The 144,179-nt window shown below is 37.5% G+C and overlaps 3 protein-coding genes and 3 pseudogenes across 4 annotated transcripts; 3 read left to right on the top strand and 3 right to left on the bottom strand.

Moving 5' to 3' along the window:
- Positions 1-10,797: 10,797 nt before the first annotated feature.
- LOC122140956 lies at positions 10,798-27,722 on the top strand (annotated as a pseudogene).
- A 671-nt stretch (positions 27,723-28,393) lies between these two features.
- LOC122141125 lies at positions 28,394-31,986 on the bottom strand (annotated as a pseudogene).
- Positions 31,987-34,888: 2,902 nt separating this feature from the next.
- On the top strand, positions 34,889-63,916 carry LOC109112772 (annotated as a pseudogene).
- A 1,011-nt stretch (positions 63,917-64,927) lies between these two features.
- LOC109113041 (kinase D-interacting substrate of 220 kDa B-like) lies at positions 64,928-86,817 on the top strand. Its single transcript, XM_042746839.1, is given in 30 exon segments — positions 64,928-65,101; positions 66,897-67,050; positions 67,149-67,247; positions 67,735-67,833; positions 67,969-68,067; positions 68,194-68,295; positions 68,619-68,717; positions 69,372-69,569; positions 69,688-69,786; positions 69,938-70,036; positions 70,120-70,218; positions 70,310-70,487; positions 71,021-71,185; positions 71,384-71,563; positions 71,730-71,895; positions 72,908-73,059; positions 73,163-73,485; positions 73,581-73,721; positions 74,632-74,869; positions 75,892-75,980; positions 76,313-76,457; positions 77,349-77,511; positions 78,607-78,785; positions 80,628-80,848; positions 81,739-81,861; positions 82,966-82,995; positions 84,043-84,180; positions 84,278-84,376; positions 84,767-84,997; positions 85,085-86,817. Coding segments are annotated over 29 exon segments (5,211 nt in total). The 5' UTR covers positions 64,928-65,101; positions 66,897-66,918; the 3' UTR covers positions 86,210-86,817.
- Positions 82,578-90,841, bottom strand: id2b (inhibitor of DNA binding 2b). 2 transcript variants are annotated; one of them, XM_042746840.1, is made up of 3 exons: positions 90,391-90,841; positions 90,070-90,130; positions 82,578-83,120 (listed from the first exon to the last, which is right to left on the bottom strand). In XM_042746840.1, exons 1-2 carry the CDS (start codon positions 90,724-90,726, stop codon positions 90,074-90,076), a joined length of 393 nt encoding a protein of 130 aa, XP_042602774.1. In that variant the 5' UTR covers positions 90,727-90,841; the 3' UTR covers positions 82,578-83,120; positions 90,070-90,073. The 2 variants fall into 2 exon arrangements, with proteins under 2 accessions (XP_042602774.1, XP_018981211.1); XM_019125666.2 differs by lacking the exon at positions 82,578-83,120 and adding an exon at positions 88,920-89,445 and having other exon boundaries at positions 90,391-90,829.
- A 24,312-nt stretch (positions 90,842-115,153) lies between these two features.
- Positions 115,154-132,963, bottom strand: LOC109113496 (probable E3 ubiquitin-protein ligase RNF144A-B). Its single transcript, XM_019126295.2, has 8 exons — positions 132,704-132,963; positions 120,073-120,226; positions 119,431-119,535; positions 119,245-119,305; positions 118,515-118,725; positions 117,498-117,645; positions 117,195-117,284; positions 115,154-116,493 (listed from the first exon to the last, which is right to left on the bottom strand). Exons 2-8 carry the CDS (start codon positions 120,205-120,207, stop codon positions 116,362-116,364), a joined length of 882 nt encoding a protein of 293 aa, XP_018981840.2. The 5' UTR covers positions 120,208-120,226; positions 132,704-132,963; the 3' UTR covers positions 115,154-116,361.
- Between the last annotated feature and the right edge of the window lie 11,216 nt (positions 132,964-144,179).

Consider the following 144,179-nt stretch of genomic DNA (forward strand, 5'->3'; position numbering starts at 1 on the left):
CGATGCAAAATTAAAAAAATTAGTTAAATCACAGTCGAAATCATAATAGAAATAAAGACCCGTAAAAGTCACTTATTCAGGGTGATATTGCAAAACCCATCTGAAAGATACAAAACTTGTCACTTGCTCAAGTGCAACATTTGGCTGAGTTTCAAATGGGTAAACAGTTTACGATCGTACATTGTTAGATTGTTACTTGTAGAAGCAAAAAAGCAAAGACAAACTTGTCATTGCAACTTACATTAAAGGGATACTTCACCCCAAAAAAATTAAAATTTGGTTATTAATCACTTACCCACCTGTACGTTCCAAACCATTAAAAGCTACCTTTCGTATTCGGAACCACAAGTTAAGAAGATTTTGGGATGAAAAAACTTATGTCTTATAAATGCAAACAGAGATATAAAGTTGCACAAATGATTACAGGGCCCCATGTCATGTAAAAGAACAGTTTGATTTGTGTAGTTTACAAAGGGTACGTCTCCTTTTGATTTTAGGATTAAAGAAAGTTGGAAACCAGCAGTATGAAATGAATGAACACCAACAAAGTCCACTCTTCAGTACCCGCAAGTGTGAAGTTACTAATCAGGAAAGCTTATTTCTCTACAGGAAGGCCCATTTATAAAGTGTAACAATTAGCTGGGGCTGTCCCAGAATGCAGAGCAGATGAGCAGTCTAGAAATCAGCTTCAGTGCGGATCTTCAAATAGCACCCACATCCTCAGTGCTCATCTGCAATGGCACGATTCCCAGGTGTCGGGAACCACTTCAGACACCAGCACCACCACCGGTATCCTTCTCTCAGGTCGCTCCGGCTCTAGCTCCAAAACCCAACCCCGTATCCTCTCCCTACCACCACCGACAACACACACATGTTGGCAACCATCCCAAGAAGATCCCATGACATTAGATCCCACTGGACTGAAAAACTAGCCCTGGGGACCGGACGTCCCTACCTCTGTCTCAGAGTGAGTCACGTTCCTATGATGATCTGAACGGAAGAAAACAGATCGAAGAAAAGCCATGTCCTTCCGGGGTAAACAGACATGCAACGGAGTCAGTAAAGTAACAGCAAGGAGACTGAATGCTAAGAGTGTGTCATTGTATAAAATGGGAAAAAATAAAAGATTTAAAAAACTGGCGAAAAAAAACTGTAAAAAAAAAAAAGCACAACAAAAAAAAAAAAAAAAAAAAAAAAAAAAAAACAGTAAATTAAGGGAAAAAAAGAAAATGTGACTTGAAAGAACTTAAAGGCGCCTAACGATTGGAAAGAGCAGCTCAAGCTCTGCAGCAGAATGGAACCATTACATACCCACGCATGTGATGCTAAGAATCGCTTACATGTGCTACAAATGCGTGTTTACAGCTCCAAGGCATGAAAAATAACCAGGAAATAGCAAGAATGTTTTATAAAGAGGATAGTTACTTTAAAACTGTTAGCGCGTATTCAACCTCATGGTGTTTCAAAGGTGAGTTGGACTTGCTATCTTATTTGGAGTTCTGGAAGGAGAAAATCCAAATGTACTATTGCTGGACTTTATACAAGAACGAAATTCCCTATAAAGAAAGGCGGCACAACAGCACCAATTAAAGCATTGCAAGAATGTGATTCTTAAGACTTATTTGAAAACTTAGGATAGAATTTTTGCAGCTGTTAAAATAGGTATGCAACTATTTTTTCTATAAGCATGTTAATTGGTGTAATCAGGCTTGTTCCTTAGATTTTTTTGCTGATTTAAAACACATATCGGTACCGATTTACGTTATGCTGGAGACAATTGAATATTGCAACCGTTGAGTCCCGACTTCTTATAATCGATTGCAACCGCGTGCATTCAGATTTTGCCTCTTTCCAATTCAAATAAAAAAAAAAAAAAAGGCGATCGAGGATTAGAAAAACAAAAACCCATCCTAACTTTTTTTCTTTGTCAATCACTTTTTTCACTCACTAACAAAAATCAAAAATGTGTTGCTGTTTCACCCTCCATCACCCATTTCAGTTGCTGCAACCAGATCATTTAATTGAGTTTGAACTTAGTCAGGTCGAATTTATGGACAAAAATCATTTAGATCAGAATGGTGATTACATACACTGCATGTATCACGTTCATTGAAGATTATCAGGGGAACAAATGAATGTTACTTTCATAATTTTGGTGTCTGTTCCTTCACACAAGCAGTCACATAGCTTGCATGCTACTCTTTTAAGGTGCTGAAAAAAAAGCATGTCATAAGTTTTGGATATGACATGAGGGTGAGTATCAATGATGACAGTACTTTTAAACATAGCAGTTTTGTTTGGTTGTTGGGTGACTATCCATATCCCCCTTTAAAGAGAGACTCCTGGATCCCTTTAAGGCTTTGGGACTTTTTTAAAGCAAACAGACGGCACAAATCATTCCGGTGACCTAGCCAGCAGGGCTGTTAATGTTGTTAGTCCTGTTAGGATTATATGCAGTATACTGCAACACAATTAATTCTCTACTCACACACACATCACACAACACCAGAATCTCAAATTCAGCGGTATCTAACCAGGAACCCAGCATAATTGTTTAATAGTTTAACTGACCAATACTAAGAATGTGTAAAGGTCTTCTTTTGTGTGTGTGTGTGTTAGTCTCGTGTGTGTGTGTGTGGGGGAGAGAGAGAGATTGTGACAGAGTGCTAACAGATTTGGGAACTGTTATTATCATAAAATATTGTTATAGTTTAGTTGATTTTTTGATTTGTATGGGCTCTAACACTCGACCAGCAAAAGTGTTTGTGTAATCTCTGTGGTGGAACACAAATCTTGTGTTTTTGCTTTTTATGGTTGCCAAGAGACAATCAGGAATATTTTAGGGGCAAGATTGATATTGTTCGGATAATTGTCTGTGACTATTTTGTTTTTTGCGGTATTTGTACTGTGCTTTTAAATAACATGTTTAAGTTATACATAAAGATTTTACAACAGTTTTTGTATAATTCCTTACACCCAAAGCAGATGTTTTAACATGTTTGGTAAGAATGGCGAAGTTTATTGTTTCGCCAATTGGCCTTAATATGAAACACCAAAGTCTAGACCAATACAGGGCTGTTGAGGGACATTTTCTGCCAACTACAATATTCATGGGAATGTATGCAAGAATATGTATCTTGACAAGGCTGTCTCCCATAAGAATGTACTGATGAACACTGACTCTGAGATCAGTATCCAAATGTGCATTGTTATTTGTTTTTTTATTTGGATTGTGAAATGGTGATCTTTACTCCATGTGTTTTGTCAAATATAATCCTGGGAAACTCAAAAAGGGAAATATGGACCATGTCATTTTATTAGGTGGCTTGAATCACCGTTCTCTGAAGCTTATTCAGAAATTTAAATGGGAGAATGTATGGTGGGATCTGTAGCTACGCGACCTCAGCTTGAAAGATGTACTTGTTTTTATTCTCGGTGTCCAACCCGTGACAATATTGTTTGATGTTAAGAAGTGCCTATAAATACCCAACTGCCGGTTAAGACAATGTTGTAATGGACAAGGAAAGAAAAGTCTTGAATATATTAAGCATGTCTTGATCACAGTGTGATAAATATTGTGTAACTTGGTAATATATGCAAGCTTTCATTTTTAATAAAGTGTAGTTTCTAATGCGGAGTGCATTGAAATTTAAGCTCAACTTGAACCAAAGAACGCCCAGCTTTGTATTAACTCAGTACATTGGATCTTACATTACAGCTCTAGAACATAACCATCAAAAAAAAAACAAAACAGAGAAAAAAAGATCACTACATCTTGGTATGTAGCAGAACTAAACAAAGAAAAATCTGAGTCCTGACTGCAAGCACATGTTTCAACCTCTCGCTTTTACCTTTTTGTAACATTTGTTTTTAAGGTTAAAATTCAAACGCTCAAGGTTTCGAAGTGCTTTGGCACGTCCAGTATCTGGTTGGCCTCAGTCTGGCTGCAGTAATGGTTTCCAGTTAGATGGACCCCCTGCTTACAAAAGTTTTCATGAAGGAAATGTAGGAGCCAAGATTCACACTGACAGGGTATTAGGCTTCATACCTCCTCTGGACAGAGAGCTCCAACCATTGCTCTGAGAGAATCATCTTCATAGTTGTCTTCCCAGCATAATCCACGGTCTGAACACAAACATAAAAAAACCACAAGAAATTCGAAGACTTTCTCTTCCTATAAAACTTTTTTGTGATAGGCTTCACGGGGGGCCAGTGTAATACTACAGGTTTTCCATGTTGATGAATGCAGTGTTTTCCCCTCATCGACACTGACAGCGATACATGTTTCTTGTCTTTAAAGTCGACGCACTCTGCTCCAAACAATGGTCTCTGCCGATTGTGGCAGAGAAAAGAATTGTGTAGTTCTACAGAAATATCATTGACAGTTAGGAGAGGATAGGAGTGCTGGGATAGGATGAACTTACGGGAACATTGTCAGTAATTCTATTCGTGAAAACATTCACATCCACCTTTCTTTTCTGGGGTCTCGAAAAACTGTGATGAAAAATTAAAGAGGAAAACCAAAAAATGTTAGTGTTAAATACGTACTAGGTATTAACAATTTTCAACATGACGCGAACGGAAAAAAAAAAAGAAAAGAATACGAAACACGGGAGGCTTGGGGCGGGAGGAACCGAAGAAAGGAATCAAGCAAAAATAAAGTGAGTAAAACCAAAAGAAAAGAGCAAGTAATAAAGGAGTAGATATATAGAAAGGAGACAAGAAATGAAGCATAAAGGGGGGGTTTAAAGGAATAAAGGAGAAACCAGAAACGTGACATGATAACTGAAAGAAGAATTTGAGAAGAGCGAAAAGATTAGCGAAGTGAGAAAGTGGAAGGAGTATGCACAAAGTGGAATTTAAGTATATAAGAGAAGTAGCACAACGGTTTGTAGAAAACAAAAAATTGAAACAATATGTAACAAAAAGGTAAAAGATAAAAGGATAAATGAAGATGGGCAGGAAGCGGGGGGATAAAGGGGGGGAAGGGAGAGCACAAAAGAGAACCGCAAGGAACGAAGGACTGAAAACAATGGAAATTGAGAAAGAGGAGACAAGAACCGAAGGAACCAAGGTACGAAGCTAGCATAAAGAGTAAATAATAGAAGGCTATACTGAAGGTGACAACGGAAGGATGGAAGGAATACAGGGGTCCAGAAATGAATAAAGACGAACAAAAAAAAAGGAAACTTATAGGAAGGACAAAAAAAAAAGGGGAAACAAGGACGCCAGGAAGAAGGAATTGTGCCAAGAAAAAGAAAAAAGAAAAAGAAAGAACAACAACTAGAAGACATGAAGGAAGGAGAAGATCTAAAGCAAGAAAAAGATATGGAAAAAACACTGGCACAACACAAAGGGAGACTTTAGAGAAAATAACCAAACGAAAGAGAAGAAAGAAGGCAAAAAGAGACATCGTGGAAAATGCTAAGGTAAAAACGGGAGGATTCGATAAAAGGACTGATGAAAGCTCAGACTGTCCTGAGAAGCTGAGGCGGGGACGCTGGAGTCCTAGAATTGGACTGCCACCTCCACAGCATCCCACATTGTGAGTGGACGGCCAGATCGGGTAACATGTCATCGAGACGGATTGGCACAAACCCCTGGAAGCGGAAGAAAAACAAAGCAAACACTACCACACACCAAATCCACCCCGCAGTCAAACTCAGCTACACTGTTATGTGAATGACCGAGTGCCAAATTCTCACACTGCCAACAAGACCATGTTTATGATCATGAACCACTGTGATGCCTGTTAACAAGAACTCTCAGCGTGCTCCCTCTCTGAGATCTCAAGCGCCTCCACATCACCTATAACACACCAACACAATGAGCCACCACACATAATCACACACACAACACCACACACACACCACACACTACACCCCACACACACACAGCTATACACACCTGTCCGCGTGCCGTTCGCTGACTCAATAGCAAGGTGGAAAGGGCCGGTGCAGGGAATGGCTTGAGTTATGTGTCCACGGTGCTCATGGGCCAGATCAGTGGTAATCGGCTCAGTAAGAAAAACAGAAGGGTCAGGTGTTGAGAAGCGCAACACTCAAAACCACATCTGAATACACCTTAAACGCTCACAAACAACCACCGAATCACTGGAGAGGTCCGAGGGGGCGTAGGATGTGATAACTGTAGTTCTTTTTCACCCAGATGCCCCGAGACCCGCTGACCCTGCACCACACATTCTTATTCCGCATAGAGGACCACACCTTCAAAGGTCAAAGAAAAGATCAATGAAAAAAAGAATTCATCAAAGAAATTAAAGAATACATACGATGCAGTGGTTTGGCATGTGATTTTTGGTTTTAGTAGCTGAGGTGAATGTTTGTAATTGCAACAGCCTATCATTATAACAAGTTCTACTGCAAACGTTTATATCAGTTGAATAAGATCAACCTTACTCATTATTATTCTTCTATTAATATTCAGTACACTAGACTGATGTCACTGAGTTAAACAAGGACATTCGTGACGGATTTATTGCAAATAATTTCCAGAACCAAACTAAAGTAGAAAGATAAAGAAAGAAAGCTCGTTTGGTTGTTTCTGAGTCAAACACTAGTGAGCTTTATACAAACAAATCTGTTGCAAGTGTAAGATCCTTTCCCCATTTTCAAAGAAAGATTATTCATAAAACAAATTAAAAGTTTTTTAGGTCATAGTGTGGATGAAACCATCAGTATACTTGGCAGAAAAACCTGGAAGTGTGTGATATTATTTGACATCTAACTGTGGGTATATTAGAGAAAACTAGGGAAAGCTAAAGAGACAGGTCTCACCTTAGACAGTTTCTCTCCTCTGAAAGTTCAGAACGTGACCGCCTCAGTATTTACGAGGGTTGTGCAACCTCGATTGTGAACCTCATCAGTGTCCTCATACTCCTCTTATCAGAAGCAAGCTTTCAGTCGAGCCATCTCATTCTGCATCTCCCATGAACCAGGATCTGAAAACCACCGCACCTATTACTACACCTGATCTAGAAACTGACGGCCCTGCTGCCTTATGCCATTAATCACCTCCCACATGAGGAGTTTTCAGAGGTCGGATGAACTCGCTGTCGTCCTGCTGGTATTCCTGTTAATAGCCTAGAAGGCGATATAGTCCACGGACATCTTCACGCGGAAGCTTTCTGTCCTGACATGGTGGTGATACTCTTATGGTTCAGAAAACATGATGTGTAAGCGCCAGGCCAGAAACAGGAAGGGATCTGAGGTCATAAGAAACCTGAGGCTGATCTGTGGTGATATTTGTTGATGGGAGTATGAGGGACTTTCACCTTGGCGAGTTTCCTTCCACAACATAACCAGCTAATTGAAGGACCACCGTTTCTTCTTGTCGGTGCACCAGCTCTCAAAAAGCTCTCTGGAAAGACACGCTCCTGCATCTAACCTGGTGCAGCCATCCACAACACTAGGGAAAATGTCATCGAAAATGGTCCATACTCTGGAGGGACAAGACACCAAATTAGATCAAAATTATAGGATATGAAACTTGTATTCCTATTGAAAACAGTGTGGTATTGGTTCACTAAAACTTGTTAAATTAAAGCAGAATTAAAGCAGACAATAAAAATAATAAACAAATATGTAAAAAACTTAAATTAAAATGTTAAAACATTTCCTTGGCAACTAAAAGAAATAAATGTGCAAGTACTAACACAATGTGGAAAAAAAAGAAGACAAAGAAGAAAACTACCTTACCTAAAAATAAAGTACAATATATAGCACCAATAAATAAGAAAATTATTTATAAACCAATTAACTATAAAAACTAAAATCAACACCAAACAACCTAAAAATGAACAGACATCAAATCACAAGAAAACATCTAAATATTAAGGGGATAAATACTTCTTCTTTCCTTGGAAACGAAACTGAACTAAGTTGAAATACTATAAAAATTAATGAAAAAGAACTCAAAATATACATATTTTCAAAAAACCAAAAACTTAGCAACCTAACAAAATTACTACACCAAACTCACATCAACGTTCGGTCTGGCCTATTCAGAGATTGTTAAGATGCCCACCTTTAAGATTGCTGAGCTGCTTGAAGACAAAACGGGTTGTTAATGTTTATGGCCTTGAGGATCGTGTCGTTTCATGGCTTTCAAGTTAGGTCTGGTACAAACCGCCCATGCACTTCTTGTGCCAGAGACGAGGCAATGGTATGCTGGGAAAATGTCATGGAGTTTCAGGGTGATTCTGCCAGTATTCATCTGAAACAGAGGACATGCCGAATGTCATTAAGGCCTTGTTGAAGATGAAAGCTGAGAGTCTGAAATGCGCTGGAGCGTCTACCGTAGAATGAGCCAGCAAGCTCGCTAGGGCTCGGACCCAAAGCAAACACAGGGATGAGACAGAGGCACTCACGGTTGCAAGTATGGTCATGAACCGTGTTACAGAAGAAACGAGGCCCTATATATCCTCTCCTCGTATCATGGATGGTGTGTGCCATAATGTAGACTCCTACAGGAACAGAAAATTAGACAGGCATGAACCAGGTCGTAATGCATTTCTTTTATAAACTAACAGTGTAAGAAAAAGTCAAAACAAAAGAAATCGTGTTGCGAGCATAAAATCGAGTACAAAACTGTGATCATAATGTCTGGTTTGACGCTGGGAATCTCAGCTAGACATGAGATGTCCTGTCCTTCTTGACGGGAGAACTCTCCTGTGTACAGTAGTGCAGGAGAATGATCATGATCCATGACGACACATAAACAAGGTGACATGAATGTTACTGGAAAGATCTGACTGACAATAACGAAACCACTACCTTCACCTCCTGCAATCTCAATCATGGAACATGTCGGCCTCCCAAACCATGACCTGCGTGATAGCAACCAGAACTGGATGCCGGCCACCTCTTTTCACTTCATGGAAGTTTATGGTCCTCAGAATCTTGTTCTCCATGCTTTCTTCTAGATCAGGCTCGGGTGGACAGCATATCATCGCCTGAGAGGTTTGCTTCAGAATCAAGGAAATCTAGCAATATATTAAAGATGGTCCTTTACAAAATTCAAAAACACAACTTGAAAACGCGGTTTTTATAGCGAAACAAGTGCTTTGGTGTACCTGACTTTCACATAGGTCTGAAAGCAAACCAGCGGTAGAAATGGCTTTGGTGGCATGGGTCCTACAAGTTCTCGCTTTGATGAAAATTGTCTTTGTAAAAAAAACCCTGGCAAGGCTCCCCAGTGAGCCCGATGAAAAACTGGCCAAGAAAAAGAGGAGGTCCGCAGATAGTTTAATATGCACAGCATATCTTTCATCTTTATAAAAAGGTAACTCACTGGGCTGATTGAGGAGCAGATCAATCTCATCTGGCTGGGTCTGATCAATCCCATGTAAGTCAATGCCACTCCATGCCCTCCAAATCCAGGTGTGCGATGCCACAATCCCGCTGCAAGCCATTACATTCTCAAAAATACATTCTGTCAATCCATCAAAAAGTAGGATAGAGCACCAAATATAGAAGCCCATAACATGATTTTATCGGCCCTTGCACTCCAGGATGAATACAAGGACCTGCCCACCTCTTGACCACTCCTCTGTTAGAAACATCACAGTACAGAAGATGGTATACTAGTTACAGTAACGTTACTCAAGAGAAAGTATTAGTACACAGGTGCAAAGCTTCTTTAATAACACTTTTGGTCCTGTTAGATAAAGGTGTTACGTTTATTTATTTGCCAAACTGCAAGTCAAAACAGTAAGTCAGCAACAAAACATTTGGCGCGGAATAGACAAGTACTGAACATAGTATAAATGAACTACTCCACAGAGGTTCTTATGAGGAGTTGATCACTCTCTTTCGGCAGGCACGGGTACATCCGCTTTAAGTTTGGTAGCCATGCTTGTGGAGTATTTTACACTTTAACTAGAATTACTTATTCAATGTCCTCGCTACTGTCTAATAATAATCTAACAACGATTCGGAGCCCCCGAAAACCACACACCATGGACCACGAGACAAGTACTTCCGGTGTGGTCCGAGGCAAAATAAAAGTTCGACGTGAACGTAAAAGAAAATGAAAAAAAAAGTTCACTTTAATAGGCGTATTTAAATTATATTGGAAAGCGTCTTGAGGCAAAGTACACAAGCTCAGTTGTAGGGACAGCACTAAATACATACATATATAAAAATATATTATAGTATAAGCAAAAATTACGAATGAATCAAGACGAATGTTGTGTGCCAGATAATTAACTATTTTTGCCACGGTACTAAAGTCAACACCATGTGCAAAAAACACTGTGTGGACAAATGTGTCCTAAGTTAAAAGCGTATTTGTGTGTGTCTAACATTATTTTCAGCGCTTTCAGGGTTTCGGCGTTAGGTTACGTCCCTAAACTCTGATTGGACAGCCAGATCAGGAGTTTCCTCTCTGATTGGCGGATTGGATATGATTGACGGGGCTATTTGATCTCCGCCGACAAATCACTCACATGTACAGTGAAATTCTACTGTACAGGTACGAAATGGGGTGGAATCCAGAAGTGTTGATCCGCTCAGAGTTTGCGCGTCGTGATGGAGCTGTTTAACTCTCCATGTTCAAAAGACGAATTAACTTCGCATTGCCACTTTTTTCTTTTTGATCGTTTTGGACCTCCATACTGAACTTTTTAAAACTAAGTAACGTTCGCCTTTAAGGAAATGACTGACACGAACTTGAGTTTGAAACGGGTTTTGTGGCGGACTTTTATTAAAAGTACAACCTTTAACACATTTTATGTTTCTCGTCTTGGTTTTTGGTCTTGATTTAAAGGGAATAATCATGCCTGATCACTGGGGGGGGGACAGTACCGGAGTTTATGGACATTTTACCAATGAGGACTATGAAAGCACCTACACATCGGTGTTCTGCACGCGCATGGCTCACTGTACGAATACAGATTGGCGCTTTGGAAAGAGGTTTAAAAACACTCTTTACAATGTCAATTATAGCGGAATGTACAGTATAACACAATTTACAGTACGGACGCTAGCGCGAAGTGCGCAATTATGTCTGTAACTGTATAATGTGTATTACAGAATGTTTGTGTTAACATTCATAACATTGCTTCAGTAAATACTAATAAATTAGTCTATTTTATCTATTTTATTAATGTCTGTCTATCTACAAATGACTTCCTTCCTTGTATAGCACCAAAGTCTCAATGTGGTACCCGTGTTTCGAAAGTGGAACCTCGCCCATGGTTTCTCACGGGTTCATGTAACTTCTTCATCGCGGGTTATATTGACGCTACTCTTAACTTGCTTGTAATGGGTTAGTCATTTATAAGGCTCAAAGTCACACAAATGAACCTGATGTTACATACATTTACCTCATTAGCAAGTAATTTGATTTATTAATAAATGCTCGCAGCAGATTTTATGAGGGATGATTTTACAGAGGCCTGTGCCTGTCTAAGGTAACAGAGCTGCTTACTAACAAATACAGATTGGCTATTACAGAAATAAGACCAACATTTAAAAGATGGTGGAAGATTTTATAATGCTACAAATAATAACATTTACTCGCAAACCGGTATTCACTAAGACCCCAATTAACTAGAAGTATCATAAAAGTGTAATGGCACTTGGTGCACGGTACTGTGGATGTTGCTTGTGCTGTATTTTGACTTTTATTTTAGCCCAGCCCGGTACTGTCATAATATACGGGGGGGGGGGGGGGGTAAAAATCAGAAAAGCAAAAAAAACACAAGTTTTTATAATTAAAATGATATTTTTTGCTTGTGTATGTTAGTTCAGTAAGCATTTTTTAAGTTAAGATGATTATTAACTTTACATACAGAATTGTGATGGTAGAACTTTGTCTAACTTGTGAATCATCGTTGGTTGAGCCAACTAAGAAGGTACTTACACACCAACACATACTGAAAGGGAAGAAACTAACAGTAGAGAACACTAATTGAAACTTAATTATAACATTTTAGAACAAAATAAAATGGAAATGTTATAAATCGAAAAGTTATATGGCGTAGCATTAAAACTTATATTAATTATGGATAAGAAATATTTGTAGCATAAGTCCCCATGCTTTGACCAAAAACTTTAATTCAAGTTCATCTTTTAGAGATTTCAACACTGCGCATGCGCTCAGCAGCCTAGGGTAAGCGAGACCTTCCTCGCCTAACTTGACATTGTAAGTTATTTCTGTTTAAGTTGCTCAAGCTAAATGGGCTCAAATATGGACCTACAAATAACAATTATAATGTACCGTGTCAACGTTATCATCAGTTTGATGGTGAAACAGTCCTATTTTTAAAATTGAGTTTGTCCCTGACAAAAATATTTTCTTTTCAGAATACAAGGGTTGACCCAACATGATACGGGTTAAACTGGATTTCACACGTTGCATGTTTGATGGGCATTAGTCCACAATGCAGATGGGGGTAGTGTAAAATACCCCGAAAAAATAAAATAAAAACTCTAGAAACCTTTTTGCATATTTCTAGGAAAAGTTAGTAAACTAGGAAACGTACACTGTAAAAATATTGTGTCAGATAACCTAATAATGTTTTGTGCAGTAACATCTATGTAACTGGTTTATACCAATTTTAATGTAATTTTAATAGATCAGATAGAAAGGTTCTTAACAAAAAATGGTTGTAATCTAGGATAGAATAGCTTATAAAATAGGAACAACGAGAAATGTTCTATAGTTCTTCTAAAGGTTGCGATTAGTTTTTAAAAATGCAGTGACTTCTTCAATGGATATAAGAAAGTGCTTTGTTTGTGCAAACAGTTTGAACTCTGTCACCCTGTTTCACCGTCAGAATAGCAGATCTAGTTGAACTTTACTCATGTCTAAGAATGATCCTGTATTCTGTGCTGTTAATCAAAGAAGCTCCGCAGCTCTTCCTCTTTTAACCTCTGTTACACTTTTGACTCTGTGCTTAAACTAAAAATGTTGGACTTATCTCTGATATAGAGGAAAAATATAAGTCAGTTTCTGAATGATGACAAAGAAGCATCCTAAACCACACATTCAGTAGGATTGGTTTGGTTAGATTAAAATGAACACTGTTGTTGACTGCATGTTAGGAGGTCCCATTTTAGGTAAGTGTGAATACTGCCAACCGAACCTTGGAGCGGGCCAAACAATCAGACCAAACGAACCACCAAAACAGGATGTGATGTCAGAAGGTTGTGACAAAATATCTGGTTTCTTCTCGTCATAGAAGCGTGTGATGCCCAGTATGGTTCCAGTCCCGGCGTCAGAACCAGCAGATCTGAGATATTTTTGTAAGCTCTTTCTGATTTATAATCTGGGAAAATTACCACTATATGTACACACATGCAATGAAAGCACATTTATCCCAGCATCCAGCATTGGTTTTAGATATTCAGTACAGTTTTTGCAAAAATATACATCATCGAAGGTTCAATGTTAAAACTACACAGTGAATGCTTAGCGAACAGGACCCCTAAATCAATCAGTTACTTTTTTGGTCCTGACCAAAAGAACCAAGAGAACTGAACGGTAAGTGTAAAACACCACCCAGAGTATATCATAGGAACAGGTGATTTTTGTGAAAGCAGGCATGAGTAAAATCCACTGCCCTCAGGTTTTTACGACGGTAAACTGGCGCTTTTCGTGTGACTGGGAAACACTCTTTGATGGGTTGCCCTTTTGGCACTACCCCATTAGCATTTACCCACTAATGGAGGAAGTAGCTGAGTGGTAAAACAACAGATATTCATGGTTTATGTAAACGGCCTGGAGCTGGAATCTTGCGATGGTCCTCTATGCTATGAAGCTTGCTTATCGTAAAAGTGATGTTCTCGATACTGTGGCTTGATTGTTGTTAAAACCTCTTATAAATTGTGGATATGGTCCTCTAATGTTTCTGTAAGGCATGCAGGGGCTGCACACACCACATTCAGGATGGTGTACTCTTTGCTGGCGTTTCCGGTTCTTCCATCCACAGATGTGCGTGGTGGTCCTGCTGAGACTTGCCGTTTGATGGGAAACCCCAGTGCAGTTAAGATCTCTCATCTCTTTCTCGCCCTTTTCTGGCTCGTCTCTCGCATTCTTTTCCTTCATCTTTCTCATTCCTTAAGGCTAAGGGCGGGACGGCTGTCCCACTTCTTGTGCCCCAGCTTGTCCCCACCTAATCTCCTTCCGCGCACACACACGTCTGCTCACTGTTTTTCCACAGCTTTTTTTTATGGGTCTGCGGCCTGTTCGGTCACCTCTCTCTTGTTATTTGTTATTATTTTATTTTTTGTGAACCAGTGAGCTCAGACGGTACAGGTTCTTTCATTACAAGGCCAATTTCTAAAAAAGTATATCATTTTGAACAGCCTACAGGATGTAAATATGGGTGTAAAGTACTTGAAATAGGTGTACTTAATACGGGATCTTTTTTTTATTTATATTTTTTTTGCAGGTCATCTTAACAAGTCTTGGCCTATTCCACTGTCTTGCTGCCCGGTTGTACTGAACTTACAAGTGGATGAAATTAGAAGTCCTGAATAAACTTGTACAGCCAATGATTATTTCATTAATAAAAATGATAGATGGAATTATGCAAACATCTTTAATTTTAACTCTTTGAAACTAACTGACAGTGATTTCTTCATGAAAAAAAAAGGCATCTCCACACTGAGAGAACAATGTGGTTAAACATGTTTCAAAAGAACAACATACTTATTTGAAAATGAAGAATTCTTTTGTACTCCGTGACATTATCATTGTTTACCTTTGTGAGGATTTTGGTCCATTTTAGTGCATCCGTACCAAATAAAAATATGAATTTCTTAGAAAAAGAAAAAAAAAAAAAACTGATCCCAGTCCCTTTGAATGGCAGTGAATGTTTCATCATAACACTACACTGATACTCAAGGTCAGACAGACTGTGACAGCTGGAAATGTATGAGTGCTGTCAGCTGGCAGGCACCCAGACTTATGCCCTCATCAGATGAATTTGTCTCGGTCTCGTACCCAGACATGACATCCTGCATAAACATAGATTTTAAGGGCACAAGTCTACTTCACTCGCCTCGTGTTTTGTGCAAAATTCCCAGAGCAATGATTCAGCGTGAGTGATTTGGTGGCGACTAGAATTACAGGCTGGATGTTAAATTTCAGTCGTGTGTGAGAGGGAAGTATAAAACACATGCTGTACCAAAAACTTGCGTTACAAGATGCCTGGTTACATTTGTTATTCATAAGTTTGACCTGCTTATAGTGCACCCAAAGATCATTGTTTGTGTTTATTAAGCGATCCTGTAGCTTAAACAGTAGAGCATTGCATCTGCAAGGCCAAGGTTCATTGGTATTGATTCCTACGATGAAATTATCAAAATGTGCATCTAGAGATGCAATGTAAGTACCACTCTCTTGGATAATACAAACGTCTGCAAAATGCATAAATGTACAGTAAAAGCAGTACACTCTCCGAAAGAATTATTGAAAGCTGTCACTGAGGTGGTTATGCCGCTTCAAAGGGTACTAATATATACACTTTAGGTACTAATATGTATCTTCAAGGTACCAATATGCTGACCTTTAAGGGGTTAATAAGGTAAGTGTAAATAACATCCACCCCCAGTGACAAGCTAACTTTTGTACTCCTTTTTGTGTCCTGAGACGTGTAGAAGAAATCTGCAGCATTTTTACCCATTGTAAAGCTGTTAAAGGCCGGTAAGTAGAGATGCAGTCTTAATTATTGCTGCAGTTTGTTTTCCTCCCTTTGTGTAAATAAACTAAATTATTTCAAACGTTGTTATCGTTTCCTTTTTGGATCATCCGGTGTATTCCCTGTGTATTCAGAACTGATCTGTTCAGAAAAAACCATCCCGCTAAGAGACAAATGATTTGGTTGTTTTGAGGGCATTGGATCGGAACCGCAATGCGTGACTGCAGCAAAATAAAACAGTCAGCCAGGCCCTAAACAGCTCTGGTCTGACTGATTATTACAAATACTCTAAACATTGATCTCTCGGCTTTCGACTGGTCCTTTTTTGTTTTTTTTTTTGCATTTGGGGATCATAAACAAAACAGGTTGTTTGTGTAATTGGGTTTGATGTGTTACATTGGGTTTGAGCAAAGTAAGTTCTTTTGACTATTGTATAAATAAGAGTAATAATTGTTTCGGTTTAGCTATTTACTCACGCACAGTGACCAACACTGATATACTACAACAATGTCTGTGGCAAAAAAGATTTTGGTTTCATTACATGTTGACAAGAACAGTCGTTACTCTACTCTAAGCCAGCCGGGTTTGTGTTACTACCCTCACACCCTCACTCATTTCCGACCCGAATCACCGATACTTGTTCCAGCCACGAACCTGCGTATTTATCTCTCTCTCTTTAGAGCTACGCTTGTTCAACAGTCCTGTAGTTTGCTCTCTTTATATCTGGTGTGCACTGGGTTGAACGCAATGTCATAGGGGCTACTTCGTCTGAAATAATCTTTATACCGTGTTCTCGTGCCCATCGTCGATACGCTCTGTAACTGGGCCAGTTTTTCAGACGTTTACTGCCGTCGCTGGGTATTGTTGCCGTCTGCACAATAATCTTAGCGACAAATACGTGTGTGGGTCTTCCTCCCTTGGGGCTTGTCCCAAATGGGAAAATTGTTCTTCCCTTCTGGAACTGGCTTCTGCAGTAGACAGCAGTCAGAATGTATAACTAAATACTAACTAGAAAAACACAGCCTATAAACATGACCACCAGCCCATAACACCTAGCTACTCACAAACTCAACACTAACTTTAGTCTTCGTTTTACTAATATTCCTTCAAAATCTGAAACTACACCCCCCACCTCCTATCCATAATCACAAATTCTTGGGTCCTACCCCCATATTGACATCAGAAGATACCAGACGGCTTTGAAATCAGTGTTCATGAAACCTAAGTTGGATAAATAGCACTAAAGTCACTTTTAACCTGCATAAAATGATTTGTTTCCCCATCTATCTACCATCCACAGCCACGGTTAACGCAGACTTTGCGAGCACGTGTGCTCTTTCTCTTTTAAGTAAGCCAGCTCTTAAACAGACGTTCGTGACCTTTGCCGCGCGAACAGCGCACTGCACCCATGGGACGCGTGTTCCACAGCTCTTTTCTAGAGCCCTGTACTGCATAAACTCGCCGGAATGTTGCTTGTGCAACGGGTAGGAATAGAAAAGGCCCCACATGGATCGGAAGTTTGCAAGGTTTTTGTATATAATAATAACAATAATGGTGGAGTGTAAAGTTGACTGACAGACTTTTTCGGTGTGGTTTTTCAGCTCACGTAGAGAATGAGGAGCAGTACATCATCCCGGCATCCTGGAGAGGTTTACGGATAACACTGTGTACAAACGAATGACCCTGAGATGTCCGATTACTTCCTCAGATTTGCTATAGTGTCACTAAGGAGCTCACTGGTCTCTTTAAGAACTTGCGTTGAGCCAGTCTCTGACATTCCAGTATTAGTAGTAAGATTCGTTCTGCTATGAATATTTCAGGCCTGTATTTGTCTTGCCTGTGGCTCGTGCAAAGCAGTGACTGCACACTCTTCAGGAAATACTGCCTGAGTAGAGCGTTTTCACCACTTGACTTCACACTTTTGTTTGAAACTTCTAATATCTTGTTTTGTGCCCACAGCTGCAGAACATGAATAATATCATCACTTTTCCACTAGACAGTCTGCTAAAGGGAGACCTTAAAGGAGTCAAAGGGGTATGCAGTGATATTTGTATAAAATATGTGGTAGCACTTTTGTTAATGCACCAATTCTTACTATGAACTAGTTGCTTATTAGCATGAATATTACTAGCATATTGGCTTTTTATTAGTACTTATAAAGCATGCTTTATAAGGCAAAACCATATTTTAGATCCATTAATCCTACAACATACCTAAACAACTACCTTACTAACTATTAATAAGCAGCAAATTAAATTAATAATTACTAAATTAAAGTTTATTGTGGCAAAAGTCATATTTACTAGTTAGTTACTCTAGTGAGAATTGGTCCCTAAACTAAAGTGTGACCAAATATGTACCTTTCAAACATTTTGGGGTCAATAACAAATGCAGTAAAATAGTCATGTTTTGGAATGTTATTGCAATTTAAAATACCTTTTTAATTTTAGTATATTTTAAAATGTAATCTATTCTTGAGATGGGCAAAGCTCAATTTTCAATTACTTCCAGTCTTCAGTGTCACACGATCCTTCAAAAATCATTCTAATATGCTGATGTTGTAGAAAAAAAACAAATCAATGTTAATTTTTTTTTTCCCATTATTTATTTTATTTAAAAATATAAGGAATTCTCACAAATACAATGATTATGGTGTTTGTGTTGTTTTTTTAAATATATATTTGACCTTAAGGTCGCTTCATATGTTCACTGTGCTTTTATTTGTTCATCAGGATCTGAAAAAGACGTTTGATAAAGCATGGAAGGATTACGAAACCAAACTGTAGCACCTATTAAGCTCTTTTATAATAATCTCAGAATATATATAAAAAGTAATAGTCGTTACAGATTGATCAGTGAACATTAAACTGTTTACACTCATGAAGCCCCTAGTGAATTGCATATCTTTGAGATATTCCCTGTTCCTTACAGCATGATGCACAAAAGGAAACAAATTCTGAGCAAAGTTTAATAACTGTAGATTAGTTTATTTGACTCTAGCATACAGGGGAAAAGGGGAGGTTGCACTACTAGTAGGAGGTTGAGTTATTTCAGATGATTAAAATTGTGAACTATCGTCTTTAATTCCTGGGCCTGTAGCATAGATGAAGAGTTTATCATAGGGTGGGTGCCACACCTTAAGTAAACAACAGCACCGGCAAATAGTGTGTTTATGCATTATGAGGCATCGATGAAAGCCTAATGTTTTGTGAATGGTTAAGTACATACTCCAGTAATTTTCTTTTCATGTCAATGCTCTAAACTTATTTACAGGGGCAAGATTGAGAAAGAAAAACGGGAAACATGCCAAACAGCACGGTCTGATCAGAACAGAGATCAGCGGAGGAGAGATTGCAGAAGAAATGGAGAAAGAAAGAGCGCAGTCTTTTCAGCTTCAGATGTGTGAAGTAAGTAATGTTGTTCACATACAGTACAACCAGCATCAGAAAGGGCATCTCTTAATTTTTTGAAGTGTGCAAACGGTGATGGACCTAGTACACTTCTTGTCTTAGTAATATAAGACACACATACATGCATTTTCACTAAATGTTAAAGAGAATATTTTACATTTTGATCATGACTCTTTTGAAACTTAGTTAACGAATAGTTAATGGAAATACAAAACCAAAAGAAAGCAACTGAAATGATTGTTTTTCAATACTTTTTTTCCTAGTATCTCATTAAGGTGAATGAAATTAAAGTCAAGAAGGGAGTTGACCTGCTCCCAAAACCTTCATCAAATACTTTCATGCCCAGGTGCAAGTAATGTTGGTTTATAATACTCATTTCCCCTAGTAACAATACATTTCATTTTTTTAAATGAGACTTTTTAAAGAATTGGTTTCTTGTTTCTACACAGTTTTCCTTCCAGGATGGGTTAAAAGTTGTGGACAAACTGAAAACCTTTCATGGAAAAACTCGCCACAGACTTAACTGCAGTATGTTTTTTGATATCGCTGTCGGCTCTTTTGAAGATATATTCTTTATTTAGACAGAGCAAGTTCATTTTCTTATATTCTGATGTTTGCTGTTGCTTGTGTGTGAATTGCAGAACAAGCAAGACACAAGATGCAGGAAAGAAAAACAGCTAATGCAGCTGAGAGATATTCTCAAATCTTGCCCTACAGTCAGAGTGTAAGGAGGGTGAGTCCAAAAATATTTGGTCTTGACCATGACTTGATTGGACGATTGCTTAATTTAGTGGTAGTCTTGTTGTTTGTGTGTTTGTGTGTGGAAAGGACCTCCAGTCAAAGCAGAATGAAGGCTATAGTCTTCACCAGCCCTGCAGGGCAATAAAGCTCACGGCACTGAGCGATCTGGAATGCTCCTCAAACGCAGCGAAGGGTGAGTTTGTCTGGCACTTCAATGATATTGTCCAGTGCATCCTTTTTAAAGTTTGCGTGATGAATGCTTCTCTCCATCTTACAGACTGAGGAAGGTTTTGGCAGAAAAGGAAGTGCACTCTGAAAAAATGGATTATTGACTATTTCTCATGGAACGGTAGGGGGAATAAAACAAGGCACTATGTGTGTAACTCCTTTCAGAATTAGTTTTTGTTTTGCAAGGTTTGGCTCCCACTGTATTTTTACAGCGTTTGAGGGCTAATCTCAAAATACCATTTAGAGGCACTTTCATAAGGATTTTATAATATAATATAGTTTGTTCATGTATTAATAAAAAGTATATATCTTTTTATTTTTAAAATTGTAGAATTGTAATTAATAAAATTACTGTATGTAAAATAAAACTCTGAGAGTCTATATAATAGAATTATAATTGTTACATGGCTGAATTTTTTTCATATATATAAAAATATGTTGTATTAAATTAATTAATGACTTTTTTTTAAATAAACACAATCATTCTTTATATTAATGTAATGTGTAGACTAAATTAGAATCTACAGGATATAGCCCATTTCAGTGGGTATTGCGGTTAATGTGTAATAAATCCCCTAAATGGGTTACCTACTTTTTTTCTGCTCTTTCTTTTCTTGCTCTTTCTCCCGCTTTTGTTCTTGCAGGCCAAAACGCACCGCCAGCAAACCTGAACCTCTTAACCTGCCAAGTGAAGTGTAACCACAGATGAGAAAAAACTGCTTTGATGACTCTTATATCACGTAATAAAACTCCTTTTAACAACAAGCACAGTCCCCAGTACTCTCATAAATTCAGAGCCAGTATTCTCAGAGTCTGTTCATGGTTCATATGGTTGGTTGGTCATTTTTTAATTGGCTTACTGTTCTCTTCCATCTTCTAGATGACAGAACGTATTCACTTTCCAGGCACGAGGACGAAGCAGCCAGTGCCAAAAAAATGTGAGTGTGTGTGTGTGTGCTCACACAAATTTTACATGATTTTACCATGTGAGAATGTAATTATTAACGTCCATCATTTCTGTCTTTTCGTCTCTTCATGTGTATCTGTCGATTTCAGATGGGTGTCTGTGCTCCAGAATAGTAAAGAGGACGGCACTGAAACAACGCCTTTAAGGATGATCAGAATGAGTGAATAGAGAACAACGATCGTGCGGGAGCTGACCATGGCTATTGTGGAGAGGTGAAGAAGATGAGTGGCAATGACGTGTGCTGTGACTGTGGAGCTTCCAGTAAGCAATATAGGCTTTGATGTAATGTTAACCTAGTGGTTAAGTAGCATCAGGGGGCTGGGGACTGAACTTATGTTGCAAAGTTTGAATCCTACAAGGTTTGATCCCTGAGTTTGTAAAAATGCAATTGGAATGGAATAAGATGTAAAGACTATGGCTGAATCCAAATTAATGGTACTGAATCGTTTTTGTTGGTGTGTTTTCTGTGTTATTTGCCCAAACTCAACAGACATATTAGGAGAGTGTGATTCTTGCCTCAGCTCACTCTACTTTTTTTTTTTTTATTGAAATTCTACACCCTGTGCTTCCTGTTTTGCATCTGGCCTTTCCACTTCTCTTTGTACATTGTATGAAACTTAGTCATTCCAGCAGAACTTGTTTTATTGTTTAGATGAAAGTTGTTCTTAAACAAAATAACCCTGTATGAAATTCAAAATGAACATCAGTGGCTCTTCACTTGTTCTTTACTGCAGATCCAACATAGGCTCTCCACAAACCTGGGTGTGTTGATTTGCATCGAATGCTCTGGAATCCATCGGGAAATGGGGGAGTCCCACTACTCCAGAATATCAATCTCTGACACTGGAGTCTTGGGCACATCTGAACTCTTGGTAAAGTCTTGTAACAAATTGGTCATTTTTGAGAAGAAATTGCAAACATACAGATTGTGATGATTTTAAATGGGTTGCAGCTTGCTGACAGTGTGGGCAATGCAGGATTCAATGAAATCATGGAAGCAAACCTGTTCAGCAGAGATCCCCAAACTCCAACCCTTCTAGTGACATGTGAGAGATCAGTTTCACTGACATCTTTTAAATTTTTTTAAATTCATTTTTTTTTATACATTATACATGTCTCACATTAAGATCTTGCTCTTTTGCTTTCAGTTTTTTTTTTAGTTTTCACATTATAAATTTCATTACGTTTTCTCTCGCAATTGTTCTTCAGGCAGGTCCGAAAAGACTTCATTACAGCCAAATACAAAGAGAAGCGCTTCGCTCAGAAGAAGTATGCAGATAACGCGGCCCGGCTGCATGCACTGTGTGATGCGGTAAAGTCCCGGGACATCTTCTTCTCTGATCCAGGTGTATGCTGAAGGGAGTGGACCTGATGGAGACCATTCAACAAACTAACCAACATGTGAGTCGTAGGTTGGAGTCATTGTGTGTTTCTTTTTTCTAACACCACCGGTGTAGTCCGATTCTTGAAACAAATGACTCTTATGGGTTGGTTCATTTTAGTAAATCAAATACATAGTAGTGTGATTTGCATCAGTATCTTTTTTTAATAAATGTTTTTAATAATGTAATATATATATATTTGCTTTTTCACTGACAGGAACCTGGTGAGACAGCGCTATACATCTTGCAGTACGAATGGTGGACCGGAACTCTCTCCATATTGTGGACTTCATTGTACAGAACAGGTACTCCACTGATGTTCAGTATTTTAGCTAAAATAAGATTTTATTCATATTTTATATGCATATTATTCAGGACATTTTACATGTCCATATGTGTGTGTATGTGTTTGTGTATGCAGTGGTAATTTAGACAAGCAGACTGCCAAAGGGAAGCACAGCGCTGCACTACTGCTGCTTGACTGACAATAGTGAATGTATGAAGCTGCTACTGCGGGGGAAAGCATCTGTCACCATTAGTAAGAGTTCATATAATTTTCTCTAAACTCAGGAATTCAAACTAAACACACACATGCACACACACACACAAGAAACTAATAATGAGACATTCTGCATTCAGTCATTTATTAGTAGTATTTTATATAAACTACTGTTTTTTTTTTTTTTTTTGGTCATGTCTGAAATAAGAAGACAAAGAAACTTTTTTTCTTGTTTTTCTTGCAGCTAATGATGCAGGAGAGTCTCCTCTGGATCTGGCAAAGCGTCTCAGACACACAAAATGCGAGGAGCTGGTGTGGTACATTTGTTGTTTAATGCCAGCAAAAATCCTGAAGGTGCTGATTTTTGCTCTTCTTTGCTTTTCTTGAGAGCAAGTTCTTTGTCTTTTCATGAGATTGTGTTCACACTAATTCCCCATCCAATATGTTTGTCTGTGCTGTGTGCTTGACAGCTGACTCAGGCACAAACAGGGAAGTTCAACGTCCATGTGCATGTGGAGTATGACTGGCGTCTGCATAACGATGACCTGGACGAGAGTGAAGATGAGATGGAAGACAAGGTTAACATACTTTTTTTACAAAAAAGAAGCCATTTAATTCAGTTATACTCTCTTTAAGATTCTTTTTCACAATAAATTAATACTTTTATTAAGCAAGGATGCATTAAATTGACCAGAAGTAACAGTGAAGACATTTATAATGTTACCAAAGATTCAAATAAATGTTTTTCTTCATTAGCTTAGTTAACGCTGAGGAGAACATAAGTGGTTTTGTAAACAATCATGCATGTACTTTATGCAAACCTCATTCACTCTTCACTAAATAGTGAATGTCACATAGTTTATTACCATAAAGATCAAAAATGTATTTGGACAAAGAGAATATTGAGCACTAAATATTGATACCTTTTGGCTCATCCTTATGTTGTTGATTTTGTGTTTCAGCCTATTCCCAACAGGCGTGAGGAGCGTCCAGTTAGCTGTATATTCCAGGGACTGGCCCCATGAAGCCCGACATGAGCGCCCTGGCACGGGACGTGGCTAATGTGGTCAATAACAAGCAGAGGGCTTTTATTCCTAGCATGATCTGCAATGAGACTTACGGCACCATGCTTGATGTTAATCCACCACCTTTGGGTTTACCAGGGATGCCGGGTTTTCCTCCTCTACCGCTTCGTACCTTGGGAAGGGTGTGAGTAGCATTCAGGCATGGTGAGTTGAGAACCTTCTGGTAGAAAATTCAGAAAGCTTTCATTCTGAAATAGATTGCTTACAAATGTACACTGCTCAAAAAAATTAAAGGAACACTTTGAAAACACATCAGATCTCAATGGGGAAAAATATCATGCAGGATATCTATACTGATATGGGACTGGGTATTTGTTAGGAATGAAAAGATGCCACACATTGTTTAATGGAAATTAAAATACCAACCTACAGAGGGCTGAATTCAAAGACACTCAAAATTAAAGTGAAAAAAGGATGCAGCAGGCTAGTCCATTAAGCTGAAATTTCATTGCAAGGAACATAGAATGGTACTCAGTAGTTTGTATGGCCCCCAGGCCTGCTTGTATGCATGCCTGACAATGTCAGGGCACGCTCCTAATGAGACGAAGGATGGTGTCCTGGGGTATTCCCTCCCAGATCTGGACCAGGGCATCACTGAGCTCCTGGACAGTCTGAGGTGCAACCTGGTGATGTCAGTTGGACCAAAACATAATGTCCCAGAGGTGTTCTATTGAATTTAGGTCAGGCGACATGTGGGACATTCAATGGTATCAATTCCTTCATCCTCCTGTGAAACTGACTGCATACTCTCGCGTCATGAGGCCGGACATTGTCGTGCACCAGGAGGAACAAGGACCCAATGCACCAGCGTAGGGTCTGACAGCGGGTCCAAGGATTCCATCCCGATACCTAATGGCAGTAAGTGTGCCATTGTCTAGCCTGTTGAGGTCGCTGTTGTGTTCCTCCATGGATATGCCTTCCCAGACCATCACTGACCCACCACCAAACCGGTCATGCTGAACAGTGTTACAGGCAGCATAACATTCTCCACCGCTTTACCAGACACTTTTACATCTGTCACATGTGCTCAGGGTGAACCTGCTCTCATCTGTGAAAAGCACAGAGCTCCAGAGGCGGACCTGCCAATTCTGGTGTTCAATGGCAAATGCCAATCAAGCTACACGTGCCAGGCAGTGAGCACAGAGAGCCCACTAGAGGACGTCAGGCCCTTAGGCCACCCTCATGAAGTCTGTTTCTGATTGTTTTCTCAGAGGCATTCACACCAGTGGCCTGCTGGAGGTCATTTTGTAGGGCTCTTGCAGTGCTCATCCTGTTCCTTCTTGCACACAAAGGAGCAGATACAGGTCCTGCTGATGGGTTTAAGGACCTTCTACTGCCCTGTCTAGCTCTCCTAGAGTAACTGCCTGTCTCCTGGAATCTCCTGCATGCTCTTGAGACTGTGCTGGGAGACACAGCAAACCTTCTGGCAATGGCACATATTGATGCGCCATCCTGGAGGAGTTGGACTGCCTGTGCAACCTTTTTTGGGTCCAGGTATCGCCCTCATGCTACCAGTAGTGACACTGACCCTAGCCAAATGCAAAACTAGTGAAAAACAATCAGAAAAGATGAGTAGGGAAAACAATTGTCAGTGGCCTCCACCTGTAAAACGATTCCTGTTTTTTTTTTTCTAATGGTTGCCCATCTAGTTGCACCTGTTGTTAATTTTTATTAACACCCAAAGCAGCTGAAATGAATTAACAACCCCCTCTGCTACATAACTGACCAGATCAATATCCCAGAAGTTTAATTTACTTGATGCTATACTCTGATTAAAAAGTGTTCCTTTAATTTTTTTGAAGCAGTTGTAGATTCAGTAACAGTCATAAACGTACATATTAAAACACCATTGTATGTGTTTGTGATGTCAGGGTGGAGTGCCTCCAGCAGAGATGGTCCGGGAGGCAGAGATCTTGCTCAGACCCTTCAAACCCTCAGAGTCCAGACAAAAACATCTCAGTGTATGGTGAGTCTTACACCCATTTCTATACAGACTATTATTTCTATATTACATAGTCAACAAAACTCTGCACCAAGGCTGCATTTATTTGATCACTAAAAGTTTACTATCAATGTAAAAAACAGTTGTGCTACTTATTATTTTTGTGGAAATCATGATCCATTTTCCATTCTTTGATGAACAGAAAGTTCAAAATAACAACATTTATTTAAAATAGAAATCATTTGTAGCATTACAAATATCTGTACTGTCGCTTTGGATTAATTCAATTCATTCTTGCTGAATAAAAGTGTTAGTTTCTTTAAATAATTTTTTTTTAACTTTTGAACAGCAGTTTTGTTGAACATTGCTGTTCCATAATGCTCTGCTAGCTCTAACACCTGGTCAACCAATTTTAAACTACTTATGGAACAGCGATAGAAACCAAGCACCATGTTCCAAAAACCAAGCTGGTTTTTCTTGTAGGCATATGCATAACAGGTCTTGTCTCTCCTATAGTGCTCCCCCCTGCTCCACCACCACTCCTCCTGCGGCCAAGAGACCACTGCCTCCAGATCCAAAAGGCAGAGCTCTTCCCCAAGTGCCTCCGGTTCCATCTGCACCCTCTGCTCCCCCAGTAATACCACCCGCTCCAGCTAGACCAGCGCCCATAGTGCCACCAGCTCCAGTGTTGCCCACGTCATTTTCATATAAAACCCCACCTCCTCCTTGTACCACCACAGCCTAAAGCCCCTGCACACCAAACCAGTTAAAAACCCCCACTAGGTAAGATGTGACCTCCCCGCTGCATTACAAATAACAGATTATCAGATGCTGTGTTTTTTTATAGGGATTTCAAGTGTTGGTTTTGTAGCATTGTTAGCATTGGCTACATTATATCAGCTGCAGTGTTCTGTGTATTTCTCAGGGATCCTGTTGGTCCTTTTCAGTAAAGATGCTAATGTAACTAAGCTCCACCCACTGTCCCCCCGACAAGTGACAAAACAGGTGTGAATTTAATGATGCTTACATACACGATTGAAATACAGCTCTAAATCCAATAAATTGATATATTTTAGGCTGAAATAAGCATAAAATGGTTATTTTTTATTAAAACTTTTTTCGCCCCTTCCAGATTCTGGGCCATCATCTGCCTCCGCAACAGCTCCGTGTTCCCTACTCCCAAACCCAGAAATGGCCCACCTCCTGTAAGTGACAGGCCATTAAAAATATTTTTTTCCCTCTCAAAAGTAAACTACCATTCAAAAGTTTGGTGTGGGTGTGATTAGGTATGATGGTTTTTGAAAGCCTCTGTTAACTTTATCAGAACAACGAGTAATGAAAATGTGTGTTTTTAAACTGTAATTGTGATGTCAGTGGCAAATCTAAAACATTTCTACGTTGTTTCAGAAACAGAGACCTAAGAGAGTAAAGGCCCTGTATAACTGCTGTCAGGCTGATAAGCCAGATGAAACTCACCTTCTCTGAAGGAGAGGTGATAATAGTGGATGGAGAGGAGGACAAGGAGTGGTGGGTGAGTACGCAGTCCTACTTTTAACACAGTACATGTGCACATCAGGTGACTAAATCATGTGTGATCCCGATGACTCCTGCAGGTGGGCCACATTGACGGGGAGCCAAACAGGAAGGGCGTTTTTCCTGTCTCATTTGTTCACTTCATCACTGACTGATGTCATACATTGTTGTCTTACGAAGATCACAGGAAACCTGAGACCGCTGATTATTTAACTAGTCGCCTTCAATATGCCTGGATGGTGGTGTACGGGGACATTCACAAACATAAGACCTCAGGAAACGGGCTCACTTTATCAATTATTCCGATTCCAAGTGCAATTACCTCTAACTTTAATGCAGAAATGATGTATGAACTGTGATGAGTGCTATGCTTTATATGGGGACCATTTGTTTTTTATAAACTGTAATATTGTTGGATCCTTACTTTTATCTTTATAGAGCTTTTTTATCTATATCAGTTGCAGAGCAACTCTTATTTTGCAAGTGCAATTAAGTGACATGTAGCTTGCATACAAGTATGTTCTGCGAGTTCTGTTACCGAAAAAAGCCATTAAACCTTTTACTCTGTACATTTAAAAGACTGGTTTTATTTTCAGCACTAGAGATATATTTTTACAAAATAACTGACAGAATATCAAAGTAGTGGCTCAACAGTTCACAGTATTGTTATACATTTTAATAGTTACACTACAGTTGAAAAGTTTGGGATAAGATTTTTTTTATATATTTCTGTAAGAAATCTCTTATGCTTGACTCCACACAGCAATAGTGTCAAATATTATTACTGTTTAAAATTACTATTCTAATATATTTTAAAATGTAATTTATTCATGTGACTACGTTACTCCAGTCTCCAGTGTCACATGATCCTTCAGAAATCATTCTAATATCCTCAAACTTTTGAACTGTAGCATACATTTACAAAGCACTCCCCATTATAAAAGAAGGACATCTTGCCATATTGAAACAGGGTCCAAGGTCTATCTTCGAACACCACAGATTTTATTAATTTACAGCATAGTCAGATGGTCCAAGAAATAAAAAATAATGACCCTTTTCAAAAGACAACCTTCAAGTTACCTCATAATGGTTATAGAAAAAATACTTTAAACTGTTCAAAATACTCATCCGTATATTTACAAATCAAAAATCTCCATGTGACGTCTTTAACCCAGCAGAGTGAATAGATGCACAGTGGTCTCTGCAAAAAGGCCAACAAAGTCTGTTTAGATGGGCTAGTTTGTCTGAAAGAAGCAAAGGCTCTTCTTTTAGGTCCTTAAGCGCTCTGTACAGCTGCTACAGTATTTGAAACATCTGCAAAAACAAACGGGAAAAAACATGTTCAGTCAATCATTCTGCAGCCCTATCCAATGCAATATCAACTGCTTCAACTGAACAGTTATCATGTTTATAGAGGTCCCACAGGTGCCGGATCTTCATCCACTGGAGTGGAAGCCTTTCTCCTCTGCAGTGGGTGCTTGATCAGAGTAGTTGTTCCACTGGAATAAGGTGGGTACACCCTCTTTCTTCAGCAAGCGGCACCCTTTAGGAGTCGACACATCTTCTCTCTTGAAATGACGACTGCAGACTCTCAAATGGGAAGTGATGATTAAATACTTGCGTCGCATATCCACTTTTTGCGTCTTTCTTCGTCCGTGGGGAAAGAGTGAAAGCTCAGCACAGAGTTGAACTTTGAGGAAGCCGAACACAATGGGACACATAACAATGTTCAGCTGCACTACAGTCTTCCCCGCCGTTGAAATTTAAACTTTCTGGATGCCTTTACTACAATGAGATATTGGGTATATTTGTAAACAGTTCTTAGTTCTATACTTCAAAATGAATCATTTGTTGAATCGTAGATACGTCCATTGCATAATGCGGGTTTCTGAATAACTATCCACAAGCACTGAGATTTGTTTGTTTACTGGATATTTTTGTTCTTTAACAGCTAATACCATTTAAATGTTTGGGATCAGTATGTTTTTTTGTTTTTGTTTTTGAAAGTATCTTTTTCTTGCCAAGGTTGCATTTATTTTTAAAATATTAAATATATATTCCTGTGATAGCAAAGATGTATTTTCAGCAGCCATTACTCCAAGTTATCAGTCGTGACATGATCCTTCAGAAATCACTAAAATGTAACATTTCAGGATTCATTGGTGAATTGAAAAGTCAGGAAAACAGCTTTTTATTTGAAATAAAAATCTTGTCTAACATTATGAATATATTTACTATCACTTCGAGCAATTTACTGTCTTCCTGCTGAATAAAAATATTAATTTATTATTGATTGTGTTTATGGGGTGAAGTATAATGTTTTAATGAAAAAAAAAATTACTGACCCCAAACTTTTGAATGATATTGGTCAAAATGCATCCAAGTGTGGAATACGCCTAACCTGATATTAATGGTTGTGTGTGTATCCGGCTTTCCTCTAGTGTTAGAAAGCAGGCTGGTTTGACAAGCTTCGATTCTGTGTTAGCTGGATCCACAGCTTCACTGGGGGGCCCTCGGTCTCACAGGTGAGTATGTGGAATGGGCCCCCGGCAGCCTTCCAAGTGGATCTGGATAGATTCCTAGAACAGGATGTAAATATTAGTTCATATTACACATATTCCTTCCAGCTATCAGATGAGTGTCCTTTAATCATTATTCAGGGGTGGGCAAGATACCCAAAATGAAACACCAAATGTCCTTTCCCAGTTGTCCCCTTTACTTCAAAATCCACCAAAATATTTGTTTAGAAAGGTTTTTAGGGTTTTTGCTTAAAAACTGTGCTTGATCTGTGGATATTTTTCTCCCAAAGTAATTGATAGGGGACTTGTATTAATGGTTTGAAGTTAAAAACACCTTAAAGATAGATTTGTTTATTACAAACACACAGCTTTTAACTTCAGAGGATATGAATTGATGGACTGGAGTCATGTGGATTACTTGTGGTTTATTGCGATGTTTTTATCAGCTGTTGGTATTTCACTGCAGAGGATCCATTAGTGAGAATGTGATTTCATGCTAAATTTCTCCAGATCTGTTCTGATGAAGAAACAAGCTCATCTTACTCGTCTTGAATGGCTTGAGAGTCAGTTTTTATTTTTGGAAGACGAACACTTTATTGTGACTTTATTGGCGATCACAACAGACAGGTGAAATTATTACAGGCTTCTAATATAAGCTTTCTGTCACATTTAAAACCTCACATGGATTCCAATATATATATTGTCAAAAACCGCCCAGCCCTAATTGTAATTAGTGCTGTCAAACGATTAATCACGATTAATTGCATCCAAAATAAAAAGTTTTTGTTTGTACTGTGTCTATTATTACGTATATCAATATATATATACAATACACACACACATGCACCTATGTATTTTGAAAAAATATTTAAAAACAAAAAAAAATATATATATATATATATATATATATATATATATATATATATATAATTTTATATGATATATTCCTCTTAAATGTATATGTACATGTGTGGTTGTATTTATATATACATAATAAAAGTATATACAGTACACACATATATTATGTAAACAAAAAAAAATGTTTTTTTTGAATGGGATGTTAATCGTTTGACAGCACTAATTTAAATATTTACATTTTAAAATGACACCTAAGACTCAAAGTCTTTCAGCAGTTGTCTCATCACGCTTACCTCAGTGGGAGGGGGCACCTCTAGCTTGGACTCTTCAGGGGCCCTGATGGCTATTATAGTCTGGTCCTTGAAAACACCAATCTGACAGATGTCCTCATATGGTCACCTAAGCTGAGGTACAACAGCAGTTAAGACCAAAACACCTGAAACGACTTCTACAACATTTGTTTAGAATAACTATCACAGAACTATGAGAGGAATCTTCAGCATTGTCTTTTTGAGGGCGGGTCAGGGCGAAGAGCTGTTGGGCGTCAGTCTTTGATGAGCCAGTCAAGGCCTCCTCCGTCGACTTCAGATGAACGTAGGTCATGCTTTGGCTTGAGCCTTCATTTTCCCAAGCTGCTGTTTGCTGATGGATTCCTTGAACATGTATAGAAAAATCCCTGTGTAAATCAAACCTCTAGACTCACTTCCAACTAATGTATTTCAATGGACAAATTTCACTCTTACAAACTACCAAATCTTGTTGTGGAACTGTGGAAGTAGCATTCAGTTTAAACTTACATCCACTGGATCTTGTTTTTGGACGTCTTTTTGATTAGCTGGATGCCGTCAAGCACATTAGTGATGTCATACACCCGTCTCTTTCGTGTGCCCAGTTTTCGAGTACCCTCATTGAGGTCAAGGACTTCATTCGGTGCCGAGTGAAGTAGCTGCATGAAGCGTTTGGTCAGTCGTCCAAGAGCAACGTCAGAGCGATTCGGAACTGGAATGAAAATTTAGAGCTTTTTTAAACCTTTGGTCAAAGTACATTCAAATTCAGTGCAGCATCAGAAAAGTGATGAATTCAAAACTTTTGAGAACATCCCATACCTTGACTGGTGGATGCCCCTGTTGCTTGATTCATATTGATAATGTTGGGATATAGCTAGTTAAACTAAAAGAAAGGACATTGTATAAGGAATGGGAAAAATAATCAATATTGTTTCATTACTTTCGTAGCAGTTATTTAATGTAGTGTTACCTTCCAGTGATCGATACTGTCCTTGTACTTGACTATTCATGTTATGTGAAGCATCAATCTGCAACATTCCCGCGTGACTGTGGGTCCTTCATCACTCATCTTCCTCAAAAATCATCCTCAAACTCCATATCATAAAGATCATCTTCTGCAGCAACCCCAACCCACCCTTTCCAAGACAAAATTAAGGTTAATAAAACTTGATACTGCATAGCGTTATCCAACGTATTTAATAGAAAAATCACCCCAGCTATTTGAGCACATGTATTTTTATGTGAATCCAAAAATGAATGTGACCATGGATCACAAACCCTGTCAGAAGTAGCACATGTATATTTGTAGCAATAGCCAAACCAAATATATTAGATGGTTCAAATTATCGATTTTTTTTTTATGGCAAAAATCATTAGGATATTAAGTAAAAGAATAAGTTCCCTGAAGATATTTTGTAAATTTCCTACTGTAAATCTATCGAAAAACTTAATTTCTGATTAGTAATATGCATCGGTGCTAAGAACCTAATTTGGACAACTTTAAAGCCGATTTTTTCAATATTTTGATTTTATTGCACCCTCAGATTCCAGATTTTCAAATTGTTGTATCTCAGCAAAAATATAATTTCAATGGCAAGCTTATTATAAAGCTTTCATATGTATAAATTCCCTATAACTGGTTTTGTGGTCCAGGGTCACAAATGCAAATGTATTTAGTTATTTACGTTTACCCCTAATATAATAACACTTTCAAATGTACAAAAATAATGTGAATAGATTTTTGTTTTTATTCAGAAAGATTTTCACACTGTTCCCAAATATGATCATTGCTATGTGTATTATAAATCATTGATTTATATAAGGCAGAGCATCTTAATAATACATTTAGTAATAACCACTTCATTATATACGGCCAAAATACAGAGTTGTATCTGTATTATGTAGCTTTGATCAATGGCATCATGTAAAAAATACTGAAATGACATTCTGGATGATTTTATTATCTCGGGTGTGCATTATTTTTCTACTTAATTCAACGGCCCGTCGTCAATTATTCCTTACATAAACGAAACAGCGCTCTTTGCTTGGAGACGCAGCGGTTCAGCTGTGATTTTGTTTGGGATTATTTTAGTGACGAAATGGAGCAAATCAGACACAGTGTTCCTAATATGTAAGTCTACTAATATTAACTTATGTATAAATCAAAAAATGTATAAAACTGTGTTATAAATTCAGTTTCCCTTTTGCAAACTCCCTTTATAAACATGAGGAAAACATGTCACTAGCCTAAGTTCATCGTGCCCCCCGAGCTCACCAACGTCGAGTTAACGTTTTTAATAATGAAGCTCTCTACACCAGGCACACCTGGAATCTAGTATTTACATCGTCTCTCTACACTTACACTTATACTGGAAGGACAAAAACTGACTAGTACATCTTTCACGATATTCATTGGCACTGCAGTCCTCGCAGGCGATTATCGGCCAATCTAAAACAGACCCGCGGGGGGGGGCCTAACCATAGACTAAATATATCGCGCTAGGTTTAGTGCACGAACCTGGGGGTGGCTTCGTATAGTCTTTTGAATTGCCACTTAAATAGACGAAATACATTTCCCACAAGTAAAAGTCTCTCTCTCTCTCCTCTAATATTCTCTCTCTTGCTCTAATTATATATATATAGAATAAATAGTTTGCTTGTCAGACAGCATGCAGTGCACACCCCTTCAACCTCACTCCACCTGCGTCCGATCCGCTATCTCACTAGCTCACAGAACACGAGCTCCAAACCGGATGACCGGTCCCTCTAATGGGGGCATAATACCGGGATGGCGTCCGCGCTGATGCCGTCGGCGTAATCTAAGTGTAATGGCTCAGGAAATGATCCTCGCAATGATCTGATGTTGACACTGTGATTTCGCGCTTCAGTTCTCCCGTTAAAGCGGGTTTCCAGCCACACTTTTTCACTCGGGCCTCGCTCTTGGTGGGGAAACTGAAAAAACCCATCTTGGGCGGACGGCTCGTGTTTGCTCTCCCGGTCTGGAATCACTGTTGTTTATGCATCACGTTGGGACCACCTAACACTTCACCCCTCGGTCGCTCTGACACACGTTGCCAGTTTTATTTCGGTCTAACAATCTAATCACATCAACGTGCATCGTGCAAGTGCACTGTTTACACGCATACACGAATGAGGAGACGCAAAACAAACGTCACGTGATCCCGTGACCTGACCAATCAAAGCATGATTAGATTTTCTGCTTCATGTTTTTCTCTAGTTGATAAGCCCAAACACTACTGACAATCTAGTGCAATGGAGATAGTACTACCACACTGCATCCTTTTTAATGTCTTGCATTGTCTTTTTTGTTTTTGTTTTTTTGTTTACGTAGACTTAATTATTATTTGATATAGGCTTTTATATTTTAGAACGCAAGGAAATTGGCACCCTTACTAACGTCTGCCTTTCAGCCAATCAGATCGACCGAAACGCCAAGTTGCGCGTATTAATATTCATGAGTCAAGCCTTCACTTGTAGTAGGATTTGTAAATGCGCTTGGCGGACTGTGGGGTGCTGTACTGCCGTTTTTTACCAGCAGTGGACAGCAGCACAAGCAGCAACAGTCTCTCCAGAGGTGGATGTGGATGTGTGTGGGATTGAATCAGGGGCGAACTGGGCTTTCCACTGTCATAGAGAACAGCACAGAACTAATACAATAGCGAAACATGGCTTACTGAGACGATATCAGCCTGCACCGGATCCAACTTACTTACCAGCCAATAAGCGAGATAACCAACTTTTTCCGTTAGATCAGGTACATTTCTGTTATTTGTATTTTGTGAAGTGAGTACCGTTAACGTACAGGAGGCACAAAAACCCTCATCACAAGCTTTCATTGGCATCCAGGTCCTTCTACAAATCCTTTACAGGCTGTGGCACGAAAACATTTGGTAAGGACGATGAAAACGTTGCATTTTTTATGTTTCCTCCCGAAATCATGACGTCTTCCTGAGCAATCGCATTTCCGTTCGGAGAGAGTTGATGGTGTGCTTGGGAAAATGTGTACATTTGCGTGATGAAATGGATGGTGGGACTGCTCGAGGATTTACAGAGGTGGACATTAGCGAATTTAATTCATATACACAGATCACAGATCATATAATACAGGGGAGGGTCAGGCACTTTTTTGGAAACGTCACGATGTCGTGCTACCCAAGAGAGTCTTTTAAAAAGTGTTTTTTGTGGTTATCATTTCTGTTTGCTTAAAGGTAGAACAAATATGTTGCACAGGTGAAAATGTTTACATAAGGGATGCTGCTCATATAGCCATAGTAATCTGTCTATCGTAGACAGCATTTTGGGATGACCATGAAATGCTGTCTAGATAGCAGCTCACTAGACTTGGAGACCCACAGGAGAATGCACAGCCTGGGTAATTGAACTTGTTTTGAATCTATGTTCTCTAAAAAGACATTGAACAAAAAAATAAAAACAAATTCAGTGAAATCACATTGCATGGTCAATGATGTGGTATCATTTTCACCCGGGAAATATTAAAGGAATCTTACCAGGATGCTTTGAGTGTTAGACTTTCTCTGCATTGTAAATATCATATCAAAACATTTCTGGTGAATATTAAAGATTTGATATCATTATAGATGGGAAAAAAATCTATTAGGCCTACATTGCAAGCATTTTACTCCTGAATGGCAATTTTTATTAGTCTACATTTATTGATTTGTAAATAGCTTATTAATTTTTTACCTGTATTGTATAGCTATATTTTAAATGAGATGCCAAAGAAACCAAGAACTATGTAACCTAAGGTCAGGTACAGAGAAACTATGGGAGATGTTACGGTCATATTATGAAGATAGATGATGATGGTGCTGATTACTTTTCTCACTGGAATATTTCAGAGCGGTAATTGATAGATTTTAATTTGGGTTTTTTTGTTTATAAAGCTTCTTGGACCTTAAAACTTTATCTCTGACCACATGATTGACAAGATTTGGATTGCAGAATGGACACAAGCAATAGTTTTATGGCAATATCTAACTTTGTTAAAAAAAAATTGTCTTGAACGTTTTGTGGTGATTATGTGGATTGTTCAGACACTGGTTTTATGAAACATGAACCAAAACACCCAAAATGGGCAAGAGTGAGTGATTTATTACAATTTATGTATGTCAGCTTATATATGATTTAGCACCCGAGAGGATTTTAGTTAAAGACAATTGAAGATGATGGAGCTGTCTGTGCAACACATTTTTACTCGCAAACAAAAGGCACACATTCCATTTAAAAAAGTTTTGGGGTCAGTGCAGGAGTATTGTTTAAATGTTTTTAAAGAAGTCTCTTATGTACATAAAGGCTGTATTTATTTGATTAAAAAATACACGTTAAAACAAACAACATCATGAAGTTTATTACTTACAGCTTTAAAATAGCTGTTTCTTGTTTTACTATAGTTTCTATATATATTTCTGTGATTTGTTCAAAGCTGCTTTTTAGCAGACCGGTTACTATTCAGTGTCACCATGGTCCTTCAAAAATTAGTTCTTATAGCCTGTTTTTTTGGTGCTATGAAAAAATATGAATTATTATCTATCACTGCTGCACAAACAATTTTGTGGAGGAAACCATGATGCATCTTAGCTGATATAACAATTATCAAGTTCTTTAAAGAAAAATCAATCCCAGACCCCAAAACTATGGTAATGTATAGCGTTATGCGTTCATGTATAGACATTTAGAGGTAGCTTTTGCTAGAGTAAGTAGACTACCTTATCTAAGGGGTCTGCTTATGGACGAAATAACTCTTAAAGTGAGAACAGACTGTGTAATCGTGAGCCGTACTCGGCTAGCATTGCTCTCCCTCTGCCAGACAACCCTGGACTCCGTTACACTTGGGCCTAAAAGAGAGAAAGTCCTCTAATTCACTTTTTGTCTCTAGCGCAGGTTGATGGTTAGTTTGGGATCACACGATTTCCCCCGTTCCCTCTACAACAGGAGTGTGTCTTGTACTTTTTGCTTTGTACATTATTACAGCCAATTCATCACATGCCCACCCAGCACATTTTTATCAGTATTTTCTAGGTTCTGAGGTCACAGACGGTCATCAGGGCTTTTAAGAGTTCAGATCAATAACACGTGCCATTTTCACAGCGTGCACATGCTTGGGTCAAAAGGTCAAAGCCCCTAAAGCCCCCAAAAAATCTCCTTGGTTAGAACCTTTTGTCATCTTTGGCTTCAGAACTGGATTATCTTCCATGACATTAAAATAATTATTGGTATCAGCCAATATTTCCATATTAGTGCATTTCCCGGTGCATTCAGCAATCAAGTTCAGTTATAACATTTAAACTATTTTCTTTTATTCTTTTTTTTTTACCCAAATTGACATCGATTATTTTGTATCTACCATTTTTGATTATCTGCCTACCCGGACATCGAAAATATGATTTTTGGTATTAGCCAGAATTTTCCAAGGTCGGTGCATCCCTTGTTGTATTCATGCGTCAGGGAACCAACACGGATGGATTGATTGAGACCTTTAGTGAATCAAAGAACCTGCATGTTAACATTGGTATGCTCTGCTTAACCATTGTGACTGTGAGAGGTGTGGGTTTCTATTGGGCCTGAATGAACAAGGTGACCATGGAAGGCGGTTTTCTTATCTAAACATTCATTGCCCACAATAACTGAAACTTTGCTTAACAAAGACCCCAATGCCTTATTAATTGCAATAACAACACTAATGATGTATTGTTGTGCAGGCCTCCACACAATTCATTAGTCAGCTCATTGTGTACCTAATCTGTGGAGCCCTTTGCCGGTTGATTGAGTTCAAGGCTTACGCTTAATAAAATTATGAATGGTGCTGATATACAGAGCATTTGCTCGCTACATTTGGCATTATATAGCAACTAACAATCTTAAGGTGGTTAGTTCACCCAAAAATGAAAATTAGCCATAGATTACTTCATCCCTCAGGCCATCCAGGTGTATATGACATTTCTTCTTTCAGACGAATCCCAGTTGGATTTTTATTTAAAAAAGTTTCTTTGTTCTTTCAAAACGTTTAATGCCAGTTAGCGGAGCGAGTGTTGCATTGCTTCAGTCCAAAAGAAGTTAAATAAAAAGTGCCCATCCATTAAAAAATCTCCGGGGGGGACAAAGGCCTCCTGTAGCGAATTGATTGCATTTTTTTGTAAGAAAAAGTTTATCATATTCGAAACGTTAATAATCACTTTAATGTAGCTTGCGCCAAAACAGTTGTACACGGAAGCAGCTCTGGGAGGATGATTTTATGAGGGACTGTTGGAGGTGTTGGTTATTTACATGTAGTTGAGGAAACAATAATTCACACTACCCCTAAAAATAATCTCAAACTCATTCTTGGATCTTTAGCGTTATTCAGTGACGTCATATGTTTCTTTGGTTCCTAAATTGTGGAGCAGTCGGCTCTCTGAGTCCTCTCAGAAGATGCAGATTAAAATTTTAGCAGGTCTCCAGGGGAGATGAATACCTGTGTGATGAAAAGTGTCTCCCTTAGAGACACTGCGGTTTATCTGTAACTACGGGCATTTTCAATCATGTGCTGGAAAACAAACACATTCATACTTTACGTAGCACACATTGCTATTTTTTTGTTATTACAGGATTTAACAAACAATGGCCATATCCAATCATTATGTTGTATTAGCCAAAGGTTGGCCATTATTAACATCTTATTTTTTTAACTTACGAGACAATTTAAAACCTACGAGTGATTACTACAAAGGTCTTTTTTTTGTGAAACTCGCTACAACCCATTTAAAATAATCATATTTTTTTACAATGTGATGCATTTCTTGTCTTCAGAAACAGCAGATGGAAACACAAGCAGCAACCGGAACACTTGTTTTCAAAAGTGGATTTAATATTACATTTTTAATGGCTATTATTTAAACATATTGGTATATATGAGTCCATTTATTAACATTTTTTTAAATTATTTTATCCATATATATTATGATTTTATTGACTTATTTAAACTTTAATTATAGTCTTTATTATTACTCTTATTTCAGTAGTTTCTTTTTTTTGAAGTTTTTTATTTGATAAACTTTTATTTTATGTGCATTTTAATTTATTTAAATTTATTTCATGTCTGTATGTATGCTTGTACGACCGCTATAATCACGATATTTATATTATATTTTTTATTTATATGATATATTATATATTATATTATATAGTTATCTGTTGTATTATCACTTTTTAGCACTAACCAATCAAAAGACTAGTTTTAATTTTACTCTGGCACTCCCTAATGCATAAAGCCCATCTGAACGGACTCACTAATTGTTTTACTCTTGTAGTCCTTTAAGGTTTTTGCAATTGATAAACAAAACTTGCTTAGAAAATGAAATCCTTATCTAAAAGGATTTTGTGAAATTGTTGTTGCCCATGAAATTTACTTCTGGAAAGTTTTAGCTGGCCAAATACTTGTGGCCCCATGAACGAGCTCTGTTAGACTCCATCTAAATGTAATAATACAGATCATTGGCTCTAATAACTGCCGTGCTAAGTGCAAGCAACGGATACACTGATATCCACCTTCCAATCCAATTCTACCAGTCACAAGTTTCTGAAGATACACAATGAACCACCATTTTTGGACCTTGCATACGAAACAGTCACCAAAGCTCATGTCTAATTTCTTAAATTTATCCATCATGTGGTTGCTTTTGATATCTCTTATTTGGAGTGCGTCAATCCTATACCAGATTTCACAGGCAGTAGTGTTATGTACGATGGCTCTATCCCTTACCTGCTCGAGTTGACGGGCATGTGGCTCAGGGAGATGGCGATTAATCGGGTAAAGTGTTGGAGAGCACTTACCATAACAATAATGCTTCTTTGCCTTATATACTGTATGACGGACCATCATGGCTATGACGCCAGGATTGATAAAAGGTCTGATTTCAGATGTTTGACTCTTGTGATCTGGGCGGCTGGACAGGAAAAGGGGAGATATGAACATACATTTGAAAGCACAAAGAAAGATGCAGGCGCTATGTTTTATTTGGGACCCCCCGTAATACATATATTAATAATCTCTTACATAAGTACATTTTGACGACCGAGTGGTGCGTAATCAAAAGACTATTGTCAACAAATAGACTGCCAATGCCATATTTGGCCATTTTTATAATTGGTCACCAATTGGCCCCCTAAGGTCTTGTAAACAATCCCAAATATTCACTTCAGAAATATCAATAATAATAAACCAGTTCATAAATGTATTTTATCCCCTATTTAATTTTACAGGCCATTTTTGTTCAGTTGTTGTCATTGCATTTTTTTTTATATGTGTGTTGTGCTTGCTTAGTGATTTTTCAACTCACAATTGGTTATAAGATCCACAGTCACTATATATCCCCTGCAGACTAAAAATGTAATTGGGTTTATGTTGCATCTCACTACAAGAGATATGAAAAAGGTTGTTTTGCTTTGATCTCCATCGAAGTGCTCGGTTCCAGGCGGAGAGAAATATCAATCGCGCCAAGATTTGGCCGTGATCAGCTGAAATAAGCCTGATGACTGCAGCGGGCAGGGGCAGCTTCTTCGCACCTCAGGTCCCCTGTCTTATTAGGAGGACGTGTCCTCAGCAACAGGCTTCTCAAGTGATTTGCCACCAACAAGCCGATGCACTGCATAACTAAAGCTGTGTCATCTTTGAACCTCTAGACGTATCACCAAACGGACATGCAAAAATAGTCGATTGTTCCTAAACCTAGGTTTCCCCGATACTTTCCCTTTTCGCCCTTATTGCTTTGCCAATCCCACCCGCATTGTACCTCCTAAACTAAATTGCTATAATAGAAGCAATACATTCTCATTATTATAATTCATATCATATATGGTTCTATACTCATCATAACAGGGGCATTTAACATAGAACACACTAAATATGCCATAGTATGCAAAGCTCAGTAGGTGAATGTCAGCAGTCTTTTAACTGAACAATATGGAAATGTGAAGGGTTCTTTAATGTATGTGTTGGAACCGCACCTATACAGCTTATATGTTTCACATATAATGTGTGCAGATTGTACTTTTTGTTGTTTCGCGGTTCTTAACAATTAACTTTTTGTGCTTTGCTTTTGCTGACCAAAATATTGTATGAGTTTTGTAACAGTGCAACAGTACTTCGTGAGTCGCTCCTGAAATTAATATGACCCTACGGTACTTCACACAAGCACATCACTCAAGATATTGTGATATTATCAGTGCCAATTTCCCCAGTATCTCTTTTTGTCAAAAAAAACACTCTGCCTCTGAAAACACAACCTTACATTTCTTGCTAAAATATCACCAAGGACTTTTGCCAACCATCCCCCCACTTCTTCATTTTATTCATTCTCTGTGTTCAGTCTCAGTTTCATTTGTTCTGACAGTTGGCACATTTAGCATCTCAGCGGTGGACATTCACCACCTGATGGAGTGTAGAGGCCTTTTGCTTTCCCTGCGTCAGCTGACTTTGATGAATCTTCCAGGATATTTCTAGCCAAGTCCGGAGCACGGTCCTCTGCCTCGGAGTCACATGTACAGAAAGAAATCAGATTCATCTGCTGCTTATCAGAATTTGTAGGTTTGGCAGATTCCTCGGATGTAGTTTATCTCCAGCGGGGTGCAGACAGCCTTAGCCTGTGCTCTGAGGTGATGAGGTGATCTCCTGCTCAGGTTCCTCTGCAGTGACACTGGAGATCAGGCACCAGGTAACCTGGACATAAAGGAGACTAGGAATGTAATGAGACACATTAAGGATCATTAATTAAAGAAGATAGAGAGAGAGAGAGCCCTAATAAAGGAGAGGTCCAACTTTTTCTGGCTAGCTTGCTTCATAGGAACAGCAACACGCCAGCATGAGATACTGATGAAGGTGAGCAGGTTCAAGGCTGTTATTTGAGTTCCCTCATGTTACTTGGGTATTGGATAATATGCTTTAGGCATCTGGCCGTGACTTTGACAATACGTTATGAGACACATTGAGAAATATATATATATATATATATATATATATATATATATACATATATATATACACATCTAGGGGCTGTCAGTCGATTAAAATTTTTAATCTAATTAATTACATGGTGCTGTGATTAATCTAATTAATCACAAATTATTTTGGCTGTGAAAATACCCCCCAAAAAGATAATTCCCTAATTTAAAACGATTATCATGTTAAATTTTTAGGCTTCGATGGCCTAACATAAAGTATGGAACATAAAAGATAATTTGAGAAACATCTCAGTATTTTTTGTTCATACAGTGAAAGTCAAGTGACACCAGTGACTAACCAAGACATCTTAGTTACCAACTGTAGGCTATTCAAAATACCTTTTTTTATGTAAGACAGTGAGTCATTCAGGTATGAAACAACACAAGGGTGAGTAAATGATGACAGAATTTATTTATTTATTTTTGGTGAACTATCCCTTCAATGTTTTTTTTTTTTTTTTTTTTTTTTTTTAAATATTATTTATTTGTTTTTTGTTTTTTTTTATATATATATATAAATGAAATGATACTCTAAAGAAGAAACTAAAACAACCAGCAGGTGGCGGGAAATGTCTTTATGAGTCGATTCGTTCAAACGGCTGATTCATTCAGGAATTCAGTAAACGGCTCTCTCTTTGAATTATTGGTTTACACAGTTCGTTCAAAACGCGGATTCAAACTAAACACCTCTGTTGCCTGCAGGAGATGCACAACAGTTCTGCTTTTCTAGGGGTTTTTATTGGTATTGGGGGGAAGTCGCGGGCCTAGTGGTTAGAGAGAGAGTTTGACTCCTAACCTTAAGGTTGTAAGGTCTCGAGTCTTGGGCCTGCACACCATGACTGAGGTGCCCTTGAGCAAGGCACCGAACCCCCAACTGCTCCCCAGATGGGTTAAATGCAGAGCACGAATTCTGAGAATGGGTCACCATACTTGGCTGTATGTCACGTCACTTTTTTAAAAAAATATAGCACAATATTAACTTATTATTTACTGAACTGTTGTATAAAATCACATTTGTACTCGTGTTCTTGTGACAAAAACAGCACTCGGGTCTGATATTGCGCTCTCTGCTTGTGTGATATCGCTTTATCAGAGCCGCGCATGGGGTGGCCCAGTGGCTAGAGCCACTGCCCCTTTGCTCTTATCAGCTGAGGTGCCCCTCTCACCAATCCCCCCATCACCCCCAGCTCAAAGTGGGTTCATTGTTTCTCACCCGCCTTCTTAAAAAGATCCGCTGTTTCCGCTTCTAATCTGCTCTTGTGTTTCCTTCCCACCCGCAGCATCACTCACAATCTGTGTGCCCACTCTGGAGAGTGGAGACCACAGCCCCGCTGGTCATTGCATTAAGAGGTAGATGCGTTACAAAACACATTACAGTAAGTGGTTGATCCGCTGAATTAGTAAATTGGTAGTTTGATTTTGTATTTCTGTCGGTAATGATTTGCTCTCAGTCTTCTAAAAGTGACAACAAAATATCCACATTCTGTTAGAATGTCTAATCAAATTATTGTATCCGATCAGATCTAATATAAATAACACAACATTTGCTGTTGTTGGTACACTTTTAGGCCAAAAAAAAAAATGCTTCCACAAAAAAAAAAAGACATAAAGAGAAATAGTGAAGAGAGGCTGCTAAGGCAGTTCAACATTGCAAACACGAATTCAAAGCTCCAGCAAGCCAGCAGGTAAATCCATCCAATCAGACCTATTTAGCACGTTGTCACACTTTAATTTCTGGTAATTAACTGATTTTAAATAATTTTTAGGATTTCCCATATATAGCACCTGTGTGCTCTTGATAATAGTAATCTATAACACATGATATTTTATTAAACTATAATTAATAGTAAGGCATAATAAATATTACCAGATAGTATACTATGTTTTCTAGAATTAATCATTGTTCTATTAGTAAATAAGAGATTACGCAGCTAAAAATATTAAATTAATGTCTAATACTTCTTTGGCAAGAGTGGGGCTAAGATTGCACTTTTTTTACTAATGTGGTCCCTCTAAGATAAGGAAAACTGCATGACAGCAGTACGAATGAAATATGCTATCATACACATCCTATTGTACACACACCATGAATACTTAGTCCTCCTCACATTTGCTATAGACGCTCATGCCTGTCTGACTGTTATCGAATGACAAAGGGTCCTATAAAATATGACTTATAAAATAAAGTTTCCCCCCTGCTCAGTTTGCCCTGGTTTGACCTAGTCGAGTCAGTGGGTATGATGCACCATGCTGGTTCGTAAACATGACCGTCTGAAAGAATCTGATTCAATCAATGTCGAAATTAAATAATTTAAAAACAAATTTAATAATTTCTCTCTTGTACAGACAGTTCATGATTTATCTTCGCCCATAAGCCGGAACTATAACAACATCAAGACCATCCAAATTGAAGTTTACATGTTCAATATTTAAGGTTTGCATTCGAAATCACTGTGTGAAATCACCAAAGTTGTCGCCTTATTACAAAACAGAAAACACAGAGTGTTAGTTCTGTCTTATCAGAGAAGGATTGGTGCACTTGTACACAGTCCTATCAAAAAAAAAACATAAATAATATGTATGTATGATGAAACTACAACTACGATATCCATTAAAATATACCAGTTTAATCAGAGATTTAACTTGACTATGATGGGGTGATTATATTTGTCAACAGCACTGTATGAAATGTAGATGACGTACAGGTCGGGGGGCGGGCCAGTGACGCTACTGCCCTCAAATATTTTTAATTGTGTGTTTCATAACTAATAATTAACGCGTTAAACTGACAGTCCTGAATCCCACACACACACACACAACACACACACACACACACACACACACACACACACACACACACACACACACACACAATTTTTCTTCTATGAGAAAATCACAAGCAAAGGAGTTGCCAGTAACTAACCTTATGCTCTAGCACAGAAAATTACTCCTTAGCTTTTTATGATTGCATTAAATCACCCCAATTTAAGTTTAATAGTTTCACTAGAAGTCCTTTTTTATCAAGACCTTTTTGCAAAATGATAAAGCAGTAATTACACAGAAATGGGCTCATGTTTTTGTGTCAAAAAATGTCTAACGTTTACCAGCATCTGCTTCAGATGGGTGTTATCGAGTTCAGTAAATTGGCCTGTTTTTCCAGGGTTTTTGTTTTCCAGCCTCTTTCATTTACAACTGGTTGTTCAAGGGGTCATATGACATTGCTAAAAAAAGAACATTATTTTGTGTATTTGGTGTAATGAAAGTGTTTGGTTTAAGGTTAAACAAACACATATATTGTCCACGTAAGTACATATGTTTCTCCTCGATGCCCGCTTTCTGAAAACATCGTTGTGTTTACAAAGCCTCATCGTTCTATGAAAAGAGAGGGGTGCTTTGACTTGGGCCCCAGCCATCCAGTTCCTTGTGATGGGCCGGAATGGCTCAAGCATGTGACGGAACTGTTACGCAGCGTTCCATTGATCGTTAATGCCGTGTTCCCGCGTGACGATACCAAAAACAATAACACACATTTAAAACGAGGCTTTTGTGGCTGATCCATTGGGGGATAGAATTTCTGCTTATAATGACTTCTACTGTCTTTTTACTTGTTTGCGTTGCATCGCACCGCACCACACCGGCATAAACAATAAAACCATGCCTGCCATTTGCTGATCGTAGATACGACAAAACCAAACAAACTCTACTCTACACTTGCTCGTTCTTGTGCGTGAACATTTAGGCATTTTTAAATGCAAATCGTACCAAACAGTGACGGCGACGTGGGGGCATGTTACAACAAGCCATTTATCAGGAGAGAACGGAGAGTCTTACGTTTGTAAAGAATAGCTCTTGGGTTTGAGAATTTACTCTTTGCAACTTTAGGATCTTATCTATTCCGAAACCGGCTTGACACTCCAAAGAGAAAGAAAAAACAGAAATCGCTCATATGACCCCTTTAAGACGAGCTTGTGAATGAGCCTTTGAACGTTGCTGTAAAAATGTTTGCTCAAGCTCCTTTCCTCCCTCTCTCTTGACTGCCTTAACATTGCGCGCTTATGAGAGCATGCTTATTTAATCTGTATTGATATATTGAGTTGGTGTTATCTTTCATGGCACATTTTTTCTGAATTGCTGAACGTCTGAATCTGAGCAGGATGTGCTCTACTGTTTACTGGGGGCTGAGAATCGGAAAGCAATTCTGCCCCCACTGCAAAGTAAACCGAATTTGCTCTTTCTTTTGGAGGCATGTACATTTTATGGAGATTAGTAAGTCTGATTGTCTTATCACAAATAGGGGGTGGAACATTTTCGGAAAACTTTCCAAAAATCCCTGGAATATTCCAAAAAAATCCTGGGAGAGTTTCCGAAATTTTACTGGAAAATTTTCCACCTTCCACAGCTAAAATGCTTTTTTGTGATGTGGCTTTGTGTTGAAATGTTTGATTACTATGGCTATAGCTCAAGACTGGTCTATGCTGCTGGGCTGGGCCAGCTATGAACTGGTTGCTGGTGTCTATTTATAATTTATGGAAATTTGTGGAGATAGTACAAGGCATTTTCTTATTTATGGCACCCATTATGACTGATTTTGAACCTTTAGCTGTGTGAGTGAATTCCTATAATTACTAACTAACTCGCTGGCTTATTTAGTGTATGTGTGTGCTTGCTGCAAGTGTGACAGATGGAGGATAAAATTGACTGTGAGAGAGCAACAGGAAGTCTGCAAAGAAAGTGAGAGACGCTAGCAGGAAGGCCCCCGTCTAAGAAAAACGGAAGAGTGATACAGTACCTTCGATCTGTCAAGGATGAATTAGATGTGGGGTATGGCGGACTTATGTGCTAGAGGGTGACTCCCAATTTCTTATCAAAATTATTCACAGTTCACATCAAATTGTGGCTGGGCATCTATGATGAGCCCCCATGTTAATTATAATGGGGACAGTGGTTTGCTCTGTCAGTGTAAATAGGGTCATAAAGGGTTTTCAAGAGCTTGATAGTAGTAAACCTAAATTTCAAAAGGGAACATGATTTCAGTTAAGATTTTTATTGCATTCAAGCTCTAGGTAATAGTCCAAGAAAACCAGGGCTGTTTTATTACTATTACCTTGACTGTCATCTGTCATTCTAGCATGATTTTTTAGTTATATGATTACTGTAAGCTTGAGATGTCTTTTGATGAGTTGACAATTACAAGCATTTGGGGGTTTAGTGCTGCATAACATACAAGTTAAAGCATGCTGCCAAGAAACTCCCATAATCCTTCTTGCGTTCTGGGTCTGCAAGACCACGCTTGACAGATGTACTGGGTTTGTCGGCAAAAAAACACAGTTGTGTCTTTGTTGTGTGAGTGGATTTATTAAGTGCTATTCTTCAGACGTGAATACCAAGATGTGTTGATGAGGACAGAAATAGAGTTTATTGTGTGGTCTGTGAATTCTGTCTTTGTTTGCAGTTAACAAAATATAACCAAAAGCAAAAACTAAATACTAATAAAAAAAATATTGAAGTATCTAAAATTGAGAATAGTTTAGGGTTATTGGTAGTATTTTATTATTTAATAATATTATTATAATGGTTTTGAATGTATTTTTTTTTTTTAAATGCCATTTGTGTTTAGTGACAATGAAAAGTATTTATCAGCTTATATTTATATATTGAGCTGAATTTAATTTCATTCCTTGTGGTTAGGGCCCTGTTTATTTTGTTAGCAGATCAGTTTAGAGTTTTGATGACCACCCTTGTCTTTTTCAGTACTTAGGTATCTTTTTCCCTTTAATGTGCCACCCACTGCAAAAAAAAAAAAAAAAAGCTATTCTGCAGACTTATGAAGATTGTTATACAGTATGTATGAAGCATAGGAATAAAGCTCTTTACAGATGTTAAAACTTTTGAATTTAGATTGAAGATATATAGATTGTCTTCAGATGATTTGAAGTAGAAATTTCACAGCTGTTTCCACACAAGAAACAACTCCAGTTCATGCTATGTGAATGTCTTTGGCTTTCATGAGAAGCTTTGTCAGTGTGAAGCGCACGGCATTGTCTTTTAAAGTAGGTCACAAGGCTTGCAGGGTCCTGAAATACTGCAGGAACCTCACTGAGTCCTGCCAACCTTCTGACATTCTCCTGGAACAGTGTTGAATCCTTGTTCTCTGACCCTGTTAGTCGTGGTTTGTTTTGATTTTGACTGCTCCCCTTATTATTGCTTTTACATTCCATTGTCTTTAAATAATAATCTTCACCACCTGGTGGTGAGTGGACATGTTTCCAGTGTCAAATACTGGAGTTTTTTCACTGACCATATCAGAATATATTAAATGTACAGCTATGTGGAGCAGTATTTGGACCAATGGGGCTTCAGTGGTGGGACGGGGCTACCAAATGCAAACCAAATGACAACAAAATAATGCTTGATGCTTTTCACTTTATTTTGTTGTGCTTGGGACTTGAAATTTTCTAGTTGATTACTGTAAGACAAAAAAAATAATAATAACTTATGATTTAAAAATGATAAGTTAAAAATTATCAAAAAATGGAAACTTGCTGAAAATGTACTCACTCTCAGGCCATAAGAAGATGTAGATCTTTTAGAGTTTGAGTTTGTTTCTTCACCAGTTGTAGAAACTGGAGAAATTTGTATTCTGGAATTGGAGAAATTTTGCATTATATCACTTACCTACCAATGGATCCTCTGCAGCGAATGGGTGCCGTCAGAATAAGAGTTCAAACTGCTGATAAAAACATCACAAAAATCCACACGGCTCCAGTCCATGAATGTAAACATCTTTGTGAAGTAAAAATCTGCATGTTTATATCTGAAAGAAATATTTGAATTTAATTTAAAAATGCGTTTAAATAAATAAATGTTTTATTAAAATAGCTCTTCCTCAGAAGTGACAAACGTATCTAATAAGTTATACATCTCATTTAAGTATCAGCCTTTTGGCCGTGATGGCATAAGTTCAGTTGATGATCAGTTGTGTATTTTGTTTGTTTCTTTGTTTTTAGGTGAACTTTGTAGTATGTCAGCTCTGTGCCCTGCTCACGGCCGTGTGGTTCAGGCTCTATCTGCACCCCAGCAAGACCAGTCCTTTTGTGCGGCATGTGGTGGCCACACTGCTGGGCATCTACTTTGCCCTCTTCTGCTTTGGCTGGTGAGTATTTGCCTGCTGCCCATACTGATGCATCCCTCTCTGTGTGACCGCATTGAAACTGAAACCAGTTTTTGCTTGTACTTTCCCTGCTGCTGGACTGCAGGATTTGTGCTGGTGTGACATTCCAGAAAGATACAACTGATGCCAATCAATAGAAAATCTAGCAGTCTGTGAAACGAGAGAGATTTGATACAGAATAAACAAACGGTTTGTAGGACAATAAAAAGAGCTGAAGCTGGCGTCTGTAGTACACTGTCAAGTATCAAAATTATTGTGGTATGTTTCAGTTGTAAATACACCTGTATGACTCTCTCAGCTCAGTGCAACAGAAAGTCATCTGTGAGATGAAAGACACCATTACAACATTTGAGTCAAACTGAAAAAGGATTTGAAACATGGAAATGGTTACAATGAATTTTGTTGAGTGGTGGGTCCCATTTTTGTATTGTGTGTCATTTATATATGTTTTTAGAATTTACAGTAATAAACATTGAAGACTAACATGTTTTTTTTTAAAAAAGATGGTTTAAAAGGTTATGCACACACAATGCTCCGGGGTGTTGTTCACAATTTGTGTGTGTGTTCACTACTGTGTGTGTGCACTTGGAAGGGGTAAATGCAGAGCACAAATTCCAAGTATGGGAAATAATGTTTGTGTGCACTTGTCACTTCACTTCACTTGTCTAATGCTGCACGTTTTTTCCCCACAATATTACATATTCAGAAAATAATTCAGATCCTTATATTATTTTTTTATAGTGTCTAATCCTATAATTTACTATAGCTAAATGTAATGACATATAATAATAATAATAATAATAATAATAATAATAATAATAATAATAATAATAATAATAATAATAATAATCATCGTAATAAAATGTGAGTAAAAAATTATAAAATTAGATTTTTTCAATTCCAGTATACTTTGCAAAAACCTTTGCGGGAAACAGCTGGTGTTTTCATTTTATTAAAAGAGAAACATTAGAAAAAGTTTTTGTCGATACTAACATAGTTTTAGAAACATTAGTGTCTGTGTTGTGACTGTCGATGCACACAAGCTTGTATTGAAAATCCGGAACTCATTAACATCTTATTTAATAAGACAAACAGATCAATAGGCCACACTCATGATAATAAAGGATAGATAAACGTCTGGCTGCTAATTAGTGGCGTATTTTCAAACCCTTATTAAATTGTCTCTTACGGTGCATCTCAATAAATTAGAATGTCGTGGAAAAGTTCATTTATTTCAGTAATTTAACTCAAATTGTGAAACTCGTGCATTAAATAAATTCAGTGCACACAGACTGAAGTAGTTTAAGTCTTTGGTTCTTTTAATTGTGATGATTTTGGCTCACACTTAACAAAAACCCACCAATTCACAACAAATTAGAATACTTCATAAGACCAATAAAAAAAATAAACCTTTTTAGTGAATTGTTGGCCTTCTGGAAAGTATGTTCATTTACTGTACATGTACTCAATACTTGGTAGGGGCTCCTTTTGCTTTAATTACTGCCTCAGTTCGGCGTGGCATGGAGGTGATCAGTCTTATGGCACTGCTGAGGTGGTGTGAAGCCCAGGTTCTTTGACAGTGGCCTTCAGCTCATCTGCAGTTTTTTGGTCTCTTGTTTCTCATTTTCCTCTTGACAATACCCCAAAGACTCTCTCTGTGGAGTTCAGGTCTGGTGAGTTTGCTGGCCAGTCAAGTATACCAACACCATGGTCATTTAACCAACTTTTGGTGCTTTTGGCAGTGTGGGCAGGTGCCAAATCCTGCTGGAAAATGAAATCAGCATCTTAAAAAAGCTAGTCAGCAGAAGGAAGCATGAAGTGCTCCAAAATTTCTTGGTAAATGGGTGCAGTGACTTTGGGTTTAAAAAAACACAATGGACCAACACCAGCAGATGACATTGCACTCCAGATCATCACAGACTGTGGAAACTTAACACTGGACTTCAAGAAACTTGGTCTATGAGCTTCTTCACCCTTCCTCCAGACTCTAGGACCTTGGTTTCCAAATGAAATACAAAACTTGCTCTCATCTGAAAAGAGGACTTTGGACCACTGGTCAACATCCAGTTCTTCCTCTCCTTAGCCCAGGTAAGACGCCTCTGACGTTATCTGTAGTTCAGGAGTGTCTTAACAAGAGGAATACAACAACTGTAGCCAAATTCCTTGACACATCTGTGCGTGGTGGCTCTTGATGCCTTGACCCCAGCCTCAGTCCATTCCTTGTGAAGTACATTTAAATTTGAATTGATTTTGCTTGACAATCCTCATAAGGCTACAGCGCTCTCGGTTGGTTGTGCATCTTTTTCTTCCACACTTTTTCCTTCCACTCAACTTTCTGTTAACATGCTTGGATACAGCACTCTGTGAACAGCCAGCTTCTTTTGGCAACGAATGTTTGTGGCTTACCCTCCTTATGAAGGGTGTCAATGATTGTCTTCTGGACAACTGTCAGATCAGCAGTCTTCCCCATGATTGTGTAGCCTAGTGAACCAAACTGAGAGACCATTTTGGAGGCTCAGGAAACCTTTGCAGGTGTTTTGAGTTGATTAGCTGATTGGCATGTCACCATATTCCAATTTGCTTAGCTGATTGGCATGTCACCATATTCCAATTTGTTGTGAATTGGTGGGTTTTTGTTAAATGTGAGCCAAAATCATCACAATTAAAAGAACCAAAGACTTAAATTACTTCAGTCTGTGTGCACTGAATTCATTTAATACACGAGTTTCACAATTTAAGTTGAATTACTGAAATAAATGAACTTTTCCAGGACATTCTAATTTATTGAGATGCACCTGTATGTGTGTGTTTAAATGTGTCTTACAGATAAGCTTCTATAAAGTTTCTTTTCTTTACATAAAGGGAGTTTCATTTGTTGAGTCTGGGTAATAGGCATACAAATTCAGCTTTTCTACTTGAATGAGGACAACTGAAATCTCAAAAACATATTGCTTCTTTAGCTTAAATTACACTGCTTAGAAAAACTGTTTTTATGCTGATCCAGATAATGTGCATTTACATCTAGCCTTTACCTCTATCAGAATGGCTATAGGCTGTTCTGCAAGGTGGAACTCTGTTCCTACAGCTGCCATATTAAGAGTTAGAGTCCTGCCTTTCATTTTTCAATGAGTAGTTATATACTGTAAGTATCATTTGAAAGTTTCTTCTTGTACAGTGGACATTAAGCAAAAATGTGCTGTATTAATAGAAACAACATTTTCTCTCTCTCTTCTTCAGGTATGCTCTTCATTTCCTGCTCCAGAGTGGCATTACTTATGGAATAATGATTCTGACCGGAGTCGAGCATATGCACAAGTGAGTTCATAATTTCATAACTATAACAACATTGAAAAGTTCTCAAAAGTGCTTTAAAGTTGCATTAAATGCAGCATTAAATCAAAAGTGACTCCATTTACTACTAAAGAGCCCATGACATGGCTGGACAAATGCAGCGTTTCTTGTGTTGACTCTACAAAAATGGCCTCAAAGCTAATTATACTGTTTCACTAGGAAATACGTAACAACACAGGAGTAAATCTGGTTGTGAACACCATTACATTACTTTAAATTCAGTAGAACCCAGACTTGAGCGAATCCTTCATGGCCCCCTTTTCATTCGTAAGGGGAACTGGGGTCCATGCTGATAGAAGTCGTCCCCCCTCTCTTACAGCCCATCTCTTCTGATGAAAGAGTTGAAAACTGACCCAGAGATAATTATAATGAGAAAGAGATCATTCTCTTCACCCGCTGGCCATCAGTCACTGTCCTCCTCACGGGTGTAATAAAATCTTCCATTATTTCCCCTCTGCCGTCTCCTGCCAGCTGCCAGAATCTTTTTACTAGATGGTAAATATAAAACTGCCTCAATGTCAAACTTCTGCCAAACGGCCCTTTAGGGACATTTTGTTTCAAATGAGGTGATATTACTGTCTTAGGGTGATTCAGGGGTAGTTGTTGAGGTAGACAATTCTTCCTCCTCTTTTTTCTGTCTTCTATTGCTGGGTTGTGTAGAAAAGCTATTGACGTTACTGGTTGTGTCATTTTGGGAAACATACAGTGGTTGAGATCATTCTATTTTTTGAGCAAACTGTTTTGCAGATCTGCAAAACACATTCACATTGTTGAATGGAAAGCACACACACACACACACACACACACACACAACACACACACACACCACACACACACCACACACACACACACACACACACACACACACACACACACACACTTCGTCTATCTTCGTTCTCACACCTGCAGTGTCTTGGGACCTGTGCTGAATGTGTCGAGTGTGTGTGTGTATAAGAAATAATGAGAATGACTGGGAGCTTCAGTTATGCTACTCTCTGCTAGCTTTATCTGCTTTTCCCTACCTTTTCCTGTGAGATTAAAAGATCTTACATGGACTAATGACCTTCTGTTGTCATGTGCGGTGAACAGAACACAACAGAAGTTGTGTAAACTCTCAGTCAGTACGTTTGTATGCACAGCAGAAAACAACATAATGTTTTTATGCACTGTGTTAGCATCTGGTCCACAATGCTTTTTTTTTCACCATCTTAGACATGACTCAGCAGAATATACAGTAAAGCTTATAGATATCTAGTTAACTTACTGCTAAATCTACCAAAAAAAAACAGTAACCTGGCAAAAAGCATCATCAGAGGAGTTTTGTAAAGGTTTATGTTGTGATAATGACAGGCTGATTGTCCATTTATCCCACTTACACAGTTACTTACATGCATAGCATACATATAGAGCATCATTAAATGGACATTAAATATTATTTGCAGTTCAAATTATTTTGTCACGAGAAGAGGCACCAAGGCCACCCTCACTGTTCACAACAATATTCAAAGCACCCAAAACTTATCTAGTTATTTGAGATTTGCTGGAAAAGAGATATATATTTATATTTATATTTATATATTTATATATTTATTTATTTATTTATTTAAATTATTGAAGTATGTTAGAGTTTGAAAATAGAGTTTTATGATTTTAATAATTAACATGACTATTACAGGTCTATAAATCACACTTCTAAAATTAAACTTCCTCATGTATCCAGATTTTTGTCAATCTGACCATGGGCACTCTGGTTCTTCAAAGAAAAAAAAAAAGAGAAATATCTTAATTTTTAGATCTTAATTTAATGCTTTTTTTTAATATCATTTTACGTACATCATTTAAAATATGCGCCTTAATTGGAGAATCTAGTGTTTAGTGTTTAGAGAGCCATGTAAAATAAATACCATACAGACTGAGCAATCGCATGCAGCCTTTAACTCAGTCAGCGATAAAGAAACACCTCTATAGCACTAGCAGTTTACAACTCTTTGTGTGTGTGTTTGAGAGTATATGTGCCTTTTACTGTTTTTTTCTACCTTCATCCTTATCCTTTTTTGCATCATACAAGAATAGAGAGCAATAATGTAATTCATTTGCATAGAAAATAATGCCTTTCTACACACACACACACACACACACACACACACACACACACACACACACACACACACACACACACAGAGTCTGCTGTTCAGTCTCTGCAGATCAAAAGCCCTCATCACCACTGAGAGTTCATTTCTAGAAACATCTTTGAGCTCTTTGTTAGCTTACTTTTAAAAATGATGTTTGTGCTTGTTTCTGGGTTTTAATGGATCATAAAATTCTCCGTATGCCATCCTCCAGGCCCTCATGATATCAAAGCGCTTGTAAAACTACAATTTATGTGTAACATCTGAAGAAAAATGGTCATAAGTACATTGATGCATCAGAAATGGCTTGCAATCTAAAACCTGCTGTTTGGTTCACATTGCAGATACTGTTTGGTGGTCGCCCTGGGTTATCTAAGCTTCTGCCAAATTACCCGGGTTTACGTCTTTGATTACGGAATGTATTCTGCAGATTTCACGGGGTAAGAATATGCCTTTCTGTGTGAAGTTTCTAAGCTTCGTTGTCTGTTTTCTCTATTCATATTTCTCTTTTTTTTTTTTTCTCTGACAGGCCGATGATGGTCATCACACAGAAGATAACCAGTGTGGCCTTTGAGATCCATGACGGTGAGTGAATGTGTGTGTGTGTTTGGTTAAAGTTGAGAGTACACACAGGAATGATGCATCAGGATTCTGTTCTAGGCGACTGCGGTTGTGATTGTCAAATGTGCTGCCAAAGGGCCTGAGAAACTAATTAAAGAAATGGAAGGCAGCGGGATGAAATGAAAGCAAATGAAAACAAGCCTCCATCCTTCTCTTCACCCCTCTATTGTTCCACAGGGTGACAGATTACCCTTATGATGCATTCTCCCCACACCGCACTTCTTAATATTACCGTTATCACAAATTCATTTCTTTGTCCTCTGCTGAGTTCAGCTGCTGGTCTGCAAACCCTTTGTTATGGAGATTCTTTTAAACAGAGTGGATTCCCTTAAGATTTACTCTCCTCACTGAATGTCTTGTGTTAGATTAAGTCTTTGATGATATGATGATATTTACACTGTGCCATGGCAGCATTGTATCAGATTTTTCATTTTATTTTATTTTAATTTGTTTAATTTGATTTTATTTTTGCTTAATTTATTTTATTTTCAATTTTTCTCTGTTAGTTTTTTTTTTTTTTTTTCTTTTACATTTTTGTTTAGTTTTTGTTGCAAGTTCAACATAAATTTTCTCAACACAGTCTAGTTTTATTGCTGTCTAGTGGTAATTTAATTCAGACATCATGCCATTTTAGATATATCCATGGAGTGATGCAAAAATGCAAAGTCAGGGCTGGAAGAATTTGTTATAAATGGGTGTAGCAATAATACTAAAAAAAAAATTATGTGCTGTCACAAATGTGCTAGCTATCAGTTTTAAGACCTAACTATTGATTTTTAATATTAGTTTTATGGTTTTGCGTCTTTTTTTTTAGTTTATATTACATAACATGATGCTTTTTTTGCACTGATGTCGGACATATCATTCATTTGTTATGAATAATCGTGTCTTTTATTCTTCATCATAGTCTAGATAAATATAGAACATAATCAAATGAGATGAAGCCCCTTTCATTTGGAAAGTATTTAATTCAGTGGATTATCCAGAAATGGGCATTACCATGTGGTTATATGAAGCAGTTCTCATTGATTTCCAGTACAGATATTGTGATATATTCTGTAACTGTGATATAAAATTACATGTTTTGTAACATAAATTGTATGTAAGCTTATAAAGTGGTTTCACTCACCTGTTGCCCCGAATAACCCGTCATTGATATTCCCTAGGACACTAATAGGACAAAGTCCCCCATAGAAGTCCTTGCTGACCCTCATCACTAGCTCTGGGACATGGGTGAAGCTCTGTCTCTGCACTGCTGCTGCTCACTGAGTTGGGCATAAACCATAATGAAAACATTTTAAGTGACTCGTCTTGTTATATGCATGAGAGTGGCAATAAAACAACAAAAATTATTCAAGCCACTTACCCTGGGTCACCCTGCCTTGTCTTATCGTGCGGGAAGACAAACAACTGAGGCAAAGGAGACTCATGAGTCGACTACATGAACTCTGAGCCAAGTCAATTTACAGCACATTTCTCCCCTCTCTAATTACTTCTGTAAATCAGAGGGAGGCCAGGGAGTGTAAGACTAAACTCACAAGCTTCCACAAGCACATCCACTGTGCTCAAATCATGCAAACATTAGGATTTCCCACTAAATTATATTTAAGGAATAGTTCACCCAAAAACTTAAGTCTGCCATCATCATTCCATCATCCCAAACCCAGATGACTCATTTCTTATGTGGAAAACCAAAAAGGGATACATTTTGAATAATATACTGCTCCATTTCCTTGCAGTTACCTTTCTATGTGGACTGAAGCTTTATCTACTATCTATATCTATTATCTGGGATGTTTATTATGGATTGATGGTGTTGGTATTGATATATTTTTTGTGTGTGTATGTTTCATAGGAATGGCAAGGAAAGAAGATCAACTAAACCAAAGTCAAAAACTGTTGGCCATAAGGTATGTAGACTAAAAAGACTGTTATTATTAAAATATTGATAATACAAAGACAAAATTAAATTAAGGAATGTAGTTTTTGATTGTGTGTGATTGTGGTCTTAAAAACTAGTTGCATTGCCCTTTATATTTAAAACTGCAATCTCAAGTCTCTCTTCTAGACGTGATGTTAGTTTTGTTCTAATGCAATTCTAAAATCTACTTTTCCTCTGTGTTTTTATTCAGACGAATGCCCAGTTTATTGGAGTACTTCAGTTACAACTGTAATTTCATGGGGATTTTGGCTGGTCCCACCTGCTCTTATAACGATTACATAGCCTTCATCGAGGGCACCCCCTATCGCCACAGAGACCTTGAGACCAAAGGAAAAGTCAATGGCAAGAGCAGACTGAACGACCCTTCACCAAATGTTTGTTTGAAATTGTTTCACATTACACACCAATTCATGTCAAAAGTAGCTTATATGTTTACCATTAAAAAGTTTGGGGTAACATATTATGCATTTGTTTTATCAAAAATGCAGTAAAAACAGCAATTATTATTAAATAAATATTAGTAATTTAACATAACGGTTTTCTATTTTGTTGTTTTAAAATGTAATTTAGTCCTTTAATGGTGAAGCTGAATTTTCAGCAGCCATTACTCCAGTCTTGTGAGTCCCGTGACTCTTCAGAAATCACTCTTATGTTGATTAAGTGGTCACAGGAAAATGTCATATTATTATTGATGTTGAAAACGGCATTGTACTGCTTAATATGTTTGTGGAAACTGTGATAGCCTATATATATATATATCATATATATATATATATATATATATATATATATATATATATATATCAGTATAATATATATAAAGAAGAAAATTCAAAAGAAGAACATTTATTTGCTATAGAAATCTTTAGCACTCTTTTTTTTTACTCTCATATTTTATAAATTTAATGCCTCCTTGTTGAACAACAGTATTAAAGGGATAGTTCACCCAAAAATGAAAATTCTGTCATTAATTATTCACCCTCATATGGTTCCTAACCTGTAAGACCTTTGTTCATCTTCGAACACAAATAAAGATATTTTTGATGCATTCGAGAGCTCTCTGACCCTCCCATATACAGCAAGTTTCTTACACGATCAAGGCTCAGAAGCGTAGCAAGGAGATTGTTAAAATCCATGTGACATCAGTGGTTCAACCGTAATTTTATGAAGCTACGAGAATACTTTTTGTGAGCAAAGAAAACAAAATAACGACTTTATTAAACAATTCATCTCTCACCCTATAGCGCCATTTAGGAGTATCACATACATAAACAACATATGCAACGTATGTACACGGATACGTTGTTTCCATTCAGATCAAAGAGAAAACAGTGTAAACAGTGTATCCGCGTGCAGTGCTCCTGACACAGAACAGCATTCGTTGTTTACAAAATGGCGCTATAGGGTGACGCAGAAGAGACGAATTGTTGAGTAAAGTTGCTATTTTTATTTTCTTTGTGCACAAAAAGTATTATCGTGGCTTCGTAAAATTATGTTCAACCACTGATGTCACATGGATTATTTTAATGATGTCCTTGCTATGTTTCTAAGGATCCTTGATGTCTATGGGAGGGAGAGAGCTCTCAGAATGCATCAAAAATATTGTTATTTGTGTTCCGAAGAAGAACGAAGGTCTTCCAGGTTTGGAATGACAAAAGGGTGAGTAATTAATGACAGCATCTTAATTTTTGGGTGAACTATCCCTTTAATTTCTTTCAAAAATGCACTGAACCCAACAGTGAACAGTAGTGTATATTATCTCTGTTTTATTCAAAACTATTAAGTTGCATATGACTGGCCTGTTTCAGGTTCATATCAGTTTGTGCATTTCTGTTTCTCAACAGACAGAGGTCATCCGGAAACTGGCACCTGCTTCATCTCTCTGCTGGTCTTTCTCTCCGTCTGCAAAGTCTGTCCTGTGGAGCGTAACGTTGATGATGATTTTATTGCCACCACACCCTTCTATGCTCAGGTGGTCTACCTGTATTTGTCCATGCTGACCACCCGGCCTAAATACTACTTTGTTTGGACTTTGGGTGCGTGGACTTCCTGCCTCTCCTTCTCTTCCCATCTAGCTAGATTTCTCTCTCCTTTTCCTGTTTTGATCTTTATTGAAAGATATTGGGAATAAGACATGATCAGTCTGAGAAAGAAAAAGACTTGACTAGCCTGATAACTGTATGTATGTGTGTATATTTATAAAATCTCAGGCTAGTCAAGAGTTTTTGCAGATTGATCATGTCTTATTCCCCTCACAAAAATAAGTGACCCCTCATTTTAAACAGGCATGACACTTCTTTTATTAGTCTGTTTTCCTATTTCCAAATCATCCTTTCTCTCCCCCTAATGTGTTACATATGTGTCTGTTGAACCATACTGGAAAGAATAATTCAATCAAGCACGAGCAGTAGTTTGTCTTTCACGTTCCATCATTATCATTTATGCTGTACCTCGGGCATGATTAATTGCACATTAGGATGCATCATCCATCCTCTGTTGTGCAGACTGGTTGTGTGACACATTTGAATTGGGATCAACATCTTACACAACACAGCCTTGGTCCATATGGCTTGTGTTTTACTGCCCTCTTCAGACAAAAGATGGAACTAAAACTCATATTTGTGTGCAGATATTCAATTCATGTAGTAGGTTTTGACATAGCAAGAAGAAAATTCTACCGATGTTTATTGTACATTTTATTACAGGCTTCTTTGAAACACTACATCAAGCGTTTTCATAATTCACTGAATTCCTAATTTGGAAATTACATACTTGCTTCATTCAAACACTTTACACCTACAAAGGTAGAAACAAACTGGTTGCTATGTATTCTGGGTTTCATAACATTTATTATTTCTGATGTGAGTATCTTGACACTCATGTTGTCTTTCTAAATAGCTGATGCCATCAATAACGCAGCAGGATTTGGATTTAATGGCTATGACAGTAATGGTTTGCCTCGATGGGATCTCATTTCTAACCTCAGGATCATGAATATAGAGGTCAGTTTCAGATGCTTGTTACGTTGGTTTTTTCCCCTCTGAGTGAATCAGAAGTGTTATAATCAGTAAACTCTTATATTTTTAGCTTGCCACCAGCTTTAAGGTATTCCTGGATAACTGGAACATTCAAACAGCACATTGGCTTAAAAGGTAAGAACAGGAAGAGCACATTTTGCTGTTGTACACTACCATTCAAATGTTTGTGGTCTGTAAGATTTTTTATGCTTTTGAAAGCAGTCTTTTGTATTTGCCAAGGCTACATTTATTTAATCAAAACTACTGTTAAAACAGTTACATTGGGAGATATCATTACCATTTAAAATAATTTTCCACTTTAATATGTTTAAAAATTTACTTTATAAAGTACAAATATAACATTATAAAGTTTGATCAATTTAATGCTTCCTTGCTGAATAAAATACTAATTGCTTTAAAAAAAATATATATATTTTTGAATAGTACTGTAACCTGTCACTCCTCTACCTTCATAATTAGAAAAATGCAGTGCTTGTTTAAAAATAATGCGTGTCCTAGATTGAATGAGGAGTATCATCACAGGTCTCAGTAATCTCTGTGTGAGATTGCTCCATCTACTGGTGATTTTTCACAATTATCCAGTTTTGCAGTAATTAAAGGGATAGTTCACCCAAAAATGAAAATTCTGTCATTAATTACTCACCCTCATGTCAAAGGTCTTACGGGTTTGGAGTATTGACAGAATTTTTTATATTTGGGTGATCTATCCCTTTAACATGTTGTCATCATAAGCAAACAGACTAACAACTTATAATAAGTGTAAGCATTAGATGAAAAGATGAAGAATCATTTCCTTTCGCATTTTATTTTTATGTTAGCATGATTGTTGTATATTGTTTATTGTGTGTTGTCTTGTAGGGTGTGTTATGAACGTTGTCCCTACAACCCCACTGCTGCAACCTTCCTGCTGTCAGCCATGTGGCACGGGGCTTACCCAGGCTATTACCTCACCTTCCTCACTGGCATCGTCATCACTCTTGCAGCCAGAGCTGTGAGTGACATCACATTCACCAAACATAAAGTGCACTTCACATAGGGAATATTCCTGTCCCTTTCATGTAATCTTGCCATTTGCTTTGCCATAAAGAATATAGGGACTTTTATTAATATTTATTTATTTTTTGTTAAATGATATCCGGCAAAAGAAGAAGGGTAGACAATACATGAAATACTACTTATGACATTATAAAGCAATTGTATAAAGCAATTAAATAACACCTAATTTGTACGAGATGTGAGTAAAAACTACACTGTAGCTGAGACTCTGAAATGTAATATAACACAACAGTTTTGGTGGAGAAAAATGCACTTTAATTGACACATCTGGCTAATCAGCTGACACAGCACTTTTGGAATAAGTTTATTATACATATTCACAAAGTAAGTACTTCATGTCAAGTATTTTTTAACAGTTTGCTTCTACATGTCTAGTACTGGGTAAGGATTTGCATGCCCTAAAATTCTGAACATGCATCGAGTTTCCATTTTCAAAGCATGGAGAAAATGCAACACTGGGCATTAAGGGTCAGACTTGTTTCTGTTGTTCTCACACAGATGGAGCTTATTTATTGAATGGTACAACTCTTCTAATTTTTCTCAGGTGTTTATTATTTATATAGCAAAATATATTTTTAAAAGAATTGATATTAAAATGAATACATTATATTTAAAATGTGCTTTGATATAAATATTTATTATAGTATTCAAATGGTCAGATCGTGGAATATTTACTTTTCAAGACTTTATTGAAATATATATATATATAGATACATTTTCAAATGTATTTGCATGCTAAATGATGTTATGAATACCAAAATTTCAAGGAAAAAAGTATCAAAAATGATTGGTTACAATTTGCAATTTACATTAATTTATCATTATTATTTTTTTTGAATCACTAATGTCTCCCTGAAAAAATAATAAATCATGAATATCAATGCTTGGAATTTTGAGGGTTGTTATTCATCCATTTTTTTTGTGTCATGTTCCCTATTCCCCTTCAGGTGAGACACAATGTAAGACCGTACTTCTTAGGTTCTCCAACTCTCAAGTTTGTGTATGATGTCATCACATGGGCGGCGACACAGATAGCCATTTGTTACACAGTGGTTCCCTTCGTTCTGCTTTCTGTGGGTCCCTCGCTCAAGTTCTACAGGTGGGCTGGACAAACAAAAATAGATACTAAAAATGCATAACTTTTTTTTTTTCATTCGTGAATTGTCATTCTACTGTCTCCATCACTTTGTAGGTCATGGTACTTCTGCATCCACATAGGCTGTATACTGCTGGCCATCGCGTTGCCTGTGAAACCACGCCACCTGCGGCTGAAAGAGCAACAGCCTGCTGTACAGCCAAGTCTGGAGAGCACAGACAGCAACAGCAACCAGAAACAAAAAGCCACATGAGTCCTGGAACACCTTACCAATCTTCTGTACACACACAGACTGGGCAAATGTACCTATTCTCCAGCCACACACGAAGAGAGTCAGATAAACTAAAGCTCACAAATAAACCAACCAAGCAGCCTCTGTCTGGACTGATAGAGTAAGTCATCCCTTGGCTCAGTATAGTGGTACTGGGATTGGACAGTGATTTGAGATGATGGTATCAAATCTGACTGGTATAAGAGGAGTTTTATTGCCAAGAAAACACTGTTGTATAGAATTATGTGACCTTGCCTTTGTAATTCAGCTTGTCACAGCAAGTATTAGTGTCCTAATCTGGTGGTCTTGTATTGGGCTTGTAAATAGGATTTTCTTGCAAGGGACAAGGCCGATACTACTTGCAGAAAGCTGGCAACATTATATTTGAAAGCAAAGGTTTTTAATGTGGTAGGGGTAAAATAAATATGACTAACTAAACTAAAATCTAATAAAGTAATAATTATGAATTCTAAAGTAATAAAACGAAAAATAATAAAGTCATTGGAAAAAAGGAAAGAAGATCAAAGGATGATGTCCAAAAAAAATGTTTTTTTTTGAAGTCATCAAGACTAAAATTAAGATTTAATTCCATGGCTGCGCCATTAAAAACTGGGCTCTTGGCCGTTTGTCATGTTATGTTTGTTATGGTCTGTTGTAGCGTCTCGTCCATGTAGTCTTCACATAAAACGCTGAAAGTTACACATAATACATTCCAATCTAAAGACCAGAGATTCTTTTCTCATAAACAAAAGTGTTTGTTAGACTAATCCAATCTAAACTGGGAATTTTGGAAAGTAGTGGAATGTTAGAGTAACGTCCAGCAAAAAAAACAAAACAAAAAAATGGATAGTACTGTTAACTGCATGACTTCTGTGAGTCAGGCAGGTGGTGATTCTGTATGCACAGTAATGCACATTTTGTATGGCCTCAGTCAGCTTCAAGGTTTGGCCTGCTTAGGGTTGGAAATGAAGCTGATGTTTGTGTTAAAGATATACGAAAATGTAGAGGATGTCCACTGGATTTGTTTGAAACATTATGTTCTCTGTGTGGATCTAGAACATTTGTTTTTTGGAAATTTAGTGATTAAAAAAGGTCTTTTTACTACTCCTCTGTGATCCGTTTGCTTTCTGATAAACCATTTTGTGAAGGTAATGTGCACGATACAGTTACACATTCATTACTCAGTAGTGAAATGTTTGAAACAATGGTAATTTAGCCTTCCATATTCTCAAATGCCTCAACCTGGATGAACATCTGCCCTTTGCTCTGCAGACATAAACTGTGCACTTTGTGCCGCTACACATAACAATAAGTTACTTGATCTTGCTGACATTATATTATAGGGATGTTAATTCCACTACAGGCACATTTATGTCCAAGCAGCAATTTTTCCTCTTTCTTTCTTTCCGTCTATCTTTCTTTTCTTTCTTTCTTTCTCGCATCTTTCTTTCTTTCTTTCTTTCTTTCTTTCTTTCTTTCTTTCTTTCTTTCTTTTAGTTTCAATTGACATTTATACATTTATTTTACCCTCATTCCAGAACCAGAATTGCATTATTTAGATAATTATTTTTAAGATTCAATTATGATATAATATGTGTTTCTCAATGTGTTCGTGTACGTTTTAACTTTGTAGACACGAGGGAGGCGCTTGATATGTAATGAGATGTTAAATATCACACTGCAACCTTTAATTTCGTCAAATAATGTGAAACAAAATTATCTATTTATTTTTGGTCAAATTATGACAAAACAAGCAAATGTGTTTATTTATGGTACATATAGCAATACATCCACAATACATAATTTGTGATCTTGTGGAAGTAACATGCGTTTGGATCATTTTTGAAACAAGTGAAAGTGTGAAAAGTAGCCTGTTTATTTAATTTTACTTTCAAAAAGGCCACAGGGCGAAGTTTCCATACATGCTAGTTAAAGAAACATCCATAGACTGTTCTGTTGCCCTAGGAAAGACAACTACAGGATGAAATACACAAGATGAAATATCTAAAATAAAAATGTCTACAATTGCTGTGTAATGTAGTATCACTTCCCGTATATACAGTCAACTATCACATGTATTCGTGTGCTGGGCTGAGTAAGGCGTGACGTCACGCCGTGTGTTGCCAGGAAGAAGCTTAACAGGAGCACAGCGCTCTGCTTCGTCAAAATGGCTGTTGAAGATGGTGAATAGGAAGAAAGAAGCGCCGTAGACCGAAAAACTAGAGAGAAATACGCCTCTCCAAACGGACCTTCAGACAGCAGATTATTACAACGTATATTTTCTGTGAGGTACGTCTCGAAACAGAAGGCAGATGAAGGGTTTAAATCGCGTTTGTCGGTTGATGCCGCGTATGATTGACAGTTCATAGCCTCCTAAAGGACAGTAACGAGCATCAAACTGTAGAATTAAGCAGAATCGAACATTTACAGCGAAAAAGATGTAGTTTGTTATGTAAATGTAGTAAAATTCGGTTAATCTGTTCAGGGTTGTTTTGATGGCGATTAATTGGCTGGGCTCTCATAGTGAGTAATGGCACTGCCCGCCCTGTTTATTTCTAGAAATACATTCTTTAATATCAAATTACAATAATGTTTAGACAGTCAAATATATCAGGATTAACAAACACTTTATTACCGGGCAGAGAATGTGCTGTGGTTTGTTGTGCTCTTACTCACGCAGGTTCCATTTATTTGACATTATATAGTTATTTTTAGCCATATTTTCATTTATCTATCTATCTATCTATCTATACAACAATTACTATATTTATTTTGTTGTATTTTATTATATTTGTATGTAAAAATATAGCAAAACGTAATATATAATGCTTAGTTATTTTTGTTGTTATATGTAATAAAGTGTGCTTCTCACCAGCCTTTGTAAATATCCATATAAAATAGAGCACTTCTCGCTATTATAATTGTAGGGCTGTCAGTCATCTAAGCATCTTGCTGTAAACTCTAGGCGTGAACCACTCTTGGTCGCCATAAATAATGCATGATGCCATTCCAGAGCAGACAGCAGGACAGACAGCAGTCACAGCCAGCAATCTAAAGGCATTCAAACAAAAGCAGAGGACAGTGTGACACTGAATGTGCTGGATATATGGTGTCACATAATGGTCTATAAGAATAACTTCGGTGTCGTGTTTCACAGATAGAGCATAAAGAGCTGCTTGGGTTCCTGAGTGAGCTGATGTATTCTCTTTGTTGTTGTCCAGTTGTATGTTGAGAGCCTACCTGTTTTTTTTCCCCATTCTTTTTGAATGTATTGTCTGTATGAACATTCTGTACAGACATTCTTCTAGTCTGTATTGAAGGTTAAATTGAGGGTCACATGCTGGCACATATTAAATAAGCATCAAATGCTGTAAAATATTAATATTAAACATTTATTTGGATTGATTTAGCATTCTGTTCTTCATCCTTTCATTCTATATATCTATTGTTCTGTCTATTAAATTTTTTGTTATAAAATGCTAAGTGTTAAATGATAAATGACAAATTTTCAAATGAAAAATCTTATATAATGTTTGTTATATTGGTTGTTTTTCATTACTATTGTATGTTGTAGCCTATGTTTTTTTTTAATACATTGATGTTTCCAAGAAAATACCTATAGATGCTGGTATGGCAATAGAAATAGACAAATAAATAAATGTATTGATGGGTGAAAAATTGTAAAAGTGTTAGATATGAAATTGTCTTTTTTTAAAATATATTTATTTAAGCTGAATATGTAAAATAATTAACTGTAGGGAAACCTATTAGAGTGTGTCTGTGGAGGTGTTTGGAGAAAATGAACAGTTATCTCTGTGTTATGCTTATCTGTGCCAGCCTCCTTTCACCTGACATTTAAAGTCCATTGCTATTCTTGGCCTGCACTGAAGCAAACGCTCTGATATCACCTGTCACTCCCGTCAGGCTAACTCAGCAATTCAACATCTCTAATCTCAAAGAACTTCATTTCAGTTGCTTATTTCACATTTTTATTCTCCCAACAACCTACTGCAGTATTCAGATTAACTTAGACCATCTCTGTTCATAATCTGTTTTGAAAATGACTACAGATATCTCTGTTCAGGGTGTCCCAGTGAGTGGCAATCATGGACACCACAACCTCCATCAAGATGACCACTCTGGCCATCCAGAACCTCTTCAGCTATGTGGAAGAAGAGAATCTGGCTGCTGTCAAAGCCCATCTTGACAAGTTCAAAGAGGTGGATGGTCGAAGCGATGTAAGTTGCATCTAAAAAAAAAATCTAAAGCAATTTAAGATGATCAGTTAAAATGTAGAAATATCAACGCTCTCTCTCTCTCATTGTGTGTTTGACAGAATGGACAGACTCCTCTGATGTTGGCCTCAGAGCAGGGCAGTCTTGAGATTGTTCAAGAGCTCATCAGAAGAGGAGCAAATGTCAACTTGGATGATGTGGTGAGAAAATACCCACTGTAGATTTACAAAAAGAGTTGGCAGGTAGTCACTCTTGTTTCTGTTTAATCACTGCAGATATTCACATAACATTTACCAACCTAAAGTGGAGCAGACATTCTCAATGATGCTTGATATCATTTTTGGATGGCTGTTATCAGCAGCTTATTACAATGTTGTTATAGGAAAATAGAGACACACATACATAGAGATTTTCTTGCCCCGCCCAAAATTATTGTTATAAATTATCATTCAAAATTCAGTTTTTTACTCATCAAAAATTAGAATTTGAATCCCTCTTCTGTATTCCTGTGCAATATTTTTGCCATATATTTAAAACCTGTATAGGGTGTGTTGTCCATTATAATTGTGCTGTAGGGCTTTTCTTTCTAGTACAGCTCCTGCACACTCCATCACTGTTTCCATGGTGACATTAGCCAGTGGTTCAATGGTTTCCATAGCGACCTGTCTTTGTGCTTTTCTCTGATAGGACTGCTGGTCCGCTCTGATCTCTGCAGCTAAGGAGGGGCACGTGGAGGTGGTGAAAGAGCTGCTGGAAAACAGTGCTTACATTGAGCACAGAGACATGGTGAGAAAATCGAATAGCAAAAGTTTGCATCAAAAGCAATATGTGTCCTTTATTTTGTACAATAATCACATTTGAAAAATAAACATTTTCTTATGTAATTATTAAAAACTTATGAGGTGGGTTTGTGTCGTGCAGGGCGGTTGGACTGCCCTTACTTGGGCTTCATATAAAGGTAGAGTTGATGTGGCCACGGTCCTGCTTGAGGCTGGGGCAAACCCAAACACCACTGGACAGGTAAAACTTGCATATGGTATAAGCACATACAGATCATATGAAGTCAAGAATGAATCCAAAAAATGCCAGTTTAATAAATGCAATCATTGACTAAAATTTGTCATGCATTTCACATGTCATGCACAGCAATACAGCGTCTACCCCATTATCTGGGCAGCCGGTAGAGGCCATGCAGAGATTGTGAAACTCTTGCTGGAGCATGGAGCTAAAGTCAACTGCTCTGATAAGGTGAGCTAAAACAATCCTTCCTCACTGTGATTTAATAATGATTAATAATAAATTAATAATAATGTTCTTAAACTGGAAAGAGTCAATCATTTAATGAGCAATCGTTGCATTTCTATTGTGAGCGATTTATTTATTTATTTTTTAGTTCTCTTTCTACATACCAAAGTCAACATTATTTTCTCTGGTGATCAACAGCTTGCCACAGTTGCTGTTGATTGATCTTAATTTGTAATGAGCAGGAAATATTCCTTTAATGATTTTGCTGTGATATACATTAAATGTAAAACTTGTTTAACTTTAAAATGTGTCATTTTATACTTTAGTATGGCACCACCCCACTGATCTGGGCTGCTAGAAAGGGTCACTACGACTGTGTGATGCACCTGTTGGAGAACGGAGCCGATGTTGACCAGGAGGGGGCGGTATGTGCTCATTATATAGCATAGTGGTTCTCAACCTTTTTGACTATTTCTTCAACAATTTTCAAAGTCCCAGATTGTTATTTACTGGATAAGGATTTATCAGTATTTTTTACCCATGATTCCTGCCCAATAAAATATTCTAGAGCTTGGCATAATTAGAAAATATATAAATTCTTTAAAAAAAAAAAAAAACTCATGAAGTTGTACCTAAGATTTGATTAATTCACGTGACTTTTACAGTTCTAGAAATCACACTTTTGAAATTTTATATAATTATCATCATCCTCAAGAAGTATTTCGATACTCAAACACAAATTTCAATAATAAATACAAATAACTTTACATATTAACTGAAAAAGGTGTAAGCTGAAATTTATTTTACCTACCATTTTTGTTCATTATAATTCTAATAAGCTTTATATGTACATTTACATTTAGTTATTTAGCAGATGCTTTTATTCAAAGTTTTTGTTAATTATTTTTATTTTTAGCTTTATATGTACTTTTTTTTTTTTTTGTTAAGTCATCTTGTTGTCCCCTTGAAAGTTGGCTGAGGCCTCCTAGTGGGCCCTGTTTGAGAACCACTGATTTAGTAGCATTACATTGGAATCCTGAGGGCCCGTTGGTCTTATTTTATTAATCTCAACCACTCAGAACTCCATGACGGCACTGATCGTGGCTGTGAAGGGGGGATATACAGAGGTGGTTAAAGAGCTTCTGAAGAGGAACCCAAATGTAAACATGACTGATAAGGACGGAAACACAGCTCTGATGATCGCAGCTAAAGAGGGCTACACTGAGATTGTGCAGGACCTGCTTGATGCCGGAACATATGTCAACATCCCAGACAGGGTGGGTTGAACCTCGCAACAAACCTGCAAACAAACAGAAATTATTAAACTGATATACTGGATAAAACTGAACTGTGATATTATGTATTCTCATTGTATATTGTGTTTTTAACCTGTAGAGTGGAGACACTGTGCTGATTGGAGCTGTGAGAGGTGGGCATGTTGAGATTGTGAGGGCGCTACTGCATAAGTATGCAGACATCGACATTAGAGGCCAGGTAACGTGCCTGTTATATCAGATATGTGAAGATACTTTAAACTAGGCTTTCATAATAACAGTCAAACTGATTATCACATTATTATTTATAAAATTATCTTATTTTTTAAACTGCAAGTGTATAAGAGTCATGGGAAATTTATTTGTTGCAGGAAAATAAGACTGCTCTCTATTGGGCTGTAGAGAAAGGCAATGCAACCATGGTTAGAGACATACTGCAGTGCAATCCTGACACAGAGACCACCACTAAGGTAAAGAACAGTAAGACTTGCGTCAAAGAGATTGTTTCAGTGTTTTGAGCCAGTCTTGAGTCTGTATTTGTCTGTATATGTAGGATTCTGAGACTCCACTAATCAAAGCCACCAAGATGAGGAACATAGAAATAGTGGAGCTGCTGCTGGACAAAGGAGCCAAAGTGTCTGCAGTCGACAAGGTAATACTTCAGTCACAGTTTCATGCGCATTATTCGCATTCACATGATGAGACTATACCGCACTTTAAATATGTGCTCTCTTTGGCTACAGAAAGGGGACACCCCTCTTCATATCGCCATTCGTGGACGGAGCCGCAGGCTTGCTGAGCTTCTTCTCCGTAACCCTAAAGATGGCCGCCTGCTTTACCGGCCCAACAAAGCTGGAGAGACACCCTATAACATCGACTGCAGCCACCAGAAGAGCATCCTCACCCAGATTTTTGGAGCCCGTAAGTCTGAGACTAGATCACCATCATGAGTTTAACTATTGATTTACACTTGTTATTTGGGCTGGATATTGATATAGATTTTCTAATTTAATTAGGTTCTGATTCACAAGCTCTTGATTCTGTTCTGATTTCGTTTCTTACATCTGAAAATAGTTTTATCTGTAAATTATACAGGACAGTGTTTCAGATGGTTTCAAATCAGTAACTGAACTTTTGGAATTGTTTGTTAAAAGAACTGACTCAAAAGAGTCGTTCATTTCAGGAATCAAATTGCACTGTTTCACTAAAAAGAGTCATTTGTTAATGAATCAGATTAGACTGCTTTCTTTATTGTGAACTTTGTGGTACATAGTCTTATTGATCTACAAAAACCAGTGTCTTGCTCTTTATAGTTCAGAACCTATTTTTTTTTTTAAGTAAGCATATTTTTTTAATTGTTGTAGTTGCATTTCAGTACTTATTTATACCACATTTTCTGTAGGTTATGAATGACCTGTGTGTATTTTTGCCTCTCTCTGTGTTGTCCCCTTTAGGACATCTGTCCCCCACAGAGTCAGATGGGGACATGCTGGGCTATGACCTGTACAGCAGTGCTTTGGCAGACATCCTGAGTGAGCCCACCATGCAGCCACCCATCTGTGTGGGTCTGTATGCCCAGTGGGGCAGTGGCAAGTCCTTCCTGCTCAAGAAACTAGAGGGTGAGCATTATCTAGAGTCGCTCGGTTTAAACTAGGAAAGTGACCTGAAAAGGATATTTTAAAGCACAGTTTACTCAAGTACAGCACGTACCTCCCTAGCTTTTTAGCTATTTCTGAGCTTGAAATGTTTAATCGAGCTCAATTCGCTGCATCTGGTGTATATTTATTGGTGGATGAATCTTCATATTTCTTTCTCAGATGAGATGAAGACATTTGCAGGTCAGCAGGTGGAGCCTTTGTTCCAGTTTTCCTGGCTGGTTGTGTTATTATCGCTCCTGCTGTGCGGCTCTGTCGCGCTAGTGCTCGGCTTCACCGTGGATCCCAAGCTGGCTATTGCCATCTCTCTCAGCATTCTGGCACTGCTTTATGTATTCTTTGGTAAGAAAAACAGACCAGCTAGTTATTGTCCCAGACTAAGTTCTGTATACATGATAAAAATCCATACTTTTGGTCATAATTGAGTTAGGAGTTATCACGCTAAACTCAGTCTATATCCCTTGAAAGTATAGTGAATGTATATGAGCAACTCTCCATCTCTACACAGTGGTTGTGTACTTTGGGAGCAGGCGTGAGGGTGAGAGCTGGAACTGGGCGTGGGTCATTAGCACCCGTCTGGCTCGACACATCGGATACCTGGAGCTTTTGCTCAAACTCATGTTCGTCAACCCACCAGAGCTGCCGGAACAGACCACCCGTGCACTGCCTGTCAGGTAATTACCTATCCTCTACATAAACCATTTAGCCAGTAAGATGAGGTCCTGTCCTTAATTATAGATGTGGTCTTGTCATTTTATTCTCATAAGCACCAGGCTGTTGATGTGGTGTTGACTTAGTAGCTAATAGTCAAAGCAACATAAAAGACACTAAAGTGTGAAGTGCAGCGTAGTGCAGTAGTAACAGTGCTGTCTCTAAGGTTTTTCCAACTGTAATATAAGACTTTATTATCATACTCTATTATGTATAGTTTTACAGTTTATGTATTGTTATTATTTGTTAATATAAAAATATATTAAAGCAACTATTACTGTTATTATTGTTATTACTTAATTAGTATATATTAGATATAGCAAGAATTCATTAAGTTCAAAGACATTCATTATATTACAAAATATTTTCATTTCAAATAAATGGTATTCTTTTGAACTTTGTGGCATCAGAGAATCCTGAAAAAAAGTGAATCACAATTTACAGAAATTTATTATGTTGCAAATTGGTTTTATTGATTTATAATAATGGAGAATATAGAGTAATAAAGAAATATTTCTTGAGCACCAAATCAGCATATTAGAGTGATTTTTGAGGGATCATGTGACATTGGTATCTTGAGTAATGGCGGTTGAAAATTCAGCTTTGCCATCACAAGAATAAATAGCATTTTAAAATCTATTATAATAGAAAACAGTTGTTCTTAGTTATAATAATATTTCTTAATGTTCATTACTGTTTTTACTGTATTTCTGATCAAATAAATGCAGCATTGGTGAGACTCATCTCAAAAACATAAAAAAAATCTACTTTTGAATGGTATTGTACTATTAATGTGTGTACGTGTTCATATGTTTATGTTTTTGATGTATAGTGATTACATTTTCAGTTGTTTTTTTTTATAGTAGCTAGTTTTTTTATATTTTAACAGAAGAGAGCAAAAAATAAATAAATTAGCCCTGGTTTGAGTAAAACTCTTTGGTGAGCAAAAACTGAAATCATTTTTTTTTCTTTCAGGTTTCTGTTCACAGACTATAACAGGTTATCCAGTGTGGGTGGGGAGACATCCATGGCCGAAATGATCGCTACTCTCTCGGATGCTTGTGAGAGGGAGTTTGGCTTTTTGGCCACCAGACTTTTCAGAGTCTTTAAAACTGAGGACACTCAAGGTAAAGGCCACTTTACCATTCTTGATTCTTCAGGGACTACGTTGGTAGACATAGTCTATATTTGCTACATTACATTTATTGTTGTGACCATGTCTACCCTCAGGTAAAAAGAAGTGGAAGAAAACATGTTGCATCCCATCCTTTGTTATCTTCCTCTTCATCCTGGGCTGCTTGATCATGGGAATGGCCCTGTTGGCGGTGTTCAAGGTGGATGGGCAAAACCAGACAGTGAACGCAGTGCTGGTTTCCATGGCGAGTGTTGTTGGTTTGGCGCTGTTGCTTAATTGTCGCACCTGGTGGCGGTGCATCGCGCTCCCTCGCTAGGCTGCCGCGACGGTGACAGACTCAGTGCTGAACTCCCAGAGGAAGAGGCTGCACAGTGCCGCCAACAAGATGCACAAGCTGAAGAGTGAGGGCTTTATGAAGGTTTGTTGACAGGCGTCTGAGTAACTTCTACAAAGAGCTACATAGAGTCACACACAAGTCACAGAGTGTCACAGATGGTCAACTTTTTTTCACAGGTCTTGAAGAATGAAGTGGAGCTCATGGCTAAGATGGCCAAATCTATAGATGGCTTCACCCAGAACCAGACACGTCTAGCTGTCATCATTGATGGTCTGGACTCTTGTGAACAGGATAAAGTGCTACAGATGCTTGACACGGTGAGCACAAAAATCTGGCTAATTCTCCAGTGACAACTTGCAGTGTTATCATTGAAGCTGAAAAAAAACCACAAAGCTGCAGATAACAGGTAGCTAAATGCTGTTATTATCGCTGTTTTCCATGTTTGTGGAGTACATTTTCTTACACAGCTTTTTAAAAATGCCAGGTAACCGGTGTTTCATTTGCGTCTGGCCAGTCTGCGTACATGTACATCACTGGTAGTTCCTATAGAACTGTTTTAGACCCTACTCTGAAGTAGGAACTAATTTAGTTCACCCAAACGGAGTTCCTTGAACTAAATACATTTTTAGTTCCTGCGGTGCAAACATTCCAAAATGCGGGAACTTCCACCAATAGTTCTAGGAACTATGAAAAGGTTCCTCCAGTGCGAAAGCGCCTTCTGACTTGCATAGTGTTTATTTTTTTTCATACTATGGAAGTCAGTGGGGACCAACTACTGAAGGTGAACTATCCCTTTAAGTCTGCGTTGTCATGTGCAATGGTGCCTTCAAGCTGATTAAATAATTTGAAAAGACAGTGGTCTCCTAGAACTGGCTTTTCTTCTAGTCTTAAGAAAGACTGAACAGACCCATTGTTTTAGTGATAACCAACAGCATCCCTAATCCATTTAGTCAATTGTATTAGGACCCTGGAAATAGTCATTGGTCCTATTCTAAATAAAATAATTTTATCATGCATTTAAAGAAATACTTGGATACTGACTTTTAATGCACTGACAGAGGATCTATTGAATGTGAAGTGAGTGTTAGCTTAATAAAACCCTTTAAATGTCACCCTTAATTTCTATAAAATGTATTTTTTTTGTGTGTGTGTGTGTGTGTTGTTTAAATCACCACTTTTGAGACCTATATCAAAAACCTGTCAAAATTGTATTTCTTATTATATTAGGTGAGAGTGCTGTTTTCCAAGGGTCCTTTCATCTCTGTCTTCGCCAGTGATCCTCACATCATCATCAAAGCTATAAACCAGAATCTAAACAGCGTGCTGCGTGACTCCAACATCAACGGCCATGACTATATGCGCAACATTGTCCACCTTCCTGTCTTCCTCAACAGCCGTGGCCTCAGCTGTGCAAAGAAGATGTGTGCACCCGCTCCTGCTAATGGAGACACTGGGAACTCTGAGGGTTTGTATCAGCATGGGATGAGAATGTCTTGTGTTTCATATAATGACTGACTATTATGGGAAGTAGTACAAAAGTTTGGAATCAGTAAGAATTTTTGAATGTTTTTGAAAGTCATCTCTTTTTGCTCACCAAGGCTGCATTTATTTGATCAAAAATATAGTAAACAGTTATATTGCTAAATATTATTACAATAGAAGAATGGTTTTCTATTTTAACATATTTTAAAATAATTGATTGATTCCTCTGATGGCAAAGCTGAATTTTGAGCAGCCACTACTAAAGTCTTAAAAAAAAATCTTTCTTAAAAAAATCATTCCAGTATACTGATTTGGTGTTCAAGAAATATTTTTGGTAACACTTTATTTTAGGGTCTCTTAACTAGTTGCTTATTACCATGCATATTACTAGAATATAAGCCATTTATTGGTACTAATTAAGCACATATTAATGCCTTACTCTACACGACCTTATTATAACAACAACAAAATAAATTATAAAAAAATATAACATATTCTATATCTTTATTACTATTAATAAGCAGCAAATTAGGAATTTATTAAGGGGAAGTCATAGTTAAAAGTGAATAAGTGTTCCCTATCCTAAAGTGTTACCATATTTTTTTTATTATTATCACAGTGGAAAACAGTTGTGCTGCTTATTATTTTTGTGGAAACCATGATACAGTTTTTTATAATTTTTTGATGACTAGAAAGTTCAAAAGAACCGCATTTATTTACTATGGAAATCTTTTACGTTATAAATGTCTTCACTTTCGCTTCTGATCAACTTAATGCATTCTTGCTAAATAATAATAAAAAATTACTGACTCTGAATATTTGTATAGTAGGTTACAAAATATAGCCAAACATATTTTGTGTTTTATGCCAACATAGTGTCCAAACCACATTGCTCTATTCCTATTCTGACCAACATTTCATATTAGCTTTTAAACCTTTGTTGTAAATCAAATGCTGCATGACAAAAATGCTCGCAAAGCAAATTTCTTATTATTTTTGCTGTAGGTTGGCATGAGGAGTTGGACAGAAAGTTGTCCCTGAACAGCCTGGGTGACCAGACCAAGTTTGGCAGTAAGACGACTCTTAACCGCAGGGTAAGCTGATAAATATGCTGCTTCATGTCAGAAGGCTACTTGTATTATAACGATTAGCGATTATAAATAGGATTAATAGATATGTGATGTTTGTAGTAGTATGATGATTTGAACTCCAAAACTGAACAGAATTGTTTGTCTTGTCTGGCAGTCCCATGGCTTGTGTTTGTGCAGTTTGTCTGACTAATCCAATGACAATAATGTTTTACCACATGATATGCTCATATCACAAAATGTTTCCAAATTTCTCCCTTGACATTTTCCTTCCCTGTATTCCTTAATGCTATTGATTTAGAATGATCGTGATTTCAATCTGGCCGATCTCTCCTCAGGATACTTATCGCCGTCGACAGATGCAGAGGTCAGTCACGCGTCAGATGTCCTTTGACCTCACAAAACTGCTCGTCACTGAGGACTGGTTCAGTGACATCAGCCCTCAGACTATGAGGAGACTCCTGAACATTGTATCCGTCACAGGTCAGCATTCAATCTTTAAGGTCAACATGTTCCTAAAATGATTTATCACTGCATGTTATTTTAAAGAACAAAAATTATCTGTGTAAACTTTAATCAAAATGCAGTGATTTGCTCTTAGTCTGAACCAACTTTCCTTTCTCCAGTGACATCACTTGAGCTATTAGGTAATGTTTACCAATAGGCAAACAGATTTAGTCTGGTTAGTAATGGCCACCTTTTGTAATCAAAATGAAACATGATGTTTTCTTAATTGACTCAATTTTTTATATTTTGAGTTTTACTCTGAATATGCCACCTTAGGAAAGTAAGACAGGTTGCAAACATCTGAATTATAGCAGAGTTGCAGAGGTATACTACCGTATGAAAGTTTACAAAGAAATTAATACTGTTTATTCAGCATGGGCATATTAAATTGATCAAATGGCAGTACAGACATTTATAATGTTACAAAAGATTTATTTTTCAAATACATGTTATTTTGAACTTTCTTTTTATTAAAGAATCCTTTAAAATGTGTCACCTTTTTTACAAAAACAAACAGTACAACTATTTTAAAGACTGATAATAATAAAAAACTATACCAAATTACCAGATTAGTATGATTTTTGAAGGATCATGTGATGCTGAAGACTGGAGTAATTGCTGGTAATTCAGCTTTGCCATCACAGAAATAAATGACATTTTAAAATATATTTAGAAAGAAACCAGTTGGTTTTTTTTTTCTTTCTCTTTTTGTTATTTTTTTTACAAAAACATTTTTTAAAAATCATACCAACCCCAAATTTTTTGAGTGGTAGTGTATGTAGTCACTATAATGGAATATGAACTTTCAGATATAAAATCATAAAATCTGAACATTCAGTACTCATGAAATATGCTCCTCTTGTTTAGGCCGCTTGCTGAGGGCCAATCAGATAAGTTTTAACTGGGACCGGCTTGCATCTTGGATCAACTTGACTGAGCAGTGGCCGTATCGCACATCCTGGCTCATACTGTACCTAGAAGAGACAGATGGCATTCCAGATCAGACAACTCTGAAAACCATCTATGAAAGGTAGGGGCTTTTAAAGAAACCACGTGATGCTATTTATGTTTTATAATGTCATTATGATGTTGTAATGTAGATCTCTAGAAAACTGCATTTGAACTAACACAATTCCTGATGTTTCAATTTCACCACATGCTTTATATCACAGTAGTTTTGTAGCTCATCAGATTGCCAGAAACACACTGTTGTTTTAAACTTGAGATCAACAACTCAGATCATAGCTAATCTGTGCAAAAATAGTTTTTTTTATCAGATTAATTTTATGTAATGTATTTGTCCTTTATGTTTTTTTTTTTTTTTTGCATGTAGTTTGTTCGTTAGCCCATTAGGGTCCTAGAGAAAAATGTCTCCTTTGGGAAGCTTCCTGGAAACGAATAATGGGAGGCCACAGAATGTCAGATGAAGCCAAAGAAAGCAGGTCCAGATCATTAGATAAGCTTCCCTACGGTGATTAGTCAGATGATGATATTCATGTAAGACTTGTCACTGCATAGATATGTCATCAGATATGAAATGATTATAGAATATACTGACTGCACTCATGTTGTGTGTTTCTTTACACATGTGACATACCATCACTGTGCAGTTTTTGTTGTACACCAGTATAAAGAGAGAAATTAATGCATTCGCGGCATGGGTGTATTCTGACATTTTGAGGAGTTTATAGAGCATTTCTGAAAACCCTTAGGTCTGTTTAAGTGGAAACATATGAAGTTTGTGGTTTTATGAAGGTTTGGCATCCAGAACATCAGTAATATTGCTGTATTGTGTTGATACTGGCTGTCTGCACACTCCTTCCACTCTTAAAGCAGCCTGTGCCCCAGAAACACAAAATGAAATGAAGATATTGTGCTGCTAATGCTGAGTTATATCAGCATCATTTTCATTTTCAGTAAAACCATCATGACTTTGTTTCATCTGGCAAGGCTCAATGTAATTTATGCCAGGGTATGTTAAAACCAGTCTTTCTCACAAGACCTGCATTGTTTTAGTAAAAACGTGATGGATGCTCCACACATGCAAAAGTAACTTTTACAAACCTTAAAATATTAGGATCGTCTCATGTTTCTCAACTTGTATCTTTCATGTACTGCCTAACAGGATCTCCAAGAACATTCCAACCACTAAAGATGTGGAGCCTTTGCTGGAGATAGATGGTGATGTCCGTAGCTTTGAGGTTTTCCTTTCTTCCCGAACTCCAGTGCTTGCGGCTCGAGACATCCGCACCTTTCTCCCCTGCACTGTTAATTTAGATCCCAAACTCCGAGAGATTATTGCAGGTAAATGTCTCTTTTTTTTTTTTTTTTTAAAACAAATCACATTTAAACTAGGGCTGTCAGTCGATTACAATTTTTTTTATCTAATTAATTACATGATGTGTCGATTAATTAATCGAATTAATCACAAATAGATACCCGCAAAAGATTATTTAAAGCTATTTGTGTTGAATGAGAAAGTGTCAAGTAGACATTGCAAATTGTAGAAATAAATATTTAGTTAGATTCAACATAAAATTTATGACACATAAATATTTACGCTATAAGAGCTTAACATAAACTATGGAACATAAAAGAAGATAATTTGAGAAACATCTCAGTATTTTTTGTTCATGAAAGTCATTGGTACCACAACAGCTTTGTTACCAACAGTCTTCAAAATACCTTCTATGTTCCACAAAAGGAAGGATTGAAAAGACATGTTGGTGTGTAAATGATGACAGAATTTTAATTTTTGGGGTGAACTATCCCTTTAATGTTTTTATTATTATTATTATTATTATTTATTTATTTTTATGAAATGATACACTAAAAACTAAATCTGCCAGCAGGTGGCGGTAAATGTCTTTGAGTCATTCGTTCATTAATTTGATTCGTTCAAACAGCTGATTCATTCAAGAATGAGATAAATGGCTCTTTATGAGTGGGCCTTTGAATCATTGGTTCACACAATTCGTTCAAAACAGGGATTCTTTCAAAAACGAAACACTGCTGTGTTGCTCGGACTCGGAGACGCACAACAGTTCTGTTGTGGCTTTATAGGTAATATTTTCTCTACAAATTTGAATAAAAACATAATATTGTGTTTAAAATGTAACACAATATCAACGTCTTATTTACGGTACTGTTGTTATAAAATCACATTTAAACTCATGATATTCGGGACAAATAGCACTCGTGTGATGTATTTATGGTTTTGTTTTTATTGAAACACTTTTATACTAATATTATTCATTATAGGTAGTAACTGTATTTATGAGTTGTTGCCGTGCATCATATTTGTCAACAGCTAACTGTATGAAATGCAAGGTGATGTACAGGTCTGGAGACGGGGTCAGTGCGTTAACTGCGTTAAAATATTTGAATTGCGTTACTTTTTCGTAACTAATTAATTAACGGGTTAAAGTGACATCCATGATTTAAACCCAAACTAGCTAGCCACCAGCTGAAAGCTTAAGTGACAGCTTAATTTAGACAACATATGCCGTCCTGTTACTCATTCTGAATTTTATTTAATTTGTTTTATTTTGTTTTGTTTTATTTAATTTTTATTTTATTAATAGTAATTAATTTTGTAATAATCTTTGAATGTTTTTTTTAAATCGAATGTTTGTTGCATATTGACAGCTTAATTAAGGCTTAATTTTGCAATGCTGTCTCTTATTCTGTCTTGTATTTTATAATATTTTATTAAAATAGTAATTATAATTTTTTAATAAGATGTTATTTTTTTTTTTAATAAATTTTTTGTTTATTGCATATTGACAGCTTAATTCATGCTGAATTTGCAATGCTGTCACTCATTCTGGCTTGTATTTAATTTAATAAAATGTAAATTATAATTTATGCAAAATTCAATTTATTACTTTTTTTTTTAAGTGCAGCATTTATAAATGTATATTTAAAAAATAATAATATTGTTTTTGAATGTAATTTTCGGTAGTAAATTAAAAGCAACGTTTTATATATATGTCCTAAATTTTTATAACAAAGTTGTGAAAATTTCAAACCTTATAGAAAATGAATTACAAACCGTATAGAAAACGAATAGAACATATATAATATTTCTATTTACCTTAGTCATACCCTGTTGAAAAGCATGTTATTATCTCGGTATTTCCTCAGATGTGCGTGCTGCCCGGGAGCAAGTGAACATGGGTGGTGTCAGCTATCCCACGCTGCCTTTGCAGGAGGTCCGTCCAATATCAGTCTACAGCCAGCAGTCTTCTGCCTGCTCCCCTACTGCCTCCTACAACGGCCCGTTTAACCCGCCAGGAGTGTCTCCTCAGCCCCACAGCGCCTATTTCAGCGGCATGGCCGGGCCACAACACCCGTTCTACAACAGGGTGAGTGTCACCACATAGATAACGTACAAAAGATCACCTGAATTGCAAAATTTTATAAATTAAACAATGAATCAGAAACTGTGTTTTTGTTGCAATCTATCATTAGATTATTGCCATCTCTTTGGGGGGCATTTGAGGTGAAATGGATCCTGTTAAAACTGATAAGTAGTATTAAGTGTAGATTGATGACTCAGCTGTGTTTTAGACTTTCCTCAGGGAGCTCTTCTAGGCACATCGGCTCATTTAATAGATGAGGGAAGTCCCTTGGACGAGCACACACCTCTCAAAAGTATTCCAGCCTCGGTGTTAAACATTTCCACATGCCCACCCAGACAATTTTTCATTCATTTCCCTGTGCTCGTGTTTCAGTGATTGTTTTTCTTCATTTTAGCGTAATTTATATTTGCGTTTGCCTTGTTTTCTTAAGTTCAGCCCCATAATGTAACAAAATGAGGTGTTTATGAGGCTACATTTTTATACACATTGTATCCCTCCTAATCATTTATTTTTTAAGCATTTGTGCATGTTAGAGAGAGAGTGTGTGTGTGTGTGTGTGTGTGTGTGAGAGAGAGAGAGATTGAGTGTTATTTCATAATTTCACATGTTGAGATTTAAAGGAATCTTTCAGGTTCAATACAGTTAAGCTCAGTTGACAGTGTTTGTGGTGTAATGTTGAATACCAAACATTTTCTGAGAAAAAAAGAAAATATGGTTACAGTAAGATTCTTAAAATGGAAGGGCAAGTCGAAATTATTAGTAAATAATTGTAAAACATGTGTTATTGATTTACCTTGTATTGAACTGGAACATTCCTGCATGTATTTATTTATGATTTTCTGTTATATTTTCATTCCCTACATTTTTTTTCTCCTCCAAACTTGGTCTCCCAGCCATATTTCCCCCAACATCTATACCAGCTGCCGCGGCAGTATGCTGGCAGCTTCTTCCCTGCTCATGTTCTTCCACGTCCATTCATTAAAACCGGCTATCCCAAGGACCATAGCAGTGGACTTGTAAGTACTAGTCATGAACAAAAGCTGCCAGACCTTGTGCTTATGGGTAACAGCATAGCGCTGGTGTTAGTCATTCTTGCTAGGGTTTCACTTGCTGACATACTTTTCTTCTACAGCTAATGTTTAATTTTTGCTCTGCAGGTGTTTCCTTTTATAAACATGAATATAAAGTTTCTTCTTCCCTCTTGTCTTATATGTCAGAATCATTTTATTTTTGCTGTTTTCGTGGTGTTGCTCCAGATATACTTTATGCTTTTTCTTAGAGTCTTATGTGTGATATGAAAGTCTGTCATATTCTTTGTGGCACTTTGTATGAATAGAGTATTACTTATTCATGTTTTTTGTTGTGAAAAATAGTAGAATTGTTCATTATTTTAAATTAGCATGAAAGGCTTGTTTCAGAAGGGCCTAATATTTTAATCTTCTTTAAATATCTGTATCCCCCCTTTAAACTGAGACTTTGGCCTGTTCCAAATCTTGACAGTCTTGACTGTGTCCAACAATAAAACATACATATTTTTGACAGTCTATTTAGTTGTTTTTAAATTAATTGCAAAAGTATTTTTAATTAAATATTATTTGCTAAATTTTTGTGCATAAACATTTTGTATACAACTGTTCCCATGTTTTATTGATATCACACAAATTAATGTATTGCCTATGTCCAAAAAATAGTTTTTTCCTTTAATTACAAACCGATTAGCTAGACCCAAAAATGACAAACCAAAAATGTTTTTAATATATTTTTTCATTACATTTTGTTTATAGAAAATAACATTCAAGATTTTTAAAATACATTTTCCGTCCCTGTTTTGTACCCTATACCTAGTGTTTGACATTTGGTACATTTTAAGCTTCATTTGTGTGAGAATAGAAGCAAGACACCAGTGTTCAAACAGGCACTGTACTAGTGACGTCAAGCACCAGCTGCCTTAATGTTCACCGGAGGCTTTCACAGTCCACCAGTTCCCACATGCTGTAGAGAAAGACTCATTTGCTTCCTGTTTAAACTCTCTCCATCTTTCTTTCATCAACATGAATGTAGTTCCCTCACGATTTCCACCTCCTTTGTCTCTCTCCTCCTCTCCTCTCTCTCCTCAACAGGGTAAGGTACCATCTTTCAAAAAGAAGCAGGTACTGAATCCTTCGAGACTCGGCTTAAGTTCTGCTGCTCTGCTGATGCTTCCCTTCCTCACACGCCTTCACAAACACACGCTAACACTCTCCAGAGCTCCAAAATCTCACACCCCCGGCATGCACTTATGGGACAAAAAAAAAAATTAACTCAGAGTGGGGAAGGAGGAATAAAAGTGCTTAAGTTGAGGTTAGATGCCTAATATAAGGTTAAAATTAAAATATGCCAGTTAACTGTATTAATAAAAGGGTCACTGCATTAATACTTATACCCACATGACATGCTAAGATGGAGCATAATTTACTTTGTCACATTAAACTTAAGTCCTTCTCCTTCCTCAGAATTCTCACTTTCCCCTGGATCTTTTAAGATTCTGTCCTTTAAAAAATTCCTTAAAAAATAAAGAAGTCCTATCTGTTTCTGTACCCTTTTAGTTGTGATGATGCAGTTGTTTCAATGATGCCGATTTACACAAACGCCATTGAAATAATCAGCTTCTCACTCACATGGCCTGGATGCTGAACTTTTAAAGTATTCTGTCAGAAAACTTTAAAAGTATAGAACCCAGGTGCCACTCTGACTTTCCCTTAACAGAGGTCTGTATTTATAGTCTATGTAGTGTAGGTCACAATTTTTGGTTTTGTTATAATTAGACGTAGCTATTTGAAAGCTACATAATACTTAATGTTAAGTGTGGTGGTAGATGTGACCCTTCAGCACTAACTGAGTACTGAGTACAACTATTTGTATCCCTAACTTTTTCTTACCATCATATCACTCTAGATTTGCACTAGCTTCTTTGAAATCATGCTGACAGCAATATATTCAAAATGCATTGCATATTTTCCTCCCCAGTACCTCTTTTTGATCCCTCTCTTCCTTGAATTTTAATTCAAGACCTTTTGCATCCCCCTTGGACTGTTTTCTAAAAATCTGCATGGTCTATCTCTTGTTGTAGCAGTCTGAAGACTTCAGAGATCTTTCATATGCACACTGTTCTGATGTAATTGAGTGGCACTAATGGTTCTGTGTGTTATGTGTACCAGGGCTCTGCCTCTGTGGTCTCAGGCACTCCATCGATGCTGCTCAGCTCAATGAGCACAGATGTTGTCTGTGAGCGTGTCAAACTTATCGACGGCATCGACCAGAGCATGCTTTCTCAGTATACAGCCACCATTAAGAAGGTGTGTATTTATGAACCAAAAAATTTTACACAGAGAAGAAAATATCAAACTTTTTTGTACTATGTTCTGATTTTGTGACTTTTTTTTTTTTCTTCAGGCTAACATAAATGGCCGTGTTCTGTCTCAATGTAATATTGACGAGCTGAAGAAAGAGATGAACATGAATTTTGGAGATTGGCAGCTTTTCAGGACAACAGTGAGTAGTTTTCTGTCAGTAATATAACATGTTGATCAGATTTCTATGACTTGCCAGCATACGAAAATGATACTCTTAAAAAAAATAATGGCATGTGTGGCAGATTATGTCATTTTTAATGCAAGTTTTTACACACTTTGTTGCTACTTAGTCACATTTTATTCTGGGAAAGAATGTGTTAGTCAGTTCAGTACTTTTACCTAACAGTATTCATAACTAAATCTCACAGAAAACCAAATGTTTAAGTTGTAAAGCATTTACATTGTAAAGAAATGTAAGATTGACCCAATAGTGCAAGGTATTGTACAGTTAACTATACTAGTACAGTTAGTACAGAAAGTCTCTCACACTGGCCCTAAATACTAGTGTAATGAAGTCAATGTTGTGCAGGTGATTGAGCTCCGTCATGTGGAGAACCATATCCTGCATGAGGAGGCTCCTAGCGAGCAGGGCAGCAGCATGGTTGGCCATGTGGAGCCTTGCAGGCACAATGGTGCACCAGTTCACGGAGGAGTCGTAAACACGGACACCTCACCAATGTACAACTTCAGCCTGAGCTTTGAGGAGCTCAGTAACGTGGGCTTGGATGAGCCTCCTAGGCACTCCAACCCTCCGTGGATGGTAAGCATTTCTTCCTTGGTTCTTGAACCCTTTTTTCCAAGCCATTCCATATTAGACATTTATCTCAACATCTCTTGACTTCTGTAGGCCACCACTCACCGTACACCTAGTATGTCCAGCCTCAACTCTCAAGAGTCCTCCAATGAAATTTGCAAGCTAACAGACAAGCAGCAGGCCGAGTACCGCAACGCCTACCAGGAATACATCGCCTCCATGTCTCAGATTGAGGTAGGAATGGAGAAACCTGTGCCACCTTTTGTTGGCCAACTTATGCACTCCAGCTCTGAGGACAAGAAGAAGGATGGAGGTGACCAAGATGGGCGCAAATCAGTTTCAAAACGAGGGAGCGGCAAGTCTGGAACTGATAATACCGACTACGCATCGGCAGACACGCCCACTTTAGATCCCATAACAGAAGAGGATGAGAAGGTTGACCATGGGTCATCAAAGTCCCTTCTGGGACGCAAGACATCTGGAGAGAAGGTGAGCCTCTTTCAGGGTGCTGATCTGAAGCTGAAGCCTGGAGGCGGTTTACGCTACCAGAAACTGACCAGTGATGACGAAGAGTCTGAAGAGTCAGACAATGCCCCTCTGCTCAAGGATGGAAAGAAACCTGAGCCCAAAGCCTCAGATGCTGGAGATCGATCTTTGACCAAAGGTAAGGATTACCTTTCAGATAAGAAGGATTCTTCTGACTCGGGCGTCCGCTCCAATGAAAGCTCTCCCAACCATTCCTTGCAAGATGAAGAAGCCGACCTGTCGCAATCTGAGAGGGCTAACCTGATTGAGCTGGATGAGGAGAACTCCGCTCGAAAACGAGGGCTGCCGAATAGTCTGAGTGGCCTCCAAGACCCAGCTATTGCCCGCATGTCCATCTGCTCTGAAGACCAGTGCAGTCTTCTGGCCAGCAGCCCTGAAGAGAGCTGGCCTTCCTCCAAGAGCTACAACCTCAACCGTACACCCAGCAACACCACCCTCAATAACAACACAAACGCCCAACAAGGAAACAACGTTCGCCAACCCACAGATAGCTCCAACTCCACCTCCACCACCACTGGAATGACTCCCGGTTCCAGCACCACCAACACCCAAAATGAGAACATCCGTGTGGTGCATCTGAAGAGGGGGCTTAACCCTGGTGATCCTCCTGAGATCCTCAAAGTGTCCTCTGACACCGTCACCTTCGGAGAAGAGCGTGAAAGTATCCTGTAGGCGACGTCTGGATCTACAGCAGTCTTGGCTAATTAATGTTTTGTGGTGATGCATGCCTAAATACACGTAACGGTGATTGTGACATTTCTAAATGTTGTGTAGTTGAAATGGGCTTCATTCACATCTGTCTATCTACTCATCATCCACCAGCTTATATTTACATACATGTGGTGTTTCCGTACAGTATTAGTAGCTTAATCACATATCAATGTCACCAGTTGTATGGCTATAAAGAATTTTGGAATCACAGCTGTAGAAGAATATTCAGTAGTGTTTCCCAAAATAAAATATTGTAGTACCTTGTCATGGTAAAGCACCCAAAGTGTGTGTAAACCCCTTAAAAAGTATGAATATGAATGTTCATTCTGGCTTTGTGTTGTGTTGTGTTGCGTTGTCCTGCACACTCTCTTTGTGCTGTAGTTACAGTAGTATATAAGCAGTGACAAGCATGTGTCAGACTGCAGTCCAAATAAGCCAGAAGAAACTGCATGCCCTGTGATGCTAGTATTTAGCAATTAACAGTACTATTGGCAGCTGTCCTGAAAAGTAAAACATGTTTGGTAATGCTTGTCTTCAACATGGAATGAAATAAACCTGCACTGATAGTATCAATCTTTTCTTGACTCTTTGAGGAAGAAAAATGACCTTTAAAAAAAACCCTTTTGCTGTTCTCTACACACTTGTGCAGAAATGTGTTCCCACAAAACAATTTGGTAAGAGCAAACATAGAGCAGACTTATTTTAGTACTGTGAATTACAGATGGGTGGCACCAGTAGTTCATGCATTACAATTATATCCCACACCCTGAACACTTCAGTGTGTGAATTACTTAAAGTCCCCATGAAATCAAAACTGACTTTATTTCCTTTATTAGCGCACATTGCTAGTCTTGATGTGAACAATTAATCTGTGCAAGTTAATCTACTGAAAAATGGTTTGTTTTGGTAATCTTTAATCAAAATCTGATCATTTGCTTCCGCTCTGGAATGGCATTCCTTCTCTGATGATGTCAGTTTGACGGCTTGGGCAGAATATCCTTAAACACGCCCCTCCAACCGTTAGGTTGCTATGAGTGAGCGACAGAGAGGAAGAGCGCAAAAATAAAACCACGCCCTCTATTCCATATTCCATTTCAGCTGGAAATACATCGCTACACTGAAATAAAGTTGGCAGCAACTTCTGGTTCACACAGACTTTAAGTGACTCAGAGGTTGTTTTTTTAAGGAATTTCTATCAATACTTTTTGCTGTAAGATTTGTCTTGCATAAATGAATTGTTTTCTCACCGTTACACAAACATTTTAATAAAACACCTTTTTTGTTGGTATACTTTGGTTTGATAATTATAGCATTTAGTATGCTACGTCTGTCTTTTGGGGGGGGGTTTGCACAATTTTGTCCCCGAATCCAGTTTAGCGAAAATCCCACCCAGCAGCTAATTTCATCACTGTGATTGACATGACCAATGAAATATTTAGGGTGGAGTTTTCGCTGAATTGGTTTGGGGGTGGGGGTTGGGGGTTGGGGGGGGGGGGGGGGGGGGGGTGGTAACAACGTGATATTTTTTCTTTACATACTACCCCATACAGGGCCTGACTTACGAGCTGGAGCAGCCTATGGTTACCAAACGCAAGCACAAAGGGTACTTATATTTTCAAACGTTTATTTAGTGTGCTTTTACTAATTTTTAACTTTTGTGGTTAAAGGGATACTCCACCCCCAAAATGAAAATTTTGTCATTAATCACTTATCCCCATGTCGTTCCAAACCCGTAAAAGCTTAGTTCATCTTCAAAACACAATTTAAGATATTTTGAATGAAAACCGGGAGGCCTGTGACTGTCCCATAGACTGCCAAGTAAATTACACTGTCAAGGTCCAGAAAAGTATGAAAAGCATCATCAAAATAGTCCATCTCCCATCAGTGGTTCAACCGTAACTTTACGAAGCGACGAGAATACTTTTTGTATGTGAAGAAAACAAAAATAACGACTTTATTCAACAATTCATCTCCTCTGTGTGTCTTCACATCACCGTAGCGGCATTTTGGAGAACATCCGCTGAACGCCAGCAGCTTACGCTTTTCTGTGTCAGCCGTGCTCCACAGATGTGCAGTTTTCTTTCAAATCAAAGCGTAAATACAGGTAGAAAACGTATCCTTGTGGCACGGCTGATACAGAAGCGTGTAAGCTGCTTGCGTTCAGCTCATATTCTCCAAAACAGCTACGGTGATGCAGAGAGACAGAGGAGACAAATTGTTGAATAAAGTCGTTATTTTTTGTTTTCTTCGCGTACAAAAAGTATTCTCGTTGCTTCATAACGTTACGGTTGAACCACTGATGGGAGATGGGCTATTCTGATGATGTCTTTCATACATTTCTGGACCTTGACAGTGTAATTTACTTGGCAGTTAATGGGACAGTCACAAGCCTCCTGATTTTCATCCAAAATATTTTAAATTGTGTTCTGAAGACGAACAAAGCTTTTAGAGGGTTTGGAATGACATGGGGGTAAGTGATTAATGACAAAATTTTCATTTTGGGGGTGGAGTATCCTTTTATTGAAACATTTGGAAGCTCAGACAAAATGTATATATGGGTGAAAAAAATAGAATATCCTATAACCCCCCCACCCCCACCCCATTGTCCCCTCACTATCTGAACATTACAGCCTTTACAATACAAGTAGTAGTTTCACAGCCTGAACGGTAATAAGTTAATAAGCTTTATGCATTTGCAAAAATGAAAAATACAACAAAAGCAATGCATTTGTAACTATAGCTCAGACAAAGACACAGCATTTAATTATATACAGTATAAAAGTGCCATTTACGTTATAATTATAAAATTTTCTGTAATATTATAAACATCACATTTTCAGCAGAAAGAGAAAACAAAAGTAGATTTTTACAGAGTCCGCAGCCTTTGGCGAACTGGATTAGAGCTGTTAAAATGGGCGCTCGTTTTGCGCAACATCTTGACAACATAAAAGCAAGGTAAAAAAAAAAAAAAAAAATCCTGCTTTGTGAGATTGCTTGCTTAATTACGGTTTTCTTTTATCTCTCCAGTCTTTTTCAATCTTCCTTTGGAAGACAGAATATGAAAGTCCGTGTATAACTAACTCTTTATGTCCGTTCGAGGGAAATCCTTTGTCATTCAAGACGAAGTCCAGGCGAATGACACGGGGAAAAAAGAAAAAACACAAAAAGCCCCTGTTTTTGCTCCACGACCGAAACACCTGCAAAAGATTGTGTGTGAGAGAGAGAGAGGGAGAGAGGCGTGTTTAGAGAAGGCAAAAGGACAGAGATCCGGACAGACTGGCGCCAGGGAGGAAGCCACAGGACGTTTTTTTTTCGGACTTTTAACCAAACACTAGCGAAATACCGGGCAATCCCATTCAGCTCCAGATGGAGGGGTCTACACGAGCATCTGACATACATATATTTGATAGTACTTTAAAAGAACGTAGCTATAAGCAAACATGGTATTACTGAACAGTCAAAAAATGAAGATATAGGTCACATTCATCTTGTACGACTTTCTTCTTTGCACCACAAAATGATTTTTTGTTCTTTTTGTGCGTCACAGAAAACATTTAGAGTGTTTTGATAATCAAACTTTAATGACATTTCCACCAACTGTAATAAAACAACGTATTCTATTAATCATTATAACAGGTTTAAATTACTTAATAAAGTAATCAAATTTATCTTTGTTTTAATAAGTCCGTACATTATGCATAATAATTATGCGCAGGTGCGCTGCACCGCTGGCAAACAGCCCAAGTGCCCCACGTGCAAAAGTTTAACTTTGTTACAGCTTCTCACGTGAAACCATCAGTTTCGTAGAGCATCTAACTTACCATTTCAACGAGACAGGGCTATGAGGTCATCTGAGTTGATCTCTCTTTGAGGGTTACTGGGCTGTTAATTAACAGAGGTAAACAATGATTTTCAGTGTCGCTGCCAGCACAAGTTTCAAGTTGGTGTTATATACATTATGCGTTTTTTAAATTAATGCTGATTGCTTTGCATACTGTTCACTTCTTATTTGTTTTTAGTGATGCTGAAATAACGCTGCATACTGCTGTCATTTCACACTTCAATAATGCCTTTTATAACTGCGATGTACGATTTATCATTAGGCTACGCTAATATAAATGACTTTGACAAACTTGACTTACCTGAAAGGAGAGGATGCTGATATCAGCTCCGAGTGATCTGACAGACTTTTTTGGAGGGCTCTGTCCGAGGATCTGCTGTTGCGGGTTCTGGTCCAGTGCGATCTGAAGATCCAGAATGTAGTCTATGACATGCTGCAAGATCTCCATCTTACTCACGCTCTTGTTCTGCGGTAAGCTCGGCACGAGCTCCTTCAACCTGCTGTAGCAGTCATTCATGTTGTACAGGAGACTGAGCGGGTCGTCCGAGGAGCTCTTGCTCCGTAAATTGCCGTGATTATGCTCCGAAAAATACAAGGCGGGTTTCCTTATGGACCTCACCGGACTGACTGCCTTCATGGTGGATGATGATGTTGTGGTTAATTTCAGGGCATGCGATTCTCCCACAGATCTGCGCTGGAAGCTTGTTGTCAATGCGTTTATATAGCAACCCAACTGGGTTTGTTATAAGGCATAAAAAATTAAGCGGATTGGTCGATGAATCGACGTCATTCTGTGAACCGGGGCATCAACATTGGCCAAATTCGCAGCACGTGAGCACCTCCCACATCCTCTGCACTCTTTCCGTGCGCTGAAGAGTATCTGAGCGACTGCGTGCATCGACAAAAAACATCACATGTATACATAATGGAATGGGAAGATTTTTGCAAGGGATTTCCATTTGTAACGTCTCACAGCATCAACAAACAAGTAGTATTAAAACTTTATTAACACCAGATGTTTATTTTCTTGCGAGTTTAATTAGTTGCCTATCTCTCCATCCCCATTGTGTGCACTTAAAGATGCAAACGAGTTGGTATGCAGAACTTTTTTTTGTAACTGTTACAACAAGCCATAGACACTGGATCTGTGGTTTAGACTAGTCTTATAAGTTAGTCATCAACATAACTTTTTAAGTCAGTTAGGCTAAAAATGTAGATTGGTCTGATTTTAATCCGAAAAGTAAGACTCATTACCCATTGACCTTGGCTAACTAGTTGGTCAGACTAGTCAAGTCAAGTCAAGTTTGCTTTATTGTCAATTCTTCCACATGTACAGTACAGTACATACATACATACAGAGAATTGAAATTGCGTTACTCTCAGACCCTTGGTGCATACAGATAACACTAAGAGTAGAACATTAAATACAGATAATAAAATATAAAGTACAACTATACAAATATACAAATGGGTCATGTAAAAAGAAAGATAAGTAAAGCAGCACAAGGCACATGGCAGATAGAGTGCAAACCAGTGAAGTAAACAGGGCAGATATAATGATTGTAGTGCAAAAAAGCTTATTCAGTTTGATTAAAGTGTCAAAAATCTCAGAGAGCAGTTCTTTATTTAAACTGACAGAAGAGGTAGTTGAATGAGGTCAGTTAACTGCTGAATGAGGTAGTGAGCAGACCAATGCTGTACAAAGTGTCTGGTGCAGGTCCCAGTGTGTTAATGGGTGCTGGGGGGTGGGGTGTGGGGGGTCTGAGGTTCAGAGTTCAGTTGGAACTGTAACGCTGTTTCATTTGTGAACGAACCGTTCTTTTGAGTCGACTCTTTTAAATCGAAATGGACGGGTTGGGCCGCTCATTCTCCACCCGCAGATTTGCGCTACGCCGCTGGACATAGCCTGGCTATCTTGGTTGCGTGAAGTTATCACCCAGCTGCTAATGCGACAATAAGTATTGTATTAAGATAGCCTATAAACTTTACATTCTATTTTCTGTGAAACAATTTTGAAACCATGTGTATTGTTAAAAGTGCTGTACAAACAATTTACTTGATTTGAATTTTTTTTTAATGTAGGCTACTGTAATGTAGCTGAGAGATAGGCCTAATTGAATTTCATGGCTGAACTGTGACACAAAAAAATATCTTATTAACAAATTGCAATATTAAACTAAATTGGGACGTTTTAGAGTTGCAGGTAAAGATGTCAGTGTTGACGTAATAAACTGCTGAATTGCTTTACTGAACTGAACTGTTCAAAACAATGTGATTCGAAATGAACGCACTCCCCCGAGCTCGCGAGTCTCTGGCACCAGGTGCGTGATGTCTATTCAGGCGTCGCACGACCAGTAGCATCTTTGACGTTCAGCGCTGTGTGAATGCGCCTACTATCACTCGCACCAGCAGCAGATTTCAACCCCTCTCTTTTTCCTTATCTTTGACTCAGTGTCTTTTTTTAAGCACTTGATAAATGTCATCTCATGCACTTCAGTCAAATACACATTTTTCACCTGGCTTGGCATTATGCACTCACTTTTTCATCCACAGTAATTGACAGCAGTACATTATTTGCAGGTCAAGTGCAATGCTTAGGGACACAATCCTGATAAAGCAGGATCAGCGGTTGTCTAGTCTCTGGGTCACCCCTACCTGAGACTGAACCTGTAAACAGTGTCCATAAGGCTTCCAATATCTCATAAAAATAAGATTCTTATAAAGCGAAAGCGACGCTACATTTTGAAATGTTATTCATGTGATAGAATGAGCTATTTACGTCACAGTGACCTAACTGGAAAAAGTTTAAAAATGTAAAACATTTCTGTAGTGGTAGAATGGGAAATGTTTACTGGTTTTATTATGCAAAGGAAGAGTCTTAAAATTACACAGCGGTGAATGTTTTTTGACCTTTTCCTCCTGAGACTATCAGTGGTGCAAACACAAAGGAATGTGTCTAACTTTACATGACTGAATGGCATCCCTTGGAGCATCACACAGAACTAAGATCTAGCCTTTCTGGCTCTCTCTGTGCCCATTACTGAAGTACACAAGCCAAAAAGCATAGAATTTCAGGATAATGTTCTTTTCTCAGCTGTTTCAAGGAAACATGAGCAGAAGAACATGTTTTCTCAACCCAGAGTGCTCCTGAAGTCATGCCAATTTTCAGTCAGTGTGTATTCTGAGAAACAGTCATTTCCCATATCAACTTATGGCCCCACATTTTGGCTCTGTATCTGTTTGTGTGTGTGTATTTGTAGGATGAGGTTAAGTGTCAATAAGTTATCACTACAAAATGCTGCAGTGTTAACAGTGTAAAATAATCTTTTGTGATTATTTGTAAATCCAGTTCAGTATTTGGGAAGATAGTCCTTGTAATTAAAAATGTTAAAATAAAAATATTAATATATATATATATATATATATATATATATATATATATATATATATATATATATATATATATACAGTACAGGTCAAAAGTTTGGAAACATTACTATTTTTAATGTTTTTGAAAGAAGTCTCTTCTGCTCATCAAGCCTGCATTTATTTGTTCAAAAATACAGAAAACTATTATTTTAAGTTGTAATAATATTTCACAATATTACTGTTTTTTCTGTATTTTTGATCAAATAAATGCAGGCTTGATGAACAGAAGAGGCTTATTTCAAAAACATTAAAAATAGTAATGTTTCCAAACTTTTGACCTGTACTGTGTATATATATATATATATATATATGTATATATATATATATATATATATATATATATATCACTGTTTTTCCCCATTGATTATATGGCAACCACAGATTAACGCACCTTTAACAGGATGTTATGTATTTGTTACCTGATACAGTGTTTCAGCAAAGATTTCCAGAGGCAGCAGATGCATGTTTCTACATCTGTCACGTCAGATCCAGCCAATGCCCTCGGGTGCAGTCATGCCCTCGGGTGCAGACGTTTACATGCTCTTTAAGTTTGAGTCTAAGAGATGACTCAGGCATGACTTCACAGGACAGGTGCTGTTTGCCCTGCAGCCCCAGAACTGTGCTGAAGCATCAAAGGTGGAAATCAGAAGGATCATTGAAATAGAGGTTTAGATACTACCTCTGAATTGACCTCAGACCTGTGTCAGGTATAGCCATGTGCTTAAAACACGTATATGCTATGTGAAGAAAGACAGGGAAGGTTTTGCTCAAAAAGACTGATGTGGAAATATACTTTCACACTTTAGGGGAGAAGTCACACCTGACTGTTAGTAAAGAATGCAAGAGGAAGCTAACGTAGTTATGGCTTTCATTGCTGATGATGGTTTGAGCTGTGGCTACCATCTTTTTCTATACCAAGATCTAGTGCTGACCTCCAAATGACAGCAAAATATATATATATATATACTGGTGCTCCACTACACTTAAAGGGATACTCCACCCCAAAATGAAAATTTTGTCATTAATCACTTACCCTCATGTCGTTCCAAACCCGTAAAAGCTTTGTTCGTCTTCGGAACACAATTTAAGATATTTTGGATGAAAACCGGGAGGCCTGTGACTGTCCCATAGACTGCCAAGTAAATAAGTGTCAAGGTCCATAATAGGAATGAAAGTCGTCGTCAGAATACTCCATCTGCCATCAGTTGCATGTCTGATGGCAGATGGAGTATTCTGAAGACGATTTTCATACCTTTAGTTTTATGGACCTTGACACTTATTTACTTGGCCCTCTATGGGACAGTCACAGGCCTCCTGGTTTTCATCCAAAATATCTTAAATTGTGTTCTGAAGATGAACAAAGCTTTTACGAGTTTGGAATGACATGGGGGTAAGTGATTAATGGCAAAATTTTCATTTTGGGGTGGAGTCTCCCTTTAACTTACTTAAGGGAGGAAACATTTTTATATAAAAATACTATGCAAATACTATGCAATAATAATTTATAATTATATCATAGCACAGTTTTGTTGGCACAAAAAAGTGAGTGGTTTTAAATAAATGAACAATCCATCAACCATATCTTAAAACAGTATCTTAAATCTTAAAACAGGCAAATTTATACAAACCAAAAAAAAAAAAAACAAACAAACAAACTTAACTTACATAAACATAGTACAGGGACTTGAATCGATTAATCGTTTTGTAATCTGCTCGTCTGAATGAACCATTTCTCTATAATGAATGAATCCAACACTGTATGTCAGAGAGCCGTCTAGATGACTTTTCAGCACAGCATATGAGCGAGAAAGGATCTCTTTAGGTGTGCGTGTATGATTCTTCACTCAGAAATAAAAACAGCATGTTAGCAACCCGACTCGTTCTAAAAGTAGGTCGTTACTAGAAAAACGACATTATTTTGAAAGCAGCTTACTGTCATGCTACAGAAAAATGTATTAAAGTTATTAGAGACAGTAAGTTATCTACTTCCAGCATTGATACGCACAAACAAACTCTGCAGGTGTTTCAAATGTGTGCCAGTTTCACCTAAGGCTTTTCGGGTTTCCCCACCCATGTCATCAACAACAAACCAGAAACTTCTGACTACACAAATAGCCTACTTAACCATTATGACAAAACCACATTGTTACATAACCGTTACCCTTCCAAAGGTCTTAGCTGTACCTTTTGACTGATTGTCTCTGAACACAACCCCTCATACAGTAGGCTACGTGTCTTTTTCTATGTGCGCTTGCTCGTGAAGCTTTCCTCCTCTGGTGTTCAGCTGAGTGTGGTAGGTTGAGTGTCCAGGTGGGGAGCCTATATGTGGGTGTCATGGGGAGTGTGCATAGTTGGGGGGCTGCTGGTGGTTGTTGAGGATGGGAAGGGGGTTGCCCACTGGGAAAACACCTGCTTACCCTGCCCTGCTATCACCCCCCGTCCCCCCCAACCTGCCCCAGCTGCATGCTGCGGGCATCTGCCCACCTCTGGGTAATGGAGCTGTCACTCTTGCTGGCTGCTCACCACAAAGGCTTGACCTAATTTATCTGTCCTGTCTTCAACTCACCAGTATGTCCACTGTAAGTCTATGTCTTTCATCAGTCTTAAGTTCCGCATGCTGTAAGATTGCCTTCTTTGTCCTTCAGCGAAGGTGAAGTGAAGTTTCAACAATGTTACTGATCATTTTAATTAATGAATTGGCATTAAATCCATACTGTAGCAGGGCTGGGCAGAATTAAAAAAAGAGTGCTCTCTTTCAGGTAATTACATATGATTTGAATTGGCCACACCCACAGGAAGTTTAATTAGAATTTGAATTGGAATTACAGGAAGCTGGAATTTACTGAATTCCAGTAGAGTGCAACAGTGCGTGTTCTCTTTTTCAGCAACCTTTGTTCTGTTTTTTCCCCCATAGGGATTTTTAAAAATGACTTTAGTGTTATAAGCTATGAACCAAACCAACCAGATATTACTGTAGGTGAATCACAACATTAAAATCTTTGATTTAAAGCAAAAAAGTATTTGAAAATTGGACAAAGATACAAAAAGTTTCAAGTCTGTGTACTTACTATATAGAGTTGAATTTCAGTTCATTTTGAACCTATATCCCCACATTCAAATATGAATTGTAATTCTATAATTCTGAATTATGAATAATTCTTTTTTCATTCATATAAAAAACTGAGAAAACATGTTCTGTATTAGTGAATGGTTGAGCATTACTTATTCCCTTTGGATGTAATACAGTGCTGGTTTTGATGTAGGTGGCTTCTGTGGAATTGAACTGGCAGATAAGAGTAATCTTTATGTCTGTCCTCACAACTGATACAAATACAGGGTCAACTGCAGGCCAAAAATATGACATTAGAGCCTGCAATGAGAACAGGTTTTATATTGCTCTTTATACCATGCTCTTTATAAGCCTCTCCTTTCTTTCTCTCATACACACACACACACACACACATGCATTCACACACCTTTGTTCTCATCTAGCATTTACAGTAGAGGTCATCTAACAGATGGGCACCGACCTTGAATTGTAACTCTTGTGGTTTTGAAGTCTGTGCTCTGCAGTGTGCATGATACTTGAGCGTTCTCTGATGTCACTGTCACACTGCTTCAGAAAAAGCTTCATTCACACACCAGCACTACTCACAATATGCAACATTCCAGCCTTAAGATTTCACATCTAAAGATGTTGTGTATTAACAAGAAGGAATGCAGCAGTGTTACTTACTCTACACCAGAAGGACCAGAGCTCTTCAACTAGATGTGAATGAAACGTAATAAAATCGGCAGGAGTGGCTGTATGGGCTGCTGGAAGTTTATAAGCGGAGATGATTGCGGAGAGATGAAATTAATGTCAAACTCTCCCAGATATGTGGCATCTCTCTGACATGCAGTCATCATTTAGGCAGCTGGAAACAATAAAAACTAATATTGCACACAGTCCAGCCACCAACTTGGACGGATGAATGTGTCTCTGAGAAAGCAATAAAGCTGTTGAAATGTTGCCAGATTGTAGTTCATCTGATGGAAGACAAAACAAAGCTGATTTCTGTAGATGTCGTAATGTACTGAAACAAACTTAAATGGTGCTGTATACATATTTATTAATTTTTTTTGCAGCATTACATCACATCATATTAAACACATCATAGACTTAAATTCTTGCAGTCAATGGCCTCATCCCAAACAGTTACCTTTGTTTTTTTAGCATAATTTTAAAGCTTCGTATAGCCATTATATTTTCAATTATTTTCAACCATTTTTGCTTGGTGTAGGGCCATTTTAAGAGATTTACGCTGACAAGAGGTCATATTCTGCACCTGTGATTCACCATTGTCATAATTAGTTAATGGTCTTGCGATGACGGTGAAAGCAGAAGCTTCTCGCTTCCTGAGTAAGTGCCATTAGAAGCCATCTGTGAGGTTCCTCTGTCCTTATGCCATAGAGCGTCTGTCATAGCTCTCCAAAAATCATAGCACTGTTTGAAATCCACTTCTACTGCATTATCACTGCCAGATGATATCAAATGCAATGTGCTGTGCTTACACAGAATAAAAATTTAAGTGCCACATATAAGCTACAAAATGCCATTTTATTGCTTATGGCTGAAAAGGCGGATAAGCCATTATTATTTATGAACTATAGGTGCAGTAGGATTATAATATTGTTGAGTTTTAATTCAAATTTCTCCCATTCACATTTTAAATCTAGACAATTATTGGTATTATTTTTGTTTACAATCACATACATTATCTGGAATAAAACCTAACTAAATGTACAAATCTAAAGCGAACCTAAAGTTTATATACTAAATCAGGATTAGAAGTACATTAATAATTTTAGCTCAAAGCTTCAGGTTCTGCTCTCTGGCATCTCCATTTCATGCAACAAGGTCACCTCAGAAGTCATGTGTGAAGCCTTCTCTTGGCAGACCATCTCATAACAGCTTGCGTTGAATCATCAATGAAACATTTTATTTGTAAGATATATTTAGGGTAGAAACTGGAAGCTGCTTTGAAAGTTGTGGATTATAGGAGTGAGTATTGTGGGTGAGACCTTGCAAAGACACTGGAGACACTGAATCATGAGACAATAGCTTAGATTTCAGTGTAACCCTCACTATTATGTCAGGACAAAGCAGTAATCATCTCAAGCGCTGGAAATGGTCATTTTGAGGACATCTCTTTAAGGACATCTTGGGCTCTGAAGAAAACTGCTTCTAATTAACTGTCTTTAGGGTGAGGTGATTATAAATGCAGTTTAGCATCTACATAATAGATTTAAACAGAGTCCAGCTGACTCTAAAGATGGACAGAGTGCTTATCTCAAATCTGTTTTTATTTCCAGGATGATTTGGTTCCACCCTGGAATGGTGTGTTCATTTCCCTGGGCAAGGACATCCGCAAATGTGTGTGCAGAAGGCACTGAGACAGATAATCTAATCTGCCACTGAGCGCAAGGAGGGAGGTCCCCATCCCAGACAGAGTGTTTGTTAAAGTTCTGCCGTCCTCTAGTTTAACAGCGTTCAAACCCGTATGGATGTTGAAAACGACTGACATTATCCTTTATTAACATACAAAATCGTACCTTCTCACTTCTCTGTTTGCTCAGGGGTCTTGAAAGCAGTCTATGTCCTCTCTTTTCCTCCCTTGGACGTTGTATAATGTCCTGTCTGCTGTCTGCTTATCGTCCACAGACTGTCTCTCACAGACATTCTTGAGAATTAGCACAGGCACGGTGGATGTCCAAGAACTGCACGTTTCGGTGTGCGTGTGGCTCTTATCTGCGGCTGGAGGGAAGCGAACAAAGTAAGGAAATGGCTGGTTAGGATTAGTCTTCCTGCAATGTTAAAGAGTAGGGGGTACTTCAATTTTTTCTTCTTCAAACTGTCACGGGTACGATTTTGGTACTGCATTTGGGACACCTGTGGCCCTGTTTAAATCTGATATGAACAGCCGTCTCAGAGAATCTGATCGCGTTAAGTGTTAATTGTTGAAGAACGGGTTCCTCCAGATCTAATTCAAGAGAGAACACTTTACCTCATTTGCAGATTTCCCTTAAATAAAGTCCTATTTAAGAAAGACTTCTTTTAATGGCCTTTAATGAGCTGTAATGATTTGCAGATCTGATAAACTCAGTAAATGATGGGTATTTTTCACTGGCTTTAAGCCCAGCCACAAAACCAGTCTTTTATTTCCTAACAAGATATTTTTCATGTTAAGTGTCTTACGTTTTGTTTCTTCTGTCAGTTCCAAGAATCCCTCCTTTTCTGTGTACACTGAAAGAGAACAGTCAACTGTTTCACAGAAGTTGTTCTACAGATATGATTATATTTTTTAAAGCTAGAAATGGGTACTTTCCGCCCCACTAGTGTCACCAAATAGAACTGCACAAATAATCATTCAATAAGTTTGCCTTTAAATCAGTGTTGTTTTTGTTAACTAGAACTATTTAAAAAAAAGTAATGTTAATTTAAATAAAGCTGAAATAGAATAAAATATAAACATTCAATAAACAATTTAAACTTAAAAAACACTGAAATAAAAAATAGAAATGTTGCCTTGGGAACTTTTTGAAATAAAATATATTTAAGTTAAAATACTAAAATTACTAAAACTAAAACTTTAATAAAAATGAATTAAAGCTATACATAAAAACAAAACAAACAAACAATAAAATTACTAAAAAGCTGGTTCGGATGCAAACAACAACAACAACAAAAACAATCAATCAAACAAACAGAATAATGTAAATGTAAATACTTGTTTGTTCATGAAACTGAATTTTCTGGTGTCATCATCTAAATTTTTAAAAGTTTGTTAAACAGACATCTACAGTACCACACATTACAGTATCAGTGAATTGCATTGTGCTGATAAGCATTTTGAAACTTTACTTTTCTAATCGGATACCTGGCACATCAAGTGCTGCCATCAGCAGATTCATCCCGAGCAGAAGAGGTGCTCCAGCTCTGTATTTCATCGCAGAGTAATGAACCTCCTCCAGCACAAGTGCAGTCAGGTCACCTAACGGTCCCTGATCCATTAGAGTAAAAACTGCCTCAGAGAAACTTCAACTTCTACATGTTCCAAGTTACAAAAGCAGGACATACATGGGTTTCCATTGGCATCCATGTCAACTACATAACAAACAATGTTCCGAGAAAGATATAGATAAGGGTTAATTTACAACTGGGTTATTGGATTTTAATGCCAGAACAATGAATCATTCCCGGTGGAAGCAAAAACTGGTTAAATTCTGCAGTTTCACATTTCTCTCTCAAGATGTCCACTAAATAATCACGTTTCTTGTTAGCAAGTGTGTTTACTTGAACTGCTTTCCAAGTTATTTCCATAGATCCATGTAATATAAAATGTTATTAGTAAATTTACTAGTGTATTATGTCTCAAATTTTGACAAAACATCTGCACAGTTCTCTAATTGTCTTAAATTATGGAATGCAAGCCTGCAGAAAATGTGCCAAAACAAACTGACAACAACAGCAACAACACAACTAGGGAACATCAAAAGGATACAGACTCACTGTCTGCTGAATGCCAGTGTATTGTGCTTTGGGAGCCCTTGGTAGAAAATGTCTCGCTGTCCCTCAGGGATTCTGGTTATCATCCATCTCTGAATGTTTACAGCTCACTGTGGTGTACCACAGGAATCAGCCTCTCATTTCCATCAGTGTCAAAGCAAGGCCTGACAAGGCTGAAAAGACACATCTTTAAAGCGTTCTATGTGTGTGATTCCATTCTGATTCAGGTTAAAGGGATAGTTCACACAAAAAAACAGAAAACATTCTGCCATCATTTACTCATCCTTATGCTGTACCAAACTTATGACTGATTTTCTTCTGTGAAACACATAAGTAGCATTTTACAAGTTGTATGTACTACTTTTTGATTCTTTTATGGTGTTTTTTTTTTGTAGTTTTTAAGCTTGAAGATTCATTCATTACATGGAAAACATCAGCCAATATTGTTTTAGTAGTTTTTTGCTCTTGCATTAAGCTATTCTTACAGGTTTGGAGTGACATGAGGGTGAGAATATGACAGAATTGTCATTTTTCTGGAACTATCCCTCTGAGAACTTTATTTAATAAGCCAGTCTTCTTTCATTTAATGAAGCTGATGCTGTTTGTCTAGCTTATGCAAGACAAACAGTTATTCTCTAACCTGTTATTGAGCAGGGCGTGTGGTGACTGTTGGGTGTGCAAAATAAGAATAACTCTTTTGTAGCACTTGACAGTAATACACTGTACCACGGACAACACTCCTGTCTCAGCATTTGAATATTTCACAGCCTGTGTGTTTCTGTGTAATATCTGCATATGCCCAGAGCTGTACAGCTGCACGATGACCCCCAGAATAGTATTTTGCATGTGTGCGTGCAATCTGCCGATAGAGTGCGGCTGGCAGGCCGGCCGAAAGGGCAGATAGAGGATAACATGCAAACCGCCCAGGATTATTAGTGAGCTTCTATTGTTGAGCAACACGTTTACTAGGTAAATGTTTGAACTTCTTTGCCTATAGGTGCATGGTGTGATACCTTTCTCATACTCAGGTGGTGTCTGATAAATGAGGAAACAGAAACATTCTGGAAACGTACTCATCATGTATATAATGCTTATTAGTTAGTGTACAGTTCATTTGTTTCTGTAATTTATTCAGTACCTCAGACGAGATGATAGTGTGCAGAAGATAGACATCAATATATTAAATGAATAGATAACTTTACTTACCATCTTGTTGCTCCAAACTGGTATGATTTTCTAAACAAAGAACATAATTTAATCAATATCCAGGTGGGTGAACTGAATACAATGACAGTACATTGTGACTGATTTTAATGGATAATATAAAGCTCCCAGGAGCTTTAAGATGATTTTTTTTAATAATGCTGATTATTTTGTGTTAAGTGTTTTGAATAGTTTTGGTGAAAAGCAAATTATATTTAGCCATTAAAAACTTTCAATTGCATTTCACAGAAGAGTCATGTTGTGTTTAGTTCTGGTCACACTAGGCTGACTTTCTAAAATATAATTCTGAAATTACATATATCTAATGTAAATTCAATTGCTACCTGATTTTTTTTTTTGTAATTGAATTGTTGTAGAACAAGTTGTATTTACTTGCAAGCAGAGATTATTGGCAATTAGTTGTGGAACATTTGTTTTACAACATGGTGTTATAGGCCTTTTACTAAATCTCAAGAGGAATTATCATTTTTAAGTAAGATTTTGGCCCATTTAAACTTAATTTCAGTTCTCTTTTAAACTTTTCTTAGAAGAAACTTTAAGGAGAAAACTAAATGCATAAAAGTCCCTCCCTGCCTCCACCTCTTAAATGTGCTTCCATTAGTGTAAGTACTGCATAAATATGTCCTCCACTCTCATAAAAGTGCTTGGCTAGGTGCCTGCTCTTCACAGGCTGTGGGTTTGCCTTACGTTGTGACAGTGTTATATTTTGTTATTCTGAGCCAAGCACACTTTTTCCTTGAGAGATGACATGAGGAAATCCATTCCTTGCCAAACTGCCCCATCGCTTTCACAGAGGACTGATTGTCTCTTAGTGAAGGGCGGGACCAAATTCTCTTAAGAAAATGAATAAACGGCCCGGTACAGAAAGGGAAATCATTAACCCAAGGGAAAGACATCCCAGCACCTCCATTAGGAAATTTGCTGATAACTTATTCAGTCAACAAAGTGGAAGAGAGAAAGATTTTGGCTGTTGCTGAGGAACTCGAAGCAGATGCGCTTGAATATTTCTCAGAAAATGGTGACAGAACAGGATTGGCTAATGAGTAGAAATGCAAATGACTAGAAATAAATCTGTTTTCCTGGATTCAGAGTTCATTCTTTGATAGTCTGAAATCATTTTGGGAATCATTTAAAAGTCATAAGAGAGTGTTGGTGTTTTTCAAGTTTCCAAAAGCTCACCATGTTAAATATGCTCAGAGTATCATAACCATTATGGTGACTTCTTAAATTGCTATGCTTTACTCAACAATTGCTACCAAGGCAATAACGTTCTTTTAGCTTCTACGTTTACATTCTCTGTATATGCTGCTTAGAAAATGACATACAACACAATAACATAATCATGCTTCCCGGAACACATTTCCAATTTTTATTTATTTTTTTCTGTGTAGAAACCTTGCAGCAAACATATGAGAAACTAGAACTGTCCAAAACCACACTGTCCAGGCGTTCACTGTGGCAAACCAGAGTCCTCTACTCAACATGTGGCTTTGATAAATCTGTGGCTCCTGGAGTTTTGCAATCTAAACTGGAGTTTTGGGATCTGTGAGGAAAATCTGCATGGACAATATTTTCCGTGAGAAACTTAGCATCAATGAACTGAGGTGAAAAATCACAAATCGTTTCCCATTTATAACTGGGCTGCACCATTCTCTCCAAAGTCATTAAATCTTCTCATGAAAACAAGACCGGCTGGGTTTGAAAGTACACAGTTACAGGAATTTTGGAAATGGCAAGATATGCAGTACTTTCCTGTAAGCAGCAATTTCTGCATTGCCTTAAAGGGATAGTTCACCCAAAAATGAACATTCTGTTGTAATTAACTAACCTTTGTGTGGTTCCACACCTTTCTGTGGAACAAAAAAGAAGGCATTTTGAAGAATTATTTTGGTTACAGTGAATGTCAGTGGGGTCCAAAACAACATTTTAAAATTTCTACTTTTGTGCTTCACAAAAGAACTTAAGTCATACAGGTTTGGAACAATATTTGAGGGTGTGGAATTGATGACAGATTTAATTTATTTCTTTGTTTGTTTTTGGTGAACTGTCACTTTAAGTAGCCTATTATTTTTAAGTGCTGTCAAACAACTAATCGCAATAAATTGCACCCAAAACAAAAGTATTTGTTTACATAAAATGTGGGTGTGTAATGTGTATATTTATTATATAAATACAAACACATGCATGTATATATTTAAGAAAAATATGCTACGTTTATATATTAAATATATTTATATATGATATAATTTATATGAAGATAAATATATAAATGTAAATATTTTCAAAATATATACTGTATGTGTGTGTTTTTATATATACATAATAAATATACACAGTACACACACATATATTATGTAAACAAAAACTTTTATTTTGCATGCGATTAATCGTGAATCGTTTGACAGCACTTATTATTTTTTATGTGCCTCAAACAGTGTTGAGGAAAGTTTGTCATGTGCCTCAAACAGTGTTGAGGAAAGTTTGAAATTATTTTTACAAGGCTAACATCGCTCTGAAAAGTAAAGGTGTGCTATGATGGCCAGCTATCCATTCGTTGTGATTGGTGTAATGCCTCAAGCGTGTGACGGAAATGTTACGCCACTTAACCTTTTGTGATGCCTTGGCCGGAGCGTTTTAAAACATTAACATGCCCCCCTTATGAAACACAATAATTTATACAACATGATTTCTAGTCGGTGTCTTCTTTTGGAAGGCAAAAAACAAGTATTTCGCTTTCTCAATGAAACAGCGTCACACCACTGCGGCCTTGTTACGCCGTGAGCGAAGGCCGGAGGCCTAGAGTGAGCCGCGGCCGTCTTGAGTGAGCAGAGGCTGGCGGCTTGAGGCGGATTCTACGAAGGAGCGTACATTGTGTGTGCGGCAACCACATGTGATGACCCTGGGCTGGAGTCCGCTTTGGTCCGGAGGTTAAAAGCCCATTCCGTGGCGAATCCACAGTGCAAAGTTGATGTATTTCCTCAGTGACCAGCACAGATCAGCCCCAGGCATGACGAAGCGGATATCTTCCTCTTTTGGAATGTCAAACAAAGTAGTTTGGCTTTCACAGTGAAACATACACCGTCTATACGACATGGAGGCGGCGGCATCAACAATACTACAACCAGAATAAAAGCTACGTTTTCTTTCTTTGCGTGAACATCTGGGTGGTGTTATGCAAACCTTCCCACATACTGACGTAGATATGTGGGGCCGTGTTAGAATGAGCCATTTTAGGAAGGCGTGGACGAGTCTCAACTTTTATAAAGAATATCTCTTTGGATTTGAGACTTTAGTCTTTGCAACTTTACAGATCTTCTTTATTCACCAAGAGCTTGTAACACTCCAAAGAGAATGGAAAACTTGGAATCGCATCATATGACCCCTTTAAGCAGCACAACTATTTTCAACAATGATAATAAGAAGAAATGCTTCTTGAGTACCAAGTGAACATATTAGAATGATTTCTGAAAGATCATGTGATACTGAAGACTGGAGTAATGATGCTGAAAATTCAGCTAACAGGAATACATGACATTTCAAAATATATTAAAATAGAAAAAAAGTTATTTTAAATTGTAATAATATTTCACAATATTACAGTTTTTACTGTATTTATGAGCTAATAAAAGCAGAATTCTATATATAAATAATGGAAATAAAATAATAAGCGCTATATAAATAATGGTGACATGACTTGACTTAACTATCACATTAGATTATATTTATATAATATAATAATAATGATGTGGCTGAAATTATACTCGAGAAGTACATTATTAAATGCAGTACTCTGACAGTAACTGATTTCAGACACAGAACTTAGGCACAGAGACTCCAATCAGTAAACTGCTTCTTTTTGATCTGATTTATGTCTGAGTTCCATGGAATGAATCAGACTTTCTGACACTTCATATCAGCAAGAGCTTTTTTGATTTTCATCTCATTATTATGGACAACATTTGATTACTGACTGTTAAGTGACAAAGGGATATAGTGTTTTGTCTCTCTACAATGCTGATCATTGGAAAAATTAGTTTGTTATTAGGAACCAATCATTGAGCCACCACCATGCTACTGAAAAAACAGTAGCATTACTGTTAGTTAGCAATAAAGAAAGCATGCTATGTACAAATATAGCTCCCTCAAGACCAGCTCAGAGGTGTGAAGCCAGCATGATCTTTCCTCGGAGGGTTGGAGGTGACTGGTGTGTGTACATAGGGACTGCGGGCGGAGGATCAAACAGGGCCAGGGGAAGGGTAGACACTGCAGCTGGGTGCCTGGGCTTCAGGCCCCAGGCAACAGGAGCCCAGCTGGGAGAGACTTTGGTTGGCTGGAGTAGAGAGTGCTGGCTGCCTCTGGGGCGTGTGCCCTGTTGCAGGTAGTTCAGCCATCTTGCCTGAGGAGCAGAGGGGGATGAAAGGCAGGCACACAGATGTCGCCCCTGCTGGGGACCGAAGGCCCAGCCAGGAAATGTCATGTTTAGCAGCTGGTATGAAGCCTCCCCTCCCTTTTGGCTCTTTCTTCCAACCCCCTTCGCCCATACATTCGTTCACTCATTATCGACACCCACACAAGCACACACAGATGTCAATACATGATCTGTCAATAAAGATACTTTTTTGAAGCTCTGGTTACGTTCCTAAAGCTGTTCTTGCCTGAACTGGTGTGGTCCCAGCAAAAGTGAAGTTTAGTGTGTAGGTCATTGAGGAGAAGCAGGCAGAAGAGGCTCCTGATGGTGCGGGTGGCAGCTGCACCGGCCAGACTGCACTCTGTCTCACCCACAGGGCGAAAGAGAGAGAGAGTGAGAGAAACAGCATCTGTCTGACTTTCCCCATGGACACATCCCTTCTACCGCACCGGCCTGGACAGGCTAAAATGGTACAGTAAGAAGGTCACCTCTACCTCTATTCCCCCCTGTTTCCTTCTCCAAACTGACCTGACCTGCTGCAGCCCCCATTAGCCATGGCCGTTCCAGCACTGTTGCCTCACCGAGCGGCTAGTGTGACAGATAGGATGGATGGTAAAACTCCCTCAGGAGCAGTGTTGCAATGTCTTTTCATTGTTTTTGTTTTACTTTGGTCATAGTTTTTGCCTTTTGATGGAAACATTCTTTAAATTCAGTCAGGGTTTTTTCTTTTCTTTATATTCATTACATTTTGTAAATTTTACTTTGATCTAACATTTTGACAGGATGTTTTTAAGAGAAAGTGCAAAATTAAATCAAACATTGGATATTTTATTTATAACAATATGCAAACTGTCCTTGAAATAACATTTAATATATTATTGTGATACAATTTTGTGAATTCTTTAGGCTTTACTTGACTGTGTTTTTGTGTGTTGTTACGGAAAGAGCATATTCACATGACTCACACATTCTGACTAGCACATAACTTATGCTGCCTTCATGTGCACCTGGGAAATGTCAGGCATTTCTTATTACAATGTGTCACGTATTCAACTCAGAAACATAACAGGAAATGGTCTAAACACCACAAAATATTTACATTGTGAACCGTAAACCCAAATGATTATGTTTGAATTTAAAATGATGAAAATTAAAAATTTTCTGTAACATATTTTTATCATTTTTAATTTTCTATAACTTATATTTTATACATGGTATCACAACTAAATATTTGTTACATAAAGCAAACCATGAAACCAGAGTGATGTATATATATATATATATTATCATAGATATAAATATATATATTATCATAGATATATTATATCACAAATTTGTATAGATTGTCTCATTTTGAAGGCTGTGTCCTCCGGAGGTCACAAGAGACACCCTTGATGACGTATGTGGCAGACAAATGTGACCTCCGGAGGGTACAACCTTCAAAACGTGACATTATAGGATGAGTGTTTCCGCCATGTTTCAGTCGACATTCCCCTTCCAACGTCACAACTTGGCCACTTATGTATCATCTATAAATTCCAAGTTTCCCGCTTTAAGACTTTTAACAGTCATCAATGTGCATTCTCATCACTTTGTGACTAGACTAATTATTTATTAAATGATTATTTATGTCTTATTAAATGGAGAGTTCACCCAAAAATGAAAATTCTGTCATTGATTACCCTCAATTTCGTTACAAACCCGTAAGACCTTTGTTCATTTTTGGATGATATTTATTATTTTTTAAAAGATTTATTTTTGTCATTTTTGCCTCTATTATGACAGGACGGATCAGAACTGATAAGAAGTGTAGCAGGAGAGAGATAGGGGGCGGGATTAGAAAAGTTCCTCGAGTCAGGATTCGTACTCGAGATGCCCATAGCGCAACGTTGCTGTATGTCAGCACACTGCCCGCAAGGCTATTGCCACTGACCAGATTAAGATATTTCTGATGAAATCCAAGAGCTTTCTGACCCTGGATAGACAGGAATGCAACTGACGTGTTCAAGGCCCTTAAAGGTTATAAGGACATTGTTAAAACAGTCCATATGACATCAGTGGTTTAACCGTAATTTTATGAAGCTATGAAAATACTTTTTGTGCGCAAAGAAAAAAAATAATTCAACAATTTTTTATTCAACTTTATTCAACAATTCTTCTCTTCCATGTCAGTCAGTCAGGTCTGGAACGACATGAGGGTGAGTAATTAATGACAGAATTTTCATTTCTGGGTGAACAATCCTTTTAATCACATCATCATAGGATGCATTTTCAGTAAGTTAACAAAGTAACTTACCAAAACTAAGTACTTCAGTTTACTAGTGTTCATTCATTGTTCAACAGTTTACCATTGTTACTTCACTGTACAGCACAACTCAGTTAATAAAATTACTGAATATGACTGGATTATTTGAGAAACCTATTTCAAAAAACATTGTTACATCCTGCACCATTTTTTTCTGGTCGTGTGTCAATAGTATGTTTTAATTAAAAGCATGATGCAAATTTTTTGTGTCCCCATGGTTGACAAAATGTAAACAAAACTTTGTTAATGAACATTTGTGTTAGTAATTATGTTGGCGTGACTAACACTGCTCAGGGATGGTGTTTATAGATGCACAGTCGCATGCAGCAGCCCAATAAAAGTCATTCCACCTGCGATTTCCCCAAAGTGCTGACACAACTATCCAGTTAGTAATGTCATATTTAATATATTAAATGAGTTAATGGAGTAATGTTGAATAGCGGTTTCCCTCAAGGACTGAGGGGCAATCTTGAGAGTAGTGTGGATCTAGAGCAGAGAGTGTCTGATATGTGAGGCGTGTTTCTCTCTAAGTCTCCCCAGAGTACCCATCTGTTACTGCAGAGCCATGTCTGATTCAGAGAAGAGCCAGCTGGGCATGAGAACTAACCCAACTCCCGCTAGTCTAGGCACACTTTAAAACACTTTCACATACACGCAGATGCATCTCAGAGAGCTTGTACTGACACGACTACCAGGTAAAAGAACTTATAAAAGAATAAGATAATTTCGCAAGATTCAAAATAAAGTACGTAGCCAAAGTCGGAAACAACCAAAAAGGAGTCAGTTCCACCAGATTTGGTTAACAAGAATGGTTAGTGATCGTCTTTCATGTGGGTGAAATAAAGATGCTGCTCTTACCAGAATTAGCTGATTGGTGTGGTCCAGCTGGGGTCTATGGCTGCTATATTGCTTGTAGATAACTGTTGGTTCCATTTCATTGGCTCCATTGTAGGCCAGAAAAAAATGGTCTTGAATCTGATTCTGGCCACAACAGGAAGCTCATGTTGAGATCCAAGAAAAAAAAAACAAAAAAAAAAAACATGTGCCTAATTCGCATATGCATGCTGAATTAGATTAGAATTAGTGTGACCCAAAACCATAGAAAACAGTTTGACCAGCTACATTCAGTTCAGCAAGGCCCATTCACATCATTATCAATAACAATAATGACAGCTATAAGGTTTTAAAGGGATAGCTCACCCCAAAATTAACATTTTGTCATCATTTACTCACCCTCGTGTTGTTACAAACCTGTATGTGTTTCTGTCTTACGTTGAACATACAGAGATATTTTGAAGAATGAAACTGTTAATGGTCCCCAGTGACTCCCATAGTATTTCTTTCCCTACTATGGAAGTCAGTGGGGACCAGCAACTGTATGGTTCTTTAAATTCTTCAAAATATCTTCTTTTGTGTTCAACATATGAAAGAAACCTATACTGGTTTGGAACAACATGAGGGTAAATGAATGATGACAATTTTCATTTTTGGGTGAACTATCGTTTTAACAATAGTTCTAACTTTATGATAAGAGAAACATCCACACAACATCAATAACAATTACATAGAGGAACAATATTGTTGGAATTACTTTCAGACCATTTCTTTTCCAGCTGATGAATGATAAAAACACTGAGAATAAATCAGATTTCCCCAGACTTAAGGAGTTTGAGCATTTAAAGTGGCAGATGGCATAACTGCACCCCACTTTGATAAACACAAAACTTTAGTTTCCGCTGGTGTCGATGATAATGTAGATGTCATTATAGTTATTGTTCTCCTTGTGAACTGGCCTTTGGATTGATAATATGAAAGACAATATTTGGTATCAAGACATAATTTTGTGACATGATAATATACTTCATACTTTCAACTTACTTTGTACTTTCAATACACTCAAAAGTACAGGATTTCCCCATCAGCAGTATAACATTTTTTAGTGTATTAGAAGTGGGATGCAGCCTTGCGCTTTGTATCCATGTAAGGGATTGAACGAACATGCAGACAGTGAAAAGTGAATAACAACCTGCTAGTCATGACATAAAAGTTTCAACAGTGAGTCAGATGGGATAAGGTTGCAGATGAACTGGAAATGCCGTGTGCTGTGTTACAGCATGAAGTAGCAGGACTGGGCAGTTGTTGCAGTGTGATCAGTGAAGGCCAGTTGGACATCAAGGACAGATCTCATGCTTTCATTGCACCAGGAGCTGATGACTGTGTGACCTTCAACAGAGACTGGAAGTAGACGGAGTGGGGGAGTGCTTAGTTTGGAGGAAAAGTAGCTCAGACATTAATGGATGCCTGATAATGGTAACCATTCTCTGGCAGAGACGAGAAAAAGAAGAGAAGAAGAATATAAACACCAAAGCACTGATGACAGCGATAATGTTATTTATATATTTTTATAGTATTAATATTTTTAATTACTTTATTTTCAGTTTTCTTTTTAATTTTAGTTGTGCTTTTCAATATACTATTATAATTTTTATTAATATTTGGAATTACTTTATTATTTTTTTGTTTATGCAGTTGTTCTTTTGAATTATTATAATTTTTTTTACATTTCTATTTAACTTTAGTAAACTTAACATAAAAGTTAACAAAAACCTACAACTGCCTTGGCAACTAACTAAAATATGTTTTTCATCTAATTGACATTTTATTTTTTTTACTATTTCTAATCATTTTTAATGGAAGTAACTTCAAAATCAATAGTACAAAATCAAAACAAAATTTAATTATAATCTCACCAGACAGATCAGTTCAGCCTACCCATAAGAAAGTAGTAACACTAGATTTCTGATTTCACATTTCTAAACATACACGGTTCAACTTGATTTTTGCATCAGTGATACATAGTATGAGTTAAACTAAAAAAGAATCTATCTGTTTATATATATCTATGTATCTGAATTTGTTTTCCACAACATCAACAACAAGAACAAAAAGTAATTCAATCAAAAGTAATTACTATGCAATGTAAGATGCAATACTGGACAATAAAGAATGAATGCCTACAGCTTAAACTAATTGAGAAGCTGATAAAATAGTACTTACATCTTAGCTTACTTAAATCTGTGTTAATAACAATAATACTAAGCTAATAGTGCATATCTGATATTACACTAACGATGGAACATCTACACAGTATTTAATCTGCAGGAAGCTCACAGACACTTTAGCAGTTGGTGAAGTGTGTGGTGGTTTGTCCTAGCAGCAGGCCTGTTTAGGCTTTTCAGGGCAGACTGCGGAGGTTGGTGAAGGCCACAGAGGATACAGGGACCATCGCGCCTGCTTGTCTCCATCTGTAGCTGAAGCTGGTAATTATAGTTGGGAGAGGCGCCCGCAGCTTGATGCCATCTGCCAGCGGGACGGCAGAGCCAGGCTGAAGCGGGCACAAAGGCCCAGTGAAGTTCCCTTAGCTGCGGCCGACAGGAGGACCAACACCTGCCAGCGAGCCGCTGGGTCTCAGTTGTTCGGATGGGGCACACGATGGAGGAAAGCGAGGTCTGGTCAGAGATGGTGGAAGCAGTGGGTCACATGCAGAAAACCAGGACTAACAGGGTGTTTTAGCTTTATTACATAAAGCAAAACTCCAATAATCGGAGTGAGTGGCTTTATACTGCCGACTTCACATAAAGGTAAAAAGTCAGTCAGTCATACCATCTTGTGGCTGAATACATGCAGTGCAACTAAATAAAAACCTTTACTCAAAAACGAGCATTACGGACACATGCTCACAACTCTAATTTAACATCCAAGTGAGTGTAGTGACAGGAAGACAGCTGTGCTCTTGTCTCTCGCTTTCCTACGTGTTGGCACAGCGTAGTGCTCTGCAGTCTGCTCTAGCGCAGCCATGCCCTACCCCTGCTCTGCCCGTCCTGCGTGTCACCAGAGCTCGTGTGCGAACCGCTGGTGAGCGTGGACACAGATGGTACGGGGGGAGCAGCGCATGAATTTATGATGCTGGAGGGTGAAGTGTGGCGGGTCGAGGCAGATGCCCACTGGCCCCGCGAGAGCCCCTCTGCTCGGTCAGCCACAGCCCTTCGGCTTCCCACCAGATGCTGCAGAACCTCAGCGAAACCTCTCACGCTCTTCAAAAGATGGACATTGACATGTTTGATGGAAAACTATAGAACTTCTTGTGAGACTTCACATGGGCTTAAAGGGTTAGTTCAACCAAAAATGAAAATTAGCCCATGTTTTACTCACCCTCAAGCCATCCTAGGTGTATACGACTTTCTTCTTTCAGAGGAATCCAATCAGAGTTGTATTAAAAATGTGTACTTGCTCTTCCAAACTTTTATAAATGCATTGGGCGGGTTTTTTTTTTTTAACAGTCCAAAAGTAGTCAAAGCACATCCATAACATTTTAAATATGGATATTCTTCTTTGTTCTTTTGGACTGTTCAAAAAAAAAAAGAAAAAAAAAAAAAAAAAAAAAAAAAACAACCGCCCAATGCCATTATAAAGCTTGGAAGTGCCAGGACAATTTTTTATATAACTCCGATTGGATTCATCTGAAAAAAGAAAGACATATACACCTAGTATGCCTTGAGGGAGTAAAACATTGGCTAATTTTCATTTTTTTGGTGAACTAACCCTTTAAGCAGACTGCTTTCTACACATCTCTTTTGAAGGCGGGTAAAGGAACATTTCATTCAGAGGCGGGGTTAGCAGCAATACTTTTTATCCAGGGTTATAAAACCCTGTTCCATCATACTTGTGCAGTGTGAAACAAAGCAGTGTTACAACAATACGTTTAGATGTTTAGCAATAGACACCCAGTCGTCTCATATTTACATGGACAGTCACGGAAACACTGCATGTTGTAAGTTATAAACAGTAGTTTCAGCGTTTAAGAGGAAAAATGTCAAATGAAGACATTTACCTTTATGGTCCAAAAAGTCCAATTAGAACAAGGATATCAGAATTAATGCAAAAGTCTTTTAAACTTTAAAACATGAATTTCATAATTGTGTGCTTTAAAAGCAAATGTGGCTAAAACTGTTACATACACAACCATGTTTATGTGCTTAAATCAGTCAACGGTTGTAGTCCTCATGAAACGTGCTAACCAGAGAGACATTACAAAGCAAAGATGGGCCACTTTTATTTAAAAGAACAGAAGAAAATGGAGCGTCCAACGTGGCGGCTCTAGTTAAGAAAGTTTTATAAGATTTTAAAAATAATTTCATCATTCAAGAAATAGTTCACCAAAAAATTAAAATTACCCCATGATTTACTCACCCTTAATACATCCAAGGTGTATGTGACTTATTCTTTCAGACAAATACAATTGGAGTTATATAGAAAAAAATGTCCTGGCTCTTCCAAGATTTATAATGGCAGTGAATGGGTGCCATTAGCCTATGTGCTTGTTTATAAATATAGGCTATACGTTTTGAACAAAACGTTTACAGCTTTTTAATAAATACATTTTGATAAAATCAGTCTAAATACAAATATTTATTCAGTTCCACTTACCTGATGTGTGAATTTGACATGCACTTAACTTAAATATCCACTTTTCTCAGACATATTACTTATAAAACACTTGTAAATATCCACTCAAAAACACTGAATATATTGTATATTGTAAAAAAATATATTTTTTTATAATTTTATATAGTGGCATTTACTTGGCATGATCTTGACAAAATGATGGCCGTTGTCTCGTGGAACCCGCTAAATCACTCAGGCTCGTGCATGTGCAGAATGATCTCAATATTGGCTGGATGGATTTGTATTAATTATTTTATGCGTCAAGATTAACATTCTGAATGTTGACTGGACTTAAAAAAAATAACCCTTAATTAATGAATTTATTTTTTAAATATATTTTTGCAGACTTAACATAATATGCCTTTACAATTACGCCCAAGAAAGAAAATTGGTTCAACTTTGAAACTTTTTTTTTTTTTTTTTTTTTTTTACCAAAAGTCATAATTTTGTGTGGGAAGGCCAGAATTCAAGCTTGCAAATTATGATGTGTTATTGAGAAAACTTGTTAAATTGATAAGCCCAAAGGTAATTTTCTTCTTCGTATAGATGGTAAAGAGTTGTTCTAATGCACAAGAAAAGCCAAACAACTGAATTGCAGCATAATAATATATTTAAACATGAAAAACATGTACATGTAAATACACATTATATACAGTTAGCTACAAAAAGTTTCAAAAACAACAAAGAAAGAGAAAAAAAAGACAAAAAAAACATTCAAGGCGTACTGTATTTAACAAAGAACAAGAACAAAAACTAGGTGTACCCTAGTCATCAACCAGTTATTTATGTGCTAGACAGTGAACATGTGGGCTTACACATCACATTTGGCAAATTGTTCCCAAAAGTATTACTCCCAAAAAATTATTTAATTAAATAAATACACAACTCCTAGAGTGACCTGAAAAGTAAGAAGTTAAGCCTCACTGGCCTGATTACTCTGACCTAAATTGACAGGCACATGGTAATGCAGGTTGCATTTGCATCTTCAACAGGTTGTGGATAAGACCCTTCTGGGTTGGAAACACAAACAAAAGCCAAAATACGTGTTATGTTAACAAAATGTATCTGTAGATGACATAATTTACAATGTGTATAAAATATTAGCTTACTTTAATGATACGTTTGTGAAAGCTCAGTTATAATCAGTGATTGATATGTGACCAACTGTCTGATACCAGGATAATAATAAGTTTCGAGAAGGCATCAGGTGACATGTCTGCTACGTCTATGGTGCGTGTACAGTATCTGAGAAGATTCAAATGGAAGAACAAGGTTTTACCGTCCTAAGAAAGAGCGTATAGGAAGCATATAAAAGCAAGTGGTAGCCTGAGGCTCATTAGAGCCCCTGTGTGCGAGGTATGAAAGTGAAACATCCTCGGCCACCAGCATGCATATGCAATTAAACTGAAACAAACTGGCTGAGATATTGAGGTTAGGTGACCATGCTACAAGAAAATTCTGAAAGCACTGCTAAGAAATGTTTCCTGTCAAGTGTTTGTTATATGTCAGGATAAACAACATCAAAAAATAGCTTAGTTAACCTTAATACCACATAAAGTGAAGAAACAGTGAGGCTGAGAAAAGATTCAAGACAATGTTTAACAAAAAGACAGAACAAAGTGTTTGCTTCCAAACACTACAGATCTGTTTAACTCCAATGTCTCATCCAATCAGCTTCTCTGCTCCTCCGTAACACCTTTCAATGCAAGTCAACATATTCAGAAGAGCAGTCTCACGAACAGATGAGTCTTTGACCAGTGCACCTGCAAAGTGTGCTCAGGAGAACAAGACGGGATCACAGCCGATCCTCTGTCAAATGAGTGGAAAATCACCTCCTGAAGCTGAAACGGAGCTAGGTGGGAAGAGGGTCGTCGTCGCCACGTTTACACTTGCACTTGCAGCAAAGCACGAAAGGAGTGGCCAGCAAAAGGAAAGGGGAGGCCACTAGTAACAGCAGACCGAAGCCAGCAAAAATCCCAACAACCTGAGCACAGAGGTGACAGATCCAGGGAGAAAAAGAGTACAATTGTTAATAAAAAAAGTATGATACGGTACTATACTACAGATAGTCTGTGATGCTTTGACATGTCAAATCAGATGACATTCAGCCACAGGGGGGCAGTAATGGTTTTGTGATTGTATCTTGGTGTCTGTCCTAGTGCTACTTGTATGGATTTAGTAAAGAGATAAAGAGTAAAAAGATGATAAAACTCTACATTTCCAGTTCTACAAAACACTGAAAGAACTGTCAACAAGCAAACATGTTATATATAATTTATACAAATAAATAAAACAAAAATGTATTGTATTATTTTTGATTAGCCTTTGAGTTTGATGTAGTAATGTATAGCCAAATTGATGTTTTTTCACTAAAAATATCAATGTGGTTTTATTAACATTCCTCCAGCGGTGCTTTTGAGGATCAGCCACCTCTCTCTTTCTCTTTTTATTCCCAATATAATAAAGTAACAAAAAAGCTCCCATCTCCCTGCACTGTAAAGTAAGTCATTAGCAAACGTGACGTAAGCCACTTTATATATTAATATCTCCCTACTATAGAAAAATAGATCCTGCTCTGATGGCTTTTAGAAAATGGAGGGTTATTTCAGGTGAATTGTGTAGGCCAGCTTGTCTTTAGCACTTCAGGTCTGCAGTCTAGAGGGTTATGCTCATTGTGGTACATACCTGTGTCCGATGCCAGATGACGGAGGCTCTGGAATGACCCAGTTTATTCCGGCAGGGTCCTTTATCATAGTGGATCAGTAAAAAGTCATCCTGAGGAGGGGAAGGTGAATATGAGTTACATGGAGAAGCAGCACTTAGAAACTCCCACCAACATATTGCTCTAACCAAGCATAACTGAACTGAGGGAATGTAAGAGGACATCCCAATAAAAGTTATGCTTTTACAGTAAATAATTAGTATAGACATTTTTTAAATAATAATAAAAAAGCTAGTTAAACAGGTCATACTGTAAGAACATCTTACGTCTAATGACTCCAAGCAGTACCAGCAGAAGGCGTGCTTGCAGTTCTTACACATCATCTGGGCACAGCCTTCATCTCTCTCAATGTAAACCTTACATTTAGGACAGCGTTTGATCGGAGCCTCGTCCTCCTCACTCTTGAGGTTGGAGCTGAAAGTCGGAAGATGAACATGCAGCAGAACAGGTCATGAGTGTCATGTTTTCATCAAGGCTATTTGAATACCTCTGACATTGTAGTGTTAGGTTCGGAAGAAATGATTTTACCTAATGTTATTAAATATGTTTATAACTAGAATTTCAACTTGCTAACATGTGTTAAATGTGTATATAAACAATACATTTCAGAAGTTTGTCCACGGCAAGAAAGTCTCATATGCTCATCAAGACTGCATTTATTTGATCAAAAATTCAGTGTAACTGTCAAACTGGGGAAATATTATTTCAATTTAAAATCCATTTTAATACATTTTTAAATGTATTTATTCCTGTGATGGCAAAGCTGAATTTTCAGCAGCCATTACTCTAGTCTTCAGTGTCACATGATCCTTCAGAAATTCTAATATGCCGATTTGCCGCTTAAGAAATATTTCTGATCATCAGTGCTGAAAAATAAAATAAAATAAAAAAACTTGCAGAATTCTTTGATCAGTAGAAAGTTTAAGAACAGCATGCATTTGAAACGTAAATTAATCAAATGTGCAAATTTTAAGATTGTAAATTGTAGATTCTTCCATGATTTTGCTGTGATTAAACTGAATCCAAACAGAAACTTTACTAAAATGAATACCAGTCATGTTTCTGAAAAATGTATGCATACTTCATTGTAAAACAGTGGGATACAGTTATATCTGTATTCTGATTTTTTAAATAGGGGAGAGAACCCTAATAAAAGATTCAGAAGGAAATATAAGGCATTCATTTTATTTTTATAAAATAAGGTGCACCCACAGAAAGAAGATTTCTGCTGTGAATGCTACATGATTTGACGCTGAGGATTTAAAGCACACTAGTGCAAGTACCCGTTTTCCCCAGGCAGGAAGGTGGTAATTGGCAGGCTCTCTTGACATGCCTGGCCGCTGTGGCAGTCTGCCCTGCAGGCGGAGCAGAAACGCAGACTGCACTGAGGGCACTGTACCGGCTGCGGCAGCTGCACTTCTGATTCATTCAGTTGGCACACAGCTTGGCATGAGGACGATGGGCACCAGGTCCGACAAGGATCCAGAAGCACCTCTGCAAGGAAAAACAAACAGCATATTTGAAATTATGACCCATTTGATTTGATCTACAACGACTTCAGACATCTACATTCCTGGCTTGACATTTGGAATCAAATTTTGTTTTGAGATAAAAGAGGTTGATGTATGAACACATACTCTTAGTCTGTATGATGTAAGAACTTCCTCCCCAGGGAAAAAGACTAAGCTGCAAAAAAGCTCATTCTGAATGAAACATTTAACAATGTCCTGATCACTTTATGTTGCACAATTCTGTATAAATGTTTTATGAATATGTCAAATCTTGATGCAGGCTTTTTAAAGAGGCTGTTCTTATAAGATATATATATATACACATTAGACCTGACAAAACTCACAGACCCATCTTAGAGGAACAAAGCATTATTCATTTTAAATGCAAATGCATTTCTTAAAGGCACAGTAGCCAAAAAAACAAAAACAAAAAAAACCCCTCTAAATCGCTAATCCGCTAAACCAGATTAATGTACTTCATGAATCTCTCAGGAAAACTCACCTCGCTCAAACTGGAGTCTCTTATAACGTTGCATGACTTCGCTAGCCACCATAAACTCAATCTACATCAGAGAAAGAGTATGTGAGCAAGACCGAAGCGACTGAGCAAGAGCCTGTCTTAACACTTTGCATACAGCACAATTATTTCTAGTCTCTTGCAAAAATGACAAATTTTAAGTAAGCTTACCTCGTTTTCCAGCAAATGTCCCCGTTTTGGGCAGGCAGAGTCTGGACAGCTAATAGCCATTTCAAGGCCCTCTTTAATGAGGAGTTCAACATATTGCTTCAAACACTGTAAGAGACAGATTCTTATTTTTTTAATCTTTTAAAAAAAAATAATGAGACAACTGCTGCCTGTGGTTGTTTCCACCCACAAACGCTCTGTTCATTGTAGTCAAGCCAACATCAGACCGTCACAGCATTCTGCTGAGACAACATTCAAGAGCTGCTTGTAGAGAACAGGCCAGTTTGGCCAATATCAAGATTCAAGAAGCTAACACATGGCAAAAACAACTGTCAAAGCACTAGTATAGAATTATATGAACACATACTCAATTATATATTCTATATCTATAATAATAATAATAATAATAATAATAATAATTAAAAAAAAAAACCCAGTATCTATCCATCTGATGAAAAATATGACACAGGCAGGTCACAAACAATATTTAGAGGCATATGAGCACCAGCTCCTGCATATTTAGTGCAGTTACGTTACTGCTGTATTCCCACTTGTGAAAAGGCTGTCTTACAATTTGTTTTGTTAGCCTGGAATGCACACTGCTGAAAAACACACTAAAGTGGCCTCTGAAGACACACTCCTTACCAGACTGCAAAATATGCACTGGCACTGGGAGATGGTGGTCATCTGTTCCAGGGGAAACTCTCCCAGGCACAGTTTACAGGACAGAAGGGGCGCCAGGTCCACGTCCCAGCTGGGTTTGTAGCGAGAGCTGCTCATGGTATGCGGATCTGGGAAACTAAAAGACAGAAATAATAAAAACAGCTGAAGCAGTCAATAAATATCATATTTTATTTAAATAAATTAAAACAGAACACTGCAAAATATAATAAATAATCTTAATTGAACAACTGAATTCAGAAAACACTTCCAGTGTACTTTTAGTACAATAATGTACTACAGTATTTAATAATAATTAGTTATATTTTCAGCTTTAATTTCAGCATTCATTATTAGTTATTTTTGTATATAACATTTATTTTTAATATTTCCCCTAGCTTTAATTTGTTTTTATTTCAGTTTTAGTAATTTTATTTCTTCAAACTTATTTCAGTTAGTTGCCAAGGCAAGTTGCCAAGTTTAACTTTTTAATCTAATATAGGCCTATTTTATTTGACTTCAGCTTTATTAAAATTACTAAAAACATTTAATAACAGTTTTCATTTCAATTTAAAATAACACTGATCACAGCAATATAATGAACGGTAAGTAAAAAAAAAATGAATACTGACATTTGCTAAAAATCTCTGAAAACAGCATTTAAAAACAGCGTTTTTAAAGATCAACTTTAAGTGAGCATTGACAACAAAGTCATCTTTGTAATGTGTAATTTAAAGGTAAAAATAGTGGGGGTTGGCAGACACTTCCCCTTTAATTATGACCATGGATACAAACATTTAGGGAATCTAAATGGGAATAAGGGAATCTCCTTATTTATTAAAATGTTTGGTCTGCCACAAGAGTTTTCCCTTCAGAGAGCTTCTGCTGTTTGCCAAGGGCTTGTCCAATCATTTAATGGCAAGTATGTCAATATCCCTCAGTACTGCTGCCAGGCAACCCAAAGAAAACTTATGACCGTCTGTACTGGAGAGCCCTACAGAACAGACTCCCTCAGAGAGTACGAGCACCACAGTGCAGCCTGCTAAAAACAAATAGACTTCTGCAAAACACACTGTATGCGTGAACTTTCAAAAGCACCTTCACAATATGTTACAGCAAAACTTTTGCACTAAAAAGTAATGTGATTCACCGCACCACCTCATCACGCGCTGAAAGAATTAATTGTTGAGGAACATTCAGATGGTCTAGTTAGTACGCTTCCCCACAGCAGATCTCTGTGTAGGTGGAGACAGATGGAGACTCATGTGCTTGCGCCTGCAGTATCTCATTGTGTTGTGGTGGGAACAGTCGACAGCCCAAACAGCAAAGGGCTCTCAGCAGGCTGTGCGTCTCTCTATTTGAGCCTCTCACCTCCGTCACACACCCACACAGCCTTAACCAGACAAAGTAACTCACATGTCATATGTAAAGCCACGTGTACGGGATGAAAGTATTCTGTTCTTTATGAATGTCAGCTGTCAGATACAATCCTGGTGAGACCTTGGGTAAAAGCCAAGGCAGACTGTGGGACATCAACAGTGTTTTATGTCGGACTGATTGTATGATGTACATCTTAGGACAGTGCTGATGTGGTAATCACAGCTCTTTTTGACATCCTCACCTTAAAATGGTACCACACAAATGAAGAAAATTACATTTTGTAGAATATATGGGGTCTATCATTGACGAGGCAGTGTCGTTAATGTAATGTATGTCTCTGACAAACACACTGCATCAAACGTCACCACTTGCTGTGCACCTAATTGGTTCTTCATTAGACAGTTGTCATAAGAGAAGTTACACTGTAGGACTGCAAACCAAAATGTCTGATTCTGTCAGAACTTCACTGGATGCCCATATACATCACAGCAGCAATTACATGCCTCTCACTGTGAATGCAACAATAAGTGATAAAAGACTGCAGTGTTTGCCCTATGAAAGAAATCTTTCAAAATTTGTCTCAAACATCAAAATGGTAGCCACATTCTTGCAGTATAGCCTTAATACAACAAATCTCATCAGGAAAGTGAAAGTCGTGACATTTGCCAAGTATGGTAACCCATACTCGGAACTGGTGCTCTCTATTTAACCCATCCAAGTGCACAAACACAGCAGTGAGAAGTGAACACACCGTGAACACACACCCGGAGCAGTGGGCAGCTATATCTAGTGTCCAAAGAGCAACTGGGGGTTCAGTGCCTTGCTCAAGGACACTTCAGCCATGGGTATTGAGCGCTGTTCATTCACTCCCTCCCACCTACAACTCCTGCCAGCACCGAGACTCGAACCTGTGACCTTCTGGTTACAAGTCCAATTCTCTATCCATTAGGCCACAGCTGCCCCCAGAACAACTATATTATATTGGTGTGAAGGCTAGGCAGTAAGGTTATCCAATGGCCAGACAAGTTTCAATCTCTCCTCTCCAGCAACCTGTCACTCACATGAAAAAAATCATCCATCATAGTCGCAATGGCCACTTTCTACAATCCAATAAATCCCCAATGGATGAGTTCAAGTCCCACCCTCTATATATATATATATATATATATATATATATATATATATATATATATATATATATATATATATATATATATATATATATATATATATATATATATATATATATATATATATAAGAAAAAACTAATATATATATGAATTGTTGGACCATGGATATATACAGCCACAACAAAGAAGAAAAAATATTCATCGACAAATATAACTTCCAGAGGACGCAGCCTCTGAAATGAGACACAGCAAATAACTGTCAAATAACAATAGGACTCTGAGAAAGCACTCTACCAAAGATCTAACCACTCAAACAGCAGATTCAAATACAAACAACTAGAACAAATTAAATTAAATGGAACAAATTACCAGAAACTAAGATGTCCACCACACCCAAAAATCAAAGGGGAAATCGCAGGCATGAAAGAAGGCCTATAAACCTCCATTGTACATTCATCTAGACAGTGACTAACCACATCTGGAGCTCTTCCTATATGGGTCAGGAAGGGAAGGTCAGGAAATACCCTATATAACTGGGTCACACACACCAGTTTGGAACAATGAACCCCTCATAGGGTCCAAGATGAGGACAAAGAGTGGCCAACAGTTTGGCACTGTTATTGAACTTTTCTATCTGCACTCTGCAGACGGAGGTTAATAGCCTGAACTAGCTGACAGCTGTTAAGCACATTTTCTTGTAGTGTGTGCACTAAAAAGTGCTCACAGAACGCTTATTGCAAAAAACATTGGGGCTCCGGAGATGCCGATATAGGTTTCATCTAAGCTTTTAGCACAAGTATGAGTAAAATTATATAACAAATGATAAAAGTCTTATGTAAGATCTATTTTTAATCTATCTAGGTTAAAGCCAAATTAAGCTGTTCTCAATTGTCGCTCCAACTGTCTCTTGTGAGCAGGGTAAAAACAGTTTGGCTACAGTCAAGACCTTTGATAGAAACATTAAAACACATTATCCTCCATTAATGAAGACAATGCAAGGATAAACGCAAAACATCAGTATTTTTTATTAATAAAGACAATTAAAAAAAAACGTATTTTAAAAGCACATTTTACACTAACTCACCCAGTTTTCATATCAAACTTTTAAAATTAGCTGAAACCATTTACAGCAACACTTTAAATAACGCTGACAATGCTCAGAACACACATGCTTTTGGCAGTTCTTCCAATTTGTGTCAGCAACAAAACTGAAATCCCTGAGCAACCTAATTGCATAATTGGATTACATTACGAAGGAGGAGTATGTGAATACTTAAGCATAACTGCGTGAGTCAGACTGCTGCTAAGAGAAAGACAGTGACTGAGACAGAGAAAGAGAGTTTTTGCATTCACAGTGATTTGATAAAAAAAAAAAAAAAAAAAAAAAAAATAATGTAGTAAGATGTCTTTCATGAACTTTGCTGACATGAAACCTGGTTCCTGACAAAAAATATAAAATATCGCTAATGTTCTCAGTCACTGTATTTGGAGCAGTTTTCTACAGTTCCCTCCAAAGTGAGCACTCTGACACACTATCATGTTTCATTTAAAATGTTGCTAAAAAAACATTATTTTGTGTATTTGGTGTAATGGAATGTGTTTATGTGGTTTAAGGTTAAAAAAAACATTAATTTCCACATACTGTACATTATTGTTTCTCCTCTATGCCCCACCTTCTGAAACGTGTCAATTTTTACAAAGCTCATCTATCTGAAAAGTGAGGTGTGCTCTGATTGGCTAGCTATCCAGTGCATTGTGGTTGGCCGAATGCCTCAAGCGTGTGACGTGAAATGTTATGCCCCGCAACATACTGTGATGCCTACTCCTGGCACGACAAAAACAAAAACATTAAAACCCATTATAAACGAGGCATTAGTTGCATTCAGTGGGGACATAATTATTGATTATAATGACTTATACTGTCTTTTTACGCGTTGCATCTGCCGCATAAATATAAAACTATGACTACATTTGTGATCGGAGGAACAACAAACAACAAGTGCTACTCTGCCCTACACTGCTCAAAACTTGCATTTGAATCATCAGTGGCAAATCCTTTACATAGGTAAACATACTTACAGACTGTGAGTCAGAACAGCAGCATTGTAGGCTACTCTCAGGACCAGGAAACAGTCCTCCATAAAATGCGCTGCACACATCTGAATATTTGTGTTGAACTGTTCTGGAACAGTATTGTAAATACAACTTAACCACTGCTTTCTAGTCGTGTCCTCTTTTGGAAGACCAAACAAAGTAGCTTAGCTTTCACAACGAAACACCGTGTCTCCACGACATGGCAGCAGCGGTGGCAACAATAAAGTTAAGCCTTCTTTCTTTGCATGAACATTTGGGCGGTGTTATGCAAATTTTCCCACATCGTGACGTAGATGAGGGGCTTTGAACGAGGCGTTTTAGGAGGGCGTGGACTAGTCTTAACTTTTATAAAGAACATCTCTTTGGGTTTGACACTTTAGTCTTTGCAACTTTAGGGATCTTATCTATTCACGAACAGCTTTAACACTCCAAAGAGAAAGGAAAACTCGAAATCGCATCATATGACCCCTTTAAAGGGATTTTCTAATCTAGAGGGCTGTTCATACTTGCACCCAAATTGAACAACTGAATTGAATTTGAGAACTGAATCAGTCAGCTTCATGAATAAATCATTCAGACTGCTTTTGTGAACCGGATCAAACGATTCACTGATGAAATCTGAATCAAAACAACCATTCATTTTTAGTAAATAATCATCTCAGATGTGGTATATTACATCATGGTATGACTTCCAAAAACTTGATATCTAGCACACTAGTTAAATAAGCCATTTACAAGTTTTTATTCTCATTTTAAAGATTGGCAACACCAGTCCTTATTGATTTTTTACCGTTTATCCCTTCAAATTGTTAAATTATATATATATATATATATATATATATATATATATATATATATATATATATATATATATATATATATATATAAAATAATAATAAATAAAATTATAGTTAATGATAAAATTATAAAATGTCTTGCAAAACATAATTTTTCTGCTGTCTATTCCCACATGTCCACACTGAGGAAAAAAGATTCACAAAACAAACATGTATCCTCAATTAGAACAAAATCTCTGCAAGGCAGTGGGCAGGTCAGAGGGAGCCGACAGTGTTCCTGCCAAGCACAGGATGTGAGCTCTACCCAAGGAAACAGCAACACTTCCTGTTTTTGCCATACACATGCCAGCATATGTACGACTAGGAGCCCAGACTTACTGTATGCTTTGCAAGACTAATAACTGGTGTAACAGTACAAGTAGTGTACATGCAGAATAAGTTTTGGTCTGTATGCCAAAAAAGCCTTTCTACACCAAAATGTGATTAATCACCTAAATATTTTTTTTCCTCTCTTAATTTGCAGAAAGTTCAGAATGAGACATCTGATCTTTTCTCTCAAGAGATTAAGGGAAATAATACTGCTGACACTGAAAGAAAATCTTGATCAAAATATGCAGACACCAACAGCCATGCATTATTCAAATAATAAAATGTTGTTTATACCACAGTGTAACTGAATCCTTTAATGAGAAGATGTGGGTAATATGATCACGTCAGATAGAAGTCTAATCTCACAAACAAGGATTTGAGATCATTAGCAAGCGTTAGTAAAGTGACAAATCACACTGTGCACCAGAAATCAACCAGATGAATCTCTAGAGGGCTTGTTCCATTTCAGTGTAGACAACATGATCTAAAGAGGATTTAACAGATTATGTGAATGGCTGGGATCAAAGGATTTGTAGCAGCTCAAAATGCACACCCATCATCTCTCATTCAACTAGGGCTGAAACGATTAGTCGACATCATCGACAATAAAAAATTGTCAAAAAATATTTTTATTGTTGAGTAGCCGTTTGATCTCATATGACCTAATGTAAGTGCCTGCAATAATGCGGTTTGACCAGTGTGGCAATATTAAAACTGACCGATTTTCCAAAAGGCTTCGTTGAATAAACATGAGCACGTACTGCACGTTTAAAAATCAAAACGAGGCGCGGGTGTTTTTATATCACTGTATTGCTGAAGGAAGATTATCTTTAATTAGTCTATTAAATTTTTGATGTCATTTTCATTTAATCATGAATATTATATGCCTGATAAAGCAGCGTTTGTGAGCTCAGCGCTGCTTTGTGTACAACAGTTACTGGGGAAACCTCTGTTTCTCCCACTTTAAAGTACCTCCTGCTGGCAAAGAATGAATTTGATTTTTCAATAAGTCTGATTTACGCAGCCAACATATTTTGCTTGTTATCAAAAATAATCTACTCTAGATGGACTACTTAGCTGTTGTTATTGATTCTATCTGGAAGTCTACTGGAAGTTAAGTGAGGGCCACAAAAGCGTGCAGTAACGTTTGTTTATGTTGTTGCCGTTGAAACCCTCTCACATCAATAACAAAATAAACAACAAAAACTGACTGTGGTGTAAAAGCAGCACTTAAGAACACATTTGATTATAGCGATGTGGATGTTTGCACGAACTCTGAAGTTTGGCACTCCAGTAAAGAAAAGTCCAGTCACGTCACGTTTATTTATATAACAGTACAATGCTATTGATTAGCCTTAAATCAAGCAGCTTTAAAGTATTAAACATGAAAAACCAGAGTCAGTGTCACTTTCAGTTAGAATTAGAACTTGAATTTCTGTTATTAAGCAGCTCTCCAATGTGGAGCTAGCTAATGATAAAATCTTTTTATTAGTGGGAAAAAAAATATTTCATTAAAGTATTTGTGTGGTTTGATCTAGCTCAGTACTGTTTTGATTATCTTAACCCTATAAGGTATTTTAAGAAAGGTTATGTTGTGAATAAAGTGTTTAACCAAATATAAAACGTCCTATCACTTAGGCTACCTTTATTTTGTTTCTTATACATATGACTTACAAAAAGAGAGGTTAATAGGCAGAATGATTTGTCATTCAGCTACTTTCTCATATAGCTAATTAAATGGCGAATAAGAGTTTCTCTCTCATCTCATTTTGTGTGCCAAATATATTTTTGTATAAATTAATTGTATAATTGTAATTACTGTACATAATATGACTTTCAAAAGCGGAAGTACTTACCTTTATTTTTTGTTAGAATATGTATATTTTAACTAATTGCAAAAGCTGAATAATTAAATGTCTAATGATTAATCAGTTAAATAATCAATGATTAGTAGACTAATCAGTCTAAATAATCGTTAAATTAATCAATTATCAAAATAATCGTTATTGCAGCCCCAGTGAAGGAGTACAATCTGGCGATTTGCAGATTTTATTTTTGGTTTTTTTTTTTTTATTAAACGTCTGTCTGTCTGTTTTACGAATATTTAAGCAAATTAAATTAAAACACTAGTAAATTTTTGCATAGCTGTTTAAGCATAACATTCTACTTCAACTGAAGTTAGCCGCACCAGCAGCAACGATGGATAAAAAGTTTTTTTGCGAAGGGTTGTCTTGCACGTTGAACAGTACTACTATCACATCTTATAAAGGCAAATCTCTTTGAAGAACCCACACTGAGACACTGGCTGACGTGCAAATAGCATTGCCCTTTTATACTAGAAACTAGCCTCTGTGTGACGACTGATTGCATTTTTGGCCAAATTTTTACCACAGGAAAAACGACAGTGTACGTCTAGTAGCTACAAAACTAGTTTGTAACCTTAGGATGAAAATGTTAATGTGACAGGTTCGGAAAAAAAAAAAAAAAAAAAAAAATTCACTTTTTGCACACATTCGCATTCGATGGTCAAAAATATATAATTTTATTAAATACAACAACATATAAATACCATCGGAAAATCATAACAGGTGCGCCCCCACGCTGATACTGGAACGTTGTGATCAAGATAACATATTTAAGTTTGACTGTACAAGGCCATGTTTATGGATTATAGCTCGTCCTCACATGTATTTAATCATAAAACATTATGACTACAGTTTAGTGTTGTCACAGTGAAATCTTTATATATAATGCAATTCTGATGTTCCTGCCTGTCCGTTATTTGATCCAAAATACAGTCTTAATAATATGCCCTAAATAACGATCTGAATATCTTTTACCCCTGTATATTTTGTGATCAAAGCTGAAATTTTGATCATTATAGTTCAGCTCCTCTCAGTGTCACGTGATCCTTCAGAAATGCTTTTTCACTGCACGACCTTACTTTGCAACTAGTTGATATTTTTTCATTCAGGCTTATTTTAGGGAAGTGAGTGAACCACAGCCTCTTGTCACCACAGTACAACTGAAGCTGATGCTAATGGCTATACTTTATAATCTGAATTGACTGACATAATTTACAGAATCTAAAAAAGAGAAAATAATTTTTTTTCTTTGCAAGTTCATAAAAAAAGGACAAAAAGATTTTGGTTACTTGTTAAGTAGCTAATCTGTATTTTTTGGTCAACATTGTTTATGTATGAATCAAGTATTTTTTTTTTTTTTCTCTATAAATGCAATTTAAAAAAAGAGGGAGTACACAAGTCACAACCACAGGACCCGAGACAAATATACTGACAAACAAACTTCTTTGCATACTAAATTTTGATTACTTGGTTGTTGCAGTGCAATGCCCCGTAAAGAGAGAATAAGAAAAGAAGGAGAGGGAGCGACAGCAGGCAGCCAAGTGGTAGCAGCTCACTTACTTCATGGTGCCAGTTTTATAGCAGGGAAGCAGGAAGGAACTAGTAAAATGTAGAGAGAGAAGCGATAGATGATGTACAAGAATTTGCTGGTGAACAAGATTACAGGAATGGGAGAGTTACCAGAATGAGAGTCAAGAGCAAAATTTCAGTGAACTGCACTATTGTAGGGGGTGCCCTTTTTCAGTTTCAGCACATGCCCCTCAAAAGGTCTGTGCACGGCCCTGCGTTATTGCAGCCCCAGTGAAGGAGTACAATCTGGCGATTTGCAGATTTATTTATTTTTTTTATTAAATTACACTAAATAAAACACTAGTACATTTTGCATATTTGTATGATATATTCATAACATTCTACTTTTAGCCACAGCAAGATGGATAAAAATTGTCTTGCACGTTACAGCTCACATCTTTAAGAGGCAAATCTCTTTAAAGAACCCACATACACTACGTGCAAATCCATGCCTTTTATCTGAAACTGGATCTGTGTGACGACTGATTCAGTTCAATTTTCACTACGGTGTGTACGAGTCGCTCATGACAGGTTCATTGGACAGGTTCAAAAAGAAATATTAATTTCTAATATTAATTTTAATATCAAATGCTAAGATACATTAATGCTCATCTGATTGTGTCAAAGTTTGACTGTGAAGGCCTGTAGTCTGATTTAATCATACATTATGAACAGTTTATGTTGTATATGAAAATATAATACATAATGTCCGGACCTGTCCGACCCTTAAATGCCCTAAAATGATCTGACACCCCTGATGTGGGCTGATATTATGCTCCACTAGACATCAATACACCTCTCCTTCTGTAAAGTTGATCAGCATGCAGTGAGTCACCACAGCCTCTTGTCCGCACTACACTGAAGAGATGCTAAACAGCTCCCTGATCACAGATCTGAAAATTCATAAAGGACACATTAGTAGGCTAATTTATTTGGTCTGGCCTCAATAACAATTTACCTACCTGTGCGGAGACATTTACAAATCCTTGATGTAATAGTTAAAGTGTTTGTGCGTATAAAGCAGGAAGACTGAAAACTGGCAGGCAGTTTGTTCCGGACATGGGAAGTCCCTGTGCATTTCATGAAAGGGACATTCAGAGCTGACCAGCTGTACTACGGCAGACACTTACGCCACTCTTTCATGCTTAGTCCACTTCTGCAACGTCACACTCGGGTCAATCATCTTCCCCTCTCTTTATATTTACGTCTGAACATCCCAATTTAGCTTAAAGGCACCAATCTTGAGGAAAACCAAATGAATGCAAATGAATGAACAATGAAGTCTCCAATCGCTTTTAATAATAGGTTTCTACACACTACAGGTTAGACTTTTTGCCAATCAAAAGATATATATCTAGAGTTCAATACTCGAATCAAGCATGATCTGGGTCACTCTCAGTCACAATGCCAACATTGTGGCTGCTAGAGTCAAATATTATCAGACTGATCCAAAATGCCTGAAAAATGCATGGCTTTGCAGGAGTTTAGATGTGAACATTTACTTCTGGTTACTGGTATTGTGATTTTCATTAAGATGTTATTATTAGATTTGTTTTGTTTGTTGAAGTTAGGTTTGAATCAATTATTATTTAAAATATTGAAAAAAAAAAAATATATATACAACCCAAATGAAAATTAGAAATATTGTCAGTTGGCAAATAAAAGAAAGAATTTTAAGTTTAAGGTTAAGTTTAAAGGGATAGTTTACCCAAAAATGAAAATTCTGTCATTAATTACTCACCCACATGTCGTTCCAAACCCGTAAGACCTTCGTTCATCTTTGGAACACAAATAAAGATATTTTTTTTTTGATTCATTATGGGTTTTTTATGATCCTATAGTAGGCAGTGATGATAACAAAATAATGAAGGCTCAAAAACATAGCAGGAGATCGTTAAAATAGTCCATGTGACATCAGTGGTTCAACTGTAATTTTACGAAGCTACTAGAATACTTTTCATATGCTGTTTTCGCTTTGATCTGAACGTAAACAGAGTATCCATGTACATACGTTGCATACAGTACATTGTTTAAGTATATGATACTTTCCAAAATGGTGCTATAGGGTGATGCGGAGGAGACAAATTGTTGAATAAAGTCTTTATTTTTGTTTTCTTTGCGCACAAAAAGTATTCTCGTAGCTTCGTAAAATTACGGTCGAACCACTGATGTCACATGGATTATTTTAACGATCTCCTTGCTACGTTTCTGAGCCTTGATCGTGTTGGGATCATTGCTGTCTATGGGATGGAGAGAGCTCTCAGAATGCATCAAAAAATTCTTAACTTGTGTTCCGAAGATGAATGAAGGTCTTACGGGTTTGGAACGACATTAGGGTGATTAATTATTAAATTACAGAATTTTAATTTTTGGGTGAACTATTTCTTTAAGTTAAAGTTACTGACTAAAAATAAATAAAAATAAAAAATAAATCTGAAATAAAGATAAAAATAAATCAAACCTATATAGTTATATTTAAAAGCAAATCTAAAACCAATAAAAAAATACAAAACTAATTACAAAAAAAAAAAAAAAAAAAAAAAAAAAATCTAATTCCAAATATAAAAGCATTTAAATAATATCAAAATTTAGGCATGCAAACTACCATTTTGACTGATTTTTTAAAAACATCCAATAGCCTACTAATATAAAAGATAAAACATAAAAAAAAACTTTAGAATTAATAAATAACTAGGCCTATATACTGTATATAGGTTGGTTGTCAATACTGTCAGTTGGTTTGTTAAAAATGCTTATATTAAATTTATTTCCTTTTGCATTAAAATCCTGAATAAACAACCAATGTGGGAAGCATATTCTTGCAATGAATCAACAGTAGACTGTCAGGCATTATATAACAAACTATTAAGAACAACTCCCACAAACATTGCAAAAGGTCGTGTTTTGACTGAGCTATATCCTGGGAAAGAGGGGCACATGATCTCATCTGTTTTCTGAGTGGTCTAGCTGCCAGTAAACAATACTAAGGTTTTCTAAAAGTACATTTCTAAAGTAAAATAGCATTCATGTAAATGCCACTGTTCTTATAAAGCCACTGGTGGTCATATTTAGAGGGAAAGCCCTATAGGGAAACCTGTTGTTGTATGACCAGCCTCCTAAATGACAAGTATAAGATATAATGGAGTTTTCCTGGATTATGTGGATCGGTTCAACCTAACAAGATGCTGCTGAGATTTCCCAAACACCAGTCTACTCACATAATAAATGCAGTATATTACGTGTTTCAAAGAGACAGCGTCAACAGCGGTTACATTTTCAAACACAACATACAAGCTGGCATGCAACCAAAACAAATCACAGCTGTCATATCAGAATGGTTCGAACTTACTATGAATACGCCGCTCTACTCATTGTCATAATTACAACACTAACGTTACATGCATCGCTTACCTTAGGATGAATCTATTAGTTGTCAATCCGTTATAAGAATAGCATCAGCTCCATGCACAGCTAAGCACAATGTCTTCCTATTCGTCCACATTTGCCACAGATAAATTAAAAATTAAAACCTCACAGAATCATAGCACAGAAAGAGGCTAATATATCAGAGAAGCGCTTTCTGCCCTAATTGGCATCAGCTGATCGGACTGGTCACTGTGTATCTCTGGAGAGGCGCCATTTGACTGCGCACGGAGGCGCGCGGTCGGAGACGCGACGCTCGCGGGAGCCCTCTGCTGACGCGACGCGGACAGCGCGGTCGGTGTATGGCAGACAATCGGGAACTGCCATCTGCTGGTGTTTGTCAGCAGCATCGCGCATAGAGCTGTCCTAATTTGACCCGAGCATGAGACATTAGAACAGCACAGCACCAAAATCCATTGTGCAGTAAATGCATATATAAATAAAGTTATAATTCATAAAAAACTGTCATATTGTAACACATCTGTTTATTACTAAAAAGACTTTGAGTGGAGTTTAATCCAGGTCATATTGAAATTGCATTTATTGAATGTATCAAAAGTATGGGACAAAACCCATACCGTTTTAGAATAAATAACTAAATAAATAAATTAGTGGCGTCAAACAATTAATCGCGATTAATCACATTCAAAATAAACGTTTTTGTTTAAATAATACATGTGTGCGTACTGTGTATATTTATTACGTATATATAAATACACACACAGGCATGTATATATTTAAGAAAATATGTTATGTGTATATATTTAATATATTTACTAATTATATAAATTATATGAATATACATATATGCATGTAAATACATGTAAATATTTTCAAAATATATATGTACATGCTTGTGTGTATTTATATAAACGTAATAAATATACACAGTACGCGCACATATATTATTTAAACAAAAACTTTTATTTTGGATTTGATTAATCACGATTAATCGTTTGACAGCGCTAAAACAAACAAACAAACAAATAAACAAATGAATAAATAAATAAAAAAACACAATGTCAGCACTGAATTTAATGTGAACTGAAATTAACTATGCAATTTCGTATGTAAATATGAAATGTTATAGTTTTATTTGTTTCTTTAATTATGAACACGTCCAATTCCAGAAGTTGATATATGACAGTCATATTAAACCTATGCTGAATTACATCATGCCTTCTTCATTTTTATTTATTTACTTATTTATGATGCTTATAAAACGCATTTATGTATAGGTTTTATTCAAAATATGAATTATGACATGTTTAATCCAAATAAGCTTTACACATCTTTATTGGAAAGGAATTCAACAATTTTTTTTTCATACTTGTTCACTGAACCATAAACAATTAAAAAATAATTGTACATGCACTTGTGAATCAGTCCTTAAGTCACTTACAGTTTGCAGGCAGTCAACATTTAAGGCCACAGTTAAGAAAAGAATCATTTTTACTGAGTCTTAAATAAATATATCGTTTTTAATGTTTCAGCGCTTGTCTTTTTAGTACCATTGCTGGCCATTAGGTGTCAGTGTGAGGCTTTCAAGCCTTTAATACCGCATATGGCATCGTCACAAAAGATTTAATGGCTTTCAAGCCTTCAATACCGCGACGTACTTCCGGTGAAAATCTAAGGATGCTGGATTACTTCCGCCGATTGTAGAGTGCTACGCTATACCTAATAACTTTATTGTCTTCTATACTCTTTGGCTATACTACAGGAACGACAAAACAGCCTCCACTCATATTGTTGATGCTTATTTGCTTTATTATATTAAATAAACATATATATATATATATATACATATATATAAAATGACATCTAAACGTATGAAAGTATCTTTTCAAAGACGGGGAGGACAGCACCTCTAGCCATCACTGCTGTGTGCCGCAGTGTACAGCATCTGCTAAATTTAACACCTTTCTAAGTTTCCACACGTTTCCTAAAGACAAGGAAATACAGAAGAGGTGGGTAGTTAATATAAGACGAGACCATTTTACAGTTACAAACCAGACAAGAGTGTGTAGCCGACATTTCCAAAGTACAGACCTGATCGAGCCGCAAACGCCGGCCGGCCGCAGACGTCTGAAGAATGGAACTGTCCGTTGCTTTTTCATTGGGAACAACTTCAGTCTTCCAGCCCCACGGACCGGAGTTTGGGAAAGGGTAGAGCGACCAAACACAGACACACTGCATACCGAAGCCCCTTCTATGGATGTGGAATATTCGGACCACGACTACTGCTCTAGTGCTGAGCCTGCTGCCCTGGATTTGTCCCTGGACCACAATGAAGATCAAATAGCGAGGCTGCAAAAACAAATTGAGGAGATAACCATCAGCACCAAGTTCTGTTTTGGAGCGGTTTGCTGCGTCCGATGGTGACATTAGGTTTTACACAAGGTAAGCTGACTCAGAAGTTCCATGAACATTCATTAAAACATTAATTTCACCTCACCAAGACATGTACCGCAGCATTGACCAACAGTAAGCACTTGTGCAAATTGCGCATGCCAATCCCTCTCGCCTACGACAAGTCCAAAAGGACAAAATATGTTACACACTGATAGGTGTATTATTCTGTAAACGCTTGGCATTAGGCTTTTTATTCTATCTCCTAATATAATGTTGTATTAATGGGAATTACGACTAGAATGCTAATAAATCTGCAATTTAAAACTGTCAATGGGCACTTAACACACCATCAAATAAAATATGGGTTACACTTTATTTTATTGTGTCCCTGTTACAGTGTAATTTTGCATTTAAGTACTGAGTAATATTAATGAACTACATGTACTTACTGTAGGGTTAGGTGCATGTAATTATGCCTAATTTATAGTTTTTACTATAATAAATACATGTAACATCTGTAAATTTAGTAACATAAAAATAAAGTGTTACTGAAATACTGTATGTCCCACAGGTTTTGCGACTCATGCCCACTTGATGGCCTTTTGGAGGCAGATAGAGCCAGCAACAGGCAAGATCGTGCGTGTGACAAGAGCACGGGACTGAAGCCAGGACAGATGAGGTCCCTCATGCTGTCAATGCAACGGTACATGTATTCTGAAACATTTAATATGAATAAGATATCTTTTTGTTTTACAGTCAAACTTACTGTGCCAGTTATGGTGTGTTTGTGTAATAGTAATAAAATATTTTCTTCTTTTCACAGTCTCTTCAACCCATTGATGAGTTTTTTCTGTTTCATGACATATCTGTCATTGGGTCTGGTGCAGAAGGATCTGGCCCACAGATTCAGAATCCACCAATCAACTGTAAGCCGAATAATCAACACATGGGCTAACTTTCTCTACACTGTGCTTGGAGCTGTTGGCATTTGGATGGATGAGGAGACGGTCAAAGCTCACATGCCAGATGTTTTTCAGTCTTCCTCCGATACACAAGTGATTTTGGATTGCACTGAACTGCGCTGCCAAACACCACACTCTCTTCTTCTTCAGAGCGAGGTATTCTCCAACTACAAATCTCACTGCACTTTCAAAGGGTTGATTGGGATGGCTCCTCACGGTGCTGAACCTTTGTGTCATCGCTCTATGAAGGAGCCATCAGTGATAGAGAGATTTTAAAGCAGTCTGGTATGTGTGTCTCTTCTAAAACCAACAATGGCTGTAATGGTGGATAAGGGTTTCCTTGTGGAAGACTGTGTGCCCTGCAAAGTCCACATACCTACCTTCCTTTCAAAGAGAGCACAACTGTCTGGACCAGAGGTCAGGAAAAACACAGTCTATTGCAAGACTCAGAGTCCATGTTGAGCGCCTCATTCGAAGGGTGAAGGAGCACAAGATATTCAGTACAGCAATACCACTTTCTCTCACAGGAAGCATCAATCAACTGTACACAGTAGCCTGCCTCTTGGTTAACTACCAAACGGGCCCTTAGTTAAAGCCTGGGCAAGCAATTGCTAATGCTGAAGAAGCAGAATTAGACAGGCAGAAATGTTTATACAGTTTATTACTGTATAATCACAGTAATAATCATTTTGGTTTTAACTTTAGAACGAGTCCTTATTCTCTGTACATAATTCGAAATTTGATTTGAAATTAAATTGTCAACAAATATAGAATTGTGAAACAAATATTTTAATGACCTTTTGATGACAAGACAAAATAAAATGACGTGTTTGTAAAATCATGCATCAATTCATTTCCGCCGCACTGTGCCTCTTTAGTTACTTGTGCATAGAGAGGTATTTTGGCAGATATGTAAAAAAAAGAAAAACAAATCACACCTCTGTTTCAGGGAGCTTAACACAGAAGTGTCTCTGTAAATGCGCTGCACAAACATGTCATCATGGGCACAGACAACAAAGTCACACCATTCCATACCCGTCATAAGCAACTGCCCCTGCACTTGCCAATAATAAGCATGGCTTTCCTTTAATTTATATGTTCCATGATCAACTCTGAGGTACCTGCAGTCAACGTAGCTTAGTGCATTTGGGCATTTCATCTCAACCAAGCCGAATGATGGTCTCTCAAGCGGGTCATATACCAGCAGCCCATCAGGTGACGCACCCAGCCAAGGTGCATCTGGATGAATCACCAGTCCACATTTCCTTAAGTTCAGGTTTTTAAGAGTTGCATAGTCCTTTAAGGCACCTGCCTCCATATCCAGTCCTCTCTTCATGCGTGTTGTTTGTCGTGTCCCTCGGATGATCCTCTCAGCTAGGTTTTCTGCAGCATTTGGACCTCTAACATGGCTAACCTCCCTAAAATTTGAAGCAGTCACCCTCTCTTTCCTCAGTGAATGCCACTCAGGTGCTGCACTTTGACATCTGGTTGCTTCCTCAATGAGGGTGACTGCAACAAAGTCACAGACAGTGAGTGGAGATGCAGCTGTTCCTGGTTTGTTGGCACATATTTACAGTCTGTTGGCTTTAACTGGTAGCCCTCTGGTGGCACTTTTGGGAATGGGGGTGCATCCTTATGGGTGATAAAACCATCAGGTGTAGGTGGTGGATGCTGATACGATAGGATACTGCCAGCTTGTACCTTACCGAAAATCGACTCCACGAGTGGCTTGTCAGGTGAGAGATTCATTGTGCAGATAAGGGGAAGAGATCCTGGTTTGAAGTCGGCATAGACAGCTTTAGGGTCGAGTGTTGATGGGTCTGGCAGCTCACCACTGTAGGCCTTGTATAGTGAAGATCTGGAATAACATTATCAGGGAATCAATAAACATTTTTGCTACAGAGTATAGTATAGCATAGCATGCATGTTTACACTGACTGCATACCTGATTCCACTTGCTGAAGTAGCACCTGGTTTGGGCTTCACTACCACCATGGCATCCACCGGTCCCGGCTTCACTCCCTATTTATTAGATGCCATCAAAAGTATAGCAAAAAGACTGTAGCAAAACAAACATTATGTCAGATATTTAATTGATACAAAACCATTGTTCGTGGTTTATGCCACTTCTGTTCGGTTTGGGTGCATGATAGGACAGGAGGGACGACAGACATTCCAGATTCATAGTAATGGGCTGTCTGGTAAAGCAAAGCAAACCAAATGGTTGCACATCCCCACTCCCAGCCACACAGGAGCAGGAGCTGTTAAACCAGCACAAACTGGCTCTGAATCACGTAATGCCATCTAAAATAAGTGTAAAAAAATAAATAAATAAAAAAGTAGTCATCAAGTATATTAGCTACTCAGCCATAAAGTTTAAAACCATGTATCTATGCTTGGAACAGGTAAAGACAACAACAGTTTCAAGGTAGAACATGAGCAGTTTGAAGGGTAGCCGAGTAAGGGAAATTGCCAACATTCTGCATCTGCAGCCATCACATAAAACTACATTTCATATCATTATTCTTCAGATTTTAAACTCCCTGTGTGTTATAGACTAACTAGAAAGCCTGCACACTCTGCTACCCTGTATCTGCAACTGCGGTAAAATTAGTTTCATATTCATATATTTAGATTTTTACCTTCAATAACTTTCTTATGGTGTATTCAAAATGGTTCATATGAGTAAATTATTATTATAAACAAGTATGACTATCAGCTCCAGTTCTTGTTTTCTCTTGTAGTCGTTTTATTTAAAAAAATGGGAATATTTTTTTTGTAGCTCATTGTCAATGATATTAACTCGTTTTATTGACAAAAAGTCTGAATGTGCGATTATGAAACCAACTTTGCCGCAGTGCATCTCCATTACCACTGTTTCAGCTATAATTTGCAGTGATAATGCAGTGCTAATCATCTGTCTTTGATAAAACTGCATTACATTTTTATTCTTATTTTGTACAAAAATCATCCATACTAGCTAAGATAACAGCTGTGGCAATCCAAGCTGAACAGTGGTAACATTAGAAAAGTAAAAACTGAACTGGACTGAACATGTCCAATAGAACTTTGAACGTCACTTTTAAGCTACTACTCCTACTCTCAGATGGTGTGGAGTCTCTGCTTTCCTCATAGAGCGGTAGCAGTGAGCTTTCACTGAGATCTCATTTGTGGCCCTGCTTTTACCTGACACTTTCAGACAAAATTACAAACACATTAAATGTCAAACATTTATACTAACGTGATTAACCTGCTGCTGGACGGATCGTAAAAAATAATAACTAGTATTAGCAGTTCAGTTCAGGCTTTAACGTGCTTTTTGAATTTTCGTTAATAATTGTAGATATAAGACGACACATAAAACTTGAAACCTTTCTCAAGTTTGCTCTGTGGCGTTGTACTGCACATCCTTACAATTCTTCGCACATCATTGATTGTAAATTTGGGCAACTCCAGCAAACACCGAGTAAAATTCGAAGACTCTGCCATAATCGCGTTTTCCTCCGCTTCAAACCTCTCCAACCGGAAACGGGAAAAAGAGCAGCCTTGCGTCAAACGCGGAAGTACGCGTGCATAGAGCCGTGTCAGTGTGAGGCTTTCAAGCCTTTAATACCGCATATGGCATCGTCACAAAAGATTTAATTCATTCTTCAATTTAAAGGTGTTAGTTGTTTTGGAAATCTGCTTAATAATCTACATGCTAATCCTATGTTTGCAAATGATATCCTGCAAAGCATGCATTCTGTAATTTGCAGGATAGTGCTGAAGACAGAATCTAATTACACGCTATGTAATTATGCATGCATGAAATTTTAATGCAAACTAATTGATAATGTGATTATAGAACGTCGAACTGGATAAATCTAAAAGTATTTAACATAAAGGCCTTTTTTATATCAAACAGAGATATACAGATTGACGAAACATCTGTGAAATAGCATTTTGTGACAGATGCAAAATAACCTAAACATCTAAATACTTTTATTTATTATTATTGGGTATATTCACAGTTACGGATAAGACAGCACTGGAAGAAATGAGCTGTTAGGAGAGAGAAAATATCAAGCGTGCAGCTTTCTTAGTGAAAAATTTTGGAAAGCACAGCAGGTCAGATATTGCCTTGTGGTTTGGTGTTTACCTTTGCACTCCATGTAGCCCAGGGCCAAGTCACTATGGCAACTTCCTTGCACCAGGAAGGGAATAATTGCAGTTTGGAATTCCAAATAGATGGTGTGCCTTGTTGAAGGTGATAGTTTTGTGCCTCTCATTCAGATTGCAATCTGTCTGACTAAGGAAAACAGTCACATATCGACCTGGTTCCTGCGGTGGGTTTCTGTGTTCATGTGTTGCAAATCAGTGGATTTGGAACACTGAAAGCTGCCATGTTTTATGTCATGAGAAGACACATATGGGATTTTGTTCATTAGTCCAAGTCATATATCATTTTTTAAGTAGCTGCATTTTCCCTCTTTGGCTCCAGAATGGCTTGGAGATAAATTCTCATCTTTTTTAATGTTTCTGCTATGAAGGATCACTTTAATCTGTCAGCTTTTTTCCTGCCTGCATTTGGGTGGTATCTTCTGAAGGAAATGTTAAATTGCATGTGATAAAGCTGTGAGAAGCACAGGCTCGATATTACAGAAATCCACTTCCAAAAACAGTAAGTGTGAAAGATCACTGACGTCTGAAGCTGTTCTAGAAAATTGTTTGGCGAATAATTTTGGGTGAAACCAGTCGTTTCAACAGAGATCCACACAATCCAGAATTCTGAGTAAAGGTCCAGTCATATTTGTGAAATTTTGGGGACAAAAAAGGTCCATGTACGAAGCGCAGCTCAAACAGAAATCACTTTCTAGCCAAGCAGGTGTCTGTTAGGCAGCGCAGCTGAAAAATCTGTAAAATCGACAGATCCCACCACAGATTTCATATTCTTGGTCATGCAAATTCACTATTATTGACCTGCAGAAAGCTGCTTGGTTTGATGGTGATTCTGTATGAGCTACACTTTATACATCAGCTGACATTTTTTTTCTTTTTGCCAGTGAATGCATTTTACAGGGCAGCAGGATAACTTGATCAAATCAAGTCAAGCCACCTTTATTTCTATAGTGCTTTATGCAGTACAGATTGCCAAAGCAGTTTCACAGAGATAAACAGGCAGTAGAAGAATCAATTATAGAAACTAGAAGCAATGGAGTCAGTTCAGTTTCTGCACTATACAAAAGGCAGCAATATTGTTATTCAGTTCGAGTTCATTGTTGATTCAATTGAGTTCAATACCAGTGTCAATCTTGCGAGATGCGATTCAGCTGTAAAGCAGTTCTACAGAAAACAGAAGTTCCACCATCTGAGGATGACAGTCAATGTGGCTTTCAGACCCTAGCTAAGCAAGCCAGAAGGCAACAGTAACCCAAACTCCATCAGGTGACAGAAATGGAGAAAAAAACCTTGGGAGAAAACAGGCTCTGTTGGGGACTTGCAGTGAACGAACAGGGTGAAACATTGACCTTCAATACTGACAAGGAAGAGTTGTAGTCTGTTCAGCAGACTTCTCGTCCTTTGCCATTTTTCGGATGAAAATCTTTGCTTAGGTCTTCCTCATTTACCTCATTCTCCTCATATTTACCACAAATTTAATTTCTAGTATTATAATTATTAATAAATTTGGACTATAACTGACAACAGAATTAGTGGCAGTTGTGTTTCTGCGAAATGACAGAAAGTGAGACTGTGGTCTAAATGTTCTCCTACATAGCTCTCTGGAATACTCTAAACTGGCTCCATCTTGCGTCTCAGCTATCAACTTGGTGAAAATGACCTCAGAATACTTTTAATAATACTGTTATAATGCAATCGTAGTTTTGTCGCTAGACTGATTGTTCCATACATTGTAATGGATTTTTTTCTAAGCGGAAACTCATTAGTGGTAAAATTATAATTCAATCAATATTTATAACCCCAATCACTTATGTCAGGCTTTCAAACATTCATACCTCTATTTAGCACTGGCTGGATTCTTCAGTCCTCCTGACTCTGATATATTTTCTCAAAGAAGATGGAAGAGGGTTAGATAAGGGCTAGAGACGCAGAACATGTCACATACCTGCTGACCCCTTTTGTTTTGTTAGGCCCACCATGCCCATTACAATTTCATTACATGGAGTCAATTCATCTTTTTTAAAATCTTGATTAAATCTTCATGCTTGAGCTAACCAGAGGCACTGATCCATCTAGCTGTCTTCTCTGCTCCTGCTTTAACCTCTGGGGTTGTGTGCGCAGGGCCTTTCTCGGCGCAGTCCAATGAACCCCTTTGACACTAATTGAATTACTGGAAAGCCATGTGACCTCTTTATGTTATGGTCATTAGAGAAAATAGGAACTGATTTTTGATCACACATACAGTAATTGTGAAACTTTCCAACCGAAGTAAGACCTGAGGGTGAATCGCTGTGCCAAATCCAACACAAGAAGTCTCTTTTCATCTGAAAAGTCCTGATTACAGGACTGCAGCAGGACAGAGACCGGCAGCTTGGATCTGTTATCCATCACCCAGTCTGACACCGGACCACCACAGGCCATTCAATCCCAGCGTCCCTCTCCTCTTTCCTGCACCATAACCATACATCTCCCCTCCCTTCTTTCTCCACCTGGTCTGAACTAATAAACCCCTGAGGTCAAGGGGTGATGGTTGGGGCACTGTTGTCAGTCAGACAATGTCCAGATTATCCCTCTATCATTTCCCCCTCTAATTTTTGTCCTTGTGCACCTTGATTAAACTAGGTGGCATAACCTCATCATTGTTGTCATAATACGAGTTTCATTCGAGCTCAGGCAGTTGTATGACTTCACTTCATCTGGCTGCGGTTTTCATCAGAGTTTAAACCCAAAGCCGCAAGCCTTTATTTCCTGGAATAATTAATGACATAACCAGGAGCAGCCTTGTTATTTACTAGATGAACAGGGCAGGTGACAGACTCCAGGGGAGGGAATGAGAAGACCGGTATGTGCGGATTTGTTACAAGCCATAACACTTCTTTCCTCGGTCCAGCTGCAGTTCTTTTCCCAGCGGAAACAAACCGGACTTTTTCCATCACTTCAGGTGGAAGTGATTCCATTAGCAGCTGTAAGGCTAATGCCTTGCTCTCCCTGCAGACTGGTGGTGTTGTATAAGAGCCCTACATCGGCTCCCACTTGCCCAGAGATCCTTTAAACAGCAGAATCTGGACCTATCAAAAAATGTCTAGACTCCAAGGGGAGTGGCTTACACAATACACACAAAGACTAGTGAATGGATTTAAGAAACAAAGGCAAAAATGTTTATTAACGAACATTAACAAAGATGAATAAAAGAAGAAATACATAATGCATGAACCAATAAATTGGATCTTACTGTAAAATGTTATAGAGTATTTAATATTTTAGTTTTTAATATTTTATATAAATGTACACAGGCCCACTTTATCAGTTTTGTTTCAGGCATTTAATCCTATCAGACTAGGAAAGTGAAGTCAGTGTCTCTGCCTGTAGAGGAAGAAGAAATATTGTCCATGTGCTGTAAATAAATAAATAACGCTCAGACATCAGTTCAGGCTGCTCGCCATCCATGGTAGAGCCGAATCCAAACATAGAACCTTGCCAAATCCCTGCATAGATCATTTCCACATCTCTGTTACAGTATGTGCGATTTTCAGAGTAGGTGTCATTCTCTTGTTTTGTCATTACTTTGGTTATTTTTGTATATTCACATTTCCAGATATCCTGGAAGACATATTATAATTTTCGAACATAGTTTTCTTCTCTCTTTGCTTCTTTTTTGAGAAACATTGCAGGCTTTGACGTTAAGGTTGAAGTGAAGAGGGTCAAGATATTTCTTTATCATTATTTATTTATTTATTTATTCACTTTTTAACGCCATACCAGCTTTTTATCCTTAAATATCATGGTTCGTTAGTTGTCCTCTTACCATTACATTACATTATGTTAAGAAATATAAGCAAACTAGATAGGACACATTTTTCAGCATCACAGCAGCATCATGGTTAATTGTGGGTATAAAAGAATTTGGAAACCCCCCAATTTTTTTTATTTTTTTTTTAATCATTATTCCCACCTTCTTAATAACATTTCTAGTATGCATTACTGTATTA

The sequence above is a fragment of the Cyprinus carpio genome, chromosome B20, assembly GCF_018340385.1.
Source record: "Cyprinus carpio isolate SPL01 chromosome B20, ASM1834038v1, whole genome shotgun sequence".
Taxonomy (NCBI): domain Eukaryota; kingdom Metazoa; phylum Chordata; class Actinopteri; order Cypriniformes; family Cyprinidae; genus Cyprinus; species Cyprinus carpio.

Bases quoted from the DNA above. Each gene is read 5' to 3' on its own strand.
- id2b (XM_042746840.1), bottom strand. From the start codon at position 90,726: ATGAAGGCAGTCAGTCCGGTGAGGTCCATAAGGAAACCCGCCTTGTAT. The intron at 90,131-90,390 runs GTAAGTCAAGTT...GTTAATTAACAG, and splicing joins TCAGCATCCTCTCCTTTCAG to CCCAGTAACCCTCAAAGAGA.
- LOC109113496 (XM_019126295.2), bottom strand. From the start codon at position 120,207: ATGAGCAGCTCTCGCTACAAACCCAGCTGGGACGTGGACCTGGCGCCC. The intron at 118,726-119,244 runs GTGAGTTTTCCT...TTTTCCTTGCAG, and splicing joins GAGACTCCAGTTTGAGCGAG to AGGTGCTTCTGGATCCTTGT. The intron at 117,646-118,514 runs GTACTTGCACTA...TCCGACTTTCAG, and splicing joins TTCCTGCCTGGGGAAAACGG to CTCCAACCTCAAGAGTGAGG.